Source organism: Aquarana catesbeiana, linkage group LG04, assembly GCF_042186555.1.
Source record: "Aquarana catesbeiana isolate 2022-GZ linkage group LG04, ASM4218655v1, whole genome shotgun sequence".
Classification (NCBI taxonomy): Eukaryota; Metazoa; Chordata; class Amphibia; order Anura; family Ranidae; genus Aquarana; species Aquarana catesbeiana.
Genome location: NC_133327.1, coordinates 596,850,877 through 596,995,055, shown reverse-complemented (window position 1 = coordinate 596,995,055; position 144,179 = coordinate 596,850,877). Strand labels below are relative to the sequence as shown.

The following is a 144,179-nucleotide window of genomic DNA, read 5'->3' as shown; positions in this document are numbered from 1 at the left end:
CTTTTGTTTCATTCTTATAGGGGAGAAAACTCGGAGGACACCACTCAGAGGACACCAGGAACCCCACACCTCAGAAAGAAGGGGAACTCCGCACAACACCACACCCCAAGCATCTGTAGGAAGGAGGGGTGGAGGAAGTTGTCGAAATTGTCACCACAACAGGTCAGTGTCTGACACCCCAGCTTCAGTTAATATATGTATGCCTACATATTTATAATACATGTTTTTACTCTAATTTTTAGGTGATGTGCTGGTTGTGGAAGAGCAAGCTGAATATTTCACAAGTGACAGTACACAAAGGCTAATCGAGGACATCATGGTGTGGAATTGTGAAACTGACATCATAAGGAATAAACTCAATGTTCTTGAACAACAAATGAAGAACATGATTGATGGGGAGAATCTAATTTTCTTCCAAATGCCACCATTTTAACATTTGCTGTACTAAACAAATTTTATTTTGACATTTTAAAAGCCAAATTTTGAAGATGCACACGGTGTATCAACATGTGCTATCTGCCATCAGGGGATATCAATGTATGCATTTTGTGGGTGCAACCCCTTCCTCGTAACTCTAGTAGGTGAGAGGAAGGGGTTGCACCCCCAAAACATGTCCATTGATTCCCCATGATGGGAGATAGCACATGTTGACATTAGGCATGGGATCAGGAGGGAAATACTCATTTTGACTCCCAAATTGTGTGCATCTTCAAAATTTGGCTTTTACAGGGGTGATATCATCTGATGAAGGCAATATCAAGACATTTTTGACACTATAATGTCTGATATTGCCTTCAGTTTTTATACGTTGAACTTTGTAAGTTCCAGAGTTGTGTATGTTATGTTTAGAAACATGCATGTTTATACCAAAAAAAACATTGTTAAAAAATGGAGAAAATAAAAATTATTTCACATCAAAATTTTATAACGCACATGTGAATGTGCACAAAGTAAAAAGTTTGCTAATCAACAATGTGTGGCTTCTTCTTTCAATGCTCAATACCAGTTTTGGAAGTAATTTTGTCTTTACAGTGACAATGGGGCTTATTTACTAAAGGAAAATCCACTGGTTACTACAAGTGTTCTAGGAGAACCTAGGAGACAGCTAAAAAGAAACATAAGCAATAAAGAAAATCCAAGATTTTATCAGATATATATATTTTATTAAAAATATATTTACACATTGTCTGGCATAGCAATGGCCCTCCCTACCCGTAAAATAATTTACATATTTCTGCCGAACCTCACGGGCGCTTTGGGGTGCCAAACCAGGACGGCCAGTATCCAGGCCCGTCAGGGGATTCGCAGGAAGTACGGCCTCAGGCCCAACTGAGGCAAGATAATTGTGAGCATTTTTCCTTAAATTGTGCAATATGCCGCAGCATAAGATGATGTGGTTGATTTTGCAGTCCGCCATGTGTATTGCTGTCAGAAACAGGCAGAACCGGCTGGCCATTATCCCGAAGGCATTCTCAATGACTCTTCTGGCTCTGGCCAGCCGGTAGTTAAAAACCCTCCTCTCTGGGGTGAGGGTCCTCTGGGGGAATGGCCTCATCAGGTGAACGCCCAGACCGAATGCTTCATTAGCAAGAAAGACGAACGAGAGTCCTTCAACGTTGTCTGCATCAGGTGGCAATGCCAGGCCACCAGTCTGGAGACGTTGGTAAAACTCCATCTGGGCGAAGACTCCTCCATCCGACATCCGGCCATTCCTCTCCACGCTCACATAGAGGAACTCATATTGTGCCGACACCACCGCCATTAACACTATACTATTAAACCCCTTATAGTTATAATAGTAAGACCCCGAATGGGGTAGTGGCACGATGTGGACGTGCTTCCCATCTATAGCCCCTCCACAGTTGGGAAAGTCCCAATGGTCGGCAAAATGGGAGGCCACAGTCTGCCATTCCTGTGGCATGGAAGGAAACTGTGGAGTCAAAACAGAAAAAAAATATTAGTACTTTTGCACATAACATTGCAAGCAGATTAGACACAAACATACTTGCCCAACATCAGTATAATGTTTATTTTAAGGAGTATTTAAAGACAAAAATATAAGGCCCACTTATCAGATGGTTAGTGAAGGCAAATATGCATGTAGGCCAAAAAAGGAGCATTAAAAGATTACAGCATGCATGAGGACAAAGGGGACATTCACAGCATATTACAATCATGGTAATTATGGAATAATAAAAGAAATACACTACATTAGCAAACATTAAATACATAGAATATGATGTTAAAGGAGAAAACTTACCTTAATATAGTCCTTCTGCAGGACCTGAATAAAAGCAGAACAGGTCTCTGGGATAATGATCCCCAGAGCCTGGGGGGAGATGCCTGTCAAGAACTTGAGGTCCTGCAGGCTTCTCCCAGTTGCCAAGTACTGCAACGTGGCGACTAGCCTCTGCTCCGGAATGATGGCTTGCCTCATGCAGGTATCCTGCCTGCTAATATAAGGGGTCAGCAAAGCCAACAGACGGTGAAAAACAGGGTCTGTCATCCTGAGAACGTTCCTGAAATCATCAGGATTATTCTCCTGGATCTCACGAAGCAAAGGCATATGAGAGAATTGGTCACGCTGGAGCAACCAATTCTTGGTCCATGAACTCCTCCCCACCCTGTTCATGGACTGGGCTTGGGGAAAAGCAAGAACCCCAACACCAAGCCCCCACACAGCGCAAACTCTACAACGAGTACGTACCTGCATCATGGCTTCAAAACGGTCGGCTGGTCAGAACGAACTAACAGAATGCACTGAAGAACAGCAAGGCCTGTGAAGAGTGAGCTGAAAATCAGAAACGAGCGGACAAGAACACACTGAGAAACAGATGCATACCCACAAGCACAAACTGAAGAGCAGTAACGGACTGAAAAGCACGAAAGCTGAAAAGCGCGAATCGTCTCTCACCAAACTTCTACTAACATGAGATAAACACGAGATTAGCAGAAGGAGCCCAAAGGGTGGCGCACTGGCTATTACACTTCCTTTTTCTAGTCCCGTTGTACGTGTTGTACGTCACCGCGTTCTTGACGGTCGGACTTTGGTGTGACCGTGTGTATGCAAGACAGCTTGAGCGGAATTCCGTCGGAATTTCGTGGGAGAAACCTTCAGTTTATTCCGACGGCAAAACCGCTCGTGTGTACGCGGCATTACTACTCCTTTTGCCAGGTGAGTGACTTATGCAAGGACTAGCCATGCTGTTGACACGGCGGGGAGTACAATGCTGCTATCTTCAGGTTCTACTCAGAACTTTGGAATTCTTTGAAGACGTCGGACTACATGTTCTTCAATCCTGTTGGACTTATGTTTATGCTTGCTTGTATGCTTTTCATTACAGGTTCCAGGACATTTCACAGTATTGGACTTATTGAATATATATAATATATATATATATATATATATATATATATATATATATATAATCTTAGTTTATTTAGACGCTTTCCCCTGTGCGTTCCAGCGTGGCTGGCGCGCATGTACGTAGTGGCACCGGTGCGGTGTGGAGACGGGGCGCGGCTGATGCTAATTTGCTGCCCCTATTTTTCTTCTCTCCTTCTCTGCCTCCGGTACACATCATTTGGTATATGTCCTTCTGTGGTTATGCTGGTATTGCAGCTGTCCCGATTTGAGACGTTTCACCAGGATCACCTGCGCTCCATTGACCTGCCAACCAGCCTACCTACCCGTATATACCAGCATCTCTGGGTGGAGGTATGTCCTCTCCTATAGAGTATTTGTATCCACATGGCTCTATTAGTTTAGCTCATTCGTTTTAGTGCCTTTGATTCCAGGTTCCTCACTTTTTGGACCCCAGCACGCACACAGGCGCCCTACCCTATCCTGGGATGGGGTGTCCTTCAATACCATCTGGGATTCTCTAGCCAAGCATAGCGATTTATGGTCAACCATTGGATGGTTCGTCCGTTGAGCCATCCGTGGGGTCATGGAACTCCCTTTCTTTTAATCATGTGGATATTTATGTGCAATGTCAATGAATATAATGTAAGTGTACTGCATCTGTGACAATATTTCAGGAATAATTTGGGGATGATAATGTTGATCATTAATCGTTTTGTATTCTGTAATTCTCCAGATGTAAATTTTTCTCTGTGAACCCCGATGAAGGAAAGATTTTCTGAAACGCGTCTGGTTCAGAGAGACTACATGACTTTTCATTGACGGTTTTTTAATATATCTACATTTATGTATTTCTGTGTCCTAATACTATATGTATATTCCAAGTTTTGCGATGTTATTTTGAATAAAATTTTCTATATTTACTTAGATTTTTCTCATATGTGGTAGTGCTTACAGAGACCCACCTCAGGGGTATCTCCTCCTTTTCCACAGTTTATTGGGATGTGGCACACCTTTTGATGGTACTCCCTGTCAGAATTATTTTTCTATATATTAGTTTATGGTTATGAAATCTAAAGATTTCAGACAGGGAATGTTGTGTTACACTATGTGATTTATTATCGCTCTGTGCCTTTTTAAGATTTGTTCTTTTTGTCTATCTGAACTCCCTCTCCCACAGTAGTTCTGTATATCCCCCTCCCCTTCCTCTCTCTGATTCATTGTGCTCAGTATACCTCATGCTGTAACATCTTTCCATGTGGCTTACAACACCAACGTTTTTCTACCTATAAATATCCATCATTAACCACTTGCTTACTGGGCACTTAAACCCCCCTCCTATCCAGACCAATTTTCAGCTCTCAGCGCTGATGCACTTTGACTGATAATTGCGCGGTTATACAACACTGTACCCAAATGAAATTTTTATCATTTTTTCACCACAAATAAAGCTTTCTTTTGGTGGTATTTGATCACCTCTGCAGTTTTTATTTTTTGTTAAAAAAATGTAAAAAGACTGAATTAAAAAATTTTTTTTTTTATATTTTGTTATAAAAAATTTAAAACAGGTAATTTTTCTCCTTCATTGATGTACGCTGATGAGGCGGCAGTGATGGGCACTGATAGGCGGCAGTGATGGGCACTGATGGGTGGCAGTGATGGGCACTGATCGGTGGCAATAATAGGCACTGATCAGTTACACAGTTAGCAGCAGCACTGCTAGGTGACACTGTGGGCACTGTTAGGTGGCACTGTTAGGTGGCACTGACAAGGCAGATGTGCCTCTTCCACTTCGGGACCGATGTCCCTCGCATCTGAGCCAGTGATCGGCTTTTTTTTCTACTCACGCTGTTAGCGTGAGTAGAAAAAAAAACGATTGCCGATCTTTTGTTTACATCATGTGATCAGCTGATCACATGGTAAGGGGCCGGGACTGGCCCCTTACTTGGATCGGTGATCACCCGAGTCTCAGTGACTCAGTGATCACAGCGCGCTTGGCGCGTGCCCCGCTGGGTGCGCGCAGGGCGCGTGCACAGGGGAGGCCGTCATATGACGGCCTCCTGGGAATTCAGGTCCGCGCTGTGGCCGTCATTCGGCCATAGCGCGGATGTCAAGTGGTTAAACAGAACATTCCAAAAAAACATCGTCTGTCTCTCTAACAGTGAGTTATTCATTGAGTTAAGCTGTCTGAATTGATGCAAGGGATAAATAGAACACCAGGTCATGTAAGCTCTATGTGAAGCTGGAGATAAAGTTTATTGCTTTGTAGTTGAGTCAGAACAAAATCCATTGGGTGGATGAAGCCGTGTGCGGGTTCCTTTAGATCCCCCTCAAGACAGATTTTCTGAAGCTGTCACCTAGGATGTCAGGGAAGTACCTGTCAGTGTTGAATACCTGGGGTTACTGCAGGAAGATTGACCTAGATGGTGTAGTCATCCGCCGACCAGACAAAGGGGATCTCAAGCGATTTGTCACAGTGATTAAGAAGGGAGAGTCTCTAATTCTACCCGACCCTGGATACTACTAGTGAAACATCATAGAAATGGTATCAATACCACTTGGATTACAAATATGTGTTGTGTGATGTCAAGGACGCTATGCTGACAGCCACTTCACACACACACATTTAAAGTGTTGCTAGTGGAGAACATTCCAGAGAGCTGTACTGTCCGGACTATGTGCAAAGGGACCTATGTCTTCAAGTGTGGTCCTTTGCATTAGGGCCCGGTTGCTTGTTGCCTGAGATGCAGCTGTGCCTCCTTGTCCTCGGAGTTGTCCCTGAGGAAGAAGGGAAACTGCTGGGAAATAGTCCACCCAGAGGGAAATCGATGGACTGTAAACTGTCTTCGACTCTAAGTGTTTAGTCAGTTAGATTAGGCTGTAATAGAGGGGCCAATCCCCACCATGCCCGTGAATAATGGAGTAAACCGTATGTCTGAACTGTTTCTAGTATGGTCACCAGGTGGCGTGAGCGGTGCTGACCTGAGTGAACTTTATTCACCTTATGTGCAAAATGTAGGTTGTTGAACAATGGGAAGGAGGTGGCATTCTCCCTTGAAGATGTGACCTGCTTCTTAAAATGTAAATAATAGAATATTCCATAGGGTGTATTTTCACTACTATCCTGTCTTCGGCTGAGGACAATTGAAACCTGTTTAATTACGTATGTATATATATTGCACTATTTTACGATAGGATGCATTTGCATTGCTGTTGATTCTGTCTTTCAGGTGTTGCTGTGTCGGTGCGTCTTCCTTGGCTAAGGAGAGATAGTGATCTAACCTGCCTAAACAATAACCTAAATCCATATTATCACTGTACATATATTTTAGATAGTGAGGAATCGAGGTTGTTGCTTAGGCCTGACTTTAAAATTGTACATAGATATTTTTGATACTGTATTGTCCTATATGACTTGTGACAGGAGTGGGGGGCTTGTGAAACCAAGCTTACGTTGGAGAGCTCTGGAAACTCCGTGTCCAGCTCCCCCGGCCCCTCCTATGTGTAAATGTGTCCATTAGGGGGACAGGGTGACCGAGAACCCCAGTCTGATCTGTGCTAGTCAGACTCGCTGTACATCCACACTGGAATATTGTATATATGTTAGACATGTTAGAATCGAAATTCGGACGAATTTCTCATTATTCGGCAATTCGTTTACATCCGAATTTCTGAATTGCAACAGTAACAAATTTAAACGAATCTGAAATAACAATTCAAATTGAAAAAAGCGAACGAAATTCGAATCGAATTTGAAAACAAATTCGAATTGAATTCGAAAACAAATTTGAAAAAATAGAAATCAATTTTCCAAAAAGTACAATAGAATGGAATATACAGTAGGGATGGAAAGTATTCAGACCCCCTTACATTTTTCACTCTTTGCTATATTGCAGCCATTTGCTAAAATCATTTAAGTTCATTTATTTCCTCATTAATGTACACACAGAACCCCATATTGACAGAAAAGCACAGAATTGTTGACATTTTTGCAGATTTATTAGAAAAGAAAAACTGAAATATCACATGGTCCTAAGTATTCAGTCCCTTTGCTCAGTATTTAGTAGAAGCACCTTTTTGATCTTGTACAGCCATGAGTCTTTTTGTGAAAGATGCAACAAGTTTTTCACACCTGGATTTGGGGATCCTCTGCCATTTTCTCCTTGCAGATCCTCTCCAGTTCTGTCAGGTTGGATGGTAAACTTGGTGGACAGCCATTTTTAGGTCTCTCCAGAGATGCTCAATTTGGTTTAAGTCAGGGCTCTGGCTGGGCCATTCAAGAACAGTCACGGAGTTGTTGTGAAGCCACTACTTCGTTATTTTAGCTGTGTGCTTAGGGTCATTGTCTTGTTGGAAGGTAAACCTTTGGCCCAGTCTGAGGTCCTGAGTACTCTGGAGAAGGTTTTCGACCAGGATATCCCTGTACTTGGCCGCATTCATCTTTCCCTCGATTGCAACCAGTCGTCCTGTCCCTGCAGCTGAAAAACACCCCCACAGCATGATGCTGCCACCACCATGCTTCACTTTTGGGACTGTATTGGACAGGTGATGAGCAGTGCCTGGTTTTCTCCACACATACTGCTTAGAATTAAGGCCAAAAAGTTCTATCTTGGTCTCATCAGACCAGAGAATCTTATTTCTCACCATCTTGGAGTCCTTCAGGTGTTTTTTTAGCAAACTCCATGCAGGCTTTCATGTGTCTTGCACTGAGGAGAGCCTTCCGTCGGGCCACTCTGCCATAAAGCCCCGACTGGTGGAGGGCTGCAGTGATGGTTGACTTTCTACAACTTTCTCCCATCTCCCGACTGCATCTCTGGAGCTCAGCCACAGTGATCTTTGGGTTCTTCTTTACCTCTTTCACCAAGGCTCTTCTCCCCCGATTGCTCAGTTTGGCCGGCTCTAGGAAGGGTTCTGGTCGTCCCAAACATCTTCCATTTAAGGATTATGGAGGCCACTGTGCTCTTAGGAACCTTAAGTGCAGCAGAATTTTTTTGTAACCTTGGCCAGATCTGTGCCTTGCCACAATTCTGTCTCTGAGCTTCAGGCAGTTCCTTTGACCTCATATTTCTCATTTGCTCTGACATGCACTGTGAGCTGTAAGGTCTTACATAGACAGGTGTGTGGCTTTCCTAATCAAGTCCAATCAGTATAATCAAACACAGCTGGACTCAAATAAAAGTTTAGAACCATCTCAAGGGTGATCAGAAGAAATGGACAGCACCTGAGTTAAATATTTGGGCGTCACAGCAAAGGGTCTGAATACTTAGGTCCATGTGATATTTCAGTTTTTCTTTTTTAATAAATCTGCAAAAATGTCAACAATTCTGTGTTTTTCTGTCAATATGGGGTGCTGTGTGTACTTTAACCACTTGACCACTGGGCACTTAAACCCCCTTAATAACCAGACCAATTTTCAGCTTTTGGTGCTCTCACATTTTGAATGACAATTACTCAGTCATGCAACACTGTATCTATATGAAATTTTTGTCCTTTTTTCACACAAATAGAGCTTTCTTTTGGTGGTATTTAATCACCGCTGGGTTCTTTATTTTTTGCGCTATAAAAGAAAAAAGACCGAAAAATCTGTTAAAAAATGCATTTTTCTTCATTTCTGTTATAAAATTTTGCAAATTAGTAATTTTTCTTCATATATTTTGGCCAAAATTTATACCGCTACATATCTTTGGTAAAAATAACCAAAATCGGTGGATATTATTTGGTTTTTGTGAAAATTAGAGTCCAAAAGCTATGGTGCCAATATCTGAAAATTGATCACACCTGAAGTACTGACGGCCTATCTAATTTCTTGAGACCCTAACGTGCCAGAAAAGTACAAATACCCCACAAATGACCCCTTTTTGGAAAGAAGACATTTCAAGGTATTTAGAAAGATGCATGGTGAGTTTTTTGAAGTTGTCATTGTCACGAATTCGCACGCCCACGGCGACTAACTAACCGTGACGTGCGTTCTGTGACCGGGGTATATGAGGAATTAAGGGAATAAGGGGGAACTTATACTGCGTGTGTAAGACCGGCTGTGGTACTTTCACAGCCTGCACTACCTTTGGCCACCACTAGAGGGAGACTCCTCTCTAATCCAGCTAGCTGACCACACACAGGCAGATACAAATCTTACATACAATCTGGTGCACTCTAAGGGTTGAGGAACAGTCTAGCAATTACTACACACTTCTAGGATTCCTCCAGCTATCCTGCAAGCTTGAACCTCGGTGTTAATCACTCCTCCCACTGGCCCCACACCCACACACCAGACACACAATAAACGATAGCCTGCCATCACCCAACAGTTTGTCCGCAGACTGGTCTGCTGAGCCACCACACACACAGATCTCTGGAAGATCTGTTAGCTTACAATCTGCATACAGTCTGCCAACACGCAGTGCAATTGCATACCGATTGGCACATAACTTAGACCGAGTACTTAGGCGCTAAAATACAACAACCTCTCCAGAGATATGAGTCCTAGCTTAGTACACAGAAGTCACTTATTAATTTTATCATTTAATATCCATGCATATAAGATATACAAAGAAAAAGGATTTACCAAAAAAGATACAAGAAATGCAGAAAGAAACACAAATTGGCAATTTGCTATGAAAATAAAAAGGGATAAAAACAGAAATAAACTTTACCCAAATGTATCCGTTAGTAGAAGCATACTGGAACATGTGGGAACTCCCCAGTTTCGAACTGGCTTCGTGGAAGAACAATGTCCATATCTCAGGCTACCCAATTTATTGAAATATGGATGTGGGCTGGACTTTAGCCCTTGGCCAATCAACCCTGGGGGGTGAGCCTGTCTCAGCCCACAGAAAGTTTGTGTTCTGAAATGACCAGAGTCAAATTGGCCCAGAATGGCGCTGATTGCTGGGTCATGGATAGGATTTCCGATACCAGCGCATCAGTCCGATCGCAACAGTACCAATCACTGTCTGCCTGCTGCAATCAGGCGCCATGTAATGGTTTTGTGTGGTTCTCTAGGATTCCACACCTGCTAAACATACAGAGTTACATGTACACGTAACCCGTCGCGTGTACGATCAAAAGGAATTATTTTCATCTCTCTGCCGTTAATATTTTAGCTTTTATGAGAGATAAAATAGGTTCCTTAGATCTCTTGATATTAATCAAAGCTTACAGACAGGCTGGGGCCAGGAATGCAGTGCCATCAGCTGCAGCCTCTGAGAGAGCAGATTCAGATGGGGTCAGTTTTCCCCCATAATCCTGTGGTTCTACCCCTGTTATGCACAGCAATGAATCCTCAATCATGATACTCATAGCTGTGGGAACAGAGGATAAAGCCACAAAACACTTTATTCTGCCAGGGGTCATCCTCTGACCCATGTCACACTCTCCTACTCTGTCCTCCTCAGCAGAAGGCCTGCCAGCACAACACCTCAGTTCCTCTGGGCCAACATCAGACTTATCAGCCAGAAAGTACTCGGTGTTGTCAGCTGCAGCTGCTGAGATGGTAGGCCCTGATGGGGCCAGATTTGCCCTGTCACCCTGTAATATTCCCTCCGTGACACATAGCAATGAATCCGCAGTGGCGGTACTCGCAACTGTGGTGACAGAGGAGGAGGTCACAGAAGACTGAATTCCACCGGGGGTTGTCCTTTGACCCACATCACATACTTCTACTCCATTCTCAGCAGAGCATCTGTTGGCACAACACCTGAGTTCCTCTGGGCTGGCAACAAATTTATCAGCCCCTAAGAACTCAGTGCTGTCAGCCGCAACTGCCAAGGGAGTAGAGTCAGATTGGATCAGATTTGCCCCCTCACCCTGTGGTCTTTCCTCTGTGATGCACAGCCCAGAATCCACAATGGAAGTACTGGTAGCTAGGAGCAGACTACAGAAGACTTTGCCTCACATAAGGTTATAAACACACCTTGCTTGTCCTTACCAGGATCTACTGAAACACAGTTTTCCTTTTCAGCAGGTACTTCAAAACATTCCTTTTCTTTACAAGTGGTTACAGAGTCACAGTCCTGTTCCTCGTACACCCTCATCCCGCCATCCCCAACTGGCAGTCCGTCAGCCAGACCTCTGTACTCCTCCAGGCTGATGTCAATTTTAACAGCCTCAGGGGACTCAGAGCGATCTGCCACAGACACCAGGGAGACAACAGTGTGAGGGGACCTCAGGCCTGCTTGACCAAGTTCACAAGGGTCCGACCCAGTTGGATTGGGCCCTTTCACAGACAGTCCCCCTGTAGCAGTGGGCAATGACCAGTTCGGGGCAGCCCGGTGGGCCCCGGGAGGCCCCACTGCAGCAGAGGGAATGTCTGCACAGCACAGATCATGACTTTTTACATCACACAAAACATTATCAATTTCAGAGTTCATCTGACTTTAGTTTCCTCTCTGGGCCTTGGCTCCAGAAACCCATTAGGGCCTGGACCTGGCACACAGTCAATAGTCCCCTGACCCTCCCCAGAGTTTCCAAACGTGCACTGAGTCACCCAACAGTACTTTACGTGAATCCGGGGCTTCAGGTGGAGATGCAGGTTCCAGGGGGGCTGAATTTGGCTCATAGCGAGCTACCAACTGCACCTGGTCAGTACCCGATATTACATTACTGGCATCTGCTATGCCTACTTCTCTCACTTTGCTTTTTGATCCTCTGAGCAAAGCAACACAAGCTGTTGGTAACACAGGGATGACTCCTCCAACCCCTGTGATAACTGTGGCTTTCTTTGGCACCACATCCTCATGACTCCTCGATCCTGAAAGAGCTAGGACATCCGTGGATCCCGTATCTCGGAGTCCGACTGAAACATTATTACCTGCAGCAACTAGCTGCAGGGTATTCGCACGGCCTCCTACATTTGTGGGATCTGCTCTGCCCACTTCTTTCACTTGGCTTTCAGATTCCTGGTTCAACGAAACACAAGCCATAGGCATGGCAGGAATGGCGCCTCCACCTCCTGTGACAAACATGGCTTCCCCAGGGATCACATCCTCACAGCTCCTCAATCCTGGAAGAGCTAGGACATCCTCTGATCCCATAGCTTGGAGTCCAACTGTAACACTGTTACCTGCGGTAACCAGCTGAAGGCTATCCGCATGGCCTCCTACATACGTGGGATGTGCTCTGCCCACTTCTTTCACTTGGCTTCCAGATTCCAAGTTCAACGAAACACAAGCCCTAGGCATGGCAGGGATGGCTCCTTCACCTCCTGTGACAACCATGGCTTCCCCTGGGATCACATCCTCACAGCTCCTCAATCCTGGAAGAGCTAGAACATCCCCTGATCCCATACCTCGGAGTCTGACTGTAACGCTGTTACTTGCGGTAACTGGCTGCAGGTTATCCGCTCGGTCTCCTACATTTTCCCCAACAAGCAACACAGTAGGGGGTGCACTTTTCACACTTGCTGGTGGGCTAGGCCTCCTCCTCTTTGGACAAAGGCTCGAGTAATGTCCACCTTGGTTACAGACAAAACACCAGTGGCGGCCTGTCCATAGGGGGCGCATGGGCGCCGCCCCCCTCTACCCCAAAAAAAAAAAAATGTCCCTTTAAAAAAAAAAAAAAAACTTCCTTTAAGTGCACTGTGTTCCGGGCGGGCGCCGGACACGGTGCACTATGGAAGCGTCATGCCAATGCAATCCCGTGATTGCAGGCAAGACGCTTCATTTACGGGGTTTTTTGATGCCCTGTGGCGCTATGCAGTGCGCCTCTACACGCTGATTGGGCCATTCTCCTTTGTGTCTTCCTGTCTGGGCGGTGCTGTCTCCCGACGGCGTGTCACTTCCTGTTTCAGGCCGCTCTGTGTGAATGGAGAAGGGAGAAGACAAGGTACTGTGTCACTGACAGCCTATTCTTCTCAGTCTGTGATCGGAGGGTGGAGGGAGCCGTGCTTCACCTCTGCCCTGCCAGGCATCAATCTCTGCTCCAGCCCTTCACCCGACAAATGTGCTGGAGCCTTCATTACACATCTGCTGTATGTGTAAATCACGGGGGCTCCCAGCACTGCGTCCTGGAGTCATGCTGTGCATTCTCTCTCTCTCTCTCTCTCTCTCTCTCCATCTCTGTCTATCTATCTATCTACGTATATCTATCTATCTATCTACATGTCTCTCTCTCTATCTATCTAACTGCATATACCTATCTGTCTATCTATCTATCTTATCCATTCTGTCCCTCTGTGTGTCTATAGGCCCATCACGGGCGAGTGACGTCAAGGGGGGGGGGGGTGTTGGTTGGGATTTTGTTTGCGCCCCCCTAAAAAAATGGAGCACCAGCCGCCACTGCAAAACACTTCAAGGTATCTACAGATGTAGGTCTGGCTCTTGTAGTTCTTGATGCAGATGGAGGTGATGTTGCATTTCCATGCTGGATTTGGTTACTGTTCAGTTTGTGCTCTCTCTCTCTCTTTGCTCCATCCTCTGATGGTGCTTTATTTCACTCTGGTGATCATCTCTTTCGATTTGCTTCATCTGCTGTAGTGATTGATTCCGCTGAGAGGGTTTGAGAACAGAGTCATGCTGTCTCGCACAGTACTCTGGAGTGGCACAGTCTCTGGGTTTAGATGCCATAGTGAACTGTTCATGGTCATCCTCTATCAACGCACATAAAAGCTGGGTCCTCGTCTTGCCGACTGTACTGATGCCTCTTAGATCACAGAGGTCAATTGCAGTCTCTTTCGGATTGCCTCTTGTACCAGCATATCATCTCGTGGGTTACCATCTCCAAGTTTTTTGCCCAAATAAAAGATAGAAAAGAAAAACAAGAGGGGGAGCAAATAGCCAAGTATGTCTTCTACAAAACAAAAATTATGCACTGAGTGAGCTTCTGTAGGTCAATTGCTTCTAACAAGCTTCCAACCTTTAGTACACAGGTTAAATGAATAAACAATGTACTAAGCAAATCCCGCTCGCTGCCGCCAATCTGTCACAAATTTGCACGCCCACGGCGACTAACTAACCACGACGTGCGTTCTGTGACCGGGGTATATGAGGAATTAAGGGAATAAGGGGGAACTTATACTGCGCGTGTAAGAGCGGCTGTGGTACTTTCACAGCCTGCACTACTTTTGGCCACCACTAGAGGGAGACTCCACTCTAATCCAGCTAGTTGACCACACACAGGCAGATACAAATCTTACATACAATCTGGTGCACTCTAAGGGTTGAGGAACAGTCTAGCAATTACAACACACTTCTAGGATTCCTCCAGCTATCCTGCAAGCTTGAACCCCGGTGTTAATCACTCCTCCCACTGTCCCCACACCCACACACCAGACACACAATAAACGATAGCCTGCCACCACCCAACAGTTTGTCCGCAGACTGGTCTGCTGAGCCACCACACACACAGATCTCTGTCTGGAAGATCTGTTAGCTTACAATCTGCATGCAGTCTGCCAACACGCAGTGCAATTGCATACCGATTGGCACATAACTTAGACCGAGTACTTAGGCACTAAAATACAACAACCTCTCCATAGATATGAGTCCTAGCTTAGTACACAGAAGTCACTTATTAATTTTATCATTTAATATCCCGAAAGTGGGCAGTGCATATAAGATATACAAAGAAAAAGGATTTACCAAAAAAGATACAAGAAATGCAGAAAGACACACAAATTGGCAATTTGCTATAAAAATAAAAAAGGATAAAAACAGAAATAAACTTTACCCAAGTCTATTTGTTAGTAGAAGCATACTGGAACATGTGGGAACTCCCCAGTTTCGAACTGGCTTCGTGGAAGAACAATGTCCATATCTCAGGCTACCCAATTTATTGAAATATGGATGTGGGCTGTACTTTAGCCCTTGGCCAATCAACCCTGGGGGGTGAGCCTGTCTCAGCCCACAGAAAGTTTGTGTTCTGAAATGACCAGAGTCAAATTGGCCCAGAATGGCGCTGATTGCTGGGTCATGGATAGGATTTCCGATACCAGCGCATCAGTCCGATCGCAACAGTACCAATCACTGTCTGCCTGCTGCAATCAGGCGCCATGTAACGGTTTTGTGTGGTTCTCTAGGATACCACACCTGCTAAACATACAGAGTTACATGTACACGTAACCCGTCGTGTGTACGATCAAAAGGAATTATTTTCATCTCTCTGCCGTTAATATTTTAGCTTTTATGAGAGATAAAATAGGTTCCTTAGATCGCTTGATATTAATCAAAGCTTACAGACTGGCTGAATGCCCCCTGCAGATCCGTGTAGCCAAGATGACTAGCAGTTTTCTTTGAGCCTCAGGAAGGTGGCAATCTATGTTTACTCTAATGGGAACACTACTTACTTACTACTACAGATCACACCACATCTTGTTAAGGCAAAACTATCCTACGCTTACATTTTTTACATTTTCGTCACAGTCATTTTTTCCCACAATTCTTTACAAATTCAAGTTTGTTTTTTATTTACTTTTTTTTTTTTCACAAAATTGTCATATTAGCAGGTTATTTCTCACACACCGCATATGCATACCACAAATTACACCCCAAAACACATTTTGCTATTACTCCGGAGTATGGCGATACCACATGTGTGAGACTTTTACACAGCGTGGCCACATACAGAGGCCCAACATGCAGGGGAGTACCTTCAGACGTTCTGGAGTGCCCAGGCCAATTCTGACATTTCTCTCCTACATGTAAAAATCATCATTTATTAGCTAGAAAATTACATAGAACCCCAAAACATTATATATGTTTTTTTTGCAAAGACCCTAGAGAATACAATGGTGGTCATTGCAACTTTTTATCTCGCACGGTATTTGCGCAACAATTTTTTTAACGCTTTTTTGGGAAAAAAAACAGTTTTGTGCTTTAAAAAAAAACAAAACAGTAAAGTTAGCCCAATGTTTTTGCATAATGTGAAAGATGAAGTTATGCCGAGTAAATAGATACCCAACATGTCACCTTTCAAAATTGCACGCGCTTGTGGAATGGCGCCAAACTTTCCTACTCAAAAATCCCCATAGGCGACGCTGTAAAATTTTTTACTGGTTACATGTTTTGAGTTACAGAGGAGGTCTAGGGCCAAAATCATTGCTCTCGCTCTACCGATCGCAGCGATACCTCACATGTGTGGTTTGAACACCGTTTTCATATGTGGATGGGACTTACGTATGCGTTCGCTTCTGCATGCGAGCAGACAGGGACAGGGGCGCTTTAACATTTTTTTTTTTTTTTTTTTATTCATTTTACTTTATTTATTTTAGTTTGATGCTTTTTTTCCCCCCCAAAAAAATTTTGACCACTTTTATTCCTATTACAAGGAATGTAAACATCCCTTGTAATAGGAATATGGCATGACAGGTCCTCTTTACAGTGAGATATGGGGTCAATAAGACCGCACATCTCACCTCTAAAAAAAAAAGATCCTGGCTTCGATCGTAGTGGTGAGTCGGTAGAAGCACCGGAGGGTGGCGGGAGGGGGGGAATCCCCTCTCGCCTACCATAAGAATGATCAAGCAGTGGAACAGCCGCTATGATTGTTCTTATGGTGTAGGGAATCGCCGGCTGAAAAAGGTGAATGATGCCTGTAGCTGCACCCATCATTCAGATATCCCCGCACAAAGTCAAGGATGTTGTATGACAGCCGGCGGGCGGGAAGTGGTTAAAATGCAATTTTTTTTTTTTTTTAACACAAAGTTGTCCATTTATACAATATTTCTAACACATAGCATGTACATACCAAAAATGATACCCTAAAATAGATTCTCCTACTCCTCCTGAGTACGGCGATACCACATGTGTGAGACTTCCACAGCCTGGCCACATACAGAGGCCGAGTACAGCCGAGTATGGCTGAGCGTGGCTGGGTATGGCTGAGTATGAATATAAATCAGTGAATCCGCGCTTAGGACAGTGAGAGCTGCTGCCTATCTCTAATTAGTACCCCCTAGGGGTCTAATTACATAATAGATGGGTAAGTTGAGAATGAAAACGGCGCTGCCCTCCTATGTTAATGTTAAATAACGGGTAAAACTGTCATAAAATACAGACTGACTCCAAATGTGTCAAAAATACACCAATATCAAAACATAGTACGGTCTAAACCAGAGAGAGCCATAGGTATGAAGATAACCAAAAGATTCAAAAAAACACCAGTGTTTTAGAGACGGCTGAATAAAGTGTGTCCCATCAACGGAAAAATGTCATCCAAGTTGAAATATATAATAAAATGGTGAATAAATAGTGAAATATATTGTGGTGAACTGTGCACACAAGGATAAAAAGGAGAAAATTAAAAACTTGACCCCAGAGTTCAAAAGTATTGGGACAAGATGGCGCCAAAATGAAAGATGAAAAAATGATGAGATACTGAAAGAATATATGTGTATAATATAATCAGTGTAATGTCCGTATTGCCCCTTCCATATGTATATATACAAAGGATTAATCAAGTGTGATTGACCCCAATGTTCAAAAGTATTGGGACAATATGTTGTTTGTGTAGCGTGAGGTGTCCTTCTATGTAAAACGTGAGGTGTATCTCTACGTGACCAACTGAAATTATAATTATAATTCAATAATAGCGCTCCCTGTACACAAAATGCAGTAACAAATATACAAATGATTCCAAATTCTTTTGTTTGTAACACGTGATATGGTTAATTTCTAAAAGTTTTTATATATAATCCATGCAGAAAAAAGCGTTGTTAACCAGGTGAAAGAAACAGAGTTCAACTGTAGATGCTGTTTATTTCACCCTAGAGGGTACACCGCAGTGACTTCTGTGCAATTTCTTTCATAAGGTGACTTGAAGTGCTCACCCCCCGATATTACCCCACTCACCAGATATAATCACCCCTGCAGGGGTACCGAGCGATAAAGTGGGTGCCTCAGGGCGGATGGTATTCACTCCAATAATGCTTCCATTCCTCTGCTCTGTGCGATCCTTACGGCTGTTCCAGGGTAAATAAATGCTCTGCTATGACCATGCTACTCCAGCAGTGAACCACCTTAATCTGTTAAACTCTCCAAAGATCCAGAGAAAAGAGAAACACAAGGGGGCTGCCTTCGTGAAGTATGTCAAGCTGTTTTATTCCATAAAAGCATAGAAAATCCAAAATTTACAAGCCAGAATATAGGTAATGTAGAAACAGGCAACGCTGTATGCAAAGAAGGGACAAGCAGCGATCTGCGAGCATGCGTCCCAGCCTGCGTTCCAGCGTACACTTCCGGGTATGACGTGTGAGCGTGACTCCGCCTTACGCGTTTTGTCATAGGACGTTTTCAAAGACGGTGTCGACGCCTACGCTTCACACTCTAATATAGTCCTGCGGCCCTCAGCGTCACTCCCCTTATTATGGTAATATCGCTCGGGGGGAGGATGTGTTGTGGCCGCTATACTTCAGTGATGTATTACATACATAGAGCGGAACTGAACACTTTCCAAACATTCTACAAAACTAATCACCGCTATATAAACTCCAACTACTCATAGTTATAATAACTCCTAAACTAAATACATTGCATTTAGAACGGGTATATAAGTTAGTCAAATTTGGAGTAATTTCTCCTGGTTTATTGTGTGTAAATGGAAAAAAAAATATAGCAGTGATTAAGCACCAGTGCATCATTAGTAGGTATAAATGCTAACTGCTATAACCAAACCATGGAGACAAGCATAAATAAAAAAATATATATATATAAAAAACATGTATATATTAGTATATACATAAAAATGTATATAAAGACATGTATATAGCAAATACATGTGTAAAAGCCCCAACATTAATAGATTTAATATTCAAAAAATATAAAAAGTATACAAACAGATTAATTTATATGTAAAGCTAAAAACCATTAAAATAAGCCATTAATATAAAACGACCTAGTGTAAAAGGACCGATGCATATAATTAATCAATAGAAATCGATCAATTAAAATGCATATAGTTATTCAATAATAGATCAGTAAAGTGCGTATAGTTTGTGGTGAGGTGATGTAAAATAGTATTTTAGGTTGATAAAATACATATATTAACAGGTGTAAGGTGAAGAAGTGTTAAATTAGATGTTAGAGGGTACTCAGAATTATTAGTACCATATATGCTTATATAGAGGGAAAACCATATGTGATGTAAGTGACCCAGCCCTACTACAAAAAAGTATGTCGGCCACTTTAGTGCTGTCTCTTCATACCTAGTGTAGATTAACCCCAAGGTTCAAAAGTTTTGGGACATAACTCGTATGCCAGAAAAACTGTTAAAAGTAATACAACAGACTATAGAGGAATATTGGATGGGGATTGAGAGAGACCCCCCATATTCAAGATAGGGGGGGGGGTTGGTTTTCCTGTACACATAGATCTAACGGTCATCCCCTGATATTGTGTCTCTGTAGTAGGCCAGATACCCACAATCTCATTGCTAGAAACAGTGGGTGCAGTTAAGAGACCCATTGGCCTTATATATATAGCTGCGTTAACCCCTACGTTTTATTTTATAATTATCTAGGGGTTGGCTATGTAGCAATTCAAATCTATGTCCAAGTTGAGCCCTTTGGGGGCAAGGGAACCCAGTCGATAAATCCAACTTGTTTCGTTTCTGGATATTGAGGTCTCTCTGTTGCCTCCACACCAGTGTTCCTGCACGGAATCAATCCCATAGAAAATCAGTACACTTGGATCCCTATGGTGAACCTCGTCAAAATGTCTGGATAGACTATGATTGGGGAACCCCTTCCTAATATTTTTGATATGTTCCCGGATACGGACAAAAGGTTGACGGGTGGTTCTTCCCACATATTGGAGGCGGCAGGGACATTCCACAACATATGTGACATGTGTGCTCTGGCAGGTGATCAATTGGTTAATTCTGTATTCTTTGTGATCAGTATATGACTTGAACGTATTCTTCCTTCTTGGTTGTCTTTTAGCTACTTTACACGGTAAGCATCTCTGGCATCTGAAAAAACCTTTTAGTTCTGGACATATTTTGATGTACTTCGGAGGATCAGTAACATTCTTCACTAAGTGGTCCCTTAGATTGGGTGCCTTTCTGTATATGAATTTAGGTTTGGCCGGCAGAAGTTTTGTTAGGGTAAGATCTTCCTTGAGTATGGGCCAGTACTTTTTTATTATTTTCTCAAAATCTCTGAACTGGCTGTTAAACCCTGTGATGAATGCTACTTCCGGCACCTTCTCAGCTTTTTTGTTCTTATTTAAGAGCAGGGAGGTTCTGTCAAGCTTCATAATGTCTGCTTTTAGTTTCAGGAGTCTCTCCTTGTCCTATCCTTTTTCTTGAAATTTTTTAATTAAAATATCGGCCTGTTTGTTAAAATCTTCAGTTCTATCACAATTGCGTCTTATCCGTAGCAGCTGTCCTTTAGGGACATTACTTTTCCATCTTGGGTGATGACAACTAAAAGTGGGGATGTACCCGTTTCTATCTGTCGGTTTAAAGAAGGTACGAGTAGATAGCTTGTCTCCTGTCTTAAAAATTACTAGATCCAAATAGTCAATTTTCTCGTAACTCCACTTCCCGGTGAACTTGATACCATACTTATTGTCGTTTAAGTTCTCAAGAAATTTTGTAAGGCTGTCTGGTGTTCCATTCCATAAAATGAACAGGTCATCTATGTACCTTTTTATACATCTTGATCTGAGGTATATTTCTACTATAGATGTATTTATCTTCCCACAGGTCCATGAATAAATTAGCTACGCTAGGAGCATAGCGTGCTCCCATTGCAACTCCCTTAGTTTGTACATAATATTTTTTATCATGCCAAAAATAGTTGCATTCCATGGCCATTTTTAGGCCTTCGAGGATATAACCGATCTGTTCCTGCTTCATACTTGTGTTCGTATGAAGGGCTCTTTCCACACCCCGTAAGCCGTCCTTCTGTTCAATACTAGTGTACAGAGAATTAACATCTACTGCCACCAATAACCATTGTTCAACTCCCTTGATCTCTTGCAGTTCTTGAATTAATTGCATACTGTCCCGTAAGTAGGATTTCCCTTCTTTCACTAGAGGTTTGAGAAATATATCCAGGTACTCTCCCAGCCTGGAGAAGATGGAATTGATCCCACTAATTATGGGCCTCCCTGGTGGTTTTTCCAACCTTTTGTGGATTTTTGGTGTATGGTATATCACTGGTGTTTTAGTCGAATTGGATATTAAATATTCTGCCTCTTTGCAATTTAGTATACCTTTGGTTTTCCCTTTTTCCACATAGGTTTTAAGCTTCTTTTCATATTTTTTCTTCGGGTTCCCTTTTAGCGTTTTGTATGTATTTCTATACTGAGAAGGTTGTTCATCTCATCCTGATAGTCCTTTTTGTTCAGAATGACTAGGCCTCCCCCTTATCAGCAGGCCTGATCACTACCTCATGTTTTTTTCCTATGTCCTTAATGGTATTCCAGATATTGTTGGATCTTTTTTTATTAGTTTTTCCCATTAATTTAATATCTTCTTCCACCATTTTTTTTAAAAGCATTAATACATTGGTTCCCTGGGGTTTTGGGATTAAAAATGGAGTTATTCTTGAGGTTCGTTTGTTCAAATTCTGAATCTACCCTTACTGTTTCACCTGGGTTCATCGCAAAATGTTTCTTTATATTCAGCTTTCTTAAAAACTTTTGTAAATCAATAAAAGCCTCAAATTGATCAAACGGTTTATCTGGGGCATATTTGAGTCCCAGTTCTAGTACCCTTAGCTCTTCTCGCGTAAATTGCACGTTACTAAGATTAAAAATGCCTTGTCCTAATAGTTTCTGGGCCTCTTTCTTCTTCCTATGTGGAAAAAGGGAAAACCAAAGGTATACTAAATTGCAAAGAGGCAGAATATTTAATATCCAATTCGACTAAAACACCAGTGATATACCATACACCAAAAATCCACAAAAGGTTGGAAAAACCACCAGGGAGGCCCATAATTAGTGGGATCAATTCCATCTTCTCCAGGCTGGGAGAGTACCTGGATATATTTCTCAAACCTCTAGTGAAAGAAGGGAAATCCTACTTACGGGACAGTATGCAATTAATTCAAGAACTGCAAGAGATCAAGGGAGTTGAACAATGGTTATTGGTGGCAGTAGATGTTAATTCTCTGTACACTAGTATTGAACAGAAGGACGGCTTACGGGGTGTGGAAAGAGCCCTTCATACGAACACAAGTATGAAGCAGGAACAGATCGGTTATATCCTCGAAGGCCTAAAAATGGCCAAATGTCACGAAGATCCTGCCAGTAACCGGCGTCCCAGGCGCACGGGAACCCGGCCACGGGTCCCATTGCGCATGCGCGCGCGTTCACGGGTGCGGTCACGCACAGGCACGCGCGCGCGCACTCCCGCTAGTGTCCGGCGGGCTATTTAAACCTGCCTGTCACACTCCATCCCTGCTGTCTGCTCTACAGCGTTCTGTGAGTGTTACCTGATCTGATCTGTGTTTCCTGTTATCCGACCCGGCTTCCTGTTTGACGATCCTGCTATCTGCCTGCACCAGACTCTCTTGGCTTGCCTGACCATCCCTCTGTATTACCCCTGGTACCTCTGCTGTCCGAACGTTACTGACCACCGGCTTGTTGACCCTCCGCTGTGTTCATCAGCTTCAAGTCTGCTACCTGCTGTTGTTCCTGGTTCCAGTCCAGCTTCCAGTTTGCTATTACCTGCTGTTGTTCCTGGTTCCAGTCCAGCGTTCCAGGCTATCTCTGCTGTGTTCCAGTCCAGCGTTCCAGTCTACTACCTACTGTTGTTCCTGGTTCCAGTCCAGCGTTCCAGGCTATCTTCTGCTGTGTTCCAGTCCAGCGTTCCAGTCTACTACCTGCTGTTGTTCCTGGTTCCAGTCCAGCGTTCCAGGCTATCTTCTGCTGTGTTCCAGTCCAGCGTTCCAGTCTACTACCTGCTGTTGTTCCTGGTTCCAGTCCGGCGTTCCAGGCTACCTTCTGCTGTGTTCCAGTCCAGCGTTCCAGTCTACTACCTGCTGTTGTTCCTGGTTCCAGTCCAGCGTTCCAGTCTACTACCTGCTGTTGTTCCTGGTTCCAGTCCGGCGTTCCAGGCTACCTTCTGCTGTGTTCCAGTCCAGCGTTCCAGGCTATCTTCTGCTGTGTTCCAGTCCAGCTCCCAGTCTGCTATCACCTGCTGTTGTTCCTGGTTCCAGTCCTGCATTCCAGTCTCCGTCCTCAGTCTACTCCTCAGAGGGTGCCACCACTACTGGACTTTCAGCAACTGTTGATCCTGCCAGGCACCCATACCACTCTTCACTCCTGGCCCTCTGTCCCCATTCCAGGGGAACGGGAGTGGGAGCTGTAAGGGAGGTCTTTTCCTGCACTTCAGGCTCACAACCTACCAGGTACGTGACAGTAGCAGACAGCCATGTCTGAGCCTGAGCAGGGAACATCTCCCATGGAGGAACTCTGTGCACACCTGGCAGGATTGACTGAAGCAGTCAAAAGTCTGCAGCAAGGATACACCAGACTGGAGGAACGAGTGTTAACCCTGTCTAATCCCATTGGGGCCCAGGGAGCTTCCTCTGCTCCCGCTCCTTCAGTTGGGCCTTCCTCAACGGTGGTAATGCTCCCTCCGGAACCTAAGGTTCCCACACCTGAACGTTTCTTTGGAAATCGCCATAAGTTCAGAGCCTTCCGCAATTCTTGCGAACTATTTTTTGCTCTTCAGCCACGTACCTTTTCCCTGGAGGCTACAAAGGTGGGCTATGTGATTTCTCTGCTCTCTGGTGACCCCCAAACCTGGGCCCATCGCCTCCTAGAGCAAAAAGACATATCTCTGACCAACCTCTCCACTTTCTTTGCCGCACTAGGCCAGCTATATGATGACCCCCAGCTATCTGTAACTGCAGAAGCGGCTCTACACACCCTGCAACAAGGTCGCAGAGCAGCAGAGGATTATGTGGCTGAATTCAGGAAGTGGAGTGCGGATACTAACTGGAACGATGCGGCTCTCCGTTATCAATTTCGGTTGGGACTTTCTGATCCTCTGAAGGATGAACTGGCCAGGGTGGGTACACCACAGACTTTAAATGCTTTAATCGATCTAGCTATCCAGATCGATCGACGCCTACGAGAACGCAGGTCGGAGAGAGCTATGGGGTCTTCTCGTCCAACTTGGGTTACCCCTAAGGTTCCACATCACCCATCATCAACACCACCTACCTCCACGCTTAACTTACCTGAGCCAATGCAACTGGGTGTCTTGCGACCTTCGCTCACCCCAGAGGAACGACAACGTCGTCGTGCAAATAACTTGTGCCTGTATTGTGGGGAACCCAGGCACTACGTCAGGAACTGTCCTCTCAAGATCCGTAAGTGTTTATCCCTATCTACTGACTATGTAACATCCCTGGTTAAAAATACCACTCACCTTGCTCTGCCTCTTCTGCTACAGCTTCCAGGGAAGGATCTACAAGTCACCGCCATTATTGATTCAGGAGCTTGCAGCTGTTTCATGGATTCTCGTTTTGCCATCCAACACCAAATACCCTTGTCACCTAAAGCTCATGGACTTTCTATCCATCTAGCTGATGGAACCGCTATCAAGTCTGGACCTGTCACCCAGGAGACTATGCCAATACCTGTTCTCATTTCCAACATGCATCAGGAACAGCTGCGCCTGGACATTATCGCTTCACCTCTGTTCCCCATAATACTTGGCATGCCATGGTTACAGGCCCACAATCCGGACATAAATTGGATCACGGGTGAGGTGACCTTTTCCTCTACTTACTGCCAACAGTTTTGCAGAACCCAGAACATCCAGGAGAACTCTACTCTGTTATGCCTAGATACAGATCCTAGTCTGCTTCAATCCATTCCTTCTGCCTATCATGATTTCCTGGACGTATTTAGTAAACAGAGGGCAGAGGTGTTACCCCCTCACCGGGCCTATGACTGTCCCATTGAGTTGCTTCCTGGTGCTGAAATTCCTTTTGGAAGAATATTCCCCCTGACTGAAGTGGAGCAAGGGGCATTGAAGGAATACATTGATGAAAACCTCAAGAGAGGCTTCATTCGTCCATCCACGTCCCCCGCAGGTGCAGGCATCTTCTTCGTGCAGAAAAAAGATAAAACTCTCAGGCCGTGCGTGGATTACCGCGAACTAAACAAGATTACTGTGAAGAATCGGTACCCTCTCCCCTTAGTACCAGAGTTGTTTCAGAGACTGGGGACGGCTACCATATTCACCAAACTTGACCTCCGTGGGGCCTACAATTTAGTTCGTATCAGGGATGGTGACGAATGGAAGACCGCTTTTCGTACCCGTTATGGGCATTTTGAATACCTCGTGATGCCTTTCGGCCTGTGTAATGCCCCTGCCACATTTCAATACTTTATTAACGATGTGTTACGTGACTTTTTAGACCTGTTTGTCATTGTCTATTTAGATGACATATTGATTTTCTCTTGTTCCCTTGAATCCCATCGCAGGCACGTCAGGAATGTATTGGGCCGACTTCGACAACACGGTCTGTATGCAAAGGCTGAAAAATGTGAATTCGAACAGGAAAGTATTCCATTTTTAGGGTTGGTCATCTCCAGTAAAGGCATTAAAATGGACCCCCAGAAGGTCACGGCTGTTCTAGATTGGCCAGTCCCGACTGATAAGAAAGGAATCCAGCGATTCGTTGGATTCGCTAATTTTTACCGCAAATTTATTAAGGGGTTCTCAGCTATCATTGCACCCATCACACAGCTTACCAAACAGGGTACACGCTTCCATTGGTCGGCCGAGGCTCAAAAGGCTTTTGAGACTCTCAAGGGCCTTTTTACCTCCGCCTCTGTACTGAAGCACCCAGATTCCTCTCTGCCATTTATTCTAGAAGTGGATGCATCTGAAATTGCTGTAGGAGCAGTATTATCCCAAAGACAGGGAACCAAGGCCCTGCTGCATCCTGTGGCTTTCTTTTCTCGTAAATTATCCACGGCAGAGAGAAATTATGATGTAGGTGACAGAGAGTTGTTGGCAATCAAGTCAGCATTGGAGGAGTGGCGCTATCTGTTGGAGGGTGCCGCTCATCCAGTTCTAATCTTTACAGATCATAAGAACCTGGAGTATTTGAGGTCTGCAAAGAGGTTGAAACCACGTCAGGCCAGGTGGGCTCTCTTTTTCTCCAGGTTCTCCTTCCATGTCACTTACCGTCCCGGCTCCAAGAATACCAAACCAGACGCCCTGTCTAGGATGTTCCATAAACCTCAAGAGATTTCCCCTCCAGACACCATTTTGTCTCCAGGGAACTTTCTTCTACTTCAGGGAAACCTGCTTTCCCAGATTAAACAGGCCTCCGCAGATATAGAATCTTCCGTTAAGACAGAACTCCAGGTTAAGGATGGGTTATTGTGGCATGAGAATAGGATCTTTATACCTGAAACACTACGAGTTCCAGTACTAGAGCTCTGTCACGATCATGCGCTGGCTGGGCATTTTGGTGTGGCTAAGACCACTGATTTGGTTCAGCGCACCTTCTGGTGGCCTCAGCTGCGCAAAGATTGTAAGGAGTTTGTAGAGTCCTGTACCACCTGCCTTAGGAACAAAGGGCACAAAACAAGGGCATGGGGTCTACTAAAACCCTTGCCTGTCCCTGATAGACCCTGGAAAATGCTCTCGATAGATTTTATTGTAGAACTACCCCCGGCCGGGGGCTTCACTTCAATCTTTGTCATAGTGGACCGGTTGTCGAAGATGGCGCACTTTGTCCCAATGAAGGGTACCCCTTCAGCTACAGAAACAGCACAAGCATTCATTAAAGAGGTTGTCAGGCTCCATGGGGTACCAATTAACATCGTTTCAGATCGAGGGGTACAATTTACCTCTCGATTCTGGAGGGCTTTGTGTAAGACCTTGGACATTGAACTCTCGTTTTCATCGGCTTATCACCCCCAGACTAATGGGCAAACAGAAAGAACAAACCAGACTCTTGAACAATATTTGCGCTGTTTTTCTTCTTTTGCCCAAGATAATTGGATTGCTGTTTTACCATTGGCTGAATTCGCTTATAACAATTCCATTCACTCTGCTATCAAGCAAACTCCGTTTTTTGCGAATTATGGTTTCCATCCCTCATTTTTACCAAATTCTCTTCCAGAATGCACGGTACCCGCAGTCCAGGAGAGATTGGATTTCTTTACCTCTAACAACCAAGTTTTACAGGACACCATGACCAGAACCCAGGAGTACAACAAAGCGACCTTCGATAAAAAGAGGCGAGGTGAGCTCTTACTTGCACCTGGGGATCAGGTATGGTTGTCCACCATAAACCTTAGGTTGGCCTGCCCTTCCAAGAAGTTGGGTCCCAAATTTCTTGGACCATTCCCTGTTAAACGGAGAATTAATGAAGTTGCATATGAACTTGAACTTCCGGATTCACTAAAAGTACATCCAGTTTTTCACGTGTCCCTGCTTAAACCATCTATTACTAACCCATTTCCAGGTCGAAGTACGGATCCTCCTGATCCAATCCTGGTAGATGGGGAAGAGGAATTCGAGGTGGAGGCTATCATGGACCACAGGAAAAGAGGTAATCAAAACCAATTCTTAATAAAATGGAAGGGGTTTGGCCCAGAGGAGAATTCTTGGGAACCAGAGGATAATATTCATGCTGAAGACCTGTTACAAGCCTTTAAAACAGCTCATCCAGAGAGATTTTTTCAAAGGGGCATCCGGAGGCTGCCCCTTGGGGGGGGGCAATGTCACGAAGATCCTGCCAGTAACCGGCGTCCCAGGCGCACGGGAACCCGGCCACGGGTCCCATTGCGCATGCGCGCGCGTTCACGGGTGCGGTCACGCACAGGCACGCGCGCGCGCACTCCCGCTAGTGTCCGGCGGGCTATTTAAACCTGCCTGTCACACTCCATCCCTGCTGTCTGCTCTACAGCGTTCTGTGAGTGTTACCTGATCTGATCTGTGTTTCCTGTTATCCGACCCGGCTTCCTGTTTGACGATCCTGCTATCTGCCTGCACCAGACTCTCTTGGCTTGCCTGACCATCCCTCTGTATTACCCCTGGTACCTCTGCTGTCCGAACGTTACTGACCACCGGCTTGTTGACCCTCCGCTGTGTTCATCAGCTTCAAGTCTGCTACCTGCTGTTGTTCCTGGTTCCAGTCCAGCTTCCAGTTTGCTATTACCTGCTGTTGTTCCTGGTTCCAGTCCAGCGTTCCAGGCTATCTCTGCTGTGTTCCAGTCCAGCGTTCCAGTCTACTACCTACTGTTGTTCCTGGTTCCAGTCCAGCGTTCCAGGCTATCTTCTGCTGTGTTCCAGTCCAGCGTTCCAGTCTACTACCTGCTGTTGTTCCTGGTTCCAGTCCAGCGTTCCAGGCTATCTTCTGCTGTGTTCCAGTCCAGCGTTCCAGTCTACTACCTGCTGTTGTTCCTGGTTCCAGTCCGGCGTTCCAGGCTACCTTCTGCTGTGTTCCAGTCCAGCGTTCCAGTCTACTACCTGCTGTTGTTCCTGGTTCCAGTCCAGCGTTCCAGTCTACTACCTGCTGTTGTTCCTGGTTCCAGTCCGGCGTTCCAGGCTACCTTCTGCTGTGTTCCAGTCCAGCGTTCCAGGCTATCTTCTGCTGTGTTCCAGTCCAGCTCCCAGTCTGCTATCACCTGCTGTTGTTCCTGGTTCCAGTCCTGCATTCCAGTCTCCGTCCTCAGTCTACTCCTCAGAGGGTGCCACCACTACTGGACTTTCAGCAACTGTTGATCCTGCCAGGCACCCATACCACTCTTCACTCCTGGCCCTCTGTCTCCATTCCAGGGGAACGGGAGTGGGAGCTGTAAGGGAGGTCTTTTCCTGCACTTCAGGCTCACAACCTACCAGGTACGTGACACCATGGAATGCAACTATTTTTGGCATGATAAAAAATATTATGTACAAACTAAGGGAGTTGCAATGGGAGCACGCTATGCTCCTAGCGTAGCTAATTTATTCATGGACCTGTGGGAAGATAAATACATCTATAGTAGAAATATACCTCAGATCAAGATGTATAAAAGGTACATAGATGACCTGTTCATTTTATGGAATGGAACACCAGACAGCCTTACAAAATTTCTTGAGAACTTAAACGACAATAAGTATGGTATCAAGTTCACCGGGAAGTGGAGTTACGAGAAAATTGACTATTTGGATCTAGAAATTTTTAAGACAGGAGACAAGCTATCTACTCGTACCTTCTTTAAACCGACAGAAACGGGTACATCCCCACTTCTAGTTGTCATCACCCAAGATGGAAAAGTAATGTCCCTAAAGGGCAGCTGCTACGGATAAGACGCAATTGTGATAGAACTGAAGATTTTAACAAACAGGCCGATATTTTAATTAAAAAATTTCAAGAAAAAGGATATGACAAGGAGAGACTCCTGAAACTAAAAGCAGACATTATGAAGCTTGACAGAACCTCCCTGCTCTTAAATAAGAACAAAAAAGCTGAGAAGGTGCCGGAAGTAGCATTCATCACAGGGTTTAACAGCCAGTTCAGAGATTTTGAGAAAATAATAAAAAAGTACTGGCCTATACTCAAGGAAGATCTTACCCTAACAAAACTTCTGCCGGCCAAACCTAAATTCATATACAGAAAGGCACCCAATCTAAGGGACCACTTAGTGAAGAATGTTACTGATCCTCCAAAGTCCATCAAAATATGTCCAGAACTAAAAGGTTTTTTCAGATCCCAGAGATGCTTACCGTGTAAAGTAGCTAAAAGACAACCAAGAAGGAAGAATACGTTCAAGTCATATACTGATCACAAAGAATACAGAATTAACCAATTGATCACCTGCCGGAGCACACATGTCACATATGTTGTGGAATGTCCCTGCCGCCTCCAATATGTGGGAAGAACCACCCGTCAACTTTTTGTCCGTATCCGGGAACATATCAAAAATATTAGGAAGGGGTTCCCCAATCATAGTCTATCCAGACATTTTGACGAGGTTCACCATAGGGATCCAAGTGTACTGATTTTCTATGGGATTGATTCCGTGCAGGAACACTGGCGTGGAGGCAACAGAGAGACCTCAATATCCAGAAACGAAACAAGTTGGATTTATCGACTGGGTTCCCTTGCCCCCAAAGGGCTCAACTTGGACATAGATTTGAATTGCTACATAGCCAACCCCTAGATAATTATAAAATAAAACGTAGGGGTTAACGCAGCTATATATATAAGGCCAATGGGTCTCTTAACTGCACCCACTGTTTCTAGCAATGAGATTGTGGGTATCTGGCCTACTACAGAGACACAATATCAGGGGATGACCGTTAGATCTATGTGTACAGGAAAACCAACCCCCCCCCCCCTATCTTGAATATGGGGGGTCTCTCTCAATCCCCATCCAATATTCCTCTATAGTCTGTTGTATTACTTTTAACAGTTTTTCTGGCATACGAGTTATGTCCCAAAACTTTTGAACCTTGGGGTTAATCTACACTAGGTATGAAGAGACAGCACTAAAGTGGCCGACGTACTTTTTTGTAGTAGGGCTGGGTCACTTACATCACATATGGTTTTCCCTCTATATAAGCATATATGGTACTAATAATTCTGAGTACCCTCTAACATCTAATTTAACACTTCTTCACCTTACACCTGTTAATATATGTATTTTATCAACCTAAAATACTATTTTACATCACCTCACCACAAACTATACGCACTTTACTGATCTATTATTGAATAACTATATGCATTTTAATTGATCGATTTCTATTGATTAATTATATGCATCGGTCCTTTTACACTAGGTCGTTTTATATTAATGGCTTATTTTAATGGTTTTTAGCTTTACATATAAATTAATCTGTTTGTATACTTTTTATATTTTTTGAATATTAAATCTATTAATGTTGGGGCTTTTACACATGTATTTGCTATATACATGTCTTTATATACATTTTTATGTATATACAAATATATACATGTTTTTATATATATATATATTTTTTTATTTATGCTTGTCTCCATGGTTTGGTTATAGCAGTTAGCATTTATACCTACTAATGATGCACTGGTGCTTAATCACTGCTATATTTTTTTTTCCATTTACACACAATAAACCAGGAGAAATTACTCCAAATTTGACTAACTTATATGCCCGTTCTAAATGGAATGTATTTAGTTTAGGAGTTATTTATAACTATGAGTAGTTGGAGTTTATATAGCGGTGATTAGTTTTGTAGAATGTTTGGAAAGTGTTCAGTTCCGCTCTATGTATGTAATACTTCACTGAAGTATAGCGGCCACAACACATCCTCCCCCCGAGCGATATTACCATAATAAGGGGAGTGACGCTGAGGGCCGCAGGACTATATTAGAGTGTGAAGCGTAGGCGTCGACACCGTCTTTGAAAACGTCCTATGACGAAACGCGTAAGGCGGAGTCACGCTCACACGTCATACCCGGAAGTGTACGCTGGAACGCAGGCTGGGACGCATGCTCGCAGATCGCTGCTTATCCCTTCTTTGCATACAGCGTTGCCTGTTTCTACATTACCTATATTCTGGCTTGTAAATTTTGGATTTTCTATGCTTTTATGGAATAAAACAGCTTGACATACTTCACGAAGGCAGCCCCCTTGTGTTTCTCTTTTCTCTGGATCTTTGGAGAGTTTAACAGATTAAGGTGGTTCACTGCTGGAGTAGCATGGTCATAGCAGAGCATTTATTTACCCTGGAACAGCCGTAAGGATCGCACAGAGCAGAGGAATGGAAGCATTATTGGAGTGAATACCATCCGCCCTGAGGCACCCACTTTATCGCTCGGTACCCCTGCAGGGGTGATTATATCTGGTGAGTGGGGTAATATCGGGGGGTGAGCACTTCAAGTCACCTTATGAAAGAAATTGCACAGAAGTCACTGCGGTGTACCCTCTAGGGTGAAATAAACAGCATCTACAGTTGAACTCTGTTTCTTTCACCTGGTTAACAACGCTTTTTTCTGCATGGATTATATATAAAAACTTTTAGAAATTAACCATATCACGTGTTACAAACAAAGGAAATTGGAATCATTTGTATATTTGTTACTGCATTTTGTGTACAGGGAGCGCTATTATTGAATTATAATTATAATTTCAGTTGGTCACGTAGAGATACACCTCACGTTTTACATAGAAGGACACCTCACGCTACACAAACAACATATTGTCCCAATACTTTTGAACATTGGGGTCAATCACACTTGATTAATCCTTTGTATATATACATATGGAAGGGGCAATACGGACATTGCACTGATTATATTATACACATATATTCTTTCAGTATCTCATCATTTTTTCATCTTTCATTTTGGCGCCATCTTGTCCCAATACTTTTGAACTCTGGGGTCAAGTTTTTAATTTTCTCCTTTTTATCCTTGTGTGCACAGTTCACCACAATATATTTCACTATTTATTCACCATTTTATTATATATTTCAACTTGGATGACATTTTTCCGTTGATGGGACACACTTTATTCAGCAGTCTCTAAAACACTGGTGTTTTTTTGAATCTTTTGGTTATCTTCATACATATGGCTCTCTCTGGTTTAGACCGTACTATGTTTTGATATTGGTGTATTTTTGACACATTTGGAGTCAGTCTGTATTTTATGACAGTTTTACCCGTTATTTAACATTAACATAGGAGGGCAGCGCCATTTTCATTCTCAACTTACCCATCTATTATGGCTGAGTATGGCTCAGCATGGCAGGGTATGGCTGGGTATGGCTGAGTATTGCAGGGTATGGCGGGGTATTGCAGAGTATGGTGGGGTATTGCAGAGTATGGCAGGGTATTGCAGGGTATCGCCGAGTATGACTGGGTATGGCTGGGTATCACCGAGTATTGCAGAGTATGGCTGGGTATGGCAGAGTATTGCGGGGTATTGCAGAGTACTGTGGGGTATTGCAGGGTATTGCGCAATTGCGGGGTATTGCAGGGTATTGTGGGGTATTGCAGTGTACTGCGGGGTATTGCAGTGTACTGCGGGGTATTGCAGAGTATTGCGGGGTATTGCAGAGTACTGCAGGGTATTGCAGATTATTGCGGGGTATTGCAGAGTATTGCGGGGTATTACAGAGTATTGCGGGGTATTGCAGAGTATTGCGGGGTATTGCAGAGTATTGCGGGGTATTGCAGAGTATTGCGGGGTATTGCAGAGTATTGTGGGGTATTGCAGAGTATTGCGGGGTATTGCAGAGTATTGTGGGGTACTGCAGAGTATTGCAGAGTACTGCGGGGTATTGCAGAGTATTGTGGGGTATTGCAGAGTATTGTGGGGGTATTGCAGAGTATTGCAGGGCATTGCAGAGTAGTGCAAGGCATTGCAGAGCATTAGGGATAGCTGAGCATGGATGGATGGATGGCTGGATGTCACTGTGCAGCGCTGTGGGCACTACACATCCAGCCCACAGCGCTGCAGCCATCCATCCATCCCCCTCTCCGCTCACAGTGTACCGATCGGTACACAGGAGGGGAGGAGAGGAACCGGCGTGATCGCTCCATCATTTGACAGAGCAATCATATGGTAAACGGCCGCGATGAGCGGATGTGTCACGGATGTGTTCGGGTGCGCACCCCAGGGGGCGCGTGAGAGGGGAATTCTGGGAGGACGTCATAGTACGCCCTCCCAGAGTTAAGCAACCGCACTGCAGCCGTCATTCGGCTATGGGCCGGTTGTTAAGTGGTTAATGAGGAAAAAAAATGAACTTAAATGATTTTAGCAAATGGCTGCAATATAACAAAGAGTGAAAAATTTAAGGGGGTCTGAATAATTTCCTTCCCCACTGTAAAACAATAAAGCAATAGAATAAAAATAAAAGAATAGTAAAGAATAGAATAGAATTTAATAGAATGTAATAAAATAGAACATGACTGTCTTCCGAAATTCGAATTCCGAATAGTATGAATTCGAGAATAGATTGGAATATTATTCAAAACAATAGAAACTAAAATAGAAAAGAATAGAAATATATTATATTTTATTCTATTCTGTTCTGTTGTTTTTTTTTCTCTTCTATTCTAATCTTTTCTATTCAAATTTGAATTAATTCTATACGAAATTCGAATTTCCTATAGAATGAAATCGAATTAGAATAGAAAAGTTTAGAATAGATTCGTTTCGAATTCGAAAAAATTTTGACTCGTTTAAATTTAAAAAATTTGATCAAGTTCGAAAAAAAATCTACCGGATTACAAAAGACTATCAAATTCGAAAAAATTCTACCGCATTTGAAAAAATTTTTACCGAATTCAAAAAAGTAAACTATATACAGTATAACCATTTTCCAAAATTCGAATTTCGTATAGAATGAAATCGAATTAGGATAGAAAACATTAGAATAGAATAGAAAATAATAGAAAAGAATAAACTACAAAAACAATAGAAAAGAATAGAATAAAATATAATATATATTATATTTTATTCAATTTTGTTCTATTGTTTTTCTAGTCTATTCTTTTCTATTATTTTCTATTCAAATCTTTTCTATTCTAATTCAAATTAATTCTATATGAAATTCAAACTTCTGAAGCCATCTTCCGAAATTCGAATTTCGTATAGAATGAATTCGAATTCGAATAGAAAAGATTACAATAGAATAGAAAAGAAAAGAATAGCATAGAAAAACAATAGAACAGACTAAAAAAAATATTACATATAAATAATTTTTTTTATTCTGTTCTATTGTTTTTCTATGCTATTCTTTTCTATTATTTTACTATTCTATTCTAATCTTTTCTATTCAAATTCAAATTCATTCTATACAAAATTCGAATTTCAGGAAAATGGTTTTATATATATATCTATATATATATATATATATATATATATATATATAGCTATAGATATAGCTAATATATATATATATATATATATATATTTTCCGAAATTCTAATTTCATATAGAATGAAATCGAATTCTATTCTGTTCTATTGTTTTTCTATGCTATTCTTTTCTATTATTTTCTATTCTATTCTAATCTTTTCTATTGGAATTCGATTTCATTATTCGCTTGCATCACCATGGCACAGTGGTGATGATATATATATATATATATATATATATATATATATATATATATATATAGACAAGAAAAACAATAGAACAGAATAGAATAAAATATATAATATTTTATTCTGTTTTATTGTTTTTTAAGTCTATTCTTTTCTACTCTAATCTTTTCTATTCGAATTTGAATTAATTGTTTATGAAATTTGAATTTCGGAAGATGTTTTTATATATATTTTATTTATAAATTTTATTTTTTTCCGTTCTGCTCCATTGTTTTTCTATGCTATTGTTTTTCTATTACTTTCTATTCTATTCTAATCTTTTCTATTCAGATTCATTCTATACGAAATTCGAATTTCGGAAGATTTCTATTCAGATTCAAAATAGAAAAGATTAGAAACAGAAAATAATAGAAAAGAAAAAAGAATAGCATAGAAAAACAATAGAACAGCATAGAAAAATATATATATATATATATATAAAACATATTCTGAAATTCGGATTTCGTATAGAGTAAAATCAAATTCGAATAGAAAAGATTGGAATAGAATAGAAAATAATAGAAAAGAATAGCATAGAAAAACAATAGAACAGAATATAATAAAATATAATATATATTATATTTTTTCTATTCCGTTCTATTGTTTTTGTATGCTATTCTTTTCTATTATTTTCTATTCTATTCTAATCTTTTCTATTCAAATTTTAGAAATTTCAGAAATTCTGAAATTCTAATTTCATATAGAATGAATTAGAGTAGAAAAGAATAAAACAGAAAAACAATAGAACAGAATAGAATAAAATATAATATATATCATATTTTATTCTATTCTGTTCTATTATTTTCTAATAGAAAAAACTAGAATAGAAAAAACAATAGAACAGAATAGAAAAAAAAAAAAAATATAAAAAAATAAAATATATATCTATATATAAAACCATCTTCCGAAATTCGAATTTTGTACAGAATTAATTCAAATTTGAATAGAAAAGATTAGAATAGACTATATTATATTTTTTTCTATTCTGTTCTATTATTTTTCTATGCTATTTTTTTCTTTCATTTTCTATTCTATTCTAATCTTTTCTATTGGAATTCGATTTCATTATTCGCTTGCATCACCATGGCACAGTGGTGTAGTGGATAGCACTTTTGCCTAGCAGTAAGAAGGGTCACTGGTTTGAATCCCAACCACAACACTACCTGCCTGTTCTCCCTGTGCCTGCGTGGGTTTCCTCCGGGTACTCCGGTTTCCTCCCACACTGTCACGTACCTGGTAGGTTGTGAGCCTGAAGTGCAGGAAAAGACCTCCCTTACAGCTCCCACTCCCGTTCCCCTGGAATGGGGACAGAGGGCCAGGAGTGAAGAGTGGTATGGGTGCCTGGCAGGATCAACAGTTGCTGAAAGTCCAGTAGTGGTGGCACCCTCTGAGGAGTAGACTGAGGACGGAGACTGGAATGCAGGACTGGAACCAGGAACAACAGCAGGTGATAGCAGACTGGGAGCTGGACTGGAACACAGCAGAAGATAGCCTGGAACGCTGGACTGGAACACAGCAGAAGGTAGCCTGGAACGCCGGACTGGAACCAGGAACAACAGCAGGTAGTAGACTGGAACGCTGGACTGGAACCAGGAACAACAGCAGGTAGTAGACTGGAACGCTGGACTGGAACACAGCAGAAGGTAGCCTGGAACGCCGGACTGGAACCAGGAACAACAGCAGGTAGTAGACTGGAACGCTGGACTGGAACACAGCAGAAGATAGCCTGGAACGCTGGACTGGAACCAGGAACAACAGTAGGTAGTAGACTGGAACGCTGGACTGGAACACAGCAGAGATAGCCTGGAACGCTGGACTGGAACCAGGAACAACAGCAGGTAGTAGACTGGAACGCTGGACTGGACACAGCAGAAGATAGCCTGGAACGCTGGGCTGGAACACAGCAGAAGGTAGCCTGGGACGCTGGACTGGAACCAGGAACAACAGCAGGTAATAGCAGACTGGAAGCTGGACTGGAACCAGGAACAACAGCAGGTAGCAGACTTGAAGCTGATGAACACAGCGGAGGGTCAACAAGCCGGTGGTCAGTAACGTTCGGACAGCAGAGGTACCAGGGGTAATACAGAGGGATGGTCAGGCAAGCCAAGAGAGTCTGGTGCAGGCAGATAGCAGGATCGTCAAACAGGAAGCCGGGTCGGATAACAGGAAACACAGATCAGATCAGGTAACACTCACAGAACGCTGTAGAGCAGACAGCAGGGATGGAGTGTGACAGGCAGGTTTAAATAGCCCGCCGGACACTAGCGGGAGTGCGCGCGCGCGTGCCTGTGCGTGACCGCACCCGTGAACGCGCGCGCATGCGCAATGGGACCCGTGGCCGGGTTCCCGTGCGCCTGGGACGCCGGTTACTGGCAGGATCTTCGTGACATTGCCCCCCCCCCCAGGGGGCAGCCTCCGGATGCCCCTTTGAAAAAATCTCTCTGGATGAGCTGTTTTAAAGGCTTGTAACAGGTCTTCAGCATGAATATTATCCTCTGGTTCCCAAGAATTCTCCTCTGGGCCAAACCCCTTCCATTTTATTAAGAATTGGTTTTGATTACCTCTTTTCCTGTGGTCCATGATAGCCTCCACCTCGAATTCCTCTTCCCCATCTACCAGGATTGGATCAGGAGGATCCGTACTTCGACCTGGAAATGGGTTAGTAATAGATGGTTTAAGCAGGGACACGTGAAAAACTGGATGTACTTTTAGTGAATCCGGAAGTTCAAGTTCATATGCAACTTCATTAATTCTCCGTTTAACAGGGAATGGTCCAAGAAATTTGGGACCCAACTTCTTGGAAGGGCAGGCCAACCTAAGGTTTATGGTGGACAACCATACCTGATCCCCAGGTGCAAGTAAGAGCTCACCTCGCCTCTTTTTATCGAAGGTCGCTTTGTTGTACTCCTGGGTTCTGGTCATGGTGTCCTGTAAAACTTGGTTGTTAGAGGTAAAGAAATCCAATCTCTCCTGGACTGCGGGTACCGTGCATTCTGGAAGAGAATTTGGTAAAAATGAGGGATGGAAACCATAATTCGCAAAAAACGGAGTTTGCTTGATAGCAGAGTGAATGGAATTGTTATAAGCGAATTCAGCCAATGGTAAAACAGCAATCCAATTATCTTGGGCAAAAGAAGAAAAACAGCGCAAATATTGTTCAAGAGTCTGGTTTGTTCTTTCTGTTTGCCCATTAGTCTGGGGGTGATAAGCCGATGAAAACGAGAGTTCAATGTCCAAGGTCTTACACAAAGCCCTCCAGAATCGAGAGGTAAATTGTACCCCTCGATCTGAAACGATGTTAATTGGTACCCCATGGAGCCTGACAACCTCTTTAATGAATGCTTGTGCTGTTTCTGTAGCTGAAGGGGTACCCTTCATTGGGACAAAGTGCGCCATCTTCGACAACCGGTCCACTATGACAAAGATTGAAGTGAAGCCCCCGGCCGGGGGTAGTTCTACAATAAAATCTATCGAGAGCATTTTCCAGGGTCTATCAGGGACAGGCAAGGGTTTTAGTAGACCCCATGCCCTTGTTTTGTGCCCTTTGTTCCTAAGGCAGGTGGTACAGGACTCTACAAACTCCTTACAATCTTTGCGCAGCTGAGGCCACCAGAAGGTGCGCTGAACCAAATCAGTGGTCTTAGCCACACCAAAATGCCCAGCCAGCGCATGATCGTGACAGAGCTCTAGTACTGGAACTCGTAGTGTTTCAGGTATAAAGATCCTATTCTCATGCCACAATAACCCATCCTTAACCTGGAGTTCTGTCTTAACGGAAGATTCTATATCTGCGGAGGCCTGTTTAATCTGGGAAAGCAGGTTTCCCTGAAGTAGAAGAAAGTTCCCTGGAGACAAAATGGTGTCTGGAGGGGAAATCTCTTGAGGTTTATGGAACATCCTAGACAGGGCGTCTGGTTTGGTATTCTTGGAGCCGGGACGGTAAGTGACATGGAAGGAGAACCTGGAGAAAAAGAGAGCCCACCTGGCCTGACGTGGTTTCAACCTCTTTGCAGACCTCAAATACTCCAGGTTCTTATGATCTGTAAAGATTAGAACTGGATGAGCGGCACCCTCCAACAGATAGCGCCACTCCTCCAATGCTGACTTGATTGCCAACAACTCTCTGTCACCTACATCATAATTTCTCTCTGCCGTGGATAATTTACGAGAAAAGAAAGCCACAGGATGCAGCAGGGCCTTGGTTCCCTGTCTTTGGGATAATACTGCTCCTACAGCAATTTCAGATGCATCCACTTCTAGAATAAATGGCAGAGAGGAATCTGGGTGCTTCAGTACAGAGGCGGAGGTAAAAAGGCCCTTGAGAGTCTCAAAAGCCTTTTGAGCCTCGGCCGACCAATGGAAGCGTGTACCCTGTTTGGTAAGCTGTGTGATGGGTGCAATGATAGCTGAGAACCCCTTAATAAATTTGCGGTAAAAATTAGCGAATCCAACGAATCGCTGGATTCCTTTCTTATCAGTCGGGACTGGCCAATCTAGAACAGCCGTGACCTTCTGGGGGTCCATTTTAATGCCTTTACTGGAGATGACCAACCCTAAAAATGGAATACTTTCCTGTTCGAATTCACATTTTTCAGCCTTTGCATACAGACCGTGTTGTCGAAGTCGGCCCAATACATTCCTGACGTGCCTGCGATGGGATTCAAGGGAACAAGAGAAAATCAATATGTCATCTAAATAGACAATGACAAACAGGTCTAAAAAGTCACGTAACACATCGTTAATAAAGTATTGAAATGTGGCAGGGGCATTACACAGGCCGAAAGGCATCACGAGGTATTCAAAATGCCCATAACGGGTACGAAAAGCGGTCTTCCATTCGTCACCATCCCTGATACGAACTAAATTGTAGGCCCCACGGAGGTCAAGTTTGGTGAATATGGTAGCCGTCCCCAGTCTCTGAAACAACTCTGGTACTAAGGGGAGAGGGTACCGATTCTTCACAGTAATCTTGTTTAGTTCGCGGTAATCCACGCACGGCCTGAGAGTTTTATCTTTTTTCTGCACGAAGAAGATGCCTGCACCTGCGGGGGACGTGGATGGACGAATGAAGCCTCTCTTGAGGTTTTCATCAATGTATTCCTTCAATGCCCCTTGCTCCACTTCAGTCAGGGGGAATATTCTTCCAAAAGGAATTTCAGCACCAGGAAGCAACTCAATGGGACAGTCATAGGCCCGGTGAGGGGGTAACACCTCTGCCCTCTGTTTACTAAATACGTCCAGGAAATCATGATAGGCAGAAGGAATGGATTGAAGCAGACTAGGATCTGTATCTAGGCATAACAGAGTAGAGTTCTCCTGGATGTTCTGGGTTCTGCAAAACTGTTGGCAGTAAGTAGAGGAAAAGGTCACCTCACCCGTGATCCAATTTATGTCCGGATTGTGGGCCTGTAACCATGGCATGCCAAGTATTATGGGGAACAGAGGTGAAGCGATAATGTCCAGGCGCAGCTGTTCCTGATGCATGTTGGAAAGGAGAACAGGTATTGGCATAGTCTCCTGGGTGACAGGTCCAGACTTGATAGCGGTTCCATCAGCTAGATGGATAGAAAGTCCATGAGCTTTAGGTGACAAGGGTATTTGGTGTTGGATGGCAAAACGAGAATCCATGAAACAGCTGCAAGCTCCTGAATCAATAATGGCGGTGACTTGTAGATCCTTCCCTGGAAGCTGTAGCAGAAGAGGCAGAGCAAGGTGAGTGGTATTTTTAACCAGGGATGTTACATAGTCAGTAGATAGGGATAAACACTTACGGATCTTGAGAGGACAGTTCCTGACGTAGTGCCTGGGTTCCCCACAATACAGGCACAAGTTATTTGCACGACGACGTTGTCGTTCCTCTGGGGTGAGCGAAGGTCGCAAGACACCCAGTTGCATTGGCTCAGGTAAGTTAAGCGTGGAGGTAGGTGGTGTTGATGATGGGTGATGTGGAACCTTAGGGGTAACCCAAGTTGGACGAGAAGACCCCATAGCTCTCTCTGACCTGCGTTCTCGTAGGCGTCGATCGATCTGGATAGCTAGATCGATTAAAGCATTTAAAGTCTGTGGTGTACCCACCCTGGCCAGTTCATCCTTCAGAGGATCAGAAAGTCCCAACCGAAATTGATAACGGAGAGCCGCATCGTTCCAGTTAGTATCCGCACTCCACTTCCTGAATTCAGCCACATAATCCTCTGCTGCTCTGCGACCTTGTTGCAGGGTGTGTAGAGCCGCTTCTGCAGTTACAGATAGCTGGGGGTCATCATATAGCTGGCCTAGTGCGGCAAAGAAAGTGGAGAGGTTGGTCAGAGATATGTCTTTTTGCTCTAGGAGGCGATGGGCCCAGGTTTGGGGGTCACCAGAGAGCAGAGAAATCACATAGCCCACCTTTGTAGCCTCCAGGGAAAAGGTACGTGGCTGAAGAGCAAAAAATAGTTCGCAAGAATTGCGGAAGGCTCTGAACTTATGGCGATTTCCAAAGAAACGTTCAGGTGTGGGAACCTTAGGTTCCGGAGGGAGCATTACCACCGTTGAGGAAGGCCCAACTGAAGGAGCGGGAGCAGAGGAAGCTCCCTGGGCCCCAATGGGATTAGACAGGGTTAACACTCGTTCCTCCAGTCTGGTGTATCCTTGCTGCAGACTTTTGACTGCTTCAGTCAATCCTGCCAGGTGTGCACAGAGTTCCTCCATGGGAGATGTTCCCTGCTCAGGCTCAGACATGGCTGTCTGCTACTGTCACGTACCTGGTAGGTTGTGAGCCTGAAGTGCAGGAAAAGACCTCCCTTACAGCTCCCACTCCCGTTCCCCTGGAATGGGGACAGAGGGCCAGGAGTGAAGAGTGGTATGGGTGCCTGGCAGGATCAACAGTTGCTGAAAGTCCAGTAGTGGTGGCACCCTCTGAGGAGTAGACTGAGGACGGAGACTGGAATGCAGGACTGGAACCAGGAACAACAGCAGGTGATAGCAGACTGGGAGCTGGACTGGAACACAGCAGAAGATAGCCTGGAACGCTGGACTGGAACACAGCAGAAGGTAGCCTGGAACGCCGGACTGGAACCAGGAACAACAGCAGGTAGTAGACTGGAACGCTGGACTGGAACCAGGAACAACAGCAGGTAGTAGACTGGAACGCTGGACTGGAACACAGCAGAAGGTAGCCTGGAACGCCGGACTGGAACCAGGAACAACAGCAGGTAGTAGACTGGAACGCTGGACTGGAACACAGCAGAAGATAGCCTGGAACGCTGGACTGGAACCAGGAACAACAGTAGGTAGTAGACTGGAACGCTGGACTGGAACACAGCAGAGATAGCCTGGAACGCTGGACTGGAACCAGGAACAACAGCAGGTAGTAGACTGGAACGCTGGACTGGACACAGCAGAAGATAGCCTGGAACGCTGGGCTGGAACACAGCAGAAGGTAGCCTGGGACGCTGGACTGGAACCAGGAACAACAGCAGGTAATAGCAGACTGGAAGCTGGACTGGAACCAGGAACAACAGCAGGTAGCAGACTTGAAGCTGATGAACACAGCGGAGGGTCAACAAGCCGGTGGTCAGTAACGTTCGGACAGCAGAGGTACCAGGGGTAATACAGAGGGATGGTCAGGCAAGCCAAGAGAGTCTGGTGCAGGCAGATAGCAGGATCGTCAAACAGGAAGCCGGGTCGGATAACAGGAAACACAGATCAGATCAGGTAACACTCACAGAACGCTGTAGAGCAGACAGCAGGGATGGAGTGTGACAGGCAGGTTTAAATAGCCCGCCGGACACTAGCGGGAGTGCGCGCGCGCGTGCCTGTGCGTGACCGCACCCGTGAACGCGCGCGCATGCGCAATGGGACCCGTGGCCGGGTTCCCGTGCGCCTGGGACGCCGGTTACTGGCAGGATCTTCGTGACACACACTCAAAAGACATGCTGGTAGGTTAATTGGATCCTGTCTAAATTGTCCCTAGTATGTATGAATGTGCGTTAGGGACCTTTAGATTGTAAGCTCCTTGAGGGTAGGGACTGATGTGAATGTACAATGTATATGTAAAGCGCTGCGTAAATTGACGGCGCTATATAAGTACCTGAAATAAATGAAATAAAAAAAATAAAAATAATAATAAGGTAAACAGAGTAAGCGTAGTCAAAACAAGCCAGAGTTCCGTAACCGGATCGGGTAGTCAGCCAAGCAAATGTCAGAGAGCCAGAGATAAACGTAGTAGTAGAGCAAGCAGGATCAGGAGCCAGAAGGAACGTCAGCCGAGCAAGTCTTCAACAGGAATGCAGGAGAAAGTCTCTGATGTTGACAAGGCGAAGGCAGAGATCTAGTGAGCTGGACGACTTTAAGTAGGCAGGACTGATGAGCAGAATCAACAACAGCTGGGTAACTGTGGAGAGAGATGAGAGCTGGCAATTAGCCGACAGCTGAGCGGCCAGCTCAGAGAAGGAAGGGCTGAGCCCAGCCCTGACAGTACCCCCTCCTCAACGACCCCTCCCCCTCAGAGGATCACCGGGCTTGAGGGGAAAACATCTATGGAAATCACAGAGGAGGACAGGGACATGTACGTCCGAGGATGAGACCCAAAAGCATTCCTTCAGACCGTACCCCCTCCAATGCACCAGGTACTGTATGTACCCACGGAACCTATGGGAGTCAACAATGGATTGTACTTCATACTCCTCATGGTTCTCAACCTGTATAGGGTGAGGACGTGGCCCGAGGTGGTAAAGTGATTGCAGACCAAAGGTTTCAAAAAGGAGACATGAAACACATTTGAGATGCGCATACTATGAGGAAGGTCCAAGGCGTAAGCCACTGGGTTAATCCTGCGAAGGATACGGAAAGGGCCAATAAACTGAGGTGCGAACTTCAAAGAAGGAACACGAAGTCGGAGGTTGCGAGACGACAGCCAGACTCTGTCCCCAACCTGGTAGGAAGGTGCAGGCAGGCGTCTGCGGTCAGCATGGAGTCTGTACCTATCGTTAGCATGTTGCAAAGCCTCCTGAACTTGTGCCCAAGTGGAACAAAGACCACAGAGATGCTCCTCTAACGCAGGAATACTCTGGGGAAAATCAGGAAGCAGAATTCAAGGCACTGTTGTGAGCAAACTCTTCCCACGGTAACAGGTCTGACCAGTCATTATGATGGTCGTAAATATAGCAACGTAAGAATTTCTCCAAGGACTGATTGGCTCGTTCTGCGGCCTCATTAGACTGTGGGTGATACGCGGAGGAGAAAGCAAGCTGAATTCCCAACTGTGCACAAAAGGCTCGCCAGAACCGGGAGACAAACTGACTACCCCTGTCCGAGACAATCACCATGTAAGCGAAAGATCGCCCGAGCAAAATTGGAAGCCAGTTCCTTAGAAGTGGGCAACCTTATAAGTGGAATACAATGACACATCTTTGAGAACCGGTCAACCACCATAAGGATAACTGTGTTGCCCTGGGAGTTGGGTAACTCCACAATGAAATCCATAGACAGATGGGTCCAGGGCCTCTCTCCATTGGGTATGGGTTGTAGGAGGCCCACTGGAAGGTGTCGTGGAGTCTTACTCTGAGCACACACGGAACAGGCAGGTACGAAGGCAGTTACATCAGCCCGTAGACTAGGCCACCAGAATTGTTGGGAAATGCCCCAAACAAGTTGATTCTTCCCAGGGTGGCCAGCTGCCTTGGGAGAATGGTAAGTCTGGAGCACAGCAGTACAGAGACTCTCTGGGACAAAGCAGCGGTCACGAGGTTTCTCAGGAGGAGCATGGACCTGAGCAGCAAGAATTTTGTTACCCAAAGGAGAAGTAAGACTGGTGCGAACCGTAGCCAGAATACGATCAGGAGGAATCAGAGGAACCGGAACCGACTCCAACTTGGAAGTGGAGGAAAATTGTCGTGACAAGGCGTCAGCCCTTACATTCTTAGTACCGGGTAAGAATGAGACAATGTAATTAAAACTTGACAAGGAAAGAGCCCATCACGCCCTTCTGGGAGAGAGGCGCTTAGCCTCAGACAAAAATGTGAGATTCTTATGGTGAGTAAGAATGAGAACCAGGACAGTGGTACCTTCAAGGAGATGTCTCCATTCTTTCAGGGCTAAAATGATCGCCAACAGCTCTCTGTCACCTGTCTCATAATTGCACTCTGCAGGTGACAATTTCTTGGAAAAGTAGCCACACGGATGCATAGCGCTCTCAGAGTTAGGACGTTGAGACAGAAGGGCGCCAACTCCAGTCTCAGAAGCATCAACTTATAGGATAAAAGGCAACATAGGATCAGGATGTGCCAACACAGGAGCAGAAACAAAGGCAGCCCTGAGACTCTCAAAGGTCTTAATGGACTCCGGAGACCAACTCTGTGGGTTACCGTCCTTTCTGGTCATATCAGTCAGGGGCTTGACCAGAGACGAGAAGTTACGAATAAACTTCTGATAATAGTTAGCAAAGCCCAGGAAACGCTGCAGAGGACGTAAACCCATGGGTCGGGGCCACAGTAGGACTGCTGAAAGTTTCTCTGGGTCCATCGAAAAACCAGCAGTGGAAATGATATAGCCCAGGAATTTAACCTGTTCACGATGGAACTCGCACTTCTCCAGTTCACAATAAAGATTGTTTTCTCTTAGTTTCTGAAGCACACAACAGACATCTGTGTGGTGGCTCTCCTGGGACTTGTAAAATATAAGGATATCATTGAGATAAACCACCACACATAACTACAACAAATCTCGGAGGACATCGTTAATAAATTCCTGGAAAACTGCCGGGGCGTTACAAAGGCCAAAAGGCATTACTCTCATACACTCATGACCTGTGCTGGTATTAAACGCAGTTTTCCACTCGTCGCCCTCCTTAATCCACACGAGATTGTGTGCCCCACTCAAATCAAGCTTTGTGAAAACTGTTGCTCCCTTGAGGCGGTCAAATAACTCTGTAATCAACAGAATCGGGTAGACATTCTTAATCGTGAAAGGACTGAGACCCCTATAATCAATGCAAGGTCTCAGTTCACCACTCTTCTTCTTCACAAAGAAGAAACTAGCACTAGCTGGAGACGAGGATTTGCAAGTGTGTCTGCAACATACTCCTCCATGGCCTTATCCTCCAAGACCGACAAAGGGTAAACCAGGCCACGAGGGGGTATGGCACCAGGTTGAAGGTCAATTGCACAATCATAAGACCAGTGTGGAAGCAAACTACCGGCTTGACCTTTGTCAAAGACATCGCTAAAATCACGGTACTCCTCAGGCAGGAAGGAGAGCGAAGAGGTGCATAGGACCTTAGCTACCTTCTGGAAGCATGTCTCACTGCATCGTGGTGACCAGGAGAGAACCTCAGCATGGAGCCAATCAAAAGAGGGGTTGTGCCTCTGTAACCAAGGATAACCAATAACCAGCGGAAACCTAGGTGGGGAAAAACTTTGAATTGGATTATCTCATGGTGAAGAGCCCCTACGGCCATGGACAATGGAACCGGCTAATGAGTCACATGGGTAGGCTGTAGAGGTCTCCTGTCAAGAGCCTCAATGGCAAGTAGAGTGTTGTGCAGCAGCAGCGGATTAGAGTGCTGCGATACCAAGGCAGCATCAATGAACAGGACTGCAGCCCCAGAGTTGATTAGAGCCTGTATCTCGATGGACGACTCAGCCCAAGAAAGGGTGACCGAAACCAGGGGCTTATCCTTCTGGATAACTGGGGATGAAACAACGCCACCTAAGGTCTGTCCATGACAGGACCTCAAGGTTCGGGCGTTCCCTGGACGGGTAGGACAAGACTTCAAAAAGTGACCTGCCTGGCCACAATAAAGGCACAATCTCTCCCTCCTCCTAAAGGCTCTCTCATCCGCAGAGAGACGCATGAAGCCCAAGTGCATGGGTTCATCTTCACTGACCGACTCGGTACCAGGAGGCATGGGAGGTGAGGGAGGCACGGGTGGGACTGCAAAGCTCGGAGGCAAACGTACAGGAGGCTTCCGCAAGAGCTCCTTTAAAAGAGTCTTTCTCTGAGTCTGGAGTCAATGAGGATGGCAAACGTGATCAACCTCTCCAGCTCAGTGGGTATATCTCTGGCTGCTATCTCATCCTTGATGGAATGCGAGAGACCGTGAGAAAAAGCAGCCACGAGTGCCTCATTGTTCCAAGCAACCTCTGCTGCCAGAGTACGAAATTCAATTGCGTAGTCGGCAACAGTTCTTGTACTCTGATGGACATGAGGCACTTGGCAGCAGAAGCGGAGCGTGCGGGAACGTCACATACCCTTTTAAAGGAGGCCACAAAGTCAGAGTAACTCAAGACAACAGGTTTTTGTGTCTCCCATAGAGGATTTGCCCAGGCCAAGGCTCTCTCAGAAAGCAAAGATATCACGAAACCTACTTTGCTTCTGTCCGTGGGAAATGCCTAGGGCAGCACCTCAAAGTAAATCTCAACCTGGTTGAGAAACCCTCTGCATTGAACTGGATCGCCCCCAAATTGCTGGGGAAGCGGAGCGGAACCAGACATCCCTCTTATAGAGGTAATACTTGAGGCGGGTGCCTGCACAGAGACTGGCGCAGCAGCAGGGACGGCCTGCAACTCAGGTTGTACCGGAGTAGCCACAGTGGGAGACTCCAGGTGAGCATTTGTAACGCTATGGCAAACTGATCCATGCAGTGATCTTGCTCATCCAATCTGGAAAAAATATTACCAACAAGTGGATTGACTGTATCTTCTGAATTCATGGCCTTCGCCTACTATCAGGGACCATGAATCAGACTGAGACAGAAGTAAAGTTAAATCACACTTGTTTAATAATAACAATAATAATAAGGTAAACAGAGTAAGCGTAGTCAAAACAAGCCAGAGTTTAGTAACCGGATCTGGTAGTCAGCCAAGCAAATGTCAGAGAGCCAGAGATAAACGTAGTAGTACAGCAAGCAGGATCATGAGTCAGAAGGAACATCAGCCGAGCAAGTCTTCAACAGGAACGCAGGAGAAAGTCTCTGTGATGTTGACAAAGGTGAAGGCAGAGATCAAGTGAGCTGGATGACTTTAAGGCATCATTCCCATGAGGCGGATCCGCTGCTTTGGAGTCCGCCTCTGCCCGCCAGCTCAGCTGGAGATCTCTCCATTGATCTCCGCTGAGCTGGCAGATGACAGGTCCCTCTCTGCTCACTGAGCAGGGAGGGGCTTGTCCAGCGCCGCTGCTGCCTAAGGAGAGATCGGACGAAAACAGACAGCATGTCCGTTTTCATCCGATCTCACCCGATCCAATCCGCCAGCGATGGACGCAAACGTAGGGGCATCCGTCTGCTTTTAGCGGATCAGACCGGGTCAGATGTCAGCAGACATGTCCCTGTTGACATCCGTCGCTCCATAGACTAGTATGGAGCACCCGTTCTGGTCTGCCGTCAAAACTGACAGGCGGACCTGAACGGTCTGACCGTGTGAAAGGGGCCTAAGTAGGCAGGACTGACGAGCAGAATGAACAACAGCTCGGTAACTGTGGACAGAGATGGGAGCTGTCATTTAGCCGACAGCTGAGCAGCCAGCTCAGAGAAGGAAGGGCTAAGCCCACCCCTGACATTTCAGCAGATACAGAGTTTCTGGTCTGGGATCACCTCCTGTATCTCTGACGGCCTTAGTGTTCAGGTCCCTATGACGCCTAGGGTTTGCCTTCTAGGTTTGGTAGAGGAGGTGGTTCCTTCTCTGGCACATCGCACCTTACTAACTATAGGGTTATTCTATGGTAGGAAGGCTATTTTGCTAAAATGGAAAAAATCAGGTGCTCCTAGACTGTCATATTGGAAGGGTCTGGTGAACTCTGTGATCCATCTTTACAGAGCAACGTACGGATCAAGGGGTTGTGAAATTTTTTTTCATAAAGTACGGCAGTCATGGCTGGATTCTTCCTCCACTGTGGGTTAAACACATGTATGGTTAGATGCTACAGTCCCTACTTTTGAATGACATAGAGTGGATAATAATGGGATAATACAGTGATTGACTGAACAGATATTTACCTGTCTACCCTCACAGCTAGTGCTGAGTATCCTGCCTGATGAATGACATGTTATCACCTTGATTGAATTAACGGAGGCTATTGCCTTAGATTTCCTGGTTCTGGCTGTCTATGGGAGTTTGGGGGGAGGGATGGTGGGGACGGTGGGGCAAGTTGACTTTGGGTAGTTGAACTATGTTAGTTCACAGTTACTGGCCCTGTGTGGCCACTGGGCGGAGTGGGTATTTTGTCTTGGGACCAGTTCTATTCAATTTATTCATAAATGATATAGACTAGAGGATGGGATAAATAGCTCAATTTCAGTTTTTGTGGATGACACAAAAATAAGCAGGGCAATAACTTCATCAGGATATAGAAATTTTACAGAATGACCTGGACAAAATAATGGAGTGGGCAAATACATGGCAAATGAGGTTTGATGTGGAGAAATGTAAAGTAATGCACTTGGGGCAAAAAACATAAAGGCAAACTACTCACTAGGGGGAGAACCTCTGGGGGAATCAAGGATGTAGAAAGATCTGGGGGTCCTAGTAGATGACAGATTGAGCAATAGCATGAAATGTCAAGCTGCAGCTGAATATTAGCATGCATAAAAAAGGGATATACCCCAGGGATGAAACGATAATCCTGCCACTTTATTAAACTCTGGTTAGACCTCATCTGGAATATTCTGTCCAGTTCTGGTCACCAGTCCTCTGGAAGGATGTGCTGGAGCTGGAGAGAGTCCAAAGAAGGGCAACAAAACTAATAAGGGGACTGGAGGACCTAAATTAGGAGGAACGACTACAAGCACTACATTTATTCTCCCTGGGGAAGAGACGCTTGAGAGAGGACATGATGGTGATCTACAAATACCTCAAAGGTGATCACAGCATAGGAAAAAACGATTCAGTCTCAGGGAGAATAAGATGATACTGGGGCACACAATGAGATTGGAGGAGAAGCTGTTTAATCTTAAACTATGCAGGGGGTTTTTCACTGTCAGGGTAATAAGTCTGTTCCACAATCGGTGGTGGCAGCGGGGAGTATTAATATTTTTAAAAGGCTCTTGGAAGTGCATCTTAAATAACACAACATACAGGGATATGGTAAATAATTATAGACACCGACACACGTGCACCTATACAGGTTGAACTGGATGGACTATGGTCTTTATTCAACCTTACCTACTATGTAACAGAAGACTATTCCGGGTTCCACCTTTGTCAGCTAAAAACAGTGAAATGAGGCTTACAGGGTGTCAGTCCGACAGGTGTCAGTCTCTGCAGCGACATACATATAGTACCATAAGTATTTTGCATATGCAGTATGGAAATACACTATATTGTCAAAAGTATTGTGACTCCTGCCTTTACACACACATGAACTTTAATGGCATACCAGTCTTAGTCCGTAGGGTTCAATATTGAGTTGGCCCACCCTTTGCAGCTATAACAGCTTCAACTCTTCTGGAAAGGCTGTCCATAAGGTTTAAGAGTGTGTCTATGGGAATGTTTGACCATTCTTCCAGAAGCACATATGTGAGGTCAGGCACTGTTGTTGGACAAGAAGGCCTGGCTCGCAGTCTGTGCTCTAATTCATCCCAAAGGTGTTCTATCGGGTTGAGGTCAGGACTCTGTACAGGTAGAGTTGCCACCTCATCCCTTTAAAACCGAACACATATGAATTACACAGGTTCTGAGGCTAATTTAATGCAGATAAGGCACTGAGTTTGATTACCACCTTAGCCACAAAATTAATATGTGTTCAGTATTAAAGGAATGAGGTGGCAAACTTGCCACCTCATTCCTTTAAAACTAAACACATATTAATAACACAGGTTTTGTGGCTGAATATGGTGGTAAATAAACTCACTTAGTGCCTTATCTGCATTAAATTAGCCTCAGAACCTGTGTAATTCATATGTGTTCGGTTTTAAAAGGATGAGGTGGCAATCCTATGTACAGGCCAGTCAGGTTCCTCCACCCCAAACTCGCTCATCCATGTCTTTATGGACCTTGCTTTGTGCACTGGTGCGCAGTAATGTTGGAACAGGAAGGGGCCATCCCCAAACTGTTCCCACAAAGTTGGGAGCATGAAATTGTCCAAAATGTCTTGGTATGCTGACACCTAAGAGTTCCCTTCACTGGAACTAAGGGGCCAAGCCCAACCCCTGAAAAACAATCCCACACCATAATCCCCCCTCCACCAAATGATTTGGACCTGTGCATAAAGCTAGGTCCAAAAAGACATGGATGAGCGAGTTTGGAGTGGAGGAGTTTGACCGGCCTGCACAGAATCCTGAACTCAACCCGATTAGAACATCTTTGGGATGAATTAGAGCGGTGACTGAGAGCCAGGCCTTCTCGTCCAACATCAGTGCCTGACCTCACAAATGCGCTTCTGGAAGAATGGTCAAACATTCCCATAAAAAAAAGAAAGAAAGGAGGGCGCACTGACCTAGTGCATTACCACTGGTAACATTTATTAAAATATAAAAAAACGCAAAATGATACTCACAAACGAGCATGAATAACAGGCATCCCTCCTTTCTTTCTTTTTTTCTGTAGTCTGTGAATACCCATTATTCTGAGGAGGGCTGCAAGACGGCAGATACCACTGAAGTATTCAGTCATACCACACATTGAGGAACTAGACACCTGAGCGCAGGAGAGATTTTTGGTTTTGTTTGCAAACATTCCCATAGACACACTCCTAAACCTTGTGGACAGCCTTCCCAGAAGAGTTGAAGCTGTTATAGCTGCAAAGGGTGGGCAACTCATTATTGAAACCTACGGACTAAAAGTGGGATGCCACTAAAGTTCATGTGCGTGTAAAGGCAGACATCCCAATAATTTTGACAATATAGCGTATCTTGTTTTATATCAACAATTCAGGGTGGTAGTGTACTTACTGCAGCTGAACATGTACACCATAATATATATACTGTATGTACCCACACACATTTAAATAAAAAAAAAAACGAATGGAATCAAATCTAGCTTTACTAATGTAAATAAAAACATTCTACAGGCATACTTTTTTTTATCCAATTCAGTACAATGCATAATTCATCACGGACCAATACATTCTACACATATACTATTACAGATGCATGACTAGTGTCATAGAGACAGTACAATACAAAACATAGAAGAGTGACAGCAGTAAAAGACCAAGTGGTTCACTGAGTCTGCCCTTTTAAAAAAAAATGTTTTTGATTTTATGTTTTTTTTTTGTTTTACTTTTTTTGTATAGATCTATGTTTGTCTCAGGCATATTTCAATCCACTTACTGTTGACTTACTACATTTCCTGAAAATCTGTTCCAAGCATTAACTACTCTTTCAGTAAAGTAATACTTTCTAAGTTTAAGTTTGAACATTCCTCCTGCTAGTTTGAGGTCATGTCCCCATGTTCTTCATCCTAGCTTCATATTGAAAATACTGCCCTCCTGAACCTTATTCACCTCTTTGATGTTTCAGTCATGTCCTCTCTTTCCCTTCTTTCCTTCAGACTGTATACATTAAGTTCCACTTCCCATACTCTGTCCTGATATGTTTTATCCCTCAGACCTTTCACCATTTTGTTTCCATATCTGGACTTGTTCTGTCATCAATATTTTTTTATAAGTGAGGTCTCCAGAGCTGGACACAGCATTCTAAATTTGGTCTAACTAAAGTTCTATATAGGGGAATCAAGACCTCCTTCCTCCTGCTGGTGACCCTTCTAGTGATACACCCAAAAATTCGATTCGCTTTACTCACTGCCAAGCCAAACTCTTTGCTCTCTGGATTGATCAACTCCTGAAAATGCAACATTATCACACAGTCCCACATAATTACATGTATAGCCACGTTACATCTACAATGTCATTGCTATACAACTAGCTTAAATTGTATTTCCAATTGTACAAAAGTATGGACAATGTCATTAGTATATCAAAAACTTGTTGTATCTGATTTTTTTATTCACGACGCTCTCACTGGCATTGTGGGTAAATGTTTTATAACCTTTCTCAAGCGCTGTACAGAAGAAATAGTTTAGAAGTTATAGGCACTATGTGATTCCTAACTAACAGCCTACATAAATAAGCATGCTGTATTTGTAGCCTGTACCAGACATGGCTGTTCACACATCATGCTTACCTTATTAAACGATAATGAAAAAAAAACCTTGTACTGAAATCCCCAGGCCTAAAGTGTGACGAATTTGTCTTGTTAACACGATACTGTCAACCACTCTAAAATACCTTATAAAATTGGGTAAAAACACAATTTCCACCCAGAGTGCCTTATAAAAAGAACACTAGGTGCTATTTACATTAAAGGATTATATAACATAATTCCAAAAGAATTTCAGGAAGTTCCAACCCTTTAAAATGTAGAAAACTTTATTTCAAATAGAGTGTTGTACATGTGCGGGAAGCAGACCATAGGACATTGCCCCATGCTGCGACTGCAATTTTCATTTCCACAGTGTGGAGCCTTCAGTGTCTTGTGGTGTCTTCTCTGCATAGCTCTGAAAAAAAACATACCCCCAGTTATGAGGAAATACTAGCCACCTGACCTGTCAAAGTCACATGACAGGTTTCCTCCTATCCCATTGGCACTATTTTACCAGTTCCGTAGAATTGATGGGGCTTCACTTGATTAAAAAAATACACTATATTACCAAAAGTATTGGGACACCTGCCTTTACTCGCACATGAACTTTAATTGCATCCCGGTCAGGCACTGATGTTGGGCGAGAAGGCCTGGCTCGCAGTCTCCACTCTAATTCATCCCATAGGTGTTCTATCGGGTTAAGGTCAGGACACTCAAGTTTCTCCACCCAAAACTCGCTCATCCATGTCTTTATGGACTTTGCTTTGTGCACTGGCACTTGTGCACTGGTCGCGTAGTCATGTTGGAACAGGAAATGGTCAACCCCAAACCTTTCCCACAAAGTTGGGAGCATGAATTGTCCAATATGTCTTGGTATGCTGACACCTTAAGATTTCCCTTCACTGGAACTAAGGGGCCAAGCCCAACCCCTTAAAAATAACCCCACACCATAATCCCCCCTCCACCAAATGATTTGGACATATAACATTTATGGAGAGGACAGACAGATGAGCCAAAAAGATTAGTGTACAACAGAACAGGGTTTAAATTTAAAGCTATAACAGTGTTTACCTTAAAGCCGTTTAGTAGGCACAGGGGACATTACTTATTGTCATTCCAATGTGTCCTTTGTGCTGCTGGCTTATACATTACCTGAAATCTTCCGACTCTGACCCCCCCCCCCCCCATCTTCACCTCTGTAATCTTCTGGTGTAGTGGGGTTAATAGAGCCGATAGATCTATGGCTTATACTCATCAAGAGTGCCAACTATGCCCTCCCTTTCCACCCATCTTCTCCATTCATAGATACTGTACTATAGCATCTATGAATGAAAAACAATGTCTGGATGAGAGGATGAATGGAGGTAGACCTTTCATTCACTTAAGCTTTAGTAAAGTTTTTATGAATGGAGGAGGGCAGAAAGGCAGTGCATTGTCAGTACACTTGATGAGGGTCTGTCACAACTCCTGCGCTGCTATTAGAGTGGATGTAAACCCGATTTTTTTTTTTTTTCTTTTTTGATGTCATAATGTAGAGTATAATATTTCCTATCATTTGAGCCCAGTCTTGCCACACAGAGTTAATCCAGCTCTGAGCAATCCTCTTTTATTGTTCAGTGAGATAAATCTTGACAAACAGAGAAAAACGTTGTCAAATCCTCCCCCTTGCTGTGAGTGACAGGTGATTTACATATCTCGTGCACTACACTAAGACATGCATTATTTTTTAATTCCCACCCCCATTCCTTTCTTCAGCAGCTCTGCAAGGATTGGCTGTTCTACACCTCAGCATGATTTGGCATGCTGAAGTCATGTGGTTACTTTCCTGTCTTTTCACTGGATGTTAGAGATCATAGCAGAAGTTCAGTGTAAGAAATACACAGGAGAAAATGCATATTGACAAGGGGAGTTTAGAGGTGGGCGGGGAGTCTACTGACATCACGACTCCATCCACCGAGCTCCAGACAACAGGCCCACCCACAGAATCTGCAGTTTTTCGGGTCTCATAACAGACAGAGAGGAGACATTTGACAGGTAAAGATACATGCAGGAGGCATGTATATCCTTATAGATAACCCCTATGGCAGTAGTTTAGGAAGGATGACATTGGGTTTACATCCACTTTAACTACTGCTGCATTGGAAGATTATAGTAGCGGGCATAGAGAGAGGGGATCAGAGGAGGGAGATTTTAACTAATGCAGGAGCCAGCAGCACAAGGCACATATCGGATGTAAGTAATGCTTTTATTGATTAAAAAAACTAGATTATTTTAGCACTCAGACTCTATCCACCTACACATCAGAGCAAAGAAACACAGGAAATGGAACACTTTCAACAAGAATTTATAATGAGCAGTTAATTTAACTTGGAATAATGTTACAATTATATGATGTGTTTATGAGATTTGTGTACACAAGGTACAACTGCTCTTTTTAAAAGAATAAAGGGAATTTTTTATGCACCCCTGATCTAACCCCCCTTCCTTCCCCCCTCATACCCATGGTTCAGTTATATAAGCATTTAGGTTTTTACAATTATGATTGTTCATGAACAGTACTGAAGGAGACCAGTTCAACCACTCAACTACAGTGCTGCCTTCAACAAGAATGCCCTTTTACCTCCTTGCATGTCTTCTCATGCTCAGTATGTGAATATACTTTTATTTCAAATTAAAGTATATTTAAAGGCTTTGTGTGACAGTCTAAACAGGTTCCAAATTCTGTTGCTATGTGATGCAAAAGCTTCATAAAGTAAAACACCGTCCTTTTCCTGGTTGAGACAAATTCTCCTCATTTGTAACATTGCTGAAAGCCAAGCCCACTGAAACATCTACTCATCTCACTTTAGGCATGAGTTATATGAGGGTGACAATTCTGTTCTGAATTCAGGAGCCACGTAGCAGTGTTGTCACTCCATCACAGTAAGCTGCATGGCGCAGATTTTTCTTGAAGGGGCAATAGGTAGTTGTTAGACTTTGGAAGGAGACCAATAGAAGACTGTAAGTGCTACACATATTTATAAATGGGTGGCCATTGTTCTACTTGAATTGCTGCCCAAAAAAACATTAGGGTTTTCTAGAATATATTAATAAGTTTCCTGTACCACACCCGAAAGCAGAATGCATTTTTGTAAAGCGATCTAAACTTATATACATAAGCAGACAGATAAACATTCCAGGTCCCACAGACCATTTATTCTGTAACTTAGCCCTAGTGAATCCCCATTTAGCTTACTTTTTCATGTCCTTTTAAATAAAAATTCCTCAAGGATCAGTCCTGGTCTCAATACCACTGGATAGCCTTGTTTCGGCAAACTGGCATAAAATAGAGATAGAATCTCTGGCAAAAGTATGACATCAGACCACTATCACTCTACAAGTGATACTAACCCTATGGGTATAGAAGAGGATTCTCAAGTAATGCTACATAAAGAAATACCCCACAACAAAAGAAAAATTTCATCCCTGGTGTGATGAATATTTCTATATGGAGTGGACTGTGTATTGAGTTAGGGTACTTTGCTTTTTAGTGGTTTGGAGTTTAAACACTATCTCCCATGAATACTGGCAGATTCAGGAATGAGTCACCATTCTAGACTCTAGCAGTCCATACTGGCAGTGAGCAACATCTGGTCTTAAGAACCGACCCGCAGTCTAATGAAAACAGCAGCATCACATGGCACATCACAGTACGGATTCCTTTGATTCTGGCACAGCCATGCTCATGGATTTTGAGGTTTGTTCTCTGGGCATTACAAGAGGAGAGGTTTCTTCTTCTGACTTGCAGTTTGGCACAGCCTCAACATAAACATCATTCAGCTCCTGTTGATTTTTTGCTACTTCCTTCTGGTTGAGATGATGAAGAATTCCTGCCCCAAGAGCATCTCCTTCAACATTTACTACTGTAGTTGTCCGGTCTCTGTTAACAATAACATAAAGAATGTATCAGTAATGTTGGAAACACCTAAGTAATTACTTTAATGGAATCCATAGTCTTTTTAAATTTAGGGGAAAAATTATATATATTGCACAGATAACTTAAAAAGTAAAAAAAAAAAAGAGAACTGAAGTTTGACTTTTTTTGTTGTTGTTTACATACTGTTTGTAATTATACATATATATGGGCATAGCTATATGAACACATTACATATGCACATTGTGCTACCTGACTGGTCATGCAATGCACAGATAAGCCATACTGTTTCTGTCTCTCAGTGCAAAGCCATAAGTCTGCTTTTAAATAATAAATTGTGACTCCCGTGCTACCACTCTGGGGCAGGTACTGAAGCTGCTCTAGGACCCCTACCACTCTTACAGCTATTAGAAATCAGCACTTTAAATCTGCTGTGTATGTAAAGCAGGTACAATTTAAAGTATAATTCCACTTTGGATAAGTGTTCAGTAAAAATTATTTATTTGTGTTCCTTTTCTTCTTTGCTGATAATTCCCTATTGGTCTCCTTCTACGCACTATTCATTTTAATTTTGATATCTAGCTTTGGATGGTAAAGAAAGCATGACAAGCTTCTAGGAGCAGTTTTACTTTCTACATCTGTAAAGGATTTGGGGTTGATTTACTAAAGGCAAAGAGGCTGATAGCATTGCTAAGGAATTTTCACTTTGAAAGGTAATCTCCCTTTGCTTAGTGAATGAGTTGGAGCTCTGCTTATTTCCATAATCCAATAATATATATATTTTTTTTAACTGGTGTGTGATTGGGTATCCTTTGCAAAGTGAATTTTCACCACATTCACTAAGCCAAGAGAAAATTCCCTTGCAAAGTGAACAACCTATTAGCCTTTAGTAAATCAATCCCTTTGTGTCTATGCTTTTCCTCTTCCCTACTGCACTTCTCTGTCACTGAGAGGTACACACATGACATCTGTTGAAACAGTATATTGTGGCTGAATTCCACCTCTGACTGGGCTATTTAGCACTATCCTATGAAAGTGATATCTTGATTTTTTATGTCAAAAACTTATGGAGAATTTTTTACTTTATTGGATATTCTACAATCAAAAATCTACAAATCCACTGACTACTATGAACTAAAGAAAATAATTTGAAAACATTAAAAACTTTGCTCTGATATTACACTACTTATTTTATTGTACAAAACAAATAATTTATAACTGTTTGCCATTCATTTTGGCTATTGTTGACCACAATGAAACCACTTTCAGTACATATTTGTATTATAGCATTTATCAGTATTAGTTGCTCAAGTTCTATATTAGTGGTTCCACATCTGTTATGTATAGTGCCCTGAAAAAGTATTCATACCCCTTGAAATTTTCCACATTTTGTCATGTTACAACCAAAAACGTAAACGTTTGGATTTTATGTGATAGAACAACACAAAGTGGCACATACAGTTGTGCTCATTGAAGGCATATTTAGCTTAACTACATCCATTTTAGAACAATCCGTTTCCATTTTGTGTTTTATCCTGTACTCTATTTTACAAACAGCTGTGTGCATGTATTGTTCATTGTTCTTGTTATATTTTCTCTAGTTTTGTATCTCATATGATACTTCCAATTTCTCGTAAAGCACGTGATTTCCCAGAAATGACGTTGTATGACTTTTGGTTTTGTCATAAAATGTCTTTGTATTTAATTGGATAATATGTATGATGTTCAGGGGGCTGTACTTTCTCACAATACCCCCTTTATATTCACAGAGCTATAATAAAGATTTAGATTTTGCTCGGGGAGACTTTGTCATTGTTTTTTTTATCATTGTCTCAATGGGCTAATCTCCATGCCCCTCCATGTTAAGGGATGGTGTTATCTTGCATCCTTGGTACCTTTCATGGGAGTGGTAGGGGATGATAAAAGGGGACATCCCCTAGAGGCCAGTATACACCCCAGATACACCCTCAAACACTGCAACAAAACGAAATTGTTCTATAAACAAGATATGACCTGGGCATGGTTTCCTTTTTGGACAGGATGGGGTATAGAAATGATGAAAAGGTTGAACAATTATTCAAGTATATTGGATGAGATAATGGAGAGGAATTCAGATGACATTGCTATGTTAAACATAGAAACTAGAGCGATTAGAAAACAGCTAGAACTACATGAGTTGGCTATAGAAAGCATGAGTGCAGCTCTCACAGGTTTATGTGAAATGACTGAGGACTACGAATGCTGTACTTGGATCTCTAACACAAGTGCCAAGGTGCCTGACTACTATGATATTAATATCGAAAAGAAGTAGGCCAGCTCCAGCAGGAAGCTAGGGACATTGATAAAACATGGAGCCCATTCGACAATGCTGGATTTGGGCTTGGAGGTGTATTTTCATGGTTAAAGACATTGTCCTTGTCATTACTATGATATTTATACTTGCTCTGATTCTTTACCTCTGTTTAAAGTGTTGTACCTGCACAAGTGCACGCATTCAATCTCCTGATAAGGTTCTATCCTACATAACAAGAATCATCAGGCAATCTATGCCACAATCCCCAAAAAATACTAGAACACTGGATAAAATGTAGAGATCATCTTATATGATCTAAGAGGGGATTGAAGGCATATTTAGCTTAACTACATTCATTTTAGAATAATCCGTTTCCATTTTGTGTTTTATCTTGTACTCTATTTTACAAACAGCTGTGTGCATGTATTGTTCATTGTTTTTGTTATCTTTTCTCTAGTTTCGTTTCTCATATGATACTTCCAATTTCTCGTAAAGCACGTGATTTCCCAGAAATTACATTGTATGAGTTTCGGATTTGTCACAAATTGTCTTTGTATTTGATTGGATAATATGTATGACGTTCAGGGGGCTGTACATTCTCACAATATCCCCTTTATATTCACAAGGACAGAATAAAGATTTAGATTTAGCTCGGAGAGACTTTGTCATTGTTTTTTTATCATTGTCTCAATGGGCTAATCTCACAGGCCTGTGGGGGTTGTAAGGTACACCTTATGCAGAGGTATCGAGGGTCTAAAAATACCCCTAGACAATCTACATTCCTAACAGTTGGGGGCTCGTTCGCGATCGATCATAATAAGTCTGGTGAGTTAGATTTATATCTATTTTTCTCTTGCCGTGATTTTCATTTAGAGATTGATTCCTTTAAAGGGACCTGTAATTAATTTTTAGACCTTGATAAGTTTAACTGCTCTGAGAAGCAGTAATAAGGTTGTTCTGAGTTAACAGCGACATAAGCCCTGGGAGGGCTTCAAAGACTGTTCTGTGTAACAGCAGCAACTGTTTTTGGTAAACAGTGTGATAAACTCCGGGAGAGTTTTAAGGGCTCTGTGAAGTCCGTAGATTCTGAGAAATATATGATTTATACAGTACTGTAATTATAAAAAGTCTGATAAGGTGTGCCGGACAAAACCCGATCTCTTTGCTTATCTTCCCTATAGCATAGAAGTTAAGATAATTTGTAAACTGTCTGTGTGGAATTTGTCAAGTGTCCTAAGGTAAGACAACGCCTTCCACTCCATTGTATTTTAACGGGACTTAAAAGGTGACAGACGTGTCTTGCGGTGAATTCCTGGCTCCTTTTTGTGATTGATGGAAGTCCCCCAATTGAAACGTAGAGTGATACTACAATATCCGGTAATGTATTGATGTTTAATGATTTACATATGAATGCTTTGACTCTAAAGTATAAGATATAACCTGTATCGTATTGTAGTTGGCAGGATATTCTGAGGCTAACTTTTGACCAAAACATGCTATTTGAATAATTCTTTTTGCTACTGACATCTCTTGCGTAGGGGAAGTCAGCTGCAAAATTTGGATATTTGGCTTTTTGCCAACAGGGTTCAAGTGCTAATATCTCACTGACCATAATAGATAGTGGGGAATTGTTTGCGGTTTTAGTACTACCGCAATTAAAGGCACTGTTTGAACCTGTTGGCACGCTGCCAAATTTTTTTAAATGTAAATAAAAATTGTTTGGTTATAAACATAAGAAAAGTACTAATGTTCAAAGCTTGCTTATGATCAGGGGAACCTCTAGCCTTAAGGAGTGCTTATTGGCATTTTGCGAAGAAAAAAAATAAAAGACTCAGTATCTACAAGAATCTAATTAGAATGTTTAGAAAGAAAAATAAAAATGAAAATAAATATGCATGCTGTGGAGATCCCCGGCTGGACCGAGGCCCCCTATAGCATCCTAGCCCAAACATTGTCCACAATGGGTTTAGCAGAGTCATGGGATGGTAAATTTAAGGGTTAAATCAACCTTCTTTATGCCTGTACCATGTGCCCTGCCTCCTTTCCCTTACATTCCACAACCAGATAAGGACCTCATAAGACAGGCAGCAACAAATCTTCCCTACCAGCTTGCAAACAAAAGCCAGCAGTGGAGCTACATGCAGTACAATCAGCAAGGATTTTTATAGAGGAGAGGTCACAAATGCTGAGCCTTCAATGGGAATAAATGGGGTACTGACCAAAACTTTTAAAACACCACCCCTTTCAATCACTGACCCGACTGGAACGGGATTAGTGATTCAACACTGTTTCAGAATAATACCTGGCTGTCCGGTGAATCTCTTGGGCAGAGATTTACTAGGAAAACTGGGAATTACAATGAAAGTCACAAAGCAAGGAGATTTATATGTGAAATCTGATAGGATAAACATCCTCACCCTTTTTCCATTCATCTCCTTGACAGAAGATGTGATTGAAGGAGGAATAGAAGAGGCAGTTTGGGCAGAAAATTCACTGGATGTGGGATTTATCCTTTGTACACCTTACAAAGCCACCTTAAAACCTGGGGTCCAACCTGTATATCACAGACAATACCCCATATCAAGAGAAAAGGACGATGGCTTACAGCCAATAGTCGAGGATTTCTTAAAGAAAGGAATCTTAAGGGAAATTGTCTCGCCCTACAATACTTCCATTAATCCAGTAAAGAAGGCAAATGGTGACTATAGGTTCGTACAAGACCTAAGGGCCATAAATAGCCTAGTGGTACCGATTGCCTCAATAGTGCCTGATGTGCCATCAATACTTACCGCCATACCATCCGATGCAGAGTATTCACTTACTGTGATTGATTTAAAGAATGCTTTTTTTCTCCGTCCCTGTAGACGAGGAGACATGGCCACTCTTTGCTTTTACTGTGTCGATTGACCAAAGCAGTCACCAGTTTACCTGGTGTAGAATGCCCCAGGGTTACATAGACTCACCTGTGGTCTATTCTATAGTACTCCAAGCCACCCTTGGGCCTTGGGCTGCCCCTTGTGGTTCTGTACTGTTGCAGTTTGTTGATAATCTTTTGATTTGTAGTTCTTCAGAGGAGGACTGGCGAGCTGATAGCCTATCCTTGAAATGGTTACATGTATGTGGTCACAAAGTGTCTAAGAAAAAGTTACAATGGTGTAAACAGGAGGTTGAGTACCTAGGGTTTGTGTTGTCTCCGGGAGTTAGGAAAGTCAGTCACAAAAGAGCTGCGGCTCTAGTGGGTCTGCCCTGCCCACTTACAAAGAAAGACATGCTCATCTTTCTTGGAATGATTGGTTACTGCCGCCAATGGATACCTGACTGTTCTTTCTATGACAATATATCGAGACAAGCAACCCTCTCTGAAATGTCCGGTATTGTAAAATGGTCTGATGAATTGTTAAATGCTTTTGCCATGTTGAAATGTGCAATGGTTACCAGCCCGAGCCTTGGCCTCCCTGAATTTGGCAAAATGTTTCACTTGTTTGCCAGGGAAAATTGTAGAACCATGGCGGGAGTACTAGCCTAGGAACATGGTGGGAGACTGCGCCCTGTGTTTTTTTTTTCTCAAAGGTGGTTCCAGTACAGGTGCAAGGCATACTTGAGTGTCTTAGAGCTCTAGCATCCTGTGCTATGGTGGTTTAGACGGCCACTTCTTTCACTCTGGGACATGACACCACACTTCACACTACCCACAATGTGTCAATCCTGTTGAAAAATGTACATACACAGCACATGTCTGCTCAGAGGTTGGGCGGCTATGAGGTGATTTTGCTGTCCAATCCATAATTGCACAACAAATATGCTTCTCCCACTGCAGGCCCAGAGCCAACCTTAAACGCCCTTTTAGGATTAAAAGGAGAGCAGGATGAGGTTGTGCTACAACATGACTGCACAAACCTCACATTCCCTACCACCCTCAAAGCTCAGGGATAGTAGGAATAATGAACAGAACAATAAAAGACAAGATAAGAAAGGCCACAGGAGGAACCTTTGCCAACTGGAAAAAGGTCCTCCCAGGAGTCCTGGCAGAAATAAGAATGACCCCTTCCAAAACAACAGAGTATTCACCTTTTGAAGTTTTGATGGGTAGACCTTTCCCCACCCCATGGGCCAGAGCACCTTTAATGATAGAAAAGGGATATTTAGACTTAATGCAGGAAGAATATGTAAGAAAACTGGTTGAAACATTGGATACAGTCGAAAGAAATGTTGCTTGCACTTCTCCTTTTTCTTCACAGGAAGCTACTCACCCCTTCAAGGTGGGAGACACCATGGTGGTCCAACAGCTGAACAGAAATAAGAAGCAAGAGTATCCCTTTGGACCTCCTACTATAGTGGTTGCAGTGACCAGAACAGCCATCCTAGTGGAAAACTGCCAGTCCTGGATCCATGCCAGCCGAGTGATAAAGGTTGCCCAAAGCCCCAGGAGCAGGAAGGAGACCTTGGATAAAGGAGGCCCTCGAGCAGAAGTCCAAGCAGACGAAGGAGGAGTTCCTGGGAAAGCAGGTCCGGCCAGAGAAGATGACCTCGCTTATTTCACTATAGACTTCTGGCAAGGCATTTTGCCTCCTGATCCTGATCTCTCTGATAGTGTTCCTGCCCACTTGGATTATCATTAACTGTATATACCACCCTGAAGATCTGGGTGCTATTAAAAGTATCTGTGGGAACACACACACACAAGAGAACACTACAGTGACACAAGCCAGAACAAAGAGAGAAATTGGAGATAGTTTTACTGATAAGATGCTTTTGCTAAAATTTAAGTATGCTTATGCTCAAAAATCAGGGTATGAAGAATGTTGGATATGTAGCAAATTACATCCTAGCACTGTCCGAATTCCTCTTTTGGCTGTACCTTTAAATATATCCTCCTTCCTCAACGAGACTCCTCCTGCCTTCGTAACTAAGATATCCACTCTGTACATAAACAACACTGTTACCTTTCCCATAGCAGGTAAAAGTCATTCCCCTTATTGGTGTTTTAATTTGGGGAATGAGACACAAACTAACCCCTTCACTTGCAGCAGGTCAATATTTAACATCTCCATGTGCAAATCCAGAGGTTCTGCCCCTGCCTGCTCACTGTTTCAAGTATCTGACCAAAAGCTAAACCGTACTTTGCATAACTTTTCCTCCTTCTCTGATAATGTACGTGATATATTCCACCAATTTATAATCGCAACACAGGACAAGTACACTCACGAGATTGTCGCTAAGAATCCATTTGCATTAGGACAAAGTATTTATGTATGTTGTGGGAAAGTGTGTTATCCCTGGGTGTCACTCCATGTTAAGGGATTGTGTTATCTTGCATCCTTGGTACCTGTCATGGGAGTGGTAGGGGATGATAAAGGGGGACATCCCCTAGAGGCCAGTATACACCCCAGATACCCCCTCAAACACTGCAACAAAAGGGAATTGTTCTATAAACAAGATATGGCCTGAGCATGGTTTCCTTCTTGGACAGGATGGGGTATAGACATGATGAAAAGGTTGAACAATTATTCAAGTATATTGGATGAGATAAAGGAGAGGAATTCAGATGACATTGCTTTGTTAAACATAGAAACTAGAGCAATTAGAAAACGGCTAGAACTACATGAGTTGGCTATAGAAAGCATGAGTGCAGCTCTCACAGGTTTATGTGAAATGACTGAGGACTACGAATGCTGTACTTGGATCTCTAACACAAGTTCCAAGGTGCCCGACTACGACTACTATGATATTAACACCGAAAAGAAGTAGGCCAGCTCCAGCAGGAAGCTAGGGACATTGATAAAACATGGAGCCCATTCGACAATGCTGGATTTGGGCTTGGAGATGTATTTTCATGGTTAAAAGACATTGTCCTTGTCATTACTATGATATTTATACTTGCTCTGATTCTTTACCTCTGTTTTAAGTGTTGTAACTGCATAATTGCACGCATTCAATCTACTGATGATAAGGTTCTATCCTACATGACAAGAATTGTCAGGCAATCTATGCCACAATCCCAAAGAAGTACTAGAACACTGGATATAATGTAGAGATCATCTTATATGATCTAAGAGGGGGTTGAAGGCATATTTAGCTTAACTACATCCATTTTAGAATAATCAATTTCCATTTTGTGTTTTATCCTGTACTCTATTTTACAAACAGCTGGGTGCATGTATTGTTCATTGTTTTTGTTATCTTTTCTCTAGTTTTGTTTCTCATATGATACTTCCAATTTCTCGTAAAGCACGTGATTTCCCAGAAATGACGCTGTATGAGTTTCGGTTTTGTCATAAAATGTCTTTGTATTTGATTGGATAATATGTATGATGTTCAGGGGGCTGTACTTTCTCACAATACCCCCTTTATATTCACAGAGACAGAGTAAAGATTTAGATTTTACTCGGAGAGACTTTGTTACTGTTTTTTTTAATCATTGTCTCAATGGGCTAATCTCACAGGCCTGTGGGGATTGTAAGGTACACCTTATGCAGAGGTATCGAGGGTCTAAAAATACCCCTAGACAATCTACATTCCTAACGCTCATAAGTTTACCCTGGCAGAATTTATGATTTCTTGGCCATTTTTCAGAGAATATGAATGATAACACAAAAACTTTTCTTTCACTCATGGTTAGTGTTTGGCTGAAGCCATTTATTATCAATCAACTGTGTTTACTCTTTTTAAATCATAATGACAACTGAAACTACCCAAATGACCCTGATCAAACGTTTACATACCCCAGTTCTTAATACTGTATATTGCCCCCTTTAACATCAATGGCAGCTTGAAGCCTTTTGTGGTATGGTATGGAATGGTGCCCATTCCTCTTGGCAAAAAGCCTCCAGTTCCTGTAAAGTCTTCCATGAACTGCACGTTTAAGATCTCCCCAGAGTGGCTCAATGATATTGAGGTCAGGAGACTGAGATGGCCACTCTAGAACCTTCACTTTATTCTGCTGTAGCCAATGACAGGTTTACTTGGCCTTGTGTTTTGGATCATTGTCATGTTGGAATGTCCAAGTACATCCCATGCGCAGCTTCCTGGCTGATGAATGCAAATATTCCTCCAGTATTTATTTTTTGATAACATAACATAGTTATTTTTGATAACATACTGCATTCATCTTGCCAACAATTTTGACCAAATTTCCTGTGCCTTTGTAGCTCACACATTCCCAAAATGTCAGCGATCCACCTCCGTGCCGTTCATCATAGGCCTTGTTGACTCCTCTCCAAATGTAACATTTATGGTTGTGGCCAAAAAGCGAAATTTTGGTCTCATCACTCCAAATGAATTTGTGCCAGAAGGTTTGAGGCTTGTCTCTGTGCTGTTTGGTGTATTGTAAGCGGGATACTTTGTGGCATTTGCGTAGTAATTGCTTTCTTCTGGCGACTCGACCATGCAGCCCATCTTTCTTCAAGTACCTCCTTATTGCACATCTTGAAACAGCCACACCACACCGTTTTCAGAGAGGCCTGTATTTCACTTGAAGTTATTTGTGGGTTTTTCTTTGCATCCCGAATAATTTTCCTGGAAGTTGTGGCTGCAATTTTAGTTGGTCTACCTGACCGTGGTTTGGTTTCAACAGAACCCCTAATTTTCCACTTCTTGATTAGACTTTGAACACTTCTGATTGGCATTCTCAATTCCTTGGATATCTTTTTATATCCTTTTCCTGTTTTATACAGTTCAACTACCTTTTCCTGTAGATCCTTTGACAATTATTTTGCTTTCCCCAGGACTCAGAATCCAGAAACATCAGTGCAGCACTGGATGAAAGATGCAAGGGTCTGTCAGGAGTCCAGAAACTCATTGACCTTTTATACACACACACTAATTACAAGCAAACAGACCACAGGTGAGGATGGTTACCTTTAATAGTCATTTACACCCATTTGTGTCAACTTGTGTTCATGTTATCAGGCCAAAATCACCATGCTTTGTAAAATTCTGATCAGGGTCATTTGGGTAGTTTCTATTGCCACTATGATTTAAAAAGAGTAAACACAGTTGATTGATAATAAATGGCTTCAGCCAAACATTAACCATGAGTGAAAGAAATGTTTTTGTGTTATCATTCATATTCTCTGAAAAATGGACAAGAACTCATAAATTCCGCCAGGGTATGTAAACTTATGAGCACAACTGTAATTATGAAGTGGATGAAAAATGATAAATGGTTTTCAAATTTTTTTACAAATAAATATGTGAAAAGTGTGGCGTGCATTTGTATTCAGCCCCCTTAAAACTCTGTAGAACCACCTTTCGCTACAATTACAGTTACAAGCCTTTTTGGGTATGTCTCTGCCAGCTTTGCACATCTAGAAAGTGACATTTTTGCCCATTCTTCTTTGCAAAATAGCTCAAGATTTGTCAGATTGGATGGAGAGCGTCTGTGAACAGAAATTTTTAAGTCTTGCCACAGATTTTCAATTGGATTTAGGTCTGGACTTTGACTGGGCCTTTCTAACGCATGAATATGCTTTGATCTAAACCATTCTATTGTAGCTCTGGCTGTATGTTTAGGGTCGTTGTCCTGCTGGAAGGTGAACCTCAGTCTCAAGTCTTTTGCAGACTCTAACAGGTTTTCTTCTAAGATTGCCCTGTATTTGGCTCCTTCAATGTTCGCATCAACTCTGACCAGCTTTCCTGTCCCTGCTAAAGAAAAGCATCCCCACAACATGATGCTGCCACCACCATGTTTCATGGTGGGTATGGTGTGTTCAGGGTGATGTGCAGTGTTAGTTTTCCGCCACACATAGCGTTTTGCTTTTAGACCAAAAAGTTGGCTTCTACATGGCTTCTCACAAAAAAACGCAAATGAGATTTCTTATGGCTTTCTTTCAACAATGACTTTTTTCTTGCCACTGTTCCATAAAGGCCAAATTTGTAGAGTACATAACTAATACAGTGCCTTGCAAAAGTATTCCCCCCCCCCTTGGCTTTTTACCTATTTTGTTACATTATAGCCTTTGGTTCAATGTTTTTTTAATCTGAATGATATGTGATGGATCAGAACACAATAGTCTATGTTGGTGAAGTAAAATTAGAAAAATATATACATAAAACTATTTTTCAGAAATAAAAAAACTGATAATTGGCATGTGCGTATGTATCCACCCTCTTTGTTATGAAGCCCATAAAAAGCTCTGGTGCAACCAATTACCTTCAGAAGTCACATAATTAGTAAAATGATGTCCACCTGTGTGCAATCTAAGTGTCACATGATCTGTCATTACATATACACACCTTTTTGAAGGGCCCCAGAGGCTGCAACACCTAAGCAAGAGGCACCACTAACCAAACACTGCCATGAAGACCAAGGAACGCTCCAAACAAATAAGGGACAATGTTGTTGAGAAATACAAGTCAGGGTTAGGTTATAAAAAAAATCCAAATCTTTGATGATCCCTAGGAGCACCATCAAATCTATCATAACCAACTGGAAAGAACATGGCACAACAGCAAACCTTCCAAGAGAAGGCTGCACACCAAAGATCATGCACCGGGCAAGGAGGGCATTATTTAGAGAGGCAGCGCAGAGACCTAAGATAACCCCGGGGGAGCTGCAGAGTTCCACAGCAGAGACTGGAGTATCTGTACATAGGACGACAGTAAGCCGTACACGCCATAGAGTTGGGCTTTATTGCAGAGTGGCCAGAAGAAAGCCATTACTTTCAGCAAAAAACAAAATGGTACGTTTTGAGTTTGCGAAAAGGCACGTGGGAGACTCCCAAAATGTATGTAGGAAGGTGCTCTGGTCTGATGAGACAAAAATTGAACTTTTTGACCATCAAAGAAAAGGCTATGTCTGGTGCAAACCCAACACATTACATCACCCAAAGAACACCATCCCCACAGTGAAACATGATGGTGGCAGCATCATGCTGTGGGGATGTTTTTCAGCAGTCGGGACTGGGAAACTGGTCAGGGTTGAGGGAAAGATGGATGGTGCTAAATACAGGGATATTCTTGAGCAAAACCTGTACCACTCTGTGTGTGATTTGAGGCTAGGACGGAGGTTTACCTTCCAGCAGGACAATGACCCCAAACACACTGCTAAAGCAACACTTGAGTGGTTTAAGGAGAAACATGTAAATGTGTTGGAATGGCTTAGTCAAAGCCCAGACCTCAATCAAAAAGAAAATCTGTGGTCAGACTTAAAGATTGCTGTTCACAAGCGCAAACCATTCAACTTGAAGGAGCTAGAGCAGTTTTGCAAGGAGGAATGGGCAAAAATCCTGGTGGTAAGATGTGGCAAGCTCATAGAGACTCAGCTAAAGCGATTTGGAGCTGTGATAGCTGCAAAAGGTGGCTCTACAAAGTATTGACTTTAGGGGTGAATAGTTATGCACATTGACTTTTTACTGTTATTTTGTCCTATTTGTTTGCTTCACAATAAAAAAAAAATATCTTCAAAGTTGTGGACATGTTCTGTAAATTAAATGATGCAAATCCTCAAACAATCCATGTCAATTCCAGGTTGTGAGGCAACAAAACACCAAAAATGCCAAGGGTGTGAATACTTTTGCAAGGCACTGTAGTTGTCCTGTGGACAGATTCTCCCACCTGAGCTGTGGATCTCTGCAGCTCCTCCAGAGTTACCATGGGCCTCTTGGCTGCTTCTCTAATTAATGCTCTGCTTGCCCAGCCTGTCAGTTTAGGTGGACAGCCATGTCTTTCCATTTTTTCGTATGATGGATTGAACAGCGCTCTGTGAGATGTTCAAAGCTTGGGATATTTTGTTATAGCCTAACCCTGCTTTAAATTTCTCTACAATTTTATCCCTGACCTGTCTGGTGTGTTCCTTGGACTTCATGATGCTGTTTTTGTTCACTAAGGTTCTCTAATAAGGTGACTTCTGAAGGTAATTGGTTCCACTAGATTTTGTAAAAAAACTTGTAAAAAATGTTGAAAACCATTTATAACTTTCCTTCCACTTCATGATTATGTGCCACTTTGTGTTGGTCTATCACACAAAATCCCAATAAAATACATTTACGTTTTTGGTTATAAAATGACAAAATGTGGAAAATGTCAATGGGTATGAATAATTTTTCAAGGTATTGTACTACTGAGAATACAATAAACCACAGAATGGAATGCATGGAGATTATCAGCAAAGAAGAAAAGGGACATAGAAAGAAAACATTACTTACAGTCTCTGAGATACGTTTTTGTGTTGTTTGGATTATTATCTAGTCAATTCAGATATACCAAAAGTTCTGAGGCTTTGAAATCTCTTTTGTGAAATTAACTGTCTGCTGTTGGAAATCTTTTCTGTGATGATGCTGATCCTCAGTAAGAAGAGGGAGGAAATGGTAGTCAGCATGCGCACCACTCCTCATCACAACACCCTCTAGAATATGCCATGCTGTTAAAAAAAGGCAGACATCTGCCCATCATTTCAAGGCAACTGAACCATGGAGTTGTTGAAAAATAAATAAGATTAACCTCATTTTATGGTGTGGAATAAGGGAAACCAGAAAATGTGACAGGCATTTATTTTAAACTTCAAATAAAAGCCAATTTTATTATATTTGTCTGATAACTCTTGAACAGTCCATTCACAAAGCAGCAGTATGGTCTTGCTAACACACATTTATAAAGCTTAGTAGTTTGATTTGTATTGCATTCCACAGAGGGCAATACAAATTAATAAAAGAAAAGAAGGGAGGAGAGCCTAGTCACGTGACCTGTCAAAACCATGTGACCAGCTTTCCTCCAAAATGTTACGTTAAACAGAGAGGAATCCACCTACACTGCAGACTGCATTTAATAATTGGGCTGTAAATGCATCTGGGACATAAAGGCAACTGTATGGTGTAACCCTGGAGAGCACACAGGATAGCTATATCCCCTCTCCATTATAAATGAGCCTCTAAATCAGTGGTCTCCAAACTGCGTCTCGGGAGCCAGATGTGGCCTTTTGCTTGCCTTTATCAGGCCCCTATGCCTTCCACTGATACAAGGCACTATTCCTTCTACACCAACAATGGGGCATAATTCTTGTCACTTATACCAACAATAGGATGCTATTCCTACACACTCCCCAACAATGGGGCACTATTCTTCCCACTGACACCAACTGCAGGGCCCTATTCCTCCCAATGACACCAATGATGCGGCACCATTTCTTCCCCTAATACCAACAAAGAGTTAATATTCCTCCCACTAATACCAATGATGGGGCATTCTTTACTCTCATTGACGCCAGGGCATTTTCTACCACACTGGCCACAGTCTGGCCCCTTCAAAGTCTGAAGGAGAGTAAACTGGCTCTTTGCTCAGAGAGTTTGGAGACTCCTGCACTAAAGGTTTTTAAACAAATAGAGTTGTATTCATGATCGTGCCTAAATTAATATGCTGAATTCTTATTCACTTGACAGTAGTGTGTTGAATTAATGGTAGAATGTCAGATGAGATATTTCTATCACAGGAATACTCACACAATCCAATCTACCGCCAGGATCAGTGACAAATCGTTTGTCGGAAGGCCAATCGCCTCTAGAATAATAGCGATAGTGAGGACACCTCCGGCAGGAATTCCAGCTGCTCCCACACTTGATGCTGTTGCTGTCACACTGAGAATAATAAAGGACAATTAGACACCCACCTTGACCTCTAGGTTCCATTTCAGACAGTGATAGTTATGGGGGTTATTTTTTTTGTTATCTATTGTATAATATATTAATAGGAAGAAGTTGAACTGGGAGCAAGAATTCTACATAATAGAAACATTTTCTCCAGGACAGTTGAATAACAGAGAATACTCCCAACAGTATAAAAAGTACATATCATGTATGTTCTGATTTCTACATATTAGTAGCCATGGCCACCAAAGTATGAACACACTATATAGCATGCGGACACCAGAGATTAAGAACCCTGCTTCATACTAGATACCTGGGACTGGTATTCTCAGAATACTTTACATCTATGCTATTATAGGGATCTGCTGTGCTTGACTGTCTATATTTATAAATTCCTGTAAATTTGTTATGTTTGCACTTCCTGTCTCTGGGTTGTTGGATAACGAATCCCAGAAGGAAGAAGTGAAGAGATACTGAGAATGTCTGAGAAGCATGTTTTCTCCATGAGAGAGTTGTTGCTGAACCGAGATCAGAATACAGGGATTACTAGGCAAGTGCTGCTATGTTTAATAGTTTACTATTGTTGCCCATAGCTTCTGGGTGTATCTACACTATATTCCCAAAACTATTGGGATGCCTGCCTTTACACGCACATAAATTTGAATGGCATCCCAGTCTTAGTACGTAGGGTTCAATATTGATTTGCCCCACCCTTTGCAGCTATAACAGCTTCATCACTTCTGGGAAGGCTGTCCACAATGTTTAAGAGTGTGTCTATGGGAATGTTTAACCACTCTTCCAGGAGCGCATTTGTGAGGTCAGGAACTGATGTTGGACAAGAAGGCCTGGCTTGCAGGGGTTGAGGAACTTAACTGGGCTGCACAGAGTCCTGACTTCAACCTGATAGAACACCTTTGGGATGAATTAGAGCGGAGACTGCGAGCCAGGCCTTCTTCGTGCCAACATCAGTGTCTGACCTCACAAATGGGCTTCTGGAAGAATGGTCAAACATTCCCAAAGACACACTCTTAAACATTGTGGACAGCCTTCCCAGAAGAGATGAAGCTATTATAGTTGCAAAGGGTGGGGCAAATCAATATTGAACCCTACGTACTAAGACTGGTATGTCATTAAAATGTATGTGCCTGTAATAGCAGGAGTAGCAATAGTTTTGGCAATATAGTGAATATATGTAAATATCTAAAGACTGGTGACAGACTTACCTCTGTTCTATTGTTATTATCTCACATGCACAGTGCCAGATAGCTAGGTCTGAGTTACTGTATGTATGTGGTGATCACCTTCCTGTATTTTAGTAGGTGAACCTGCTTATTGCTATAAAGTTTATATGCAGCGCCTGTATTATAGTTAATCCTGTCCCTTCTGGTCTGGGATTCTCGAGCTAGTTTTAGCTCTGGGCTCAATAACCATATGCTAGAGCCAATGTATATAAATGTGCCGCGCTACTCCTAACCAACAATCAATACAACCTAAGCTGTAAAGTAATCTGGATGATATGTGTAACATAAAACAGTGAATTACAAAATAATCCAATCATAATATAACGTGCTCGTAAAATAATAATCCAATCATAATGTAAAGTGCTTGTGCTCCGTGAATCACACACAGTCCATAATTATATGAATATAATCAACACAGTCCATATAAAGTGATAAGGTGTCTTCATTCAATGTGCACTCCTCCCCCTTCAGTTGTACCCTCACCTTAAGGACTTAGAAAATAAGCCAAAAGATGTTTTCAGCAGATATCCTGAACCATCCTTCTATCTCCTATAAGTATACTGGCTGCTGTGAGCTGGTACTCTTCCCTGGTCACCTCTTGCTCCTGATAATAGCCCAGCTTTAAGAGGATTCCAGTTTTCTCCTGGTCACTTCCAATAAGCCTCCTTGCATATGCCACATAGGAAGAATAATAGAGGCATACAATAGTGTGATACCGTCTAAAAAATGTTTAATCTTAAAAAACGCTCAAAGTTTATACAACTCACATTTACATAGTAACAGAATGCTTCTAAAGTGCTGTAATGCTGTGGTGGTAAGGGGGGGATAGGGTCACCTGAATCCCGGATCTGCAGCCCCGGTTTCTCACCGTTCAATCCATCCTCTGCCTCCTCTCCAGATCACTTCCTGCTTCCCACACGTCAGACAATCAGGCTCCTCCTGGATTTATATTACTTTATATTATGATTGGATTATTTTGTAATTCACTGTTTTATGTTACACATATCATCCAGATTATTTTACAGCTTAGGTTGTATTGATTGTTGGTTAGGAGTAGCGCGGCACATTTATATACATTTGTTTTTGCACATTGTGGGGAAGTGTGGTAAGTGCAGGCAGCTTTTTCAGTTTTTAGTTCACGGTAGTTTATATTTTTTTTGGCAGCTCATGAGGTCTCACCCATTTCTTATCCATATGCTAGAGCCAGGTTAGGCATCTGAGGGCCACTTCTGGTAGTTAAGAGGTCCAGTTGCATGACAGATTAGAAACTACTAGGTACAAAGATGCACAGTAGATAGGCTGACTCTGAGTTCCAGTGTCACACCACGATCTCTGCTATAAGAATCTGCATTCCAAGCTGGTTGGACAATGGTTGAAGGATATCTCCATCACTTCTGATCCTCAGATGGACACTGAATCATGATCATCCTATGGGGCCCCTGCAATTGAACTTTGCTTCAAGATTAATCTGAAAGTATCTCTATTATTAACTACTGTATAGGCTTGGGTATATGTGTACAATTCCACTGGGACTCTTGTTGGTCTCTTTGCTGATAATACCTGTATGTACAACTATTCTTTTCTTATTTAAAGCTCTATTTCCATTCTGGTGTGCATCTATATACTTGTGGTTAATATTATATGCTGATAAAACGATAAAGATACCAAATCGCTGATACGAATTAAACCAAAATATGTGAAAAAATGTAACTATGTAACTATGCTATAGTCAGCGTTGATCCCACAGAATTTCTACAGTCTTATTTCCGTACAACACTGATATATACCTGCTAAGTTTGTCTGCTCAGATGCTAAATAGGCTTTTAGAATGTTTTTAGATTGTGATAGATCTAGTACCCAAAGGAAATCCATGCCATCAGTTTAAGGACGTTAAAACTTGTGTAGATCGGACATGGTTTAGCATCTAATAAGGGATACCTTTTTGCCTCCATGAAGTGCTGACAAGTATAGTGTATTCTGGCTACCAGTAATTTACATATAGTGAGAGTATAAGAATAGGTACATAGAAAGATGGCGCTTGTAGCATCTGTCAACTCTATAATGCATATCAAAGCATCTCTACCTGTGGCTGCTTACTGCAGAATACACTTACACAGTTCATTTTATATATATATATATATATATATATATATATATATATATATATAATGGCTGTCTCCATAATTATAGTTGCATTACATATAAATATAAACACTTTCACAATTTTCCTGTAATGAGGACGGGAATAATAACATAGATTGTTGTCTCACAGAATAGTGAAGATCTGTCCAGCATTTAGGTCAGTGTTGTTCATCTGGGCAATGAATACAGCTGCCATACATTGAAATATAGCCGCACCATCCATGTTCACTGTTGCTCCAATAGGGAGGATGAACCTGCTAATTCTTTTGTCCACTCCATTGTTCTCTTCAATGCACTTGATCATAGTTGGGAGAGTTGCAGAGCTAAGGTCAGAAAATAAAATACTTATTAGTTATCACATGACATGTTTGTAACAAATCACCTGCGTACACTACTTAAATACTCAGAGCCACAGGCTTTGCTTATGTAAAAATACTGACTGGAGAGACTGGCTCACCAGAGACACAGACAGGTGAAGATACAGTAAGTTAGAGGGCTTCTGAAGCCATTTAAAATCTCTGGATATACAGTATATGTTAGTTAATGTGATCAGCTAAATGTAATTATTTCTTACCTTAATGCATTCAAAGGTAAACCCCCCCACCCCCTTATATTTACCTGAGCCTGATTTTGATCCAGCATTGTGCATGATAGCAGCTGCTCTCTTCCTCCTCACTGGGCAGATCGATAGCAGCGGGATCCATTTGCTCTCGCTGCTGTCAGTCAAATTCTGTGCACCCGGCACCGTACTGTGTCTATAGATGCAGACAAGGTGGCTTCAGAGCGAGCCCGCATGAGTGCACCCTATAGAAAGTGGCTTTCGATGGGGGCACTCGCCGAAGAGGAGGAGCCAGGAGCACTGGTGGGGGACCCCAGAAGAAGACGATCGAGGCTGCTCTGTGCAAAAACATTGCACAGAGCAGGTCAGTATAACATATTTATTATTTTATCTTAAAAAAATAAGAAAACAAAACTTTAATATCACTCTAATCATATCAATATCAGCTTCAATAATCCAGTCTAGGGGATGTCTTTTTGTATTTTATTGTATTTTATTGCTTGCAGAACTTCAACAGGAGAAGGTACTTGGGCATAGAATACCCAAAAACACACGGTAGTTAGACAAAAATCTTCTCTAGAAGTATTAGCAAGTATTGAATAATCTAAGGCCCCACAGCTGAATACCATGAGGCAAGTATTTTTGCCATCTGCTGATATCCAGTGCAGCTTCCAATGCACTATCCAGTCACAGGGATCAGCTTAAGGTCACTAGTTCCAAGTCCCCATGACAGATACCATTTACTAGCTTCCTCCAGACATGGTCCAATGAGGGAGAAGGCACCTCTCAAGACAAGATCCCTTGTGGTATGGTTCTGCAATCAGCTTCAGGTAAACTCCATCCAAGCCCTCAGCTCTAGCATGGCTGAGGCCTCAAGAGCAGCTGTTCAGTCTGTGAGCAGCCTGAGGGAAGCAGACCATCTGGATCTGGAACCCTCCTGAATAGAAGGAACCTCACCGGTATCTCAGACTATTTATTACCATTCCTCCTACTGGTCACTCCTCTCCAGGGATCGGCTGGAACTCGATAAATGTTTAGGTTTGTTGTTTTGAATTTCCTGCCCTAAGCTCTGGAAGCTTCTTTCAGAGGCAGGAAAAAGCAATCATGCTCCCAGCCTTTGAAACCCTGAACAGGACAGAAAAAATGAATACTGCTCCCTTGATTACAGAAGGAGCAAAATAACTACATTTACCTAGCATCCTATGCTAGGAGGGCGCTACATCTATAAATGATAGCCAGTTTACTTGAGATGCATCTAAAGTTTGCCCAGAATTCTTTGGGCAACATGCACACTTTGTATACAACAAAAGCACATGCAGAGCTTGCTTGAAAGCAAATCTTCACTTATGCATAGCATTTCATCTCTTCTTTTCCCCTTCCCCTCTCGGGACATTTTTTTAAAATCATAAATACCGTTAATCTTCTGTATTATTTCTATTATTTTAATTCCTGAATCCTCACCTAGCCTTAGTGCTCAGCCCAAAATCTCACACATGTGTAGACATTCTGCGGGTTTCTGCCAGGTCTATGGGACTTGTTGGAGACCCTTGACATGTCTGTGCGTGCACGTGATCCCCTCGTGCATGTACGGAAAAGCCTTGGAACTCTGGCAGTCTATGGGACCTGGCAGAGACCGGCAGCTTTCTGTACATATGCAAACATGAGACGGGTCTTTGTCTGGTCTGTGGCATGTCTGTGCATGCACAGGATCTTGTTACAACATGGCAGCACCGGAGTAGAGCAATAAGGGAGAATTTTGGCTGCCAGGAAGACAACGCTGATCTACATAGACTAGTAAGTATTTTTTTTTTATTTTCACACAGGGACAATTATCAGGGCATAGATTTTAATTATAGCTAGGTAGATTGGAGCTCCTCTTTATGTATGTCTATTACGTAACAAACCTGTATATGGACATACCAATAATATGATGGAATTATTTTATTGAAAAAACAATTATTACACAAAGCTAATGACAAACATTTAGAAGGCACTAAAAAAAGAAAACAAAACCAACCTTTGCCCCATCACAAGAGTGCAGAGAAAGGTGAATATTCTGAAATGCCAAAGTAAACTATTCAGTCCAGAAATGTAAATACTTACCTCTCCAGCAAATAACCCCCAAAGCCTTGCTCAATCTAGACATAGTGTAGTATATAAAACTCAAAATTAAGGTAAATTGCTAAGAGACTGATAATCTTTCTTTTGCCCACTATAAGGTGCTAAAAAAAAAAATTTCTAATCGCCTGCTCTGCTGTTTTAATTAGTAGAATTTTGTTAAAAAATGGTTCTTGGAACGTTTGTTTCATTTTCTAATTGTTAAAAGGTAGAATATTTTCTTGAACTAACAAAACTTCAACTGTAAATGTGGCTTTCATTCGGGAAAAAACATACTTATTGTAATGCACATGCGTATCTTGAAATCGAACGTAGAATTCAAAACATTGGCATAGCAATCAAATCTTTTTAAGGTTTTTATATTTATTTATTTTATTTATTTTCAGGTACTTATATAGCGCTGTCAATTTACGCAGCGCTTTACATATACATTGTACATTCACATCAGTCCCTACCCTCAAGGAGCTTACAATCTAAGGTCCCTAACTCACATTCATACATACTAGGGACAATTTAGACAGGATCCAATTAACCTACTAGCATGTCTTTGGAGTGTGGGAGGAAACCGGAGTACCCGGAGGAAACCCACGCAGGCACAGGGAGAACATGCAAACTCCAGGCAGGTAGTGTTGTGGTTGGGATTCGAACCAGCAACCCTTCTTACCGCTAGGCGAGAGTGCTACCCACTACACCACTATATTTATATGAACTTTGTCAAGTCCATAATGGTATTATCAAATGCTCTGACAAATGATTTTCTGCATTACCTTCTGAACATTCAAAAAGAAATTCTACAACTGCATGGCCAGCCTAAGGTAACGAGGTCACTGGTAATTTTCCCCAGGAAACTTGCAACTGAACTAAAGTCACAAAAGCCACTCTTGCTCTTTTACAGGATTGTTACTGGGCCCCTGGGTTGGATTTCCCTCACTCATGACAACAAAGGGTATGCAAGATAAGACAATGTAGGGGAAAGGAGGGTTGGGAAGAATGTGTGGGGGTCAGGGGCAGGTAGTTGTGAAAATGTTGATAGGAGGAGCTAAGACACTACAGGAACACAAAATACTATATGGGTATGTCAGGAGTACAGTAACACACTTTAACACACACTGAACTCAAGCAAGCAGGAAGGTCGTCTGGAGTACTATTGCACGGCCTGCATGAAAACGAACTATTTCTCATGTAAAGTTTTTAAAGCTTGACTTTTAATTCAATTTTTTACTGCCTTATTACAATTTACCGGTATACAATATTATATTAAATACAAATGAACTGATGTTTTCACTGAATGGTTAATTATTCATAGGATAGGGCATATATAACTGTAATTATCTATGAGCTGCACACTATTCTGTTCAAGTGAGTTGAGCTAAATGCTAAGAGTTGTCGCTATATTTTTAGGCCATTAAATAAAGAGCTAAAGACCATTCAGAGCTAAGCACTCAATAAAGCACTCTAATGTTCTTAGACATATTACTACTTTAGACTTCAAGTCTGAGGATGCTGAATGACCATGCAATGACTTACCTTGAGGATGTGGCAAAGGCAGTTGCAAAAGGAGTTATCAGCCCAAGTAAGAATGTGTAAGGGTTTTTGCGTGTAAAGGCAAAATAGATAAGTGGAAGTACTATTCCTCCATGAATAATGTGACCCAGAATCGATGCTATGATGTACTTCCCAAGGCTGGTCACCAGGAGCACGATATTTCCCATCTCAACAATCTTGCTGCCCACTAGGAACATAATTCCAATAGGGACATACCTAAATAACAATGCAAGATGAATCATTATATTTGGAATTTTACAAAACACCATTTACCATTTTTTTCAGTAAGTTAAAGGCATATGCATTGAATGATGAAATAATCAGTAAATTCTATTAGAGAGTTTAGCTATGTTTCAGTGTTACTTTTAGGCTATTAAACTCAGTGTAATTAATGGCCTACTCACACCCACAGACAAAGTCGTAATGATGAAATGCATCTGGGTGTGACCTTACGGCGTCCGGAAGTGACGCACTGCATGTCACAGTCAGCGAGAGACAACCAGGGGGAATCAGAGCGGCTGTGTAACCTACACTGGCAGTCTCCTGTATCAGCAGACTGGTAACTAAGTTTTGCATTATATGCTCATTGATTTTAAAATGTTTGGAAGTGCAATCTTTAGGGGGTTGGGTTTTGCATTAAAAGTGTTAAACAGGATCAGGCTATGTGGAATCTTTTTTATGAATGTCTATTCATGGAGTGATTTGTAGCCCTAACCAAACCTAAATCTTGGATGACTTCCTTCTGCTTACTTCAAGACTTGTGATTTACTGTTTTCTGGTGAGTTTGAACCCCTCGAGAAGTGTGACTCATGCAATGTGGATCTGGGTGTAGGTGCACGCTCATAATATCTACTAGGACCACTGTCTTCCTTCAGAACTGTTTTCACTAAGTGTCATCCTTCTATCTCTTATGTGGTCAAACATATAAATGTCGGTCATGTTTTAAATGGACTGACAGGAGCGCTGCTATAGTATTGGATTTGTACAGTGTTTCAGGATTCTATTCTTTGCTAGCTTTACAATACATTTAGGCTATGTTTGTTAACCCCTTCCCGACCAGCCACCGCACTTACACTGCGGCAGGATGGCACCCCTGCGCAATCCATTGTAGCTTTACGCCGGCTCTTTAATTGGTGCCAATTCGCATGCCCGGCGGGCGCACTGACCGCCGGGTACCCGCGATTGCTCGTGACAGAGTGAGAACCGGGATCTATGTGTGTAAACACACAAATCCCGGTTCTCTCATGGGAGAGGAGACAGATCGTGTGTTCATACTAAGTATGAACACTGATCGGTCTCCTCCCCTAGTCAGTTCCACCCCCCCCCACAGTTAGAACACACTGAGGGAACACAGTTAACCCCTTGATCGCCACCTAGTGTTAACCCCTTCCCTGCCAATGACATTTATACAGTAATCAGTGGCTATTTTTAGCTCTGATCGCTGTACAAATGGTTCAATGGTCCCAAAAAAGTCTCAAAAGTGTCCGATCTGTCCGCCGCAATGTCGCAGTCACGATAGAAATCGTTGATCAGCCATTACTGGTAAAAAAAAATAATAATAATAAAAATGCCATAAATCTATCCACTATTTTTTAGACGTTATAACTTTTGCGCAAACCAATCAATATACGCTTATTGCAATTTTTTTACCAAAAATATATAGAAGAATACATATCTGCCTAAACTGATGAATTTGTTTGTTTTTTTAAATTTGGGATATTTATTATAGCAAAAAAGTACAAAATATTGTGTTTTTTTTTCAAAATTGTTGCTCTTTTTTTGTTTATAGCGCAAAAAATATAAACGCAGAGGTGATCAAATACCACCAAAAGAAAGCTTTATTTGTGGGGAAAAAAGGACACCAATTTTGCTTGTGTACAACATCGCACTACCGCCCAATTATCAGTTAAAGCGACGCCTGGTCAGGAAGGGGGTAAATTCTTCCGGGGCTCAAGTGGTTAAAGAGACCCTGTGACCAGACCTTACTTATTAAATGAAGCCCGTGCAGAAGTAGAAGACAATAAGCACTTGCATGTTTCCCCACTTAAAAGAAAAAAAAACATTCTTTTCTATTGTCTTGACACATGTAACTTTAGTAGGAATATGACCACTTTTTGGTTGTGTCAGTTCCTGTCTGCGCTGGCCACTACTCCTATTTCTGTTACTGGTTACATGTTAAGGCTGACATACACAGCTCATATTTCCACAGATTTATGGTGAATTGACTGGAAGTTTGAGCCACGCATGCCCCTGTCAGCACCACCCACCTTTGCCAAAAGTCCCCTGAACAGTTGACTTTTGTTGAAGGAGCTTAGTAAATAATTGATGGCCAAACAGGGCCTGAATCCAATCAGATGCAGACACTGTCCCAGTATTCTGACAGCAGCTGTAGCCGCTGTCAGAATACAATAGCTGGCAGGGGGAATTCGTCCATCTATGCTGTTTAGCATTGATGATGGAATTTGTTAGATTTCTGAACGAAAAAAAAAAATCTTTAAGTGTATGACAAGCGTTAGATGATGTAGTTTACAAGGAAGACATTTCATTGATTTCATTGTGATAATATGTACTACTGCTCTCTTAAGTCCATAGGTATTTTATGTACTTTAAAATCTATTGACTGCCCATTCAGAAAAGGGCATTTTTGAAATGTGTCTGTTGGCCAAGTAAAATTCCTATTTACAATAACAATGTGATGTAAAAAGAGTTTTTTTTCCTGTAATAGTGTAGGTAAATGAAGCATCTGAAAATCACTTACCACATAATCCAAGACACAATAACCATCGTAGCTTCATTAAAGGCATTGAAAAATCGGATGAGCTCCTCTCCTTCTGGTCCCAGCTTCTTCAAGGCCACTCCCAGGACAAGAGCAAAGAGAACCAGTCCCAAAATATTCATCCCTTCAACCTCTGTACCAACAGGTACCTGAGAATAGATTTTTAATGTCAAATATCATCCTTTGTTCTTTATAATCTGAACATATTGTTAGCAAAATCAAGTTTTTGACATTTTTTTTCTACAGATTAAGAGAAGCAGCTTGTACATAGAACTACATTTATCACCACTTATTCATTCCTAAAGGTCAAGCTCACCCAGATCAGGTTTTCTTGGTTCCCAGTGAGTTTAAAATGTCATTTGCCTGCTTATTCTTTCTGGAACGACAGTATGGAAATCTTCCCTCACCCATTCAAGATCCTGGTGCCTCCTTGCCTGCAAACCCTGCCTGACTTTATACTACATACTGCTGTTTCCCATAAAAGCTACTGCTTTCTCCATATGAGTATGTTGCAAATTCCAGTATGGAATAGGTTACATTTTGTACTTGGCATAAAATCTTTATAGCCTTGGTGCCCAACCTGTGGCCCAGGAACTGCATGAGACCCTTTGGCACTTATTGTACGGCCTTGGGAGTTCCTGCAGACAGTAGGCGGTGTTTCCCTTACTTAGATTCTTTCTCTGGCCAGCGAAGTAAATATATTCTTTAAAAGGAGTTCTAGTAGTTAAATGGTTTGGTTTAACCACTTCAGCCCCGGACCATTTGGCTGGCCAAAGACCGGAGCACTTTTTGTGATTTGGCATTGCATCACTTTAACGGACAATTGCGCGGTCGTGCAATGTGGCTCCCAAACAAAATTGACGTCCTTTTTTCCCCACAAATAATGCTTTCTTTTGGTGGTATTTGATCACCTCTGTGGTTTTTTTTTTTGTGCAATAAAAAAAAAAAAGAGCAACAATTTTGAAAAAAAAGCAATATTATTTACTTTTTGCTACAATAAATATCCCCAAAAAATATATAAAAAAAAATTAGTTTTTCTCAGTTTAGGCCGATATGTATTCTTCTACATATATTTGATTAAAAAAAAATCGCAAAGTTATAGCATCTACAAAATAGGGGATAGTTTTATGGCAATTTTATTAATAATTTTTTTTTGGCAGTGATCAGCGCTTTTTATCATGACTGCGACATTATGGCAGACACATCGGACACTTTTGGTGCTATTTTGGGACCATTCACATTTATACAGTGATCAGTGCTATAAAAATGCTATAAAAATGCATTGATTACTGTGTAAATGTGACTGGCAGTGAAGGGGTTAACCAGGAGGGGGTTAAGTATGTCCTAGGGAGTGATTCTAACTGTGGGGGGGGTTGGCTATGTGTGTCACAACACTGATCACCGCTCCCGATTACAGGGAGCTGTGATCAGTGTCCTGTCACTAGGCAGAACGGGGAGATGCTTGTTTACATCAGCATTTCCCCGTTCTTCCTCTCCGTGAGACAATCGCGGGTATCCCCGCGGACATCGAGTCCGCGGGACCCACGATCACACTCACAGAGCTTGCGGCGCGCGCCCACAATGCCACGTCTTAAAGGCAACGTACAGGTATGGTAATATGCCTGTCCGTGCCATTCTGCTGACGTATATCGGCGTGAGCCTGTCGGCAAGGGGTTAACTCTTTTACATTATCTTTTCTTTTTTTCTATGCTTTTCTCTTTTAATGTTTTTTTCTTCCTCTTTTATAATTAATTTTGCTAAGAAAAATATTAAATATGGCACAGGTAAATTTAGGATGGGCACCAATGTGGAAGCAATGGTTTTTATATCAGTGATCTCTAGCCGTCTGCAGTCACTGACAGCTTTCTGTAGCATTCCTGAATGTTATGTCCGGCCCTTTGGTGATGCCAGGGGCCACAACTGAGGCTTTCAAGATAGTTGAACACCATTGCTCTACAGAGAAAATGCGCTTATATATTTTCACCAAAAACAAATGAGGTTTAGATGATGTTTTGGGGTTACAGGTGTCATTCACAAGATATAAACAAGGCTAGTATACAGTGATTACTTCTCTCAGTATTTATACCATTGCAAAAAATACACCAATATACAGGCTTTTTATTGGTTATTTTATTTTCAAACATCACAATATGCTTATTGACTCTGAAAATCCAAAGCTTACAAAGTCTTCATAAAGTTTTATTTCAACATTTATGGTTGCATCTTGTTTGGAAGGAAATGGCAGGTCATTCAATAAGAGTGTCCTTGACTAGTGGTGCCATTTATCTGACCTTTCCTTCTACTGTTCTAATATCATAATCATAAAAAAATACTGATAATCTCTAAGGAAATCCAACAAGAACATTGTGGAATGGTAATAAATGCTCATTAATTCCCTGTTTCCTGTAATACAACAGACACTGAATCATTAGCTACAGCAGACAAGGTTCTAATGAGATAATTGTGATGTTTGTCTATATGCCAAATTTATCATTAGTATGCAGATAGAAGGAAACGTACTGAGACTAGGAGGTGAGTCAAGGGACATATCGTGTCAAATATATTTTTATTGGAAATGACATTGAAACACAAAATATGCATTATGTTCTATAAATTAGTGTGCAAGTTCTATAACACCTAATTGATAGGTTACATGAATGAATTGCTGGAAATGAACTAAATCTAATTTGTTCAATGCAAAATAGCGTAGTGCACCCAGTCAGGCTGTATTTGTAGGTCCAATCATTTAAGGAATAACTTACTAATCTGTAAGTGCAAATCATACAATATTAATGTACAATTTATCGAAAGGAAAATTGCCATGTAAAAGACATGTTAATATCTCATTCTAAAAATGTTAGGTGCCTGACTTTCATCCTGACCCTCTGTTTCCATCATTTACTTGAAAAAAGTGTACAGATAAGGACTTTTGACTTTCCTGATCTGCATACTTGTTACAGGTCAATAACTTGGAAGTGTTGAAGCCAGCGGGGTAGCTTCAAGTGATTGTAAAGTCTCATTTTTTTTTCAATAAAAATAACAAACATGTTATACATAAGTGCTCTGTGCAGTAGATTTGCACAGAGCAGCCTGGATCATGCACTTCTCGGGTTCCTCTTCTGTGATCCGGGCCCCTCCCTCCTGCTTAGTGCTCCTGCAGCAAGCAGCTTGCTATGGGGGCACCCAAGCCGAGTCACAGCTCCCTGTGTCCATTCAGACACGGAGCTGCGGTTCGGCCCTGTCCCATCTCTATCCTGATTGGCTGACTGACTTTGATTGACAGCAGCGGGAGCCAATGGCTTCGCTGCTGTGTCTCAGCCAATCAGGAAGGAGAGTCTTGGACATGTTCTGCCAGAATAGGCGGATTAGGTAACGGAAGAGACGTTCCGTCAGCTGAATACTTACTACACATGCGCAGTTACATAGTGGTCGAGGTTGAAAAAAGACACAAGTCCATCAAGTCCAACCTATGTGTGTGATTTTATATCAATATTACATTGTATATCCCTGTATGTTGTGGTCGTTCAGGTGCCTATCTAATAGTTTTTTGAAATTATCGATGCTCCCCGCTGAAACCACTGCCTGTGGAAGGGAATTCCACATCCTTACCGCTCTTACAGTAAAGAACCCTCTACGCAGTTTAAGGGTAATCTGACAGAACACCTGCAGTCATAAGACGCCAGCGGACATCTTACTACACCCAGCTACATCTTTAATCTCACAGTCATTTAACAAATAAAGTGAGCGTCTATAAATCAATATAGTGTATTGCGATCTGTCATGCTGTTTTCATGTTACATTTTCAGAGCCTAAAGGTTTAGAGAAGAGCAGTTCGGGGTGTACCAAGATGGCCTCCGCCACCTTCCTACTGCTGGTCTCCAGCTTCTTTCAAAATGTAACATTCAAAACAGCATCACAGAAGTCAATATACTACATTTATTTAAAGTATTCATACCCCTTGAAATGTGCCAAAAAATGAATGCAATTTACTCGCTAGGGGGAGAACCTCTGGGGGGAATCTAGGATGGAAAAGGACCTGAGGGTAGAGATAAAACCATAATTTTCCCACTCTACAAGACTCTGGTCTAGCCGCACCTGGAGTAGGCCACCCAGTTCTGGGCACCAGTCCTCAGGAAGGATGTGCTGGAACTGGAGAGAGTCCTGGGAAGGGCAACAAAACTAATAAAGGGACTGGAGAATCTCAGCTTTGGGGAAAGACTACAAGCATTGAACTTATTCTCTCTGCAGAAGAGACGCTTAAAGTGGGGATATGATTTCAATGTACAAATACTGTACTGGTAACCCTAGCGTAGGGAAAAAACTTTTCCGTGATAGGGAATTTAAAAAGACACACGGCCATTCACTAAATTTAGAAGAGAACCGGTTTAACCTCTTCCACAGGCGGTGGTTTCAGCGGGGAGCATCGATAATTTAAAAAAACTATTAGATGGGCACCTTAACCACCACAACATACAGGGGTATACAATATACTATTAACATATAAGCACACACACAGGTTGGACTGGATGGACTTGTGTCCTTTTTCAACCTCACCAACTATATAACTATTTAACTATGTAACATTATCCTGCTGGAAGTAGCCATCAGAAGATGGGTACACTGCAGTCATAAAGGGAAGGACATGGTCAGCAAAAATACTCAGGTAGGCTGTTTAAACAATGCTCAGTTGGTACTAAAGGGTCCAAAGTGTGCCAAGAAAATATTCCCCACACCATTACACCAATACAATCAGCCTGAACAGGATGGATCCATGCTTTCATGTTGTTTTATCGCCAAATTCTGACCCTACTATCTGAATGTCGCAGCTGAAATTGAGACTCATCAGACCAGGCAACATTTTTCCAATCTTCTATTGTTCAATTTTGGTGAGCCTGTGTGAATTGTAGCCTCAGTTTCCTGTTCTTAGCTGACAGAAGTGGCACCCGGTGTGGTCTTCTGTTGCTGTAGCCCATCTGCTTCAAGGTTCGATGTGTTGTGTGTTCAGAAATGGTATTCTGCATACCTTGGTTGTAACGAGTGGTTATTTGAGTTACTGTTGCCTTTCTATCATCTTGAACCAATCTGCCCATTCTCCTCTGACCTCTAATATTAACAAGGCATTTTCGTCCACAGAACTGGATATTTTCTCAATTTTGGACCATTTTTTGTAAATCCTGGAGATGGTCGTGCATGAAAATCCCAGTAGATCAGCAGTTTTTGGAATACTCAGACCAGCTTGTCTGGCACCAACAACAATGCCACATTCAAAGTCACTTAAATCCCCTTTCTACCCCATTCTGATGCTCGGTTTAAACTTCAGCAAGTCATCTTCACCACATCTAGATGCCTAAATGCATTGAGTTGCTGCCATGAGATTGGCTTATTGGCAATTTGTGTTACCAAGCAATTGAACAGGTGTACCAAATAAAGTGCCTGGTGAGTGTAAGTCTGCAATTCTGATCTCTAATAGATCTAAACTCACTCTCTAAATTCCAATAGGCTTTGCTACATAAATGTATTTATGTTTTCAATATTTTTAGATCTGCAGCTTTTTTAAAAAAAATATCTGGTGATTCAGTCAGGAAGGTCCTTGTTCAGGCATCTGTTCATATGGGTCATCAGCCATCATTGTACTCCTAAATTGTCACCTGTCACATGCACCCCTGATGGAGATAACAGGCTCCCTGCCCATGCACACTGTGCAGGCACAGTCTACTCTTGTAGATTTTAAGCCTCGTACACACAATCAGATTTTCGGACAACCATTCGTCTGTTTTTTGTTGCATTCTAGTCTCATATAGAAAGTGAAGAGGTTACTCACTATACGAAAATTTTTGTACGACAGAATACAACTTCAGAAGTGACGTAATGTGTTGAATAGTTTTGTATGTATTCTTTCGTTTCTGAGCATGCGTAGTCTTGCTCTTACGATTTTTTTCATACAAAAACCATACTGGTTAAACGAAAATCGGACGTTGAGTTCACATCCGGCAAAAATTTTATAGTCTGCACATCCAGCTTTTGTCTGACGAAGAAACCGGAATCTGCTGTTGAAAGCACCAAACTAACAATCCGAAAATCGGAAGATCGTTCGTCGAACTAAATTTTTCTTCCGATTTTCGTATTGTGTGTATGGGCCTTTAAGGATGAGCTGTCCAAACCCAACTGAGCGAGGCCATCAGGAAGCTGTCACTGCATAAGGGGTGTTTATACATATTGGTGTGGGGCGGGGAATGATTTGGCTACTTAAGATTGGCCCAGTACAGTGTCACCTTCCTAGCGGGCTCACTCAAGTGTGTTTGGACTAAGATTCGAACATGCCTGAGATCATCCCTAGTAATTATGAGTAGGCCACTCCAGAACAATGATGTGCAGCTTGTTGTTGATGTGCATATGATAAAGGAGGCAGGAAGAGATGAGCAGCACTGAGATGCAAAAAGGATGCCTGGAGTCCAGCTTTAATAACAGTTACCAGGGTATTTTTTTGGATATCGGTCTGTTGTATTAAATCATTTGTTTGTTCATTTTTTTCTATTTAGGGTCCATGCACACTGGCTTAACCACCTGCCCTCCGGAAGGTTTACCCCCCTTCATGACCAGGCGTTACTGTGATCAAGGCGTCTAGCTGAAACGCGTGAGCCTTTGTATATTTTACTCACCTCATGTTACCATAAAATCTTCATAAGGATTATCTGGAGTTGTGGCCTATACTTTCTGTTCCAGTATTCTCCCTTTGATGTTTGGGAGGACATCTGAGCCCAAGCACCCAGTGGTGGATTCCACTACAAACCTGCATTGGGGATCCACTGTTTTGAGCACTGCGCTTGTTCCTTTCCACGGCACTGCGTTACTATAACTGAAAATTGCGCAGTTGTGCGACACTGTACCCAAATAGAAATTAACGTCCTTTTTTTTCCACAAAAAGAGCTTTTTTTGGTGGTATTTGATCACATCTGCACAGACTGACCGAAAAAAAAACAACATTACTTACTTTCTGCTATAAAACATATCCAAAAAAAAAAAATATGTATTGTGCTACATGTTTTTGGTTAAAAATAAGTGTATATTGTTTGGTTTGCGCAAAAGTTATAGCGTCTACAAACTATGGGATATATTTATGGAATTTGTATTTTTCAAAACATATTTTTACTAGTAATGGTGGCGATCAGTGACTTATAGTGGTACTGCGACATTGTGGTGCTAATCGGATACTAAGTGACAGTTTTTGGGGACCAGTGACACTAATACAGTGATCAGTGCTAAAAATATGCACTGTCACTGTACTAATGACACTGACTGGGAAGGGGTTAACATCAGGGGCTATCAAAGGGTTAAATGTGACCCTAGGGGGTGCTTGCTAACTGTGTGGGGGGGACGCTATTACTGTGGGAATGCAGAGATCCATGTTCCTGCTTTGTAGAAACACAAGATCACAGCCTTCCCTTCTCACAGAACGGCAATCTGCCTTGTTTATATAGGCAGACCGGCGTTCTGCCCTTCTCCCGAACAATTGGCGGGTCCCAGCGAACATTGCGTCCGCTGTATTTGCTGATTGGCTCCTGCTGTGTGACCCGGAATTGCATGTTCACATACAGGTATGTGATGTTGCCCCAGGGGAGCCAAATTGCCGCTGTATATTTACTGTATACTTCCAGCAAGTGGTTAAAGAACGCGGCTTCTACAGGAGTTTTGTGTTTTGCCTGTAGTAGTAGCTCAATGCTATCCTATGTGTCCATGCACATTAGGACATTTAGAGGCATATTTTAAGCTCAGTGTTTAGATGCAGGAAAATAAAAACCCTTCTGGTTTGTGTTTTTGAATGGAGCTTTATGGCAGAAATAATGGTAAACAGTGCTAAACGCGCCCAAACGTGTACAAAAACGCTCTATATGAGCATACAGCTCTATATGAGCGTTTTTTTCTGCCAAGGAGACTAGTGTTTTTATAAGCCCGGTGTGCACGGAGCCTTATGCCGCGTACACACGATCGGACTTTACGGCATACTTGGTCCGGCGTACCGGATCTCGTCGGACAATTCGATCGTGTGTGGGCTCCAGCGGACTTTGTTTTCTCAAAAGTTTGGCGGACTTCGATTTGAAACATGTTTCAAATCTGTCCGAAGGCCTCGAGTACGGTCGAAAATTCCGCTCGTCTGTATGCTAGTCCGACGGACAAAAAACGTCGCTAGGGCAGCTGGCGACGTTTCTTGTGGACAGATTACTGGGAGGGGCTGGGGAAGACCCGGCTGTCATGGTGCACGTTGGCACCAATGACAAAGTCAGAGGCAGATGGAGTGTCCTAAAGAACGATTTTAGGGACTTAGGAGCTAAATTGAGGAAAAGGACCTCCAAGGTAGTGTTCTCAGGAATACTACCGGTACATTGAGCCACACCAGAAAGGCAGAGGGAGATTAGGGAAGTAAACAAGTGGCTGAAGAGCTGGTGTAGTAAGGAGGGGTTTGGGTTCCTGGAGGACTGGGCTGACTTCTCAGTCGGTAACCGGTACTATAGAAGGGACGGACTGGACCTAAATGAGGAGGGTGCAGATCTGCTGGGAATGAAGATGGCCAAAAAGTTAGAGGGGTTTTTAAACTAGGCGATGGGGGGGAGGGTCCAGAGACAGTGATAGCCAGCGCGGAAGATATTCCAGAGGGTAGTATTGGGGGCATTAGTGGTAGGTTAACCAAAGCACAAAAACACAAGGTGAGTATAGTAGCAAGTCCTAGTTGCAATCTTGAAACACCCAATACGAGGACAATATGCGACTGGTCTAAACTATGTGGCATGTTCACTAATGCCAGGAGCGGAGCATGGCGGACAAGATGGGTGAACTAGAGATACTGTTGTACAAGGAGGATTTGGATTTTGTGGGAATTTCAGAGACCTGGTTCAACAGCTCTCATGATTGGCTGGCAAACATTCAAGGGTATACCCTATACCGCAAGGATAGAGAGGGTAAAAAAGGGGGAGGGGTATGCCTATATATCAAGAATAATGTACAAGTGAATGTGAGAGATGACATCACTGAGGGGGCTAGGGAGGAGGTGGAATCTTTATAGGTAGAGCTCCAAAGGGATGAAGCTAAGGGGAAAATAATACTGGGAGTATGCTATAGCCCCCCTAACCTGAGGGAGGAAGTGGAGACGGATCTCCTATCACAAATTGGATTAGCAGCAAGGATGGGAAGTGTTATCATAATGGGGGATTTTAATTATCCAGACATAGACTGGGCGGAGGGAACCGCGCATTCATTTAAGGCTCGCCAGTTCCTTAGTGTCTTGCAGGACAATTTTATGGGTCAGATGGTAGACGCACCAACTAGAAATAAAACATTACTAGATCTACTGATTACCAACAATACAGACCTGATAACAGATGTGGAAATACAGGGCAATTTAGGTAACAGCGATCACAGGTCAATTATTTTCAGTATAAATCACACAAATAGGAAACATGAAGGGAACACAAAGACACTGAAGGTATTCAGGTTTCCTAATTTCAGAGGCACCCCTAACATGACATTGACATCCTCCTCTTGGAATCTATAAAAACACCACAAATGTCTCCAAGACATACACATTCTTGTCTAATAATCTTATATAAACAGCCTTATGTTACGTTAATTATGGTTGACATAATATTTTGGTAGAAATGACTCCTACTGTTAGATCAACTTACTCGTTCAATGGTAAAGTTGCCATCTGTTGTGTTTCTTCTGTAGGTTATATAATCTGTGGCGTACTAAAAAAGGAATAAACAATTCACATTACACCCACGATGAAGAACTTATTGACTATATGTTACATTTTATGCAGCAAATTTATTGTAATGAGAGGAACTTCTGACATCTATGTGGTCCATTTTATTTGAGATGGATCAATATTCATGGGATTGCAAGTTACACGACACACCACTGACCACTAAAATGTGGTATTAGAAAAATTCAGTACATTGCTACAATACATACAAATTTCCCCATATTTTTCTCTCTTTCTGTTATATGTACAGAAAATGACCTGTTGATCTCCCAGAAATCTAGTGGGCTCCCAATCTGTTAAGGCTCTGTGCACACTGGGTGTTTAGTCTCAGTGCATGGAACTCTATAACTTTTTTATCCTGGAAATATACTTTAACCAAGTATATTTTTCTTTAATGATGAAGGCCACTAAAGGGTACAAGTTGAGTCCCAATGGTCAAATGCAGGCCCTTTATAGGTCAAATGGGATAATGTATATGAGAACCAGAATATAGTTTACTAAACTATCTAATCATGCGAGGCCCCACGATAATCTCATAATCTCCAAGTCTTAACTTTTGTCTCTGTTCTATCCATCATTTTACGGATCGCTGCACCAAAGATTTAGATGTAACAACAGAACCTGTTCCACTATGGCACAACCCCCTCTACCCCGAGATGAAAGCAATCCTTTCAGTTCAATATCTCTTGTCTGGTAAGCACCATGACTAAGCTTTTTTTTTTGTTTCTTCTAAAAAGGGCACAATATTTTTATACACCCACAGCAATTAGCTGTAGGAGAACATGGAAGCAACTGTATGATTTTCAGATTTAAATCAATGGCCATGATATTTTCCTAAGATATTTATCCCTTGTTTTGGGTTCTGACCTTTTTTGTGTTTGGAAAAGAAATAGATACCAAAGATAAAACATATTGATAGCCAAGTATTACAAGTAACCAGTCCAATAAAAGCAATCCTGTTAAATCCAGAAATATTTTCATGGTTAAAGGGCCTGCAGACATGAGTAATGCCCCGTACACACTGTCGGACTTTGTTCGGACATTCCGACAACAAAATCCATGGATTTTTTCCAACGGACGTTGGCTCAAACTTGTCTTGCATACACACGGTCACACAAAGTTGTCGGAAAATCCGATCGTTCTGAACGCGGTGACGTAAAACACGTACGTCGGGACTATAAACGGGGCAGTGGCCAATAGCTTTCATCTCTTTATTTATTCTGAGCATGCGTGGCACTTTATCCATCGGATTTGTGTACAGTTTGCTCTCAAACTTTGTGTGTCGGAAAATCCGACGGAAAATGTGTGATGGAGCCTACACACGGTCGGAATTTCCGACAACAAGGTCCTATCACACATTTTCCATCGGAAAATCCGACCGTGTGTACGGGGCATAAATGTTCCCCTGATCCAGCCCATCACAGCAGGATTAGGCAGTGATTTTATATCTCTAGTTTTTTATGTCAACATTTCCCAGTATTTGCTTTATGGAACAAAGTAATTGACCGGAATGAACTTTCTTTACCAATTGCTGTTGAGTTTCTTTAAGAGAAGCCAGCAATCAGGGTGCTCCCTCCTCCATAGGTCAAATTTACCTGCTGCAAATGTGGATGGTTGTACAGCAACCTTTCAAAAGAACAGTTTTTGACCATGTAGTGTCTGTAGGCACTTACAGGATGGCTATAGATGGGCCAGTTATTATACAGTGCATCCAAGAAGTATTCACAGCGCTTCCCTTTTTCCACATTTTGTTATGTTACAGCCTTATTCCAAAATGCATTAAAGCTTTTGTTACTCTAATAAAAAAAATTGATCCTGTTTTTTTAACCACTTGCCGACCAGCCGCTGCAGTTATACTGCAACAGGTCAGCTCTATTGCACGAATCGCCATACTAGTACTGCACTTCTTGTAATAGATACAGTGAGCATGCGCACGGCGCCTGAGGCGCCACAATGCCCGTCTCCCACCCGCGATCGCGCCACAGAAAGGCAGAATGGGGATCTGCCAGTGTAAACAAAGCAGATCCCTGTTCTGTCAGTGGAGTACCGTGTGATCATCTGTTCCTGGTGATCAAGAACAGCGATCTCTCTGTACTCCCAGTCAGTCCATTCCCCCACAGTTAGAAACATCTCCCTAAGACACACTTAACCCCTTGATCGCCCCCCATGGTTAACCCCTTCCCTACCAGTGTGATTTATACAGTAATCAGTGCATTTTTATAGCACTGATCACTGTATAAATGTCACTGGTCCCAAAAAAGTATCAAAAGAGTTCGACCTGTCCGCCGCAATGCCACAGTCCTGCTAAAAAAACGCTGATCACCGCCATTACTAGTAAAAAAAAAATAATAATAATGCCATAAATCTATCCCCTATTTTGTAGACGCTATAAATTTTGCGTAAACCAATCAATATATGCTTATTGCAATTTTTTTTTAACCAGAAATATGTAGAAGAATACATATTGGCCTAAACTGATGAAGAAATTTGTTTTCCTTTTTTTTGGATATTTATTACAGCAAAAATTCAATAACATTGTTTTTTTTTTCAAAATTGTCTTTTTTTGTTTATAGCGCAAAAAAAAATAAAAAAACACAGAGGTGATTAAAAACCACCAAAACAAAGCTCTATTTGTGGGAAAAAAAGGACATTCGTTTAGTTTGGGTATAGCATTGCAAATGTCAGTTTAAGCGACGCAGTGCCGTATCCCAAAAAATGGCCTGATAATTAAGGGGGTAAATCCTTCCAGGGCTAAAGTGGTTAAAGCATGGTTTACAGCACAGTGCCTGTGTTGTGTAATTTGGCCCCTGTATCATCTGAAATACCTGGCTGGTCCTGCCTGGTTCTGCCTCCCCCCCTGTAAACTGACCACGGTTTATCATGGCTGCTGAGCCCTGACACCATGGTCAGTTTATTTGCCTCCGTCCTCTGGCGCTCTCCTCTGTCCTTCTCTCCCCCCTCCCTCCCATCCTGTCAGCTCTGTGTCAGGGCCCGCCCCTCCCCTCCTGCTGCTGAAATTACAGTAAAATTTTCAAACAATCCTCTGTGTCTCATAATGTTAGGTTCCCCAGTGTGTGTGCCTCATAAAAAAAAATGCAGTTCTATATCTTATTTCAGAGTGCTGATCGGCGCTCGTGTGACTGGCCACCTCTCCCTTCCTCTCCTCCCCTCCTCCCGACTGACGTCAGCGGGGGATTCTTGGCCCAGCCCAATTTACCTGTCAGATCGAGAAAGGAAAGAGGTGGCCAGTCACGTAAGCACCGAGCAAAGCTATAAAATAAGGTATAGAACGACATTTGTTTTTATAAATCACATACACTGGGGGACTGATCAGTATCAGACGCAAAGGTTTCTATGAACACAGTAGAGTGGCTTAATAGACACTTTAACCACTTCAATACTGGGCACTTTCGCCCCCTTCCTTCCCAGACCAATTTTCAGCTTTCAGCGCTCTCACAATTTCAGTGACAATTGCGCGGTCATACAATGCTGTACCCAAATGAAATTTTTATCATTTTGTTCACACAAATAGAGCTTTCTTTTGGTGGTATTTATTCACGACTCCGTTTTTTATTTTTTGCGATATAAGCGAAAAAAAGAGCGGAAATTTGAAAAAAAAACAATATTTTCTTCTTTCTAGTTTAATAAAAATCCAATAAAATCGAATTTTGTCATAAATTTAAGCCAAAATGTATTCTGCTACATGTTTTTGTTTAAAAAAATCATGTTAAGTGTATAATAATTGGTTCGTGTGATCACGGACACATGTGCGCAAATGATCATGTACAGATGTGCGCAGGTGATCACGGACATATGTGTGCAGATAATCATTGGGACATGTGATTTTACTGGGACATATGTGGGGGACAGATGTTTTTACTATGTGGGGACATGTGTTTTGGGGACATGTATTTTGGGGACATGTGTTTTGGGGACGTGTTTTAGGGACATTGTGTGTTTACTTTGTGTTTTTTTTACATTGTGGGGACACTAGACTGGTGATCAGTGAGTAAAAAGCTGTAAAAAACAGCTCATACTCACTGATCATCAGCCGGCTGCAGCGATCCGCTCTCCCCTGCTCACTGACAACTTCCATGTGAGGAGAGGAGAGCAGATTGCCTAGCAACCGGCTCTGTGTTTACATCACATGATGGCTGTGATTCGACACGCCCGTCATGTGATCAGGAGGGCCAATCGCAGAGCCCTCCTACCGATCGGAGATGCGCCGTGTCCGGGTGACACGAGCGCATTGGGATCGCGCCGCTGCGCGGGGGCGCGCGCACGATCCCGCTCCTTCTGAGGGATGTTCTGAGGGACGTTTATGTGCAGTGGCCGGGTGGGAAGTGGTTAAAATCATTATTCTCCTCAAAATTCTACAAACAATACTCCATAATGACAACGTGAAAGAAGTTTGTTCGAAATTTTTGCAAATTTATTAAAAATAAAAAACAAAATAATCACATGTACAGTACATAAATACAGTAGTCACAACCTTTGCCATAACACTCAAAATGGAGCTCAGGTACATCCTGTTTCCACTAACCATCCTTGAGATGTTACTACCACTTGATTGGAGTCCACCTGTGGTAAATTCAGTTGATTGGACATGATTTGGAAAGGCACACACCTGTCTATATAAGGTCTCACAGTTAACGCCCGGCCAAAATGAGCAATCGGGGAGAAGGGCCTTAGTCAGGGAGGTGACCAAGAACCTGATGGTCACTCTGACAGAGCTCCAGCTTTTCTTTGTGGAGAGAGGAGAACTTTCCAGAAGAACAACCATCTCTGCAGCACTCCATCTATCAGGCCTGTATGGTAGAGTAGCCAGACAGAAGCCACTTCTCAGTAAAAGGCACATGACAAGCCATCTGGAGTTTGCCAAAAGGCATCTGAAGGACTCTCAGACCATGAGAAACAAAATTTTGTGGTTTGATGAAACAAAGATTGAACTCTTTGGCCTGAATAGCAAGCGTTATGTCTGGAGGAAACCAGGCACCGCTTATCACCTGGCCAGTACCATCCCTACAGTGAAGCATGGTGGTGGCAGCATCATGCTGTGGGGATCTTTTTCAGTGGGAGGAACTGGGAGACTAGTCAAGATCGAGGGAAAGATTAATGCAGTAATGTACAGAGACATCTATGCTAAAAACCTGCTTCAGAATGTTCTGGACCTCAGACTGGGGCAAAGGTTCATCTTCCAACAGGACAATGACCCTATGCACAGCCAAAATAACAAAGGAGTGGCAACAGGACAACTCTGTGAATGTCCTTGACTGGCCCAGTCAGAACCCAGACTTGAACCCGACTGAACATCTCTGGAGAGATCTGAAAATGGCTGTGTACAGACACTCCCCATCAAATCTGATGGGACTTGAGAGATCCTGCAAAGAAGAAAGAGAGTAACTGCCCAAAAATAGGTGTGCCAAGCTTGTAGCATCAAACTCAAAAAGACTTGAGGCTGTAATTGGTGCCAAAAGTGCTTCAACAAAGTATTGAGCAAAGGCTGTGAATACTTACTGTATGTACATGTCCTTTTTTCATTTTTATTTTTAATAAATTTGCAAAGATTTAAAAAAACTTCTTTCACATTGTTTCATGGGGTATTGTTTGAAGAATTATGAGGAAAATAATGAATTTAATCCATTTTGGAATAAGGCTGTAACATAACAAAATGTGGAAAAAGTGAAGTGCTGTGAATACTTTTCGGATGCACTGTAAACAATGCCCCTGATTTAAGTTTACCTTACATATCTATCACCTTCCAAGGGGATGATAATAAGTACTCATTGTTGCACATGTAAATTTTCCAATTTCTTTGCAGGACCTGATTCTTTTCTTCTAAATGAACCAAAAGCCATGGCTTGCTTTATGTCTCAAAAAATACCATGAAGGAACAGAAGATGAGAGTCTCAGCAAGATAGTTTGAGTCTTGCCTGGATTTGTGTTGCCCCAAAAACTTTAAAATACAAATCAGACACGTTTAGGTGGGTTACAAAAGAACTCTAAACTGGTTTGAGTAAATTCTAGATGGTGTACATGGGTCCATGAACCTGCTCCAGTAGCTGGTTTGGCAAGATAGTCCACTGAGATGCAACTTTTAACAGAACCATTTATACAGAATTAGCTCAAACCAGTCTTGTTTTGGAGCCTGGATAAAAGGGGTACCAAAACACACTGGTTCTGTAATAAATGTTTTGGACAGAATGAATGTATTGTGGATATAACCTACCTTGCTGGTGCTCTCATTTTATATGTCTTATTTAGTAGGTAACATGCCCGGTGCCAGAACTTAATATATCTGTTCAGAGGACAGGTAGATATCCCATCTGTTTAATTTTTGGTGGTCTACATCGCCATATATTTTATATCACAACTCATGTAAGAGTCTTACCGATCGAATGGCTGCAGCAACAAGGTTTGCAGGCATCAGGTTTCTGTAAATAAAAGAAGGAACATTTTTCTTTTTACTAACATGATATTATTTAGCCAAGTGAAACATTATGTAAGCCAGAAAATAGTTTAATTGAACTCTCCTTTTCAATTGATTTTATAACTATTAAGATCTTAAACAATATTAACCTTTTCAACTCCCATTTAATATTTATTACTTTATATCCATACCAAGTTCACCTTTCAGAATCCTGTTCTAAGATCTGTTAGAGGAAGGTCAAGACTTTCCCACCCAAGATACCACTATTGGATTTAATCTGATCATCAAGTTTGCTCTTGAATTCTTCATAGAGACAGGAAATAAATGTAAGAAGTAAAGATGGAATATTGTGTTAGGTCTTAAACCAAATGCTACAGTGATGGCCCTGAGGGTAGGAAAGCTCAGCCAAAAATCACACATATGCTAAGAAAAAGCTGAGGTTCCTTCAGTGAAAACCTGCACACCAAAACTATCAGTCTATCCATTTATGTACTGTATACACAGGCTGAAGTAATGTGTTAACCTTAAAGTGGAGTTCCACCCACTTTTACAACTCTTCAGCATCCCTAACTAAACTGTGCACTGTAAACGAATTGGATATTTTTTAAATTTTTTTCTCAGCACTTACTGTATATCTGCTGTATTCATTTTTCAATTCCTCCTCCCTGGCCGTGGCTCATCGCATCATTTCCTGTTTAAAATGTCTTCTGGGAAGGGGCTGCAACTTCCTGTGACACTGCCATTGCTATGGAAATCTGACCTGAAACCTATTATACTGCTTGTGCTGCACTGAGCATGTGCGAGATCTGCAAGGATGAGAGCCACGAAGAAATACAGTCTGGCTTCAGATGCCCACACTTAAGATGGCCACGGCCTGCTGTAAGTTTATAAAATAACAAACTACTGCTATAAACTAACAAAACAGACCTTAGTTTACAGACTAACTTTACTAGAATACATTAAGCTTGTGTATTATAGCGGTATTTTTAATTAAAAAGTATCATTTCGGCCGCAACACCACTTTAACTTATCTTGTAAAAGCTAAAGCCCAGTCAAAACATTTTTGATGCATTGAATGGAATAGACAAGGGTTTGATCCTTTCTAAGGCTTTTATTCTTGTCTTTGTCCCCACTTCACTCATTGGGTTTTGGACAGGAAGGGAGAAGAAAACTCTCCAAAAACAACAAAAGGGTAATAAAATATAATTTTAGTAGTGCAGACATGTACTCTGTAAGGTATTTCCAGAGATTTATATCTAAAAGCATTATAAAGACTATTCTACCAGCCCTTAATGTTTTTGTGTAGCCAAAACATTTTTTTATAGAGTAGGGAAGGGTCAAACTCCCAGATAATTACATTTTTGCTGTCTGTGTACCTTTTTTCTTTCAAATTTTCCTGAAATTTCCCTTCACCTCCTGTCCCACAAAGACAACAAAAAGTTAGAGAAAATCTCCCAAAGTGAGGCAAATACCCCTCTTTTAGAGTTGTTCCCAGAACATTTGTGACCCCTCACCTCTTGTCCCTTCAGTTTCTTTCTCGGTAACAATGGTCACCGACACAGGTATAGTGGCGACAGAGACATCAAGCTTGACAGAGGGTCTACCCTTTCTCCATTCTATCCAAAACAAGAAAATATTTTTGCCTATAGCTACATTTTAATACAGGACAACAGCCAGGCCAAAACCTTTCCATGTAGTTATTTTAAATTTCTTCTTCTTTACTTTGACCTTATTTGATCACAGAAACATTAGAGTGCCTTGATATGCTTACAAAGTGTTACAAACATTAAGCCGCTTTCACACTGGGGCGTCGGCGGTAAAGCGCCGCTATTTTTAGTGGCGCTTTACCGTCGTTTTTGCGGGGGTTTTCGGCCCCTAGCAGGGTGCTTTTAACCCCCGCTAGCGGCTGAAAAAGGGTTAAATTGACCAGCAAAGCGGTGCCCATTCATTTCAATGGGCAGGAGCGGTGTATACACCGCTCCTTCATTGCTCCAAAGATGCTGTTTGCAGGAGTTTTTTTAACATCCTGCCAGAGCATCGCCTGCAGGGGAACCCTTTTTCAGGCGATTTACAGGCGCTATTTTTAGCCCAAAAGTGCCTGAAAAACGTCTCAGTGTGAAAGGGGTCTTACTGTAATAATACATTTTTACATTTGGCAGAGGATTCAATTGCAGTTGGATTCAGAATGGTGGATGGGAGGAATGCCCCAGCAGTAGAAGGTTGAGAACAGGCAATCAAGCACAGCCCAGGCTAATATCTAATCAACATAAGTGAAGAACAATATACTTTTAACAATACCATCTATTTTCTCTTATTTGTACGCCAATGAAATTACCTGTTGATTACGCCATTTGTCTGCTGCTCATGGGATTTTTAGTGGAAGGCTGGCTGCTGTTAAAATAACTGCAGCATTGGCAGCCCCTTTTTTGAAAATGCTATTATATAGTCCAATATAGAGTGTCCCATTGAGGAGATTTTCCTTCGCTTCCTCTACTGTAGACACAACAGGAAGTGAAAGTAAATCTATCCAAAGGGAGGGACAGCTTGTTTAGGGTAGAAAGGGAATCTCCCTAATGGGGACACTCTAACCCCTCGCCACTCACCCACTATCAAATATGTAAAAAAAAAATTGAGGCTTACACCTGTACTGTTAGAATTAGAAGTTGCCACTTTTTTCCTGTTAGATTCTTATCATGCTTATCCACAGACTTAGTTTATGTTCCTGAACTTGAATAAAGCTGGGTACACACGGGCTGAATGTCGGGAGACATTTACCGGTTAAAAATAAAAAACGGCTGACATTCTGCCCGTCTGTGCTGGCATCTGTGGGACGACTATGCTGGAAAACCAGCAGCTGACCGACTCCTGATCAGTGCCCTCAGCCAATGGCAGAGAGCACTGATCCGAGTGTTTCGGCGGGGGGCCCTGTCAGAACACAACAGAGATCGCTGTACTTACTTCACATAGTGACTACAGCAGATCCGACCAGAGTTGACAGTTTGTTTTCATTCAACCTACTGAGTTGAATGGAAAAAAGCAAATAGTGTGTACTGATATGTGCACACTGAAATATTTTGTTTCGGAATTTCGTTTTCATCCAAAAAATAAATGTATTTAGTTACTCCCGAAATTTGTTTTTATTTATTTCGTTTTTCGTTAAAAATTGCATTCATTCGAAAATCCAAATTAATTAAGGTTGAATCTGTCATTGAAGGCTTATGGTGTCTGTCGAATGTTCAAAAAAGATTCGATGGAGCAGCTAAACTGTACAACACCGTATAGTTTAGCTGCTCTGTTAAATCTTCTTAGAACTTTCGACAGACACCATAAGCCAAAGATTTGACGTTTGTATGTTTTTCGCTGCTTTGTCGAATCTTCGTCGTTCATGTTGAATGTATATAGTTCAAACAGAAAATGGACTGGTGATAGTGATCACTGATCAGACAGGTAACAAAATAGGGTATAAAGAATCTATATAGAATCTCAATCTATAGTATAGAATCTATAATATTAAATCCCCCCCCCACAACACTAGCAACACTAGTATCACTATCAAGTTCACAACACTAACACAATAGCATCAGATTATTATGAAAAAGTTAAGTTGAACTGTAGCTTGCTTCACTATTGTTCTGCTGCTGTGTTTATGCTTAATTGCTAAATAAATCAGGTTCTCTGACAAACGGACCAGCTAAGATTGACTGTCTTCTGAAATGATTCAGTGTGTGTGTGTCTCTCTCTGCTAGCAATCGTAAGTGAAAGTAAGTTGGCTGTACGTGTGTACTTAGTTCTAGCTATTTTACTGCTCCTCCTCTTTGGTTACAATCGGCCAATAACATTCATCATCATCATTATTTTTATTTTACTTCTCCCACCCAATTCCAGCAGCAATCTTTTCTCTCTATGTCGAATCTTTTCTCTCTATGTAGTGTAGCAATAACTCTCGGCGGAGCTGCTGGTTTAAGCGGGTCTGTTACCTTCACTCTGCTTCCCTCTGTTTCACTGGCACCGGGTCTAGGGTTCCGTTGAGTTTACCTCTGGACGACACACACACCAACACTGTAGTACGTTTTCAATGCTTTATTAAACACTTGACTTAGGAAATAGCAGGAAAGAGGCGGAAAGGAAACTGCAGAAGAAACTCAAACATCTTCTTGTAGGGTTCTTTTGACAAATGTCCTGGTGGAATTCAGATATTGTATGGAATGCGCTCCCCTCATGGGACACACTCTTTGCTCGTCTGGATAGGCCTCTCTCACTAGCCTAGCAGCCAGTACGTAGCACGAATCAAAGTCTCTGCCACAGACTTGCTTGGGGAACAAAACCCGTACGATCCTCTGCCACAGGATGTATCAGATTTTTCTGCAATGAACGTCAGTCACAGTGCCTGAACCTTTAAGCCAACCCGGCAACACTATGCTGTATAGTTACTTTCAGATACGTCCTCCAACCAAGTCACCAGGCCCCTCTATAGACCATCATGCTGCGTGATCCCTCCAAGACTGGTCCTCCCCTGGGATTATTTTGTCCAGCTTCGTCACACAGGACCAACAGCTCAGGACCATTCCTCGGCTGCGGTGGTAGGCCCCAGACAAGCCTCTGGACCCACCCCTGCACCTTAGTATCGTGGGCCTCCGGGACGGAGGACCACGAGGTAGCTCCTTAATGCATACCTGTCGGCCAGGAGGGCCAGCAGGTGGCTGTAAAACTAACCCCAAAATATGGCGTCTGTCCCATAAATACCCTCGCCCAGAATGCAACTCAGAGGACCACCTCCACCGAGTTGTCTCCGGGACAGAAGAGCATCCATACGCTTTAACACGTTGCCTTTCCAACACTAACCAGTGATAACAGCAACACCCACCGGTCAGCACGGAAACACACACAACATCAGCCAAGCTGGAACAGAGGCAAACTTAACCTTCCTAACGAACAATTTACTAAATTTACCTAACATGCGGTAGATTGCAAATCTACCAGCGCTACAGTAGAATAATCTTGGACTAATAGAGTTAAGGTTAGGCACATTCGACCACAGGTTCGATGGACACAGATTGTTATTGTCAGCATCATGTAGAATCTCCTATCTATATCAAACTGTTTCGCAATGAAAACAAACAAAAAGCATTTGTTTATGTCGGATCTTTCGTTTTTCGGATTCTGCACTTTCGTTATTGTTTGTTAAAACGATAACGAAAATACCTGAAATTCGGACGAAAATGCATTCGGACGAAAACGAATGCACATGTCTAGTGTGTACCAGGCTTAAGTACGTATTTCAGCGGTTCTCGTTTTGCACCTACTTAACTAGCTCCACACTTGCTCTGGATTAGTGACTTGGAATGTATGGAAGCCAGGGACAGACAAATGATTAGTATTTTCCAAAGAAAGTAAACTAAGTCTGAAAAATATTTTTTAATTGAAAAGATTTCCTACCACTTCAGCCCCGGAAGGTTTTACACCCTTAATGACCAGGCCATTTTTTGCGATACGGCACTGCGTCGCTTTAACTGACAATTGTGTGGGCGTGGGACGCTGTACCCAAATAAAATGCATGTCCTTTTTTTTCAACAAATAGAGCTGTCTTTTGGTGGTATTTGATCACCTCTGCGGTTTTTATTTTTTGCGCTATAAACAAAAAAGTCCGACAATTTAAAAAAAACAAAACAATATTTTTTACTTTCTGCTATAATAAATATCCAAAAAAAGATATAAAAAAACAAATGTATTCATTATATTTAGGCCAATATATATTCTGCTACATATTTTTGGTAAAAAAATCACAATATGCATACATTGATTGGTTTGTGCAAAAGTTATAAAGTCTACAAAATAGGGGATAAATTTATGAACTTTTAATTTTTTTAAAATGTTTTTACTGGTAATGGCAGCGATCTGCAATTTTTAGCGGGACTGCGACATTGTGGCGGACACATCTGACCCCAAGTAACACTTTTTGGTGACCAGTGACATTATTACATTGATCAGTGCTATAAAAATGCACTGATCAATGTATAAATGAAATTGGCAGGGAAGAGGTTAACACTAGGGGACAATAAAGGGGTTAACTGTGTTCCCTGGGTGTGTTCTAACTGTGTGGGGGCTGGGCTGCCTGGGACAACAAAGAGATCGCTGTTCCTGATCACTAAGAACAGCGGATCTCAAAGTTGTCCCCTAACAGAACGGGGATCCGCCGCATAGGCAGATCCCCGTTCTGCCTGTCCTCACTGCAATTGCGGGTGGGCGGCAGACATTGAGTCTACGTGACACGTGGGCGTGCGGCGCGTGCGCGCCTACAGTTTAACATGCACGGACCGACGTACGGGTACATCAGCAAGTGGTTAAAGTGTATTTCCACTTTTGCAGCCAGTTTTGACAGAATATCTACTTTATATTTGTTACGTGTCCTCATTCCCATAGCATGACTTAAAAAAATATGTTCTGTTCTGGACCCTCCAGAGCTAAAAAATGCTAAGTGGTGTTCTTTGTGTATGATGGGGCTATGCACCTGTGTTTGTCTTAATTAACTCCATCTGCACTGTGAAATAAGATCTTCATTATCAAATGTAAATAGAACACTTCTAACAAAGGGTCAAATGTTTGTAAGTTGGGCTGCTTGCATTACATGTTAATAAGGACAGACCTGGGGCAGACTCATTCTAACATTGTTCAAAAAAAAACCCTGCAGTCAGCCATGACACTACCTCCTGAGAAGCATCTAAAAGATGCAAAATATTAAAAAAAAATGTAGGCATGCTGTATGAATGGGAACACATAACATACATATAATAGGTTTTTTTCAAATTTGATTTGAAAGTGCAAATATACTTTAAAGCTCATAAATGCTTAAATTCTGAGTCCCCATGTCTCATGTACTCTAACTTAGTTAATTCATCCCTGTGGAAAAAAGTGCAAACTAAACCTTGTTCACCTAATGGAAAACAGGACAGAGTACAGCAGGACACAGACACACAGCAGTGCCCTTGTACATGAACCCTCTCTTTCATGACATGGTGAACTGTGCCCAATTTAGTAGGTAAAAATGTCACTTTTTCCTCTAACAATATACTTTCATAAATGTGTTTTGTCTGGTAAAAGCACACATCATAATTATCAGTATTTGTATTTTGGATCATGTTTAATCAAGCTGCAGCTCTGGGCAATGTGACCCAAAATTATAATCTCTGACAAATATCTTTCATCAGGTTCAACAAAACAAATATAACAAGACATCTTTACCAAAAGAGGGAAAAGGTTATGAAGGATGAATTCAAGACTGATATAGCAGCCAATGTGGTATCAAGAAGCATGGTGTCCTCATGGCTAAATTCACCAATGTATCATTTTCATTACCTTTTGTATTATTTGATTTTTATTTTTACATACAAAAAAATTGATCTTTCTTTCACTAACGGCATATACAGATAAGCAACATTTTTAATACGTATTATAGCTTTCAATATTTTTTTATTTTTTAAATAACAAGACAATGTTATAAAAAGTACATTCAATGAACAACATAACCTATAAATGTAAGTTTAAACATAAGTGTCTGAATGTCCTTCCATCAGGATATGCAAAGATCCAACACCTCAAAACTTTAAACTGAGAAATAAAGTAAAATTGGTGGAAATATTGGTGAGTTTGACAAGGTGAACTAACATAGAAGTATATAATTCGTTAGTGGCCAGGTCTTGAGATATGTTTCCAATTCTTTAGGGATTAGTTATGTAGAATCCGAACGGCGCACTTAGACCTGTGTTATTGGGAATGGTTATAGCACAGGGAAAAGGTATAGCGTACGAACCAAAGGAGGGGGATAGGGAAGGGGAAGGAGAGGAAAAAAAAAGGCGGGGTTCCCTTGTGCTCTTTTCCGTAAGTATTAACAACATGGAATTATATGCACTATCATGTCATCCTGTACTTCTAAGAATATCCGATACACAGTAAATAGTAAAGAGAGGATTAAGGAAAAGAAGAAGAAGAAAGAGGAAAAAAAAGGGGGGGGGGGAGGGTCAGCCAGAGGTGAATTAGGAGGAAGATATATATCTTATCCATGGGTCCCATATCACATCAAATTTCTTATGCCCCGTACACACAGTCGGACTTTGTTCGGACATTCCGACAACAAAATCCTAGGATTTTTTCCGACAGATGTTGGTTCAAACTTGTTTTGCGTACACATGGTCGCACAAAGTTGTCGGAATTTCCGATCGCCAACCACGCGGTCACGTACACCACGTACGACGAGACTAGAAAAGGCCGGTTCAGAACCAAGCGTGGCACCCTTTGGGCTCCTTTTGCTAATCTCGTGTTAGTAAAAGTTTGGTGAGAGACGATTCGCGCTTTTTCAGACTCGTGGCTTTCAGATCGTTTTCTGCCGTTCAGTTTGTGCTTGTGGGTTTGTATCTGCTCTTCAGTGCATGCAAGCAAGTTCCGCGTGACTTTAATTAGTCATTGTATTCTTGTTCGTTCGTTACTGTTTTTCAGGTCGCGTTTCACAGGCCTTGCTGTTCTTCAGTGCGTTCTGTTACTTCGTTCTGAGCAGCCGACCGTTTTCTAGTCATGTTGCGTATGCGTACTCCTTGTAGAGTTCGTGCTGTGCAGGGGCTTGGTGTTGGGGTCCTGACCTTGACACGAGTCCAGTCCATGAACAGGGTGGGGAGGAGTTCATGGACCAAGAATTGGTTGCTTCAGCGTGACCAGTTCTCTCATATGTCTTTGCTCCGTGAGATCCGTGAGAATAATCCTGATGATTTCAGGAACTTTCTCAGGAGGACGGACCCCGTGTTTCACCGTCTGTTGGCTTCGCTGACCCCTTATATCAGCAGGCAGGATACCTGCATGAGGCAAGCCATCACTCCGGAGCAGAGGTTGGATGCTACCCTGCGGTATTTGGCGACAGGGAGAAGCCTGCAGGACTTGAAGTTCTCGACAGGCATCTCCCCCCAGGCTCTGGGTATCATCATCCCAGAGACCTGTTCTGCCATCATCCAGGTCCTGCAGAAGGAGTATATGAAGGTAAGATTTTTATCCTTTAATATCACATTTTATTGTATTGAATGTTTGCTAATATATTGTATTTCTTTCCTCATTCCCTAATTACCATGATTGTAATATGCTGTGAATGTCCCCTTTGTCCTCATGCATGCTGGATTTTTATGCAATTATTATTTTAGGTCCTTCATACATATTTGCCCTTCAATAACCTCCCCAGCATGTTCTCTCCTGGCCCTATATTCACCTCATGTAGTCACTTAACAATGTATTTTTTCTGCTCCATAGTAGTGCTTTACCCCAAACACCCCCTAAAATGTTTTGAAATGTTATTTTTGCTTTAAATTCAGGCAGAGTGCCAGAGGCTTTTTTTTGTGGTGTCCCCAAATAATTTTTAGTAACCCTCCCTCCCCCCAACTGCTAAGTCAGCTGATCCCAATTCTCTATCTATCCTCAATCATCTATCTGCTGACTTTGCCAAACCCATACACACTATACCCATCTCTTTTGTGCTCAGATTTATGGATGAATTCCCCAAAGCATGTAGTGCAAGGGCCTGCCTGTATACTTTCAAATGGTACTGTTTCATGTTTTTGTATCCTATTATTATCTTGACAGGCAATAGCAGAATGTCCAAATGTCCTCAAATGTGTACAATGTGTATTTATATCTTTGTATTATGACACTTCTTACCTGTCCAGTGGGCTGCCAATAGTGTAACTAAGGAGGGGCTGTTCCAAGTAATACCCTGTATTTAGGCATTCATCTCTCAATGAAGTGAAGAGGGTTACCTGTCCAAGATTTCCACACACCCCATAATGTTAGAAATGGCCCATGAGAGGGGGGGAGGGGGAATATGATAGGTGTACCTTATACTTTGGCGTTGTTAAATTCCCCTTAATAAATGCTATCTGGAGGTTGCCCCATAATGTTTGTGCCTAATCTGCTTGCCATGTTTCTGATCAAAAATAGTAATGTTTTTTTTTTATTCCTCAACAGTTTCCTTCCACGCCACAGGAATGGCAGACTGTGGCCTCCCACTTTGCCCAGCGGTGGGACTTTCCTAACTGCGGAGGGGCAATTGATGGGAAACACGTCCACATCGTCCCACCACCCAACTCGGGGTCGTACTATTTCAACTATAAGGGGTTCAATAGTATAGTGATGCTGGCTGTGGTGTCGGGTAATTACGACTTCCTGTATGTGGACGTGGGGAAGAATGGCCAGATGTCCGATGGTGGAGTCATCGCCCAGACGGAGTTTTACAGGCGTCTCCAGAATGGCAGCTTGGACTTGCCAGCTCCAGAGGACAATGTGGAAGGACTCCCATTCGTGTTCGTTGCTGATGAAGCATTTACGCTGGGGGACCACCTGATGCGGCCATTCCCGATGAGGACCCTCACCCCGGAACAGAGGGTTTTTAATTACCGGCTGGCCAGAGCCCGAAGAGTGGTGGAGAACACATTTGGAATCCTGGCCAGCCGGTTCCGCCTATTTATGACACCCATCCATATGGCGGAGTATAAACTGAACCATATTATACTGGCGTGCTGTATTCTCCATAACTTTTTAAGGAAACATTCGGCCAACTATGCTGGCTCAGTTGGGCCTGAGGCCGGAATGATACATCAAACCACACTGACGGTGCTTGAAAGCGGCCGTCCTGGCTTGCCCTCCCTGAGTGCCCGTGATGTCCGGTTACGCTACCTGGAGTTCTTTGCGGGTAGGGGGCCATCAATATGCCAGCAAATATGTGAAGCCTTTTTATAATAAAAAAAAAAGACATTCTTTGTGGACATTTACTGCTTGTGTTTGTTTTAGCTGACACTGACAGAAATGTGTGGAGTGCAGAAAATGGCGTCATTGTGTAACCTTATACAAAGCGCTGTTGGCTGTTATTTACTAAATGCAAAAACACATTTCACTACAAGTGCACTTGCAACTGCACAGAAACTGCACTTGTAGTGCAAAGAGGATTTGCCCTTAGGAAATAACCCCCATTTTCTCTGAAAACAGCAATGACATCACCCCAAAAGTGTTGTTGTAGTGTTGAGACAATAATCCACACATTCTTGATTAACACACTTTTTTATACCTGCACAATCACATGTGCATTTACCAAAGGTTTTTCAAACAAACCAACATGTTTGTTGTATAAAAATTTTTAGGGTGGCATTATCAAAAATAGAAATGTCCATTTACGATAAAACAGGCCTGTGTAAAACCAACAAGAAAGACAAAAAACTTGAACTTACAAAGTTCACATTAGGTAAAACCTGAAGGCAATATCAGACATCAGTATTTAGGAACTGTGTTTGATATTGCGTTCAGATGGGGGGAAATCACGCCAGGAAAAGCCAAATTTGGAAGATGCACACCAATTTACGAATGTAAACATGTGCTTTCTGCCATCACGGGGGATCAAGGGACGTGTTTTGGGGGAGCAAGCCCTTCCTCTCAGCTACTTTATAATTGAGGAAGGGGTTGCACCCCCAAAACGCCTCCATTGATCTCCCGTGATGGCAGATAGCACATGTTGGCACACTGTGTGCATCCTCCAAATTTGGCTTTTCAAAACATTGCAAAAATATTTTAAACATTGGACCACAATAAAAAAATTGATTTTGTGGGGTTTTAAATTCGCCCCAAAACATCAATGATGTTATTATTTTTTTGAATCACATCATTTATTTTTTTCTGGATGTTTTGCAATTCTACATTACACCCCATGATCTCCCCGATCAGGATCTGGGCACTTTCAGATGTGAAAGGATCTCGATCCCTAACATCAGGATCACCTAAAAAGAAAGAAACCAAACAAAAACAGGTATCAAAAATCTGCCACCATCCATCTCTTACCTGAGCCTGTGGTCGCAGACACTCACCTGTTGTGGTGCCAATTTCAACCACATCTTCTTCTTCCTCCTGCTCTTCTTGGGTTGGGGGTATTTCACCTTCTTCCATAGGTGGGGGGTCTGTGGTCTCCTCGGATGAGGGGTGTCCTCCAAGTCTTTTATCCCCTATGTAAAACAAAAATTGTATAATTAGCACACAGATATTTGATGGCAGAACTATAAATAGGAAACATTGCTTGGAAGTGGGGTACAATTGTCTATTTTAGCAGAGTTCAAAGATGTATTTTTTTATTGCCCTTTGTCAAGCTGCAATACTTTACATGTTTAGTACAAGCTTCACAGATGGAGACCCCCCTATAGTATACACTGGAGCACCTGTGTGCCCCCCCTAATAAAAATGGTGTTCTGGTGTCCCACACTATAGTGCTCCAATGCTCAGATGTGAAAACAGCTGCTCAGTGTCCTCTCCTTACATAGAATCTATTTTGCATTTCATTCTAGTAACAAACCTATCTACACAAACAAATATTTGGCATCCAAGTAGGCCCTAAAAAATGTGGGAAAATGCATATGGCCTAAACAATGGTGTTTTAGAGGGCGAAAGAAAAATGTTTGATACGAACGAATAATGGGCCCATGAACATTAAAGTTGCTCTTTTAAACTGTTAAACAATTAAGAAAAGCATATGGAGCAGCACGAACGTAATAAAGACAAAAAGAATAGGAACACAGCACAACTACTTACTTTTTTGCAGCACTCTCCGGATCTTTCGGTACTGCTCTGGCTCTCTTAATTTCATGTCCGACCACCGCTTCCTGAGCTGATCTTTCGATCGTCGTACTCCGAAATTCCTGTGAAGACTTTTGACCACTTTCGCCATGATCTTGGCCTTTCTGATATTGGGGTTGGGGTAAGGCCCATACTTTCCGTCATAGTCGGCCTTCTTCAGGATGTCCACCATCTCCAACATCTCCCCAAAGGACATATTTGTGGCCTTAAATCGTCTCCTTCTGGATCAGGACGTGTCCGGATCCGGGCTTTCCTCCTCCTCGTTCCTGTAATTATCATGCACCTGCTGTGACTCCGCCATGTGCTCTTCCCCCACTGCGCAGAACGAAAAGGGGCGGGGAATAGAATAGAAAGAACGTCAGGGGCGGGCGGAGTTACACGCATGTGCAGTGTATATAAAGCGTAACACACGTATTACGTACGATCTGTGAGCAGAGGAAGGAGCATTGGACGCGCCGATCGTAAGAACGAAGGTAAGAGACAAACTTGTGCCTATACTGCTTCTACATTGAGGCCTATATTGTAACAAGATTAGGAGAGTTTTGTCTGACATTAGGCTTTGTCTTGTGTTGTGTCTTGCAGTGAACGAGGATATGTTATTGAAAGACAATGACTTCATGTCAGTAGTCGTTGATATGTTAGGGGAGCTGCCATGTCTGTGGGAGATTAACCACCCACATTACAAGAACCAAACAAAGAGGAAGGCAGCGCTGGATCAATTGTGTGAAATTGTGAAGCAGGTGATCCCCACGGCAGACATCACATATTTGAAGATCTTAATTGGTGGGCTGAGGAGCACATATGTAAGGGAGCGCAAGAAAGTCCAGGATTCGCAGAGATCCGGAGCAGCAGATGACATCTATGTCCCCAGGATGTGGTACTATGACAGGCTGCATTTTCTGGCAGGCCAGACTGAACCCAGGCCATCACTCTCCAGTCTTCCTTCCACGCTTCCTTCCCCCCCGGCTGAGGCTTCTGACGCCCCAACCTGGGCCTTCCAGGCAACATGTGGAGGAGCCCAGATTGAGCCAGGTACAGCATTCCTCTAAATATTTCTGCTTGTCCAATCAATGATGTTAGCTAGATGTTAGTTGGGAGTACTAATTTAGGATTGTGATTGATGAAGCAAAAACTAAAACCATGTCCCTTTTTCATACACAGGGAAGTCTCAGCCAGGAGGTGGCCGGGCCGAGCCGGCTGGCTGATCTGCAGGTCCCTCCACTCCCCCTGGAAAGAGAAAGTGGCAGGAGGAGTGCCCTAGAGGAGGCTGGCAGAGGACTCTTTTGGAGGGCTACAGAGGTCCTGGGAGCACCACACACAGTGGAGGAGGACATTGCTGCCACCATTGCCTATAAAATGCAGAGGATGGAGGAGGGCCAACAACTCATGTGTGAGTCGCTCATATTGGAGGCTCTTAAGAAAGGTATGAGGGGCCAAATTACATCTCAGACACACCTTTGCGATGGTCCTCCTCCTCCTCCTGTAGGTCCTCCTCCTCCTTCTCCTCCAGGTCCTTCCAGCCCTCCTCCTCCTCCAGGTCCTACTCCTCCTCCTGCCACATCTCCAACAGCACAGCCACAGCCGGGAAGGAAGCGTGGAAGGAATACCAGAAAGTGAGGACCCTGGATCCAGTCTGGTCGGCCAAAAGATGCAGCCTCTTGTGGTACCACAGCCTGGGGACACAGATGTCATCTGCTGCTTTCCAGATCTCTGCGAATTCTGGACCAGACTGGCCTCCCTTACATATGGACTCCTCAGGCCACCAATTTTGATGTTCAAGAATTGATGTCTGCCGTGGGGGTCCCAGGCTTCGCTAATTTCTCCTGTTGATCCAGTGTTGCCTTCCTCTTTGTTTGGTTCTGAGCCCTTAATAAAGGATTTTTGTTTTGAATTATACTTGCCTATGTGTGTTTTACTTCAAAAATGACAGTTTGTTTGTGAGGATTCAGGTACATTTCAAAAATACAATGTGAAATGAACAAGGGACACCAACAACAAACAATCTCCTTGAGATTAAATAATAAAAGATATCAATGGTGTTGGGGTAACTTGACACACAAAACACACACAAAAATATTAGGGAGTAAAAATAAAAATAACATTGAACAAAGATCAGCCTTGGAAAAAATACAAACATTAAATCTAAAACAAAAAAGGCTTAAAATTCCCAAAAAAAACAAACAAAAAAAAAAAACATTCTGTCAGATGTGACAACTAACAATATATTCAGGGAATCCCAATAAAAAAACAAAAAAATAAGTTTGTGAGAAGTGTGTGTGAATATGAGCAGCAAAACTACTTAATTCTTGTCACATTACAAAGAAGAAGAGAGTGCGCTGTATTAAACCATTTTTGACATTGCAGCGTGACGAAAGTGCTGTATCCATTGCGAACGCTAAGTTTACCAGAACGAGCTGTTCCGTGCCCGAATTTCTTTCTGAGCATGCGTGGCACTTTGTGCGTCGGAACAGGCCACACACGGTCGGAATTGACGCGATCGGATTTTGTTGTCGGAAAATTTTATCTCCTGCTCTCCAACTTTGTGTGTCGGAAAATCCGATGGAAAATTTCCGATGGAGCCCACACATGGTCGGAATTTCCGACAACACGCTCCGATCGGACATTTTCCATCGGAAAATCCGACCGTGTGTACGGGGCATTAGTATTGTTGCGAAGAATACAGGTGAGTTTATCATTAACCATGATCCAGTTAAGCTTATTCTTCACAGAGTCAAGAGGAACCATCGGCTGCTTCCAGTATTTAGCAATGGTTATTCTGGCAGCCAAGATTTTGTATATGATTAGCTTCATCGATTTTTTAGGGACTCCTTCAGGAGGCTTTTGAAAAAGTGCCGTTTCCAGAGATCTACGGATATTAACCCCTGTCACAGAGTACACCAGGCTGAATATATGAATCCAAAATCTAGTGATAGTTGGACACTGCCACCAAATGTGGCACATCGTACCCACCCGGCCACATTTTCTAAAGCACATGGGAGATGCAGATGGATGCATCTTAGCGACCCTGGTTGGTACCAAATACCAGCGAAGGAGGGTTTTATAATTAGCTTCAATCAGTGTCGTGTTAATGGATACTTTAGATAAAGCATAAGCTATATCTTGCCAGTCAGATAATTCAAAATTGGTATTTAAGTCCCATTCCCATTGAATCATGTAAGGGAGTTTAGTATTCGGATCAGTAAGGGTGGCATATACCGTAGATATTCGTCCCCGTAGAAGGCAAGATAATTCAAAATGTGTAAGTGTATGAGGTCCATCCAACAAATTAAGTTTAGAACGTAGAAAGGAAATAAGCTGGTTGTATCTAAACAATTCACTAGAGGTCATCTGTATTGTGTCTTTAAAATGTTGCAAAGAGTAAGGTTGATTTCCATCAAGGTAGTCTTACGCACATTATAATATCACTTTTTTTTTCATTGTAAAAGTTGGTTTAAGAAGTTATTTCTCCTGAAAGTGGTGGTAAACCTTCAGGTAAAAAAAAAAAAAAGAAATAACAAACATGCCTATACTTACTTGCTCTGTGCAATAGTTTTGCACAGAGCAGCTCCAATCCTTATCTTCTGGGGTCCTCCGTCTACGCTCCAGGCCCCTCCTCTTAATCAGGTGCCCCCACGGAAAGCCGCTTTCCATGGGGGCACCTGTTCAGGCTCGCTTCCAAGTCCCACTGCTGCATCCATTGAAACAGACAGCAGGACTCAGCCCCGCCCCCCGCTCCTGTGTCACAGGATTTTATTGACAGCAGCAGAAGCCAATGGCTCCTGCTGCTATCAATCTGTCTAATGAGGAGAGAGACAGCGGCTGAAGCCACTGCGTTTGTGCACTTCACTTTGTCGGATCGGGTTCGAGTAAGAAAAAGAGGGGGGGGGGTGTCTGGTGGGGAGCTGCAGCACAGAAGGTTTTTCACCTTAATGCATAGAATGCATTAAGGTGAAAAACCTTAAGGCTTTTATTACCACTTTAATATAAAACTAGCTTCTGACTGGCAATAATTGTGAGCTTAACCAAGGAGTCTATTGAGAAGAGAAGGAAAAGAAGACATTTTTACTAGTGGCAAAAAATAAATAAATAAATAAATATATATACAGTGGGGACGGAAAGTATTCAGACCCCCTTACATTTTTCACTCTTTGTTATATTCCAGCCATTTGCTAAAATCATTTAAGTTCATTTTTTTTCCTCATTAATGTACACACAGCACCCCATATTGACAGAAAAAAACACAGAATTGTTGACATTTTTGCAGATTTATTAAAAAAGGAAATATCACATGGTCCTAAGTATTCAGACCCTTTGCTGTGACACTCATATATTTAACTCAGGTGCTGTCCATTTCTTCTGATCATCCTTGAGATGGTTCTACACCTTCATTTGAGTCCAGCTGTGTTTGATTATACTGATTGGACTTGATTAGGAAAGCCACACACCTGTCTATATAAGACCTTACAGCTCACAGTGCATGTCAGAGCAAATGAGAATCATGAGGTCAAAGGAACTGCCTGAAGAGCTCAGAGACAGAATTGTGGCAAGGCACAGATCTGGCCGAGGTTACAAAAAAATTCTGCTACACTTAAGATTCCTAAGAGCACAGTGGCCTCCATAATCCTTAAATGGAAGACGTTTGGGATGACCAGAACTCTTCCTAGAGCTGGCCGTCCGGCCAAACTGAGCTATCGGGGGAAAAGAGCCTTGGTGAGAGGGGTAAAGAAGAACCCAAAGATCACTGTGGCTGAGCTCCAGAGATGCAGTTGGGAGATGGGAGAAAGTTGTAGAAAGTCAACCATCACTGCAGCCCTCCACCAGTCAGGGCTTTATGGCAGAGTGGCCCGACAGAAGCCTCTCCTTAGTGCGAGACACATGAAAGCCCACATGGAGTTTGCTAAAAAACACCCGAAGGACTCCAAGATGGTGAGAAATAAGATTCTCTGGTCTGATGAGACCAAGATAGAACTTTTTGGCCTTAATTCTAAGCGGTATATGTGGAGAAAATCAGGCACTGCTCATCAACTGTCCAATACAGTCCCAACAGTGAAGCATGGTGGTGGCAGCATCATGCTGTGGGGGTGTTTTTCAGCTGCAGGGACAGGACGACTGGTTGCAATCGAGGGAAAGATGAATGCGGCCAAGTACAGGGATATGCTGGACGAAAACCTTCTCCAGAGTGCTCAGGACCTCAGAATGGGCTGAAGGTTTACCTTCCAACAAGACAATGACCCTAAGCACACAGCTAAAATAACAAAGGAGTGGCTTCACAACAACTCCATGACTGTTCTTGAATGGCCCAGCCAGAGCCCTGACTTAAACCCAATTGAGCATCTCTGGAGAGACCTAAAAATGGCTGTCCACCAACGTTTACCATCCAACCTGACAGAACTGGGGAGGATCCGCAAGGAGGAATGGCAGAGCATCCCCAAATCCAGGTGTGAAAAACTTGTTGCATCTTTCCCAAAAAGACTCATGGCTGTATTAGATCAAAAGGGTGCTTCTACTAAATACTGAGCAAAGGGTCTGAATACTTAGGACCATGTGATATTTCAGTTTTTCTTTTTAATAAATCTGCAAAAATGTCAACAATTCTGTGTTTTTCTGCTGGGGTGCTGTGTGTACATTAATGAGGAAAAAAAAATGAACTTAAATGATTTTAGTAAATGGCTGCAATATAACAAAGAGTAAAAAATTTAAGGGGGTCTGAATACTTTCCGTCCCAACTGTATATATATATATTTGTGTGAAATTAAAGTGATTGTAAAGGTTCTTCTTTACAGGTCTTTTTTTATTTTTATTTTTTTAATAACAAATATGTTATACTTGCCTGCTCTGTGCAATTTTTTTGCACAGAGGGGCCCTGATCCTCCTCTTCTAGTGTCCCCCTCCAGTGCACCTGGCTCCTCCTGTTCTCTGTATGCCACTATAGGAAGTCGCTTTCTATGCTGGCACATGTGCAGGCTTGATCCTGAGCCGTGCTGTGTGTGTCTACTGACACACATTGTGCTGCTCGGCCGTTTCACTTGCTCCTTCGTCACTGAATAAAATTGATAGTGGGAATCCAGTGAGGAGGGAAAGAGAGAGAGGAGTTCTCGGACACAGCCCTGGATTGAGATCAGGCTCAGGTAACTATTTAGGGGGAGCTGGGGGGGGGGGGGTTTACCATAATGCAAAGAAGGTATTAAGGCTGGAAAATTACTCAGAACCCCCAGACATTATATATGTTTTTTTTTTTTGTTTTTTTTAGCAGAGACCCTAGGGAATAAAATGGCGGTTGTTGCAACTTATGTCACCCGTTCTTTGCGCACCAATTTAAAAAAAAAAACAAAAAAAAACCAAACAGTAAATTTAGCTCCATTTTTTAGTATAATGTGAAAGATGATGTTATGCTGAGTAAATATATACCCAACATGTCATGCTTTAAAATTGCGCACGTTCATGGAATGGCACCAAACTTTGCTACTTAAAAATCTCCATAGGCAGTGCTTTAAAATTGATTACAGATTGCCTGTTTAGAGTTACAGAGGAGTCTTGGGCTAGAATTATTGTTCTTGCTCTAAGGTTCGCGGTGATACCTTACGTGTGTGGTTTGAACGTCGTTTAATTATGCAGGTGCAATGTAAGTATGCGTTCTCTTCTGCGTGCCCCTCCCGCCACCTGTAAGAACGATCAATCGGCTGAACTCTCGCTATGATTGTTCTTACGGTGGAGGGAATCGCCGGCTGAACAAAATTATATCTTGATGATGCCTGCAGCTGCAGGCTGCAGGCATCATTCAGATATCTCTACTCAAAGTCCAGGATATCATATGACGTACCTTGGGCGGGAAGTGGTTAAAAAAACTTTATTGAGATGTCAAACATAAAGCTCAATTGCTGGATGTGCAGTGTGAGGCAGTGATTTCCTCACACTGCGCTCGGCTGAAAAAAGTACTTTTTCAACTGAGTGGTGTGAACATAGGAGACAAGACATTTTGCCCTGTCCATGTGGTGGGACTGTGCTGGAATAGCTGCCCCATGCATGGTAAAAATACTAAAGCCTTTACAACCACTTTAGAAGTTTCAACAGTAAATGCACAGTTCATGGAATAACATAACAATTCCATACCTAAGTGATATTTCTATTTGTGAATTTAACATCTACTTAATTCCAAAAATTAAAGAAATGGTTCTGAGCCTTTGCAAGAGCCTTCTGAACAGAGTGGTTGACTGTACTAATCCAAATTGTCACCTGAAACCCCTTTAAACATACAGCATTCGTTGGTCATTTCAATTGTTATAGGTCTTGCTATTTACGATAAAAGCATGGTAATTGGGTGGTTAATTAGAAGCCCCCAAATGTTATCAGAGTAGGAAGCTGAAACATTTCCTGAGGAAGATACTTGCTTATAATGGGCAACAGCTTTTTTTTTACTGGGAAGGTAGTTTGTACTGCAGCAAGATATAAAATCCACGTGAGCTTTTTATTAATTTGAACTGAGATGCCAGCATTGCTTTGTGCCAGGCCACACAAACACTAGAGCCTTCCTTACAGACGTCCCGTCTTCAAGTGGAAACTTCTCCCCTCTCCCATGGAAACTGCTTTCATTTAACTGAATGCTGAACACTGAACAGCAACTTAGATGCAGTATAGGTTGCCTGTTTGTTACTGCTTCCTATTATTCCCTTTGCATTTCTTTTTTAAAGCAAACCTCAACTTGAAGACAAATGGTCTACCATTAATAATAATGCAGTACCAGTTACAGGCAGAAAAGACCCCACACTGCTTCTAAATAATGCTTTGTAGGATCGGCTGAACATCCACTCAGAGCTTAGAATATATCCCAGTGATTCTCCACGTGCTACTCAACATTCTACAAGCCCGGGAACCCCCTACGAGGGTGCTTCTGACACGCCTTAAGCCTAGAAATACAGTATATCCCTTCTAACCAATGCAATCTAATGTATTTGCCCAAAACAACCAATCACTGAGTAGTAGACACAGTTCTACAGTTGTATCCAAATACAAAAGTGGTCCTAAGTTATGAAAATGCCCATTGGAAACATTGTCGAAAGCTAAATGTATTAACAAAGGCCAAATGCTGATAATGTATTAATTTAATAAAAGTAATGACTATTGGAAGCTCTATTTGACATGATGTGTTAACAGTGTTCTTTCTTTTTAAAGCTTTACCACAAGCTATAATAGCAGTGCTAACTTCCTTTATCCATGTCTTTCCTTAACCCCACTTAAATCAATACATGTAGAAATTTTATTAGTAGGTTGAATTTGATGGATGCAAGGAGAGTTTTAAAATGTATATTATCATGTAAGCAAAATTACTAACATACAATAAAGAATTGCTGACAAGAAGCCCATCGTCCAGAAGATAAGCCGAGAAAACAGAGGATTTGGGTGGTATGTTTTTGTTCTGTTCAGAATATTCTCTAATTTTAGGGAATAATGTGTACTTCATTTATTCTGTATCAGAAGTGTACTGCTTTCTTTGGTGCAGTAAAACTCTCAGCATTCAGCAGCCATATTTTGGAAGTCTATTCATACAGTAGCAGTGTGCTTTCTAGAGAACAAAGAACTGAAACTCGGGGCATCTGGCAAAGTTCCTGTTCTTTGAAAGGCTCTCTGTCACTAGCCTGGCTCTTTCTCAGTTCTTAGTCTGTAGCACGGTGCAGCAATTTAAAATAGAACTCCCATTACATTTCCTCCATTCAAAGACACACATACCAGTATTTCCTTACATATTCCTACCATGAGAGTATAACAATACAGGTTGCAGGCATATTATCTTGCATGTACAGTATGAGTTCACTTGACTGAGTATCATAAAAATTTTTTAAAAATTAAATAGGGTTTAGGTCTGAAGACATGCTTGGCTAGTCCATCATCTTTACCCTCAGCTTCTTTAGCAAGGCAGTGGTCGTCTTGGAGGTGTGTTTGGGGTCTTTATCATGTTGGAATGCTGCTCTGCGGCCCAGTCTCCGAACGGAGGGGACCATGCTCTGCTTCAGTATGTCACAGTACATGTTGGCATTCATGGTTCTCTCAATGAATTGTAGCTCCCCAATGTCAGCAGCACTCATGCAGCCTCAGACCATGAAACTCCCACCACCATGCTTAACTGTAGGCAAGATGCACTTGTCTTTGTACTCCTCGCCTGGTTGCCACCACACACGTTTGACACCATCTGAACCAAATAAGCTTATCTTGGTCTCATCAGACCACAGGACATGGTTCCAGTAACCCATGTCCTTAGTCTGCTAGTCTTCAGCAAACTGTTTGCGGGCTTTACTGTGCATCATCTTTAGAAGAGGCTTCCTTCTGGGACGACAGCCATGCAGACCAATCTGATGCAGTGTGCAGCATATGGTCTGAGCACTGACAGGCTGACTCCCCACCCCTTCAACCTCTGCAGCAATGCTGGCAGCACTCATATGTCTATTTCCCAAAGACAACCTCTGAACATGTGCACTCAACTTCTTTGGTTGACCATGGCGAGGCCTGTTCTGAGTGGAACCTGTCCTGTTAGACTGCTGTATGGTCTTAGCCACCTTGCTGCAGCTCAGTTTCAGGGTCTTGACAAACTTCTTATAGCCTAGGCCATCTTTATGTAGAGCAGCAATTCTTTTTTTCAGATCCTCAGAGTGTTCTTTGCCATGAGGTGCCATGTTGAACTTCCAGTGACCAGTATGAGAGAGTGAGAGCGATAACACCAAATTTAACACACCTGCTCCCCATTCACACCTGAGACCTTGTAACACTAACGAGTCACATGACACCAGGGAGGGAAAATGGCTAATTGGGCCCAATTTGGACATTTTCACTTAGGGGTGTACTCACTTTTGTTGCCAGTGGTTTAGACATTAATGGCTGTGTGTTGAGTTATTTTGAGGGATTTGACAGCAAATTGACAGCTTTAGCAAAGTGTCATTTCTTCAGTGTTGTCACATGAAAAGATATAATAAAATATTTACAAAAATGTGAGGGGTGTACTCACTTTTGTGAGATACTGTATAATTAGCAGGGTGTGCCCTTATTCCATCTTTTTATTCCCCGTAATGCAAAAGCATGCTAACACCAAATAAAAAGACAGAGAAGTACAGAGTCGCCTGCTTTTTCTTTCTCTCTTATATTTGACACCATATTTACATTCATACTGAACTGCCCATTAAAGGTGACAGTGACGGGATTTGGGACAAATTGTACATTTGCCAGGGGTGTTTTCAAATGTCACCTTTTAATCAAATTTGCTATGGTGATCTGACCAGAAGTACTGTAGGACCAGTTACCTATCAAAACCAGGTTCCTGCTCCCCTCTCCCCCACAAAAAGTGCCAACTGTGGCAGTGGAGGGGAGGAAGGGTGCAAACAAGTGGAACTTCCTCTTTTGAGTGAAGTTCTGCTTTAAGGTGTACTGTATATGTGCAGAACGGTGCCATTCCAAATGAGTGTTACCACAATGCTATGGTGCCTGCCTACATTTTTACATGTGCCTGCCTACATTTTTCAATTTCCAATAGAAAGTAAACAAAAAAACATCCATAAAGCCCCTCCACTGTTACTCCCAGAAGGAGGTGAAGGAATAATTTGGAGTAGGACAGGGAGAGAATGAAACTGGACTGTTTTGTCCTCATATTTCTCTTTTTTCAATTGTTTATTATATAAGTGGACAAGGACAATACAGTATGCTTCAAATCAATATAAGAGAGTTAGGACCGGTTGTGAGAGCTTACAATCTAATAGTATGCAATATGTAATGTGTAATTTATACTGAAAGGTTTTGGTGTAAAGGGAAAATGTACAGTAGATACTAGTGTCTACAGGAGCGTGACATTGTACCCGCAATCTACTGATTGTGGATCCAATGCTCTGCAGGCTCCTGAGAAAGAAAATAATAAATGCGCATTTTTTACCTGCAAAAATATGTGCATTTCTTTTTTTTAAGGTGAAATTATCATTTAATGCAGACTTGTCAAGTCACTCAAATTCTGGAAGATCAACCTTACAAGTCAGGTGATTTGGCAAAGGGGTTTGAACTATGAGTGATTCACGGACTTTCCAGACGACTTGACCTGCCTGACTTTGTGACTAAGACAGAACAGTAGGCAGCGCTCTATGATGGATCTCACTGCAGGCACAAAGTACTAAGACAGGAAAAAATCCACTCCATGACAAAAATGTTATCACTATACTGTTGTAAAAATGTTATCACTGTACTGTTGCTCTAAAGGGTAACTCCACTTTCACAGGGGAAAAAAAATAACAAATAAAGAAAAAAATAATATAGCGAATATAATTGCGTCACAAGTCATATTGTAAATGTATGTTATTAAAAATTACTTTTTCTTTTCAATCTGCAGTGCTGTAATTTTCAGAAAATGCAATGCAATATGGCTACCTGGAGGTGTTCTGGGTACTGAATGTGTACAGAACGCCCCCGCAGAAACATAATTTCCTACTTGTGTGATTGGCTCACTGATTTCCCCTGAAGTCTACACTAAGATACAAGTCAGATTTCAGGCATCCCCGGCAACAAAAATGTCATTTTTGGTGGGGTACTCCCAATAGGAAATCACGTCTAAAGGGATGCAGACCCTGCAGCTTTCCTCATTGGAGCCCTGCAGGTGCACAGCTGATTGATAATTATGAAACCATTCCCATTAGATTCACTTTCCCACATGGGCACAGAGAAACACACAGGGATTTCTTCAGAATAACAAAAGGTAGAAATCTGCAACAAAGTTTGTTAAAATCTTTGTAATGTACATAGATCATCCAGAGGAAGTGGCGGCCCATACATACGGGGCACAGGGGCGCCACCCCCCCAATCCATGAGCCCGGTCCCTAATCTACATGCAGGGTGCCGGTCACATGGATTCCAATGGGGTTTTTTTCATTTTTTAAGCACATGATTAGAGCCCGAGGCTCTAATTGGCTCCAAAAAGGGGTGGGTTTGGGGCACAGAGCACTGTGCCCTGAGCCCACCCAGTTGTGTGACAATAGCGAATTAATATTCTCTATTGTCTTCCTGATTCTCCTCCTGGCCAATGAGGAAGCAGGTCCTGAGACCTGATTGGCCAGGGAGTCACAGCAAGTGTTGTGCAGGAGGAGTGTCTAAATTGTCCTAAGCCATGCAAGAATCTTTTCTGGGCATCCCATAAATTCCTCAACCCCATCCAAGTTTAATTCCTCAATAAAATTAAAAAAAAAAAAAGCTGATGGACTGTTCATTGTCTGGAGAGTGACTGGAAGCGAATGCCAGCTGGGCAGGGAGATAGGTGAAACTACTATATTCTGCAGCCCGTACGGGGGTACCACTACACTGGCTTTTTTCAAAATAACATATGGAATAATTTAGAGATTGGATGAAAATTTTGGCAGTTTAAGAATATCTAAAGTCCTTTTTTGCAGATTTGGCTAGGGTTGAGAAGGATTAGAACAACTGATAGGTTTTTAGTGCTTTACCCTACCAATTTGCCCTGGTGATCACGGTTTCTGACTGTGAAAAGAGAAGAGAAGATCCCAAATTTTCAGTTGCCACTAGAACAGGAGAAGGGAAACATTCCAATGGGGACACATATTCCAGTGACAACTCCCTTAGAGAGGATTTCCCTCTCCTTGGAGAGAATTTCTTTCACTTCCTGTTGCGGTTATAAAACAGGAAAAGAAATCTCCCCAACAAGTCACAAATGTACCAAAAAAAAAAGCTATCAGGGGTTATAAATCTCCCTCTACTCCATCCAAAATGAAAAAAATAGTTTTCACTTTAGCTATACTTTAAATAGTACATTTTAATTTTAGTGTAATTTAATTTTACTTTTACTGGAGGTCTATATGCCCCTTCTTAACCAATGACACCACAAAGCTACTAAATTCACTCTCTGGTCATCTCTCAACTCAACTACCAGCCATTCAGTGTCCTCTATCCAGTGGCGTCTCCAGCTTTCATATTTAGGGGGGGCACATGGGGGGACAGGGACAAAAATAGGGGGGCAATATAAAATGCAAATATATATAGATATATATATATATATATATATATATATATATATATATATCTATCTATATTTTATCTATCCTGGGGCCCTTTACTACGATCCCACAACGGCCCTTTCACATGTTCTGCAGTGAGCTCCCTTCCTACTGTATTGGGGCCCCCCCAGGGTGACAGAGAACAAGAGATATATGTCACCAGCATACCAAGAAAATATAAGGGTCCAAAGCAGTGGGAGAACTATCAGGGTTGCAAAGGTTGTCTTGCCCCCGGGCCCTGGTGTTCTGTCACTGTGGGGTTCCCCAGGCTCCTCTTGCTGTCCTGCCCCTGCTATTGACAGCGCTGGTCTGGCATTTCTTGGAATTTACAGGCTCGTTCTCCTGTCCTAAGGACGGGAAAAATCAGTCTGTTTTTTCAGTAACTGAGAGTCCTGGTGGAGTCCTTCCTGCAACTCACTCTTCTCCCTGCCAATGAGGATGCAGGGGAAGTAGCAGATCGGGCGGCCGTGGTTGTGTGAGCGCTTGCATTATGCAGTGTCAGCGAGCAGAGGGAGGGGGGAGGAATCACCTGCAGGAGCTGACTGGGGACGTTCTCCCTCTCAATAGAGACTGTGTTACCCCAGCGGTGGCCCGAGTAAGATGCGGCACATCCGATATGAATACAAACAAAAAGAAATTGCCTTTTTGTAAAAAATAAAAAAAAAAAAAAATTTTTTTTTGGGGGGGCACATGGTGGGGCCCAGCATAATGTTGGGGGGGTCAGGGCCCCCTCTGGCCCCCCCCCCTAGGGTCGCCATTGCCTCTATCCCTCTGCTAATCTATCCATTGGCTTCCGCTTATCCAAAAAAATGTGATTCAAAATACTAACAACAACCTACAACAACCTAGAAAGCCATCCATAATTCTGCCCCAGCTACATCACTACAGTAACCTTATCCCAAAAAACAAACAAAAAAAAAAAAAACACTCACTCCTCCCAAGACCTCCTGCTCTCTAGCTTCCTTGTCACTTCCTCTCATGCTCACTTCTAGGGTTTCTCAAGAGCCTCTCCCATCCTCTGGAACTGCTTATCCCAATTTTATCCGACTATCTCCTACTCTGTCCTTACTGACTATCTTATCTCTTTAGAAAAGCCTATCCCACCTTTAAAGCGGTTGTATAGCTATTTTTTAAACTTTTACCTACAGGTAAGCCTATAATAAGGCTTACCTGTAGGTAAAAAAAATATCTCCTAAACCTATACGGTTTAGGAGATATTCCCCTCGCAATGATCCGCTGACTGCAGCGGCACATGCGCACAGGGGATTCTCGGCTGAAAGCCCAACAGCCGCCAGACTGTGCCAGAAAAAAAGTCTTGCGCGCGGGAGTAGCGACATCACGGCTCCGGCCACTCACAGCGCCGGAGCCGCAATACCCGGAAGGCACGCCGAGGGGAAATGTCAGCTCCCTCGGCATGGACCGGGTGAGATGCCGGCGCCTCGCTCTAAGGTAAGTTTCTCATAATGAGCTAGTATGCGGTGCATACTAGCTCATTATGCCTTTTCCCTTACAGGTGTAGGGAAAAATGAAAAAAGTCAGCGGGTTTACTACTGCGTTAAGTAACAAACTGTACTTTTACTTTCTCCATTAGCCCATCCCCTTTTGTACCTGTTTTTTACCTTTTTTTCACTTGACCCTTCCTTTTAGATTGCAAGATCTATTTAGAAGGGCCTTCTGATCCCTCTTTTATTGAATTATATTCTAACTGTACTGTTGCCTCCATTTTGTAAAGCATGCATAAACTGTTGGTGCTATTCAAATTCTGTATAATAAAAATAATGATATACATCAGACCAAAAACAGGGATCACGTAGAAGGAAAGAGGAAAGGAGGAATTTGGTCCCCAAAGAAGGAAAGTCCCTCCAAATAAGGGAAGTTGGGAGCTATAGCTAAATCTGAGCTTGATTGACTAAGCTTCCTAGCCCGTGAACATGTTTGCTGTTAATGCTAGAATTATGTGTCAGCCATTCTTATATATCTGTGACAAAAATAACATCAGTATGTTGTAAATACCCCAGCACATGTCAAATTGCATTCTACACTAACTTTGGTACTTGAAAGTTTAGAGGAATCTGTCACTGAGAAAAAAGCACTTGGACATGCTGCAAATCAAAGGTTAGATAAAGTAACATGAGGCTAACAGTGTCCAGAGTCAATAGTGCAATGTAATAAAAAATTAACTTGTGGTGCAGACACACTGAATAATTATTTTGTAGTACCCAGGCCAAAAACAGCACTGCCCAACCAGAGTAGGCACTGATTCCGTGCCGTTTTATGCCGATTTTCTGACAATAAAAAAAAATGCATCAAAACTGAATAAACACCATTGCTGATTACGCTGCAGCATGAGTAAAAAGTGATTTCTAGATTATTTTAATTCACTCTGCCATGCTAATCACGTTACTAAATCACTTGAAGTGGAACGATGGCTTTTATCATTTTTTTAGATATACATATGAAAAAAAAAATCAACTTAAGATGACCATACAGAAAAAAGAACCTGCTCCAAGTGTCTGGGCCACAAAAATCTCTTACTCCTCAGATACGGGTGCTGGCTCCGTATGCAAGTAACATGTAGAAAGAAATTCAATCCTGATGGCGGCACTCCAACAATAATTTCTTTATTGGTTAAAAACCATACAGCAAGAGATGGAATCAACAGCTAACATGTTTCACACCGTAACTACTGGTGCTTACTCATGAGTAAGCACCAGTAGTTATGATGTGAAACATGTTAGCTGTTGATTCCATCTCTTGCTGTATGATTTTTAACCAATAAAGAAATTATTGTTGGAGTGCCGCCGTCAGGATTGAATTTCTTTCTTACGCTGGCCATACACTGGTAGATTATTGTACAAACACTCATGGAAAAATGTCATCAGTGCATACCCTTAACAAGATATGATAAAAATAAAATCTGACTGTTCCTTTTCAGCCCTTCGTTTGCCACCACAGGGACTATACCCCTTTCAGGTTATGCTGTATGATATCCTTGTGCAGCCTTCTTAGCACAATGTTATTTTAAACATAACAAAGATTTCACTTACTCTTGTAGCACCCTCTCAGTTAGGCTGCAAATTTAGTTTTTGGCTCCTGCTGTTGCTAGAGGAGCGATGCTTGTTTATTCTGGTACTTGGTGGCTGGGAGAGCTGTTAAATAGGATGAGAGAAGATTCTGGACAGCCGCACTCCAAAAATTAGCCTTTATTCATAAAAAAGGAATATCAAAAATACATGCCACAGTGTGTTCTGCTGTGGAATGTATTTTTGATATTCCTTTTTTATGAATAAAGGCTAATTTTTGGAGTGCGCCTGTCCAGAATCTTCTCTCATCCTAATTGCTATATGCATTGTCAGCACCTGTTGCTTCAACTTTGAGGAGAGGATTATTTCCATTGATCTACTTGGAGCGCTGATCCCCCTTCCCCTTCTGTTTCAGAGCTGTTAAATATTTAGGAGCCCTAAGGAGATTGATCTGAAAGGATGGCTTAGAGGGGATGGATTGGTGAGCTGAGGAAGAGAGGGGCTGCCTGCCAAGAAAATTGCACCTATGTTTCCAGGTTCTGTGAGTAGAGCCTCCTATCTGTTCTACAAGCTGTCTCATGGTCCCCAGCCATGAACCTATAGACTGTTTCAGTCTAGCCCATCTCCATCTCTTCTAAAGCTGCCTCATGGTCCCCAGCTGTGAACCTAAAGACTTTTTCAGTCTAGCCCATCTCCATCTCTTCTAAAGCTGCTTCATGGTCCCCAACCATGAACCTATAGACTGTTTCAGTCTAGCCCATCTCCATCTCTTCTAAAACTGCCTCATGGTCCCCAGCTGTGAACCTATAGACTGTTCCAGTCTAGACTATCTGGTCTACAAGCTTCTTTATTGTCCCCATCTGTGAACCTATAGACTGTTGCAGTCCAGCCTATCTGTTCTACAAGTTACTGCATCCCCAGTCATGAACCCAAAGACTGTTCCAGTATTGTTGCATCTGATTTATGAAATATCTCAAGGTCCCCAGCTGCGAGTGAAAAGAAACTGCACTGCTGCTGTTTACAGAAATGTCCCTCCATAGAACTGTGTCCAGTCATTTTGAAGGACACATTCAATGGAACCAATCAACCTACCAACATGTCTTATCAGTTAGGGAGGCAACTCACACAAGCTCACACAGAAATTACAAGACCCATGATAGGTCTGTTGGTAAGTAGATGTAAATTGACGTGCACCTGCTTAAGCCTTCCACCTCTGATCTGGCATGTTTAGGTTTAAAAAACCTTGAAAAGATGCAGATATTTTCTTTTTTTTTTTCTTTCAGACCTAGACAGATTCAGAGATAATTGGATGTAAATGGATGCTTATGTCTGCCAGCTCATAGACTAACATTCAGCTTTTGTTCAGATCTGCTAAAGAAACTGATAGGTGAATGTGATCTTGGAATCTCAGTGTGAAAGGACCCTTAAGTTGACCATACACTGACCGTTTTTTCTTTCGGCTTGCAGCAACAGATCAGCAGATCTATGCTGGATTGGGTGAGCATTTACGTTTTTTATTTGAATTTTTTGAATTTGTATTTTTTACCCTGGGGACTCAAGGCTCTTGAGGTAAGACAGCAGGCTTGGGCTCACTCAGTTGAGCCAAGCAACCTACAAAAATATCTTTGGAGTGAGGGAGCAACTCATACAAGCTCACAGAGAACATAAAAGCTTCATGTAGATGGTTGAGATACAAACTACAAACCAAGGACCCTAGTTCTGCAAGACAGAAATGCTGACCCCTAAGCCACTGTGCTGAGGACAACCTATTGGACAAGAAAAGAAAAGGTGGAGTAAAATTCCCCATTAAGTAAATATAAAAAATGTTGTAGTAATAGGATGTATTTTTAAGAGATAAGGTGAAATCTAATACTTTGTCTTTCCCATACAATAACATTCTATTCTAGTTTATATTTATGGAAGGGATCTGTGGGAATGTAGTTCTTACATGTTAATGCATGGAAAAATCATAACCAGATGACAAACTTCCATTCAAACTGGATAACCCCTTTAAATTTGGAATAATCTGCTCAGTCATGTTTTGTTATCCTGTGTAAACAGGATTTTTAAGGAATATTAAACATTTATATTCAAAGGGTAAAGTACTTCCGGCTGGAGGAATAAGAACTGCTTTATTGGATCATTGGCCACTCACTGCTGGAAGCCAATAAATGATTTAACATCCCTGACAACTGCCTTAGAGAGGATTCCTTATCTATTCCAGGGATGTTGTTCAGGAGAGCAGCACAAATCAATTACAACACATTACTGTACGCTAGGTTTTGTCACTGAACAAAATCCCATTATTGTTATGCTGAGGTGCATGAAACCATAACAGGCAGGGGACAGACAGAACAACGTGAATTGAAGTGAGTATGAGCACAGCTTGTGATATAAAGAAATTGTAAACCAATAAACAAGAAGATTTCAAAGTTACTGCACTATATTAATGTAACCTGTCCTCATATGGTGAGATCGGGCCACCTATACCGACAAGGTGTTGGTATAAAGTCTAGCTGCTTGATATTTTTAGATTTGGACATAGGATTGGTCAAATTTGGCATATCCAGATTTTCATGACTGTTTTAGGCTAAAAGCGGAGTTCCACCCTAAAAATTTTTTTTGCATTAAAATACTCTTTTTAACCTAGAAAAAAACATTTGGAGAAAAATTTTTTTTTATACTTACCAGAAAGGCCCTGTTGCTATGTAGTGCTCGGAATCTGCCACTTCCTGGTCTGCGGAGCTCCTCGTGACTTCTTCCCTTGCCTGTGCTTCTGGGAAATGATGACACATCATTTCCCAGGAGTCTACGCTACGGCTGCCGTTGAATTGCGCATGCGCAAGATCGAGAGATGCATGCTGGTTACCCAGCATGCACCTCTCAAAAGCTATTCCAGGAAGCGATCTCAATTGGGCTTTACATGCCCACATTCATGATGGAAACGGCCACAAATGGAGGAATAAATAATTACAGTAAGAATTTAAAGAAAATGGACTTTGAGGTAATGAGCCTCGGGACTTTAATGGTGTATTATGTTGTAGATGATCAGGGAATGGCAATACATCAGTATTGTTGAATAAAAACAAAATTTTTATTCAAACAATATTAAAAGACATAAGACCAGTTGAAATACAAAAAATTCATAAAATCCAGTGACAAATCACGATAAGAATACCACTTTTCTCAACATGTTTCGCTCTATAGAGCTTCTTCAGGAGACTTAGCATGTGGTTATGTTCCAATAAAGAAGCCAGTTCCTGTTACTCCACAACGTCTAATCTGTATTAACTCCGCTGCACCCAGCAATCGTACTCTGCAACAGGTTATGGGCCCGATGTCCAGGTAAAGTCTTATGACCAGGTGCGGCCCAAGCAGAACAAAGCCTCGAATGGGAGACAATGTGGCTGATGTGGAGATCGATATAAGGAAGTTTTCCAGTGACATCTCCTATAGACAAGTAAGACTGTTCACATATAAAGAAAAAAAAAAATGGCCGGAAACTCATAGCTTAAACTCTCAGTGGCCAAGCTGAACAATGATAATTATCAGTTATGGAAGTTCAAAGTGGAAATGCCATTATCCAGAGACGACTTGGGGGAGGTTACCACCACAGAGAGGCCAGGATAATAATCAGGACTGAAACAAGAAAAACAGACAGGCACGGGCCACCATAAGTTTACTAGTGGAGGATGATCAGCTCATTCATAAACGCCATGAGGACACAGCGAAAGGCATGTGGGACGTACTGAAAAGACTGCATGAAAGATCCAGTTTAAACAGCAAGCTGTTTTTGCTGCAGAAACTTTACAAAATGAGACTTGGCAGAGAACAGAATATGCAGGAGCATATAAATGCAATGCTGGAAGTGATTGCGCAACTCAGATCAATCGGCGAGAATATAACAGACAGTCACATTGCAGCCATGTTGTTATGCAGTTTGCCCGATACATATACCGCACTAATCAATGCACTGGAGACACGACCTGAGACAGATCTGACAGTAGCATTTGTAAAAACCAGGCTCATAGATGAGTATCAGAGAAGAAAGGAATTAGTGCATGACTCCACAGAAACTGACACAAGAACCACTCTTAAAGCTACAGAAGCAAGATTACACAGAAAAGAGACCAGAGTGTGTTTCAGATGCCACAAACAGGGACACATAAAGAAAGACTGTACTATATGGAAAGCAGAGTAAATGAGACAGCGTCCGTCTTATGCTAAACAAAAGGTCAAAACCGTAATCAATGATCCATGGGAAGGAAACTGGAATGCCACATTTAAAACGACAGGCAACAATAAATGGCAAGGCTGGTGCATGGATTCAGGGGCAACCAGTTACATAACTTGATCTGATCAACAAAGAAACTACCGTATTTATCGGCGTATAACACGCACCGGCGTATAACACGCACCTCAATTTAGGAGGGAATTTTAAGGAAAAAAAACTTTTAGGAGGGAAGTTGAAGGGAAAAAAACTTACATTTAAATGCCCATCATTGCAGCCTTCTCAGTGCAGCCTTGCCCCAGTCCAGCCTTGCCCAGTGCAGCCTTGTCAGTGCAGCCTTGTCAGTGCAGCCTTGTCAGTGCAGCCATGTCAGTGCAGCCTTGCCAGTGCAGCCATGTCAGTGCAGCCTTGCCAGTGCAGCCTTGCCAGTGCAGCCATGTCAGTGCAGCCTTGCTAGTGCAGCCATGTCAGTGCAGCCATGTCAGTGCAGCCTTGCTAGTGCAGCCATGTCAGTGCAGCCATGTCAGTGCAGCCTTGCTAGTGCAGCCATGTCAGTGCAGCCATGTCAGTGCAGCCTTCCCCAGTGTCCAGTCCAGCCTTGCCCCAGTCCAGCCTTGCCCCAGTCCAGCCTTGCTGAAGCCTGTGAGCTTCAAAATCGCCGACCGCGATTTGAAAATGGCGCCGCCGGCGCCGAAATACACAGAGCCGGTCCTCGGCTCTTCTCGGCGGCTCTCGTTTACTTTCGGTTTCACTCGGACGGTGAGCGGAGCTATCCGAAACTAGCCGAGTATACTCGGCTAGGTTCGGGCGGCGCTCGAGTGAAACCGAAAGCCGCCGAGAACAGCCGAGGACCGGCACTGTGTATTTCGGCGCCGGCGGCGCCATTTTCAAATCGCGGTCAGCGATTTTTTAATTCTGACAGGTCAGGATCGCAGGGGATCGGCGTATAACACGCACCCGCGATTTTCCCCTGATTTTAAGGGGAAAAAAGTACGTGTTATACGCCGATAAATATGGTATTTATCTCGCAGATGGAAGCAAAATACATGCAAAAGGATATGGGCATGGAACCCTCGTATGCCCGGATGATGCGGGAAACAATCTAGCCATACCAGTGGAAGATCTGCTTTATGTTCCTAATTTAGAAGGAGAACTCTTATCTGTGAAGCGTCTAACGGCCAGAGGACTCACTGTAAAATTCCAAGGTGACAAGTGTTCTATTCTAAACGTCAAGCAGACTATAGCAAGTGCTAAGCTGGATGATCATCTTTATCACTTTGACACAGTGAAGGAAAAAGCGAGACTATGTACACACAAGCACGATGACTGTATACATATATGGCACAGACGTCTAGGTCACAGACACCCAGAATGCATACAGGAACTACAGAAGAGAAATCTGACAAGGGATCTAACAGTATCCCCTTGTCCAGTTACCGTTAAGTGTGAATGTTGCTTTAAATCCAAAGCTACAAGAGCAACACTTTCCAAAGTCAGTCAGAAGAGAGCTTCAAGACCACTTGACTTAGTTCACAGTGACGTGTGTGGTCCCCTAAACCCACCAACACCTGGAGGCAACAGGTACATGGTGACTTTCATAGACGATTATTCAAGATACACAGTCACTTACTAATGCAACACAAGAGTGAAGTTTTTCACAAATTGCAAGACTATATAATAAAGACTAGTAACAAGTTTCAGAGGAAGCCTCTCATACTTCGGAGCGATAACGGAGGTGAATTCATAGGAGGTAAGATACAAGAGTACTTAAAACGGAATGGAATAGAACATCAAAAGACAGTCCCGTATACACCAGAACAAAACGGAGTAGCTGAAAGAAAGAATAGAACTCTGACGGAAATAATCAGATGTATGCTGACAGACTTCGGACTACCACAAAAATACTGGGGTGAGGCAGTCATGACAGCTACATATTTGCAGAACAGACTTCTTTCCAGAACAGCGGAGAAAACCCCATATGAACTATGACACAATGAGAAGCCAAGTGTAAAACACCTGAGAGTTTTTGGGTGCAAAGCATTCATCTACATACCTGAAGAAAAATGCACCAAACTCCAGAACAGAGTGTTTGAAGGTATCTTCGTTGGATACAGTGACAATGTCAAGGGTTACAGAATCCTAAATCCAAAAATAAATAGGGTTACCATTAGCAACAGCATAACCTTTGTTGAAGATTTAAGAGACAAGGTAATGACAACAGTGGAAGCAAGAATAGAAGAGAAAACCGACACTGACCAGCCCATCTCTGTAACTTCCGAACAAACAGTTGAAGTCAGTGCAGACTCAGCCAGTACTGAAGAACAGACACAAGAAGGCTCAGACACAAAAACGAGATGTTCAACAAGAGTAAACAAAGGTAAACCACCTATACGTCTCTCATACAAAGCAAGTAGTGCCAGTATCAAGGAACCAGCAAGCTGGGAAGATATATCTCAGCTTTCAGAACAAGGAGCAAGTAAAGGATAAAGACTGCTGAGGTAGAGATGAAATCCGTGCATGAAGCACATTGATGTGAAGTTCCACTTTCTTATGGATCTTCAAGAGCAAGGTCTTCTTGAGTTACTTTATTGCCCAACCGAGGATATGACAGCAGATATCCTCACAAAGCCCCTGACTGCTGAAAGACATTCAAGGCTTACAAAGAAGATGGGTTTAACAGACTAAGCCTTAGCTGTTGAGAAGGGGTGTTGGAGATACAACAACTTTCAGCTTAGCCTATTGACTGCAGTTCACATTCAGGACACTAGATGTCGCTAATGCTTAGTGATATGCTATACATTTTTTTTTATGATGTGTTTTATTTCCTGTACATAATGCTGTACTCGTTGGTTTCTTTTTCCTGTCTGTGTTCTTCTTACCATGTGAGGTGACATTTTTGCTAGTGTGGTTATGTTCCAATAAAGAAGCCAGTTCCTGTTACTCCACAACGTCTAATCTGAATTAACTCCGCTGCACCCAGCAATCGTACTCTGCAACACTTCTGCCAGTTCTTCAGGAACTGGCTGAAATTCGTGCAGTGTATGACCAGCTTTAGAGTTTCTCTTGAAGTGAGAAAAACATGGCTCTGTTTAACTATTCAAATTATAGAAAAATAGAACAGGAAGTAAGAAATTAAATGAAAGGATTTCACTACATAACAAAATGATGAACTGGAAAAACCCTTCCAGAGGCTGCCATTGCTGTCTTCTCTCATAGTCAGCATTTTTCTTCCTCCAAACATGGTGAGTCGAGTTAATGCCAAAGACCTCAATTTTGGTCTCATCTGATCACAGCACTTTCTCCCAATCCTCCTCTGAATCATTTAGATGTTCATTGGCATGACTGTACATGTAGGAGGGGGACTTTCTGTGTTTAGAGGAAGAAAAATGCTGACTATGACCCTAAGAGCACCATCCCTACAGTCAAGCACGGAGGTGGAAACATTATGCTTTGGGGCTGTTTCTCTGCTAAAGGTACAGACTGACTTTGCCGCATTGAGGAGTCAATGGACGGGGCCATGTATTGTAAAATATTGGATGAGAACCTTCTTCCCTCAGCCAGAACACTGAAGATAGGTCGTGGATGGATCTTCCAGCATGACAATGACCCAAAACATACCGCCAAGGCAATAAAGGAGTGGCTCAAGAAGAAGCACATTAAGGTCATGGAGTGGCCTAGCCAGTCTCCAGACCTTAATCCTATAGAAAATTTATGGAGGGAGCTGAAACTTCGAGTTACCAAGCGACAGCCAAGAAACCTTAAGGATTTAGAGAAGATCTGTAAAGGAGAATGGACCAAAATCCATTCTAAGATGTGTGCAAACCTGGTCACCAACTACAAGAAATGTCTTACCTCTTTGCTTGCCAATAAGGGGTTCTCCACCAAGTACTAAGTCATGTTTTGCTTGGGGATCAAATACTTATTTCACTCACTAAACTGAATCTTAATTTATAGTATTTGTTTTATGTGTGTTTTCTGGATTTTTGGTTGATATTCTGCCTCTATCATTTAAAATACACCTATGATAAAATTTATAGACCCTGCATTTCTTTGTAAGTGGGCAAACTTACAAAATCTGCAGCGGATCAAATACTTATTTCCCCCACTGTACATAGTTCACTGTTCTCATATAGATAATGCTTTGTGCACTTTCTCAAATGTTTCTACATGTGAACACTAAAGGAAAAATAAGATTAAAGGGGTTCTAAAGTCAGAAGGTTTTCATCTTAATGCATTTCTGTGTGCAGCAGCCCCCCATCAGCTCCCCTAATATTTACCAGAGCCCTATCTCTGTCTAGCGATGTCCACGATTGTCTCGGCCATCCGAGACTCTCCCTCCTGAATGGCTGAGACACAGCAGTGGAGCCATTGGCTCTCACTGCTGTCAATCAAAGTCAGTCAGCCAATCAGGAGAGAGCAGGCTGCGGCTCAATGTGTGAATGGACACAGGGAGGTGTGACTTGGCTCAGGTGCCCCCATAGTAGGCCGCCTTCTGTGGGGGCACTCGACAGGAGGGAGGGGCAAGGAGTAAAGAAGAGGCACCTGAGAAGAGAGAGATCTGGGCTGCTCTGTGCAAATCCACTGTACGGAGCAGGTAAGTACAACATACAAAAACCGAGACTTTACAATCACTTTAAGTCCCTGTTTACACGGATTTGCACTGCAGATTTAATTGCAGCTTGTGACTTCATACAATAAAATATATGCAAATTTCAAAAAAATCAGCAAAAAGTAGTGCAGGAGCCTTTTTAAAAGTCGTTGCGACATGAGTCGTAGCAATTTGAACAGTTCCATTGCCAACAATGGGAAGGGACTTGTAATGTGTTTTTGAGACTGTCAAATCGCATGGCAAATTGCACCGGTGTGACCGGGGACTTACTTATTCATTGAAATTACTTATTCAGTAAAAAGCACTAGATTTCCATTGATCTTTGGTGGCTGTGTTAGATTTCTTTTTTCACACCTTTTTCCTTTATTTTAAAGTTGGAGTAAACTCCAATGCATGACGTTTACCTATAGGTAAGCCTATAGTAAGGCTTACCTATAGGTACAGTAAATATCTCCTATCTCCAAGGAGATATTTACTTTTGATGCAACTGGTGATGTCACTGGCGCATTCGCTCTGAAGGAATGGCATACCATGCCGTTATTTCAGAGTCCTGTGGCATGAACGGCAGTGACATCATCACGGCTACGGTCATTCACACAGCCGGAGTCCAGGAACCCAGATGGAAGAACTGTGAAGATGGAAGCGCCTTTAGCGTTGACAGTGTGTGCCGCTGGAGGGCTTCATTCTAAGGGAAGTTTCACATAATATGCTAGTGTGCGATGCATACTAGCACATTGTGGCTTTTACCTTGCAGGATTTAAAAAACAAAACAAAAAAAAAAACAGCGGTTTGCTACTGCTTTAACCTAGTGATCCCGCCACTACCACAATTCTTGTCCTAGGGTGACAACCATACTGAGCAGTATTGTCACTGTGGGATAGGGAGTGTGTTAGGACTACATACCATCTCCCTCTTGTCTCCATAACGAGGAAAGTGCTTTGTAGTCTAGAATAGAAAGCAGGGAACAAGGCTAACTAATAACAGCCCAGAGGAAAGTTCAGGGAGTCATCAGTTCACAAGATTTCTGTCTTGAACAACAATTTTTTTTTTTGCACTTTTCTAACAAATATAATAATACGCTTTCAATGGTATATTTAACAGATCAAAAAGAAGCAAATAAGAGAAATGATGTTAGAATATATACACATTCAAGCAGAAAACGTATATATTTACTGCTAAATTGTTTGTTGGACATCTGTAATTCAGTACTGAGACCATGTAACATCTGTCTGATCATTGCTCTCTGTCTCTGGATCAGTTTTAGCTGTAATCATGTGCCAGTAAAATACATCAGCTCTGACAAATTTAAATGATTGTTCTATCAGCGCTGTGAATGGTTGTTGTTCAAGTCTCGCACTGGCTTCTGAATAATACATATGCATTGTGCCCCCATTATATACATGTAAGCCTGTAGTGGGATTGCATCATATCAGAGCAGCTATAACCCTGCTAATGTAAGTTCTTTATTTGGAAGCGCTAAATGTGTGAGAATGCTGCTAACCATTCATTTGTGCATTGCTGTATATGGCAAACATACAGAATATTTATTCTGCAGGGTGCGCCAATGTAAAACAGTGAATTAAATTGTATTATATAAGGAAGCGTGGTGAGAAACAAATACCCACCCTTCCAGTAATGTATACACATTCACGTGCATCTCATAACATGACATATAGCACAGCTCATGTTCACTTAATATGGGAAAGCTTACATAGTTTGATGTATCTAGAGTCAAAACTGTGTTTTTTAAAAGTTGATTGCGCATAGATTGTACAGTTAGATTGTAACTTGTATGGCAATCCTAAAAGGAGATTTTCCTTTGGAGAGATTTCATCACACTCAGTTTTAGTCTATGGGACATGCAGTAAAGGAGATTCTCCCTAATGGGACACATGGCAAAAAAAAAATATATATAAAATAATGACTAGGGTTTTAACCTTTCTTATTGCAAAACAGACAAAAAAAGTTTAGGTTTAGATGCTGAAAATTCCGCTAGTATAACATTTTTGGAACCAGTCAATAGCAACAAAAGAAAAAACAATCTTTTTACTGGCCAGATGTTGTCATACTGAATAAGTGCAAAAAATAGGGGCAATGGAAATCTTTTTTTATCTTTACTAGATTATCTTTTAGACTCACGCAAAGCACATACCATGTATCCACTTTATGGCACCTTATTTGATCCATGTCTCCGTTAACCTGTGAAACCCTACTAAAATTTCATTTAATGAAAAAAAAAAAATTCTCCCTATGAAGTTGGCGAACACCCAAGTATGGAAGATCTCCCTGCCTATGGCCAAATTACACAATCAGATGTTGTAAATGTTCAACTCCTGGCAATACTACCAACTAAAATTTACTTTGGAAGGCATTTCCTCACCTAGGATTATTACCATTAGAGAAATCCTGACACATACGGTACTAATAAAATATATATATATATATATATATATATATATATATATATATATATATATATATATATATATATACTATATCATTAAAATCATAATCAGGTCTGATTTCCTTCTCCAACAACATAGCTCTCCCTCAATATTTGGTGATACTGTACAGCAGCCTTTGTCAACATTTTTTACCCTGGAGGAACCCTTGAAATATTTTTGGGGTTCTCTTGGTTAAAATAATTTTACCTACAGTTCGTGGTACAATAGGGTGATCATTAAATTGTAAAATGTTTTAAATGTAACAATAATTAATATATATATTTGACATACAGGGCAGATCATTTTTTTACACCCTCTTGCTTTATACCGCCACATTTTAAGTAATAGTCATAAATTAACATAACAGAAAAGAAGCGCAGACTGTAAAAAATGTGGCTTTCCCTAAAATTAGTGGTCAGTGCTCACTGCCCACGGAACCCCTACCCACCTCAGAAGGAACGTTAGGGTTTCACAGGATCCTAAGTAGAGTAAAGATTTTACCTGGCAAGGTCCAGGAAGGAGTCCACGGTCTCCTTAGTGGTGCTGATTGTGGTTTCAATGCCCAGGGCATTAGAGTTCAGAGCACTTGCTCCAGCTCCTGGTTTAATTATGAAGGCTAAGGCTATAGCTAACCCAGAAGCCATGAGAGTGGTGACCAAGAAGTAAGCCACAGCAATGCCACCCAACTTGCCCAGTGACCTGGTATCCAGACTGGCAGCACCAGAGATCAAGCTGCACACCACCAGTGGTAGGATAATCATCTTCAGCATCCTCAGCAGCATCTCTCCAGGAAAGGCAAAGTAGGTCATCTGAGCTTTGGTCAAGTTCATGGTCCTCACTGCTGTTCCCAGGCCAACTCCTACTAGCACCCCAGACACTGTGAGGATGACAATGGCATTCTTCTTCAGGAACTGGGCACATTTTGCCCCTGCACTTTTTTTTGCAGCTTTTCTAGTTTCTTCCATTGGGTAGACGTTGAAATCAGAATACTTGTCAATGTGGCCATTGGTTTCGCAAGGCTTCTCCATCATTGATGGCACTTTGGTGTGGAGGTGATGAACAGAGCTGGGAGATTGCTGTTCTGTATAATGGGTATGAGAGGCTTCAGCACACAATGGCAGAGTGGGAGCTGCTGACAGTGCTTTGTGCTCTCTCTGCTTCCAGACTCTCACTGCTCTACTGTGGGGCTCTCACAGCCTCTAAAAAAGCTGCAGCTGATGCAACAGAGCTTCCTCCTCTCCCTCCCACCCGCAAATGTGTCTGTATAGCCCTCCCTCCTGGCCCCTGTCTATGCCAAGTCTCCCTCATCACCCCTCAATTTCTCTACTGTCTGGCTTGCTGCCCTGTCACATATGCAGTGCCCAGCTACAGCAAGACAAGGGACAGAATGGCTGAGCAAGGCATGCATAGAGCAGGTGATGGGCTGCTCACACCTATACTAGAAGGTAGAAGCAGAAACACACAGAGGATCTCAGTACTGCTCTTTATACATCAGTTATTGCTTTGTTGCATCACTTCTTTACAGATGTGCAGGATGTCTGAAACAAGAGTATTGATTTGCATATACATCGTTCACAGGAGACAGGAACAGAACCTAATGCAGAACAAAACTTGACCATACACTGTTAGTTTTGTTTTTCGTCCAGTCTGTTAAACAGATTTCTTCTTCAGAAAAAGAAATTTCCCATACCAGGACATTGTATTCTAACAGCAGTACCCATCAGAATACACTAATTAATAGCTGTAGCTAATTGGCTGCAGCCGTTGATCAGTTGAAAATTTTCAAACATGTCCTATTCGACAGAAGTCAACAAACAATCAATGCTTGTATAGCAGGGGAGCCTACACACTGATCAAAATGTGCTGGTTCTTGCTGGACTGAACAAGTTTTGAGTTCAATTAAAAACTGTAAACAGACAGGCTCTTTAATGCAGAAGAAACGTTTTATGTCTTTCCTGCAATAAAACAAACTTACTTGTTTATTTGCAACCTTGTTTAGAATGTACACCGAGCAGCACATGCATGGTTTAGTGCAGTGATCTCCAAACCGTGGCCCGGAGACCAAATGTGGCCCTTTGATTGCCTTTATTTGGCCCTTGGGACACCATTCCATCTACTGACTCCAACAACAGGGCATTATGCCTTCCACTGAAATCAACGATGGATCACTATTCCTCTCACTGACACCAATGATTAGGCACTATTCCTCCCACTGACACCAATGATGAGGCACTATTCCTCCCACTGATACCAAAAATGGGGCACTATTACTTCCTCCAACACCAAAAATTAGGTACTATTCTGTCCTCCAACACCAGTGATGGGGCACTATTACTCCCACTGACACCAGTGATGGGGCACTATTCCTCCTACTAATATCAATTAAGGGCCACTATTTCTGCCACTGACAGCATTGATGGGGCACTATTCCTAATACTTATATCAATGATGGGACAATATTCCTCCCACTGACACCAATGATGAGGCACTATTCCTCCTACTGACACCAATGATGGGGCACTATTCCTTCCACTGACACCAATGATGGGACACTATTCCTCCCACTGGCACTAATGATGGGGCACTATTCCTTCCACTGACACCAACAGTGGGGCACTATTCCTTTCTCTGGCACCAGTGATGTGGCACTATTCCTCCCACTGACACCAATAATGGGGCACTATTGCTTCCACTGACACCAATGATTGGGCACTAGTCCTCCCACTAACACCAAGGATGAAGAACTATTCCTTCCACTAATACCAATCAGTAAGATGTAGGGCAGTGCACAGTGCACAGAGGTCAGTAAGATGCTTTGCAGTGTAAAGGGGTCAGTAGTATGTGGAGCAGTGCACAGAGGTCAGTACGATGTAGGGCAGTACACAGATGTCAGTAAGATGTTTTGCAGTGTACAGGGGTCAGTCGTATGTAGAGCAATGTACAGAGGTCAGTAGGGCGTAGGACAGTGTACAGAGTTCAGAAGGTTGTGAGCCATGTATAGGGGTCAATAGTATGTAGAGCAATATAAAGAGATGAGTAGAGCAGATGACAGGGGTGAGCAGGGCACAGAACAAGGCTTCAACAGGGTAAAGGACAAGGAGTCACCAAGGCAGTGTAAAGGAGGGTGGGGGGTCAGGAAGGCACAGTACAGGGAGGCCTAGAGGGCACAGCTCAGGGTCTGAAGGGCATGGTACGAGTTGGGTCTGGAGGGAATGGAACTGGGGAGTGAAGAGGGCTGGGGTGACTGGAGGGCACAATACTAGAGACTCAGGAAGGCACTATACTGGGAGGTCAGGAGGGCACAGTCCTGGAGGGCCAGGGGGGCGCAGTACCTGGGGGTAAGAAGGCACAGTCCTGGGGGGGTCAGGAGGGCACAATACAGGGATGGTCTGGAAGGAATGATACTGGGGGGGGGGTCCGAAGGGCACAGAATTGGGAGGTAAGGAAGGCTTGGAACTAGGCTGCCACGAAGGCACACTACAGGGGGGTCTGAAGGGTATGGAACTTGGGGTCTAGGAGAACACAGTACTAGGAAGGCACGGTACTGGGTGGTCACAATGGCTGGGGGGTCTAGAGGGTCAGGAGGACATGATATTGGGGGGGATCAGGAGGGCACGCTTCAGAGATGTCAAGAGGGCATGGTACTGGGGGTGAGGAGTGCATGGTACTGGGGGTCAGGATAGCACACAAAAGGGTCAGAAGTGCATGGTATTTTGGGTCAAGAGGGCACACAGATGGGTTAGGAGGGCATGGTACTGGGGTCAGAGTGCACACAGAGGGGTCAGGAGTGCATGGTGCTGGGGGTCAGGAGGGTACATAAATGGTTTCCTGGTGCAGAGCAGCACAGGGAAGCTGCTGTGACAGAGCTACTTGTTCTGGTGCACTGATCCCCACCAGTCCTCCTCTCTGTTTACATGATTTTACCCACAAGAGCACCCACCAGAATGAACTGGAGAGGAGGGCCGGCAGGGATCAACGCACTGCACTCAGGGGGACAAGTGCTCTAAAAGAATCCTAGGTGGCAGAGGCCTTTCCTACCCGGCAGCACGCCCTTGCCTAGAATCAGCTTTGTCTGCTTCCTGGCTTGAGAGTGACAAGACGCCCAAGTTCATTCCTCCCCTGCACTGCTTTGTCAATTGGTGGAGGGGGGAGGAGTATTTGTGAGTTGGCAGGGCAGGGACTCGACCATGATCCCCCTGTCACCTGCCCACGGTTGACAGGTATATCGTGATCAGCAGGTTGCTCTATAACTTTTACACAGAGTAAATTATTTACACTGATTTGGGTTATTTTTACCAAAGAAATGTGGCAGAATATATTTTGGCCTAAATTTATGAAGAAAGATTATTTATTTGCAAAATGTTATAACAGAAACAAATAAAAAAAAGTGTTTGTTCTTTCACATTTTTTTTTTTGTATTTTTTAATTTATTAATTTTTATAAATGTTTTAAATTTATATAGCAAAAAAATGAAAAACCCAGTGTTGATTAAATACCACCAAAATAAAGCTCTTATCAACAAAATCATAAAAATTTGGGTACAGTGTTGCATGACTGAGTAAGTGGCATTCAAGATGTGACAACGCCGAAATCTGAAAATTGGCCTGGGCAGGAAGGAGGTGAAAATGTCCAGTATTGAAATGGTTAAAATGTGTTTATGTGCCTTCAGAGTGTTTATACATTTGTACATGTTCTGGTGCAAAATGAATGCATGCTACTGTACCTTTTTTGAAAACACTGAAACAGAATGCAGTGGTGTGAACTAGGATGATTTTTGAAAACATTTAGTTTGCTATGCATGTATTCAAGGTGCATTTAAACTTATCTGAAAGCATCTGGTGTGAGCAAGACCTAGATCTCTTGCACATGGATGCTTTAAAATGACAGGATTTTAGACATTTAGACTTTTTTTTACTGATCTAAATGCAGCCCAATGTTTTCAATGGGCCTGTACACACAGGTGTGTAAAATTGAGATACATAAAGATAGGTAAAAAAAATACAAAAATCTGTGTTGCTGGACAATGTATTACATGTGTAGGACATACTCCAAGAAAAACTGGAAGAATTTTTACATGCAATTACGCTCATTTATGGCTTTATTCACACGGCCATAAAACACACATTAATGAGCGTTTTTTATTAACAGATCTGAACGCTGCTACATCTTTTCCAATGGAGACATTCACACAGATGTGTAAACATGCACTGCATTCAGATCCATAACAGAAAATCCAAAAATCTGCAACTCAAAACATACGTATAGTATGGCAGATGCAGGTATTGGACAAAAAAAAGGACAATTTCACTGAAGTATTCACTGATCATTATTTATTTATTTTTTAATATTATTGTGGTTAGGTGGCATAGTTATTAGGCACCACATCCCTGCAATGATGTTCACAACACAAGAGACAATTGGTGGGATTTTATTGGTGCCAAAAAGTAACAGAAAAA

General features: G+C 42.4%; 1 protein-coding gene across 1 annotated transcript; it reads right to left on the bottom strand.

The window, feature by feature from the left end:
* Positions 1-55,722: 55,722 nt before the first annotated feature.
* SLC1A4 (solute carrier family 1 member 4) lies at positions 55,723-139,936 on the bottom strand. Its single transcript, XM_073628205.1, has 8 exons — positions 139,225-139,936; positions 98,708-98,750; positions 92,237-92,299; positions 82,542-82,708; positions 79,766-79,999; positions 75,690-75,884; positions 72,035-72,169; positions 55,723-57,313 (listed from the first exon to the last, which is right to left on the bottom strand). The coding sequence occupies exons 1-8, from the start codon at positions 139,752-139,754 to the stop codon at positions 57,079-57,081; spliced, it is 1,602 nt and encodes a 533-aa protein (XP_073484306.1). The 5' UTR covers positions 139,755-139,936; the 3' UTR covers positions 55,723-57,078.
* Between the last annotated feature and the right edge of the window lie 4,243 nt (positions 139,937-144,179).

Bases quoted from the DNA above. Each gene is read 5' to 3' on its own strand.
- SLC1A4 (XM_073628205.1), bottom strand. From the start codon at position 139,754: ATGATGGAGAAGCCTTGCGAAACCAATGGCCACATTGACAAGTATTCT. The intron at 80,000-82,541 runs GTAAGTGATTTT...ATTGTTATTTAG, and splicing joins ATTGTGTCTTGGATTATGTG to GTATGTCCCTATTGGAATTA. The intron at 57,314-72,034 runs GTGAGTATTCCT...TATTGTTAACAG, and splicing joins CTGGCGGTAGATTGGATTGT to AGACCGGACAACTACAGTAG.